A 121,984-nucleotide genomic window follows, 5' to 3' on the forward strand; every position below is an offset into this window, starting at 1 on the left:
TTTATGATCCCTTTTGAGTTATTTTTGTTTATGTTATGAGTTGAAGGTCTAAATTCATCTTTTTGTATGTGGATAATCAATTGTACCAGCACATTTATTGAACCGATTATCCTTTATCCCAATGAATTGCCTTAGCACCTTTGTCAAAAATCGATCAACTATAAATATAAGGGTTTATTTCTGGACTCTCAATTCTGTTTCATTAATCTCTATGTCTATTTTTATGCCAGTACTTCTGCTCTAGGAAATCTTAATTTGGAAAATTATTAATACATCCTCAAGCTAATGACTCCTCAGAAGTTGAGGATGACAACTACAGAAAGTGGGATTCTAAGCAGTATTTTTAGAAACAGTTCAGAAACAGCAAAATAGGCCTTTGATAAGGTATATTGGATTGAGATGGTACTTATCTTAAATTTCACTAATTCTAATATATCTGTAAATAAGTCATATGTATAAATAGTGTCACTGGCTCTATAGAGAACGATACATTGAATGGCTGTGTTCACAAGAGTGACTAGGGTGGTGGCCAGTGCATTGCTCCACTTTTTGTGTTGATATAGTTCTATGTATAAGTTCAAAGAGTTGGTTCTTCTTGCCAGGATCTAACTGAAAAATTAAATTTGTAACCATGACCATGCCAGAAATATAACTGACCATAACATAATAAGGTCTTTGTAGCAGCCTGTAAGTCTGTTGACAAATATCCTGATTCCCCTCTGCTTCCAGGCGTGTGTTAGGACCGTATTTTTCCTGGCCTCCTGGAAGTTAGTCATGGTCATGACTAGATTTAGCCAATGAAATAAGTGATGGGTGGAAGTTTTAAGAGCCTATATGGAATTCACCAAGTTCCCTATTCCCGTCTCGTGGAAGTGTGTGATGAAATGAAGTCTCCATCAGCCTGGGCCCCTAAGTGACAAGCAGAATCCCCCTGACAACCCATATTAAGCACCATAGCTTGAGCAAGAAATCAGTGTTAGTTGTGTTAAGGCACTGAGATATTAGGGATGTTGCTGTAACATAACCTAGCTTATTATAACTTCTACAAATTATGCTTAATGTAGGAACACTGCCTAAAAGTCTGTCAGATCATTGGTTTGGGACCTGCTCTAGGCATCTAGGTTTGGGTTCCAACCCTAGCTCTGCCAGACTAGCTCAGGCTTAGCTCCTCTAGTCAGGCCTGGGGTCTGTTATCCCTTTAAGATGCATTTGGGATGGTGCCCGGCAGATAGCACTTTGGGGTGTTATCTGTTAGGGGGTTAGAGTTCCTGTGGCTACCCTTCACTTCTTCCCAGCCAGCCATCCAGAACATGCCGGACACTCCTATTCCCCTCTCTTCTATTGGAGAGCTGAGCACAGGGCAGAACAGTTAACCCTGGGAGGCTTGGGTCCAACTCAAATGATAAAATCCTGGGCCTGGCTCTAGACCAGAGCTGTAGTGAAAAATGAAATTGAAAGGTATGACTGTGTCCTAGCTTGGAAGAATAGTTAAGTTATCCGGCAAGTTCATAGCAAGTATCAGAGCTGGGAACTGACCAAGTCTAACTAGCTTCAATCAGTGGGAACTGGGAAGCACAAGTCACATTTCCATTCACACTCAAATGACTTACACGACCGACACATGTGGGGTGTCTGGTTTTATTCAAACAGTCAAGAGTTCCCACCAAGAAACAGAAACTGACAAGTTGGGAGCTGCGGCTCTTAACAGGGCAGGGATGTCCAGGTGTCAGAAAGTAAAAGGAGCTCAGCTGAGCGGCCAGAGCAGCATTAGGACCAGGCCAAAACGCAGAGGCCAGGCCTCATGGAGCCCAGCCCCACTCATGGTCTCAGCGTAGAACCTCGCCACCTCCTCGTTGGGGTTGCCCTGGGCCGGGTCGAACCACATCTGGATGCAGCGGCCGCTGCCCCGGCCGTAGTTGCTGACTTTGTAGGAGTGACTCCAGATTTCATCGCACAGAGCAGCAGGTGTGGGGAAGTAGAAGTCAAAGCGGTGGCAGACAGCTCTCACTGGGCACTGGTTATACCCTGTTGGGAGGATGGAAGACCTGTAGCCACTGGGTCCAGAACCGTCTCTTGTTCCACCAGCCCCACAGCCTCAAATCTCCATATACTCGTTCCACACACCCCCTCCACCTCCAAACCCCTCCCTCCCCCCAGCCCCCGCCCCCGCCCAGTCCCTCACCTGAGGTCCAGTTCCAGCCCTTGTGCCAGTTGGTCTTGCAGGTGTAGGAGGTGCGGCAGTCTTCCCACCAGATCTGACAGTCCTCTTTGCAGAGGGGCACGTTCAGGAACCGTTCTTTGCGCCAGCTCTGGTTCACCTGGGGGGAGCGGGGGGAGGGAGGGCTCCAGTCAGCCAGGGATCTCAGCTGCTACAGCCTTGATGGGGTCCAGGGCTGGGGGAGGGGGCGGTGCCTCTACTGTTACCAAACTCCGGTTCCGCTGTTCTCTGCTCAAAAGCCCATAATCGAGAGGCGAGAAGCCAGTGTCAGTAGAAAGGAAAGTTGCTTTAATCAGAAAAGCCGGCAATCTGGGGAAAAGGTGAACTCATGTCCCGAGACCAACTCCGAAGATTCTGCTCAGCCATGACAGTTTTTAAAGGGAAAAAGGGGAAAGAATCTCAGTGAATCATCAAGGCAGGAGGTTGGATTCTGCATCATTCTCCATTGTGTGCAGACTGGCTGACTCTCTCTTCAGATATTATCTTGCCCAAGTGATCTGCCTGCAGGATTGCTAAGGGAGCTGTTGGAGGTAGAGAGCTAGTCATTTTTTAACTACTTAATTCTTCATTCTTACTTCTTTTAATCTAGGAAAAGAACCAACAGGTTAGGCAAGGCATAGTGTCTATTCAGGAGAGCATAAGTCAGGAGTTAGGTTAAATTGCCTGGTGATCTCATTCCTATAATTAGGCTCCTTTAAGGTTAGAGGGGAACAGAAATGGGCAAACAGGAAAGGGGCAAAAGAGCTGCGTTCACTACCACCCTCAGTCCAGAGTTCCTGGGCCACGCCCTCCCTGCAAGTGGCCGGTGGGCCCTGCCCTCTGCTGAGGTTCACGTCTGTGGGGTTGGTGCCCATACCTCCTGGATCCAGGGCCCCAGGTTAGGCGAGCACTCGTAGAGGCAGGTGTCCTGAATGAAGTGGTGCTTGCAGGCGGGCTTCATCTTGCCACAGTGGTCCCAGTTGAATCTGTACAGGTAGGAAATATCCTTATGGGCTTCTTGGCTGGTATTGACGGAGCAGCAGGCGTTCTTCTTCCAGGGACTGCACTGGGAGGGGAAGACACGGGACGAAGTCCTTGACCCACCATGGCCATCTCCTCCAGATTCTGGTTCCTCTGCCTCGGGTAGGTCACCCAGAGGAACCGTCGCTGGGGAGGCTGCCTCTAAGCCTGGCCTTGAGGAGCCCTCATTGTGGGGTAGAGGCAATAATAATACTGACTTTTAACTCTCATACCCAGCATAACCAGAATATCCACATGCGTAGCCTCTCCCCTTTTAGTCCTTGATTCCCCAACACAGTCTTCAGGGAAACACTTGCTACTGGGGGGCCTTCTTTGGGGGAGAAGGCTTTCCAAGACTGTGGAATCCCAGGAGGGAGCCTCACCCAGAGATGCAGTCATCACAACATTCATTAATTCAAGTCTTTATTGAGCTCCTACTTATTCTAACCCAGGCATTTTTCTAGAAACTGGGAACACAAGGAAAACTTATCACTGGATAATTGCTTTGGGAAAAAACAAAGCGGGAGAGGAATGGGAAATTGTTTTCTGTAAGGGTAAGATTAAGCCTCTTTCAGAAGGTGAGAAAGACCTGGAGGTAAGGAAGCAAGTTAAATAAACTGCAACCCCAGAATAGTTCTAATTACAGAAATACTCAGTACATTCTTATTGAATGAATGAAAACCCATGGCCTAGAATTTAGTATAAAAGCACAATATTAAGATGTGCACTTTAAAAAATATATAGGCTGAAGGGGCTTCCCTGGTGGCACAGTGGTTGAGAGTCCGCCTGCCGATGCAGGGGACACGGGTTCATGCCCTGGTCCGGAAAGATCCCACATGCCGCGGAGCGGCTAGGCCCGTGAGCCATGGCCGCTGAGCCTGCACGTCCGGAGCCTGTGCTCCGCAACAGGAGAGGCCACAACAGTGAGAGGCCCGCGTACAGCAAAAAAATAAAAAAATTTAAAAATTAAAAAAATAAAATAAAAAATATATAGGTTGAAGAGGGTAAAGTCAAGGCTGCTGGAAGTATCCAAGTAGTACCACCATTTGTCAGGCTGCACTGGCAGCTAGGGGCTCAATGATGCAAAACAAGCACAAACAGCGGACTGTGACCATTATCTGCTGATGAGATAAATATGAACATTTACATATTGAAATGCATAGTTCAAGTGACTTGCCTTTTGGTTTTTTCTTTACAGCTATGACATCACATTGACTTTTTTTTTTTTAACTTTTAGATAGGTTCAGGAGATTGAAGGGATTGTGGCAAAGTCATTGTCATAGGAAGGAGACCTCAGGTCCAATAGGGTTGACAGCCCCAGAGGACATGTTTGTCTCGCACCCAGCCTCACTGTGAAAGACCCTCTTTTCCTGAGCTGTTTGGGGCTGGCAGAAAAGAAGCCGCCACATGCAGTGTGCTCTTTCTCCTCTCAGATCCTTGGAGGGGTTAGCCCCAGTCTAAACTCAGAAATCAAAATCAACCCCCCAGACAGGTCTCCCCAGGTTCTTCTCCAGGCCTGCTTCCTGATTTTAGTAACACGGAAACCCAACAACCAAGAAGCTGAGCTCTTGGAATTGCCTGACAACACTGGGCACACAGTATGTGTTAAAACGTCGCCCATAAACCAGTGCAAACTGAAGACCTGCTCAGGCGGCCTCCGTGCCTCCACCAAGGAGGCAGGCAGACGTTCCCTGAGGCAGCTCTTCCCCAACCCAGACCACTTCTCGGCCCACCTGCTCATGTAGCTTGTCCTCGGGACCTGGCTTTTCCTTATGGTGCTTGGCATTCATGCAGACATTGAGAAGCTCAGTCCTGGGCCGGGCTGTCCATACGGCAGCCACCCCTACCAAAAGGAACAGTAGCCACGTTGTCTTCCAGGCCATGCTTGTCCCTGAAGAAATAACTGTGGTCAAAGGCAGCAAGGAATGTGAGAATGCGGGAATGCAGAGGTGGGTCCTCAAGGTGTTAATAACAGTCTTAGGTGGGTGGAGCCTAGGGCGGATCAGACTGACACCCTAGTCTTGCCAGCCTCAGGGAGGGTTGGGTCTGGGACAGTACCTGGCTGGGATCTCCCTGGCTTCTTTACAAGGTCATGAGGATCAAGCGCAACTAAGGGATGGAGTTTGGGCAAAATGCAGAAATAGCCAGGAGATTGCCATAGGTTCCCAATCCCTTGCTCGAAATCCTTGGAGGCAAATGTTTCAGAGCTCAAAACTTTTCAGATTTTGTTGACCGAAAAAAATGTACCATGTAAGAGCTCTGAGTTGAGTTTACTCAGTGTCTATAGCCCAGGAGACTGCTCTGCAAAACTGTTCTGAAGAGGTGAAGGGGGAGATCAGTACATATGTGATTTCGGCCAAGGGGTACGTGCAGTCAAGCACACATCTCGGGAGAAGGTTGCTGCTAGTCGCAAGGAACAGATATCTTAGTTAATGGTTTTAGTGCTTTTCTAGATATGAGAAGATGCAAGAATTGGTGTTCATAAAATTTTTTCCTAAAAATATCTAACCATCCGAAAGGCCTGTTCTGCCAATTTTCCCAGAGCACAGAGTACCTTGTTCCTGATCTCCACCCTGAATTTCTTTTAGTGTGTGTTAAGGGTCAGCAACTGCAGTCACTAATGACTTAATCCTTATAGAACCTGGGTGGCAGTGACATTCTTTAGTTGGCAGTTATATCAAAGGGAATACAAAATAAGATAATACAATTTACAGGCAGTCAATGATCAAGCACACATTCTGTGGGGGAGAAAATAGGTATACTGGTGGAATAAGTAAAAACTATAATAACCTCACATTAATTTTCAGGTCAGATTTTTTTTTAATTTATTTATTTTATTTACTTATTTTTGGCTACTTTGGTTCTTTGTTGCTGTACACGGCTTTCTCTAGTTGCGGAGAGCGGGGGCTGCTCCTTGCTGCGGTACGTGGGCTTCTCATTGCGGTGGCCTCCCCTGTTACGGAGCACGGGCTCCAGGCGCGCAGGCTCAGCAGTTGTGGCTCGCGGGCTCCAGAGCACAGGCTCAGCAGCTGTGGCGCACAGGCCTAGCTGCCCTGTGGCATGTGGGATCTTCCTGGACCAGGGCTCGAACTCGTGTCCCCTGCACCGGCAGGCAGATTCTCAACCACTGCACCACCAGGGAAGCCCTCAGGTCAGATTTTGACACCAAATGACTTTGTGTAAAAGTTTATCTTAGTTTTGGAACTCCAGATGCAGATCAATGTTTAAAAAAAAAAAAAAAAAGCCCTGCTTCCAGCCCTTTCCAGCCTCATTATTTGGCCTCTCCCAGAGACCCTGTGACCTGGAGGATGTCACAGGGCAGAGGCTTGGGGGTGGACATGGGCAGCCAAACAGCCCACCACCCCTTGGGCCTAGGGAGGCTCCTGAACCCCTGCTACAGAGCTGGCCTCTCCTTGGCCTTCATAGCATCTCAATCCCCTGACCTCTGATGCTGAGCTTTGGGAGGTGCCTGTTCCCTCATGCCGCTGGTCACCAGGTGCCTGGTTCTCCTAAAACACTCAGAATTCATTTCTTACAGCTCCTAAAGCTTATGAATCCTCCCTGCTCACAAAGTTGCCTCGCCACCACATTGCCCCCATCTTCTGCAAAACCCCAGCATCTTGCCTGGGCCTCCTGGATGGGGCCTGAACTGGGTGGACTCCAGGCTGACTCTGCCCAGCAGGGCTCGGGGGGAAACCTGGGATTATATTCCCACCTAGCTCTCCTCACTTCACACCCTTCCACAATCCATTATCCTGCTACACTGTTTACTCCAGTGTTCATTCATTTGCTAATTCATTCATTCCAGGACCCAATCATCTCTCCATTGATCCCATCACTCCCTGATCTCCAAGAGCACAGGACAAATCTGTACTCTTGGAAATGCCAGGTGATTCAGGATCAGGCTCCTTTGGGGAAACAAAGTCTAGCAGTTTAGAGCACAGGATTCCAGATCCGCCTGTCCATGATCCCAGCTCTCACACTCCCCCTCCTGCTTGACCTTGGGAGAAAATAACTCACATTATCTTGAGGCTTAGTTTCCTCACCTGAGGATTAAATGTAGGGGGGAAAACCCTAAGAAATACTAGCCAGCTGGGCACGGATTGAGGAATCAGTTGGGCATGGGTTGAGGAACGTGTCCCAAGTCACACAGTAGGGACCACCCAAGTCCAACTCAGGACCCTCAAGTCCAGAGCTCCTTCAGCTTTTGTCCCCTGCTCTTTCCCTGTGCTGAGGCTGCCATAGGGGTAACTGACACAGAGTGCTGGGGGAGTACTGGGAGGGCTGAGAAAACCCTTTCCTCAGGTCCTGCTGGATCCCACTCAGTCGGTGGTTTTTCTTGCTGTGGCTGCTTTCTAGAGCCAGAGCTCTCTTCCCCTCCATGCCACCTACATCACCCTGCAAGCCCCTCCCCCCTCCTAGTCTCAGCTTCAGTTCTGGGTCCAGCTCAGACCCCACCACCACCACCAATCACCATCCTCAACACCGCCACCCCTCCCCCCAGGGTCTCAGACTTGAAGCTCTGAGAACTCAGTGCTGTGCTGAAAGGCAAGAGTCCTGGGTTCTGCTAACTTGTAGTTTAACCTTGGGCAGGCCCTGTCTCTGCTTCTGGATTCTCTGCCTTTCGGCAGTGGATCCTCCCAGTTCAAATCCTTTAATACTTGCTGGGAGTGCCCTAGGGTGTGTTGCTCTGAGAGGGGGTGCAGAGTGGCATACCTGGGAGAAGAGGTGGCCCTCGGTCTGGCTCAGGCTTCTGCTCTGCTCTGCTGTCCCCTTGCCTCACTCTAGGGGACAGAAGGAGCTTAGTGGCCTAGGAGACGGGCGGTGGGAATGTGGCCCAGGAGAGGCGCTTAGGATAGGGCGAAGGCCACCCAGGAGTTAATTATTGCACGTGGGCTCCAGCAAGGCCTCCAAGGAAGGGTGATGGGTGGGAGGGACTGGATTAATAGTGCAGGCCTAAGGCCAGTCCCCAGGCCCCACTTATTCCATTTTCTCCCCTAAACTCAGTTCTGAGAAAACCTTGCAGCCTGAGCTGCTGGGATCCTTTAAAGAAATCTGCTCCACTTCTAACACCCTCATCCTGTTATACCGATAAAGAGAATGAGACCCAGAGAATCAGGACAGAGCTCATTGCAGGGCAAGGGCTAGAGCTCGGGCTTCCCAGCTCCCAGGCAGCTGTAGAGAGTATGGAGCTCCCATATCCCCAACTTACAGAGCCACCAACTCTTCAACCTCAGCAGCCTCAGGCATCGCCCACCTACAGCTATAAAATCACAGATGTTCAGATTACCAGAGCCTCAGTTGTTCCAAGGCTCCAGCTCCCCTCCCTTCCCCCCACTCCCGTACCCACTCACACACAAGTCTCTTTTCTCCAGCAGCTAAGAGTCTGCTCTAATGTAGACTCCTCCCACCACTCCTACCCTAGCCAGGGACAGAAGCCTTTCTTTTTTCACCCTCTGAGGCCAGGCTGGTACCACTGGTGGGGAAAGGGAAGAGGGGAGGAGCAAATTTGGGCCGGAGTGAACATTGAGCTCTGTTTTGTCGAGGTGCCTGTGTGCAACACGGCGGGGAGGTGGTGGTAGAGGTGAAAGCCCAGGGAAGGGTCCAGGTTGGATGTGGGAGCCATCAGCCTATGATGGCAGCAGAAGTTTAAGGAACATGGGGCCTCACTATCCTTGGAAAGGCCACAGGTCTGAGCCCATGGAGCAGGGGGCGGGGCTGGGAGCCAGAGGAGGCAGCTGGATCACTGCAGGAGAATCAGCCAGGAAGGAAAGCCCTAAAGAGCCTGCAAAGAAATTGACTCCAGTGGGGGGGAGAGTGGAGAAATCAACTCCCAGGAGACCCCCAGCTTGTGCCCTGCTTTTCCTCTCCCTCGGAGTGAGCCATACTTGACTCCTGTGATAACTTGGGAGGGTTAAGCCCTCTGAAGACCTGAGCAGGTAGAGGGCTGCTAGAACCCCCAGACCTCCCTCCTGGCTTTACAAGCCCAGCTCAGCCTTCTCCTAATTGGATCATGACCAGGTGTCTAGGAATGCCCAAAAGCATTCCTCTAGATGCTCTTCTAGATGGGACTTACCCCTGTCCCCCATCCTCCACCCCTGCGCCAGGAACTGATCATAAACTAGGCTTTATAGTTCCTCCACTGCAGGAGTGATGTTTGGCCTCTGAGACCTCAGGGGTTCAGAAGAAGCGACCAGCAAGTGGGAAGTGAGTTGGAGGTGGAGTTCTAATCCGTGAGGAGTCCCTGCCCTTCTTGAGCCTTATGCCAGGCTCTGAATCTGAAGCCTCAGTGCTCAGGCCACCTGGCCAACAGGGAGGGATACAGTCAAACATCCACTGTGGAGCCGATCCCGAGAGTATCTGCCCAGACTGGAAGCTTAATACCAGCCAAGTTAGCCATTGGCATCCTTGTGGACCCCGATCTGAAGGCTGCCCTGTGACTTGACAAAGATGAAAGGAAGGTCTTTGGCCCTGCGTGGGTGGGGCTCTGGGCTGCAGGGAGTAGGGATGGGAGAAACTGGGGCTTTTCCTGAGTGCCAGCCCATGGCATATGCAGTCGCTTAGCACCCATCCTCACAGCTGCGAAAACTGCGGTTCCCAGGCAGCAAAGCGGGGCTAGAGCTGAGTCTGATTCCAAGCCTGGCTTCTTCCACAAAGAAAGGAGAGAGCACTGTGAGGGCATCAGAGTCTCGAGGGTTGCAGATCCAGTGTTTCTTCTCTGGCCTCATTTCCTGCCCTTGCCCTCTTATCTTCTGTCTTAGCCACCTAGAAATTCTGCTGTGCTTCTGTCACCTCCAAGCCTTTGCACTTCCTGAACCCTCTCCACGGAATGCCATTCCTCCACCTAGTCTGCTTGGCAAACATTATGCTTTGGAAGCCTTCCCTAACCTTTATGGGCTTCCACGGAACTACGCCACACTCTGTGCTCCCCTGGAGCAAACCCTCAGCTCACTGTTCTAAGAGTTACTGGTTCTCACATCTGTCTGCCCCCACCAGAGAGCGCAAGGTACTCAATTCCCTTCCTGTCGGCCGACACTGGCAGATTGGGTGTTCAGAAGGCATCTGCTGACTGACAGAATGAGTGCATGGATTCCTTCACTTCCTAAGCACCTCCTCTGTGCTAGGCACTGACCCAGGCCCAGGGGATCTGGCACAAAATGTCATAGACATGGCCCCTGCTTTCAGGTGTGTATGTTTTGTTAGGGAAAAGTCAGACAGTAAACACAGTGGATGGATGGATATCTGTACAAGAGGACTTCTTTTGGTTGAGTGGTCAGAAGTCATTTTAGTGGGGAATTAATTATAGGTTGAAATCTAGGTGGCTACAAGGAGTCAGCCTGCAGAGTATAAAAGAGCATTCCAGGAACCCAGAGAGGGAATATTTGGAGTAAAAGAACCTCCCTCCCTCAAATATCCATCAGTAGGTGACTGAATTAAATGTGATCTATACATAGAACCGAATATTGCCCAGCAATGGAAAAGAATGAATTAGATCTTTGTAGATCAATATGGAAAGATCTCAGAAAATGTGTTCTCATGGTAAGAAACATGGCAAGTGAAAACTCCACTGAGATGCCCTTTATCCCACCTATCAGTTTAGCAGAAAATCAGCTTAGCAGAAAATTCATAGTTTAATGCTATACTGTGTTGACCAGATTGTGGGGAAACAAGGCTAGTGGGGGCCACAATGCTATAACCCCTGTAAAATTGTAACTATCAAAATTATAAATCCAAATACTCCTTGACCCAGCAATCCCACTTCTGGAATTCAATGCTATAGCGTTCTACTATGTGCATGAGTTTTCACTGTAGGATTGTCATTTTTAAAAAATGGAGACAATGCAAGTGTTCATCACGGGGATCTGCCCACTAATATCTCCATCCCAGCCCACGTCTAGTAAGGGAAGGAAAGGGAAAGACACTTTCAGGAGCCTGGTAACTCATCTGCCAATCTCTCCCCAGCTTCCCTCCGCCAATTCCCTTGTTTCCTTGTGGCACAGGAGGGGGCATGAGGGGGAAGGCTGGTGCAGAAGTAAGAGCCCCAGGCTAAGGGATCCACTTCCACCCCCTACTTGCCGCTGAACTTCATGTTAGTCCCAGTTCTTCTTCGGGCCTCTCGAGAGGAATGATGAAGCAATGAGGCATGCCCCTACCCCCAACCCACACATCCCCCAATTATTTATAAGGCACAGGACACACACAGATATATTTGTTAGAATAGGCTGTCAGAGGATCCCTGTAGGACCTTGGATCAGGAACCAATGACCAGGGTATTGTGAGTCCTTCTCATCTGAGAGAGTGGAGCTGGGCTGAGCTGAGGTTGGGTGCAGGCAAGGAAGGTATCCAGGTGTCAGCAGTGGAAACAGCTTAGCCAAGGAACCAGCGTTGCAGTATCTGGGTCAGGTTGAGCAGGAGAGGTCCAATCCCCTGGGGCATGGCCCCAGAATTTGTGGTCTCAGCATAGAACCTCGCCACCTCCTCGTTGGGGTTGCCCTGGGCCGGGTCGAACCACATCTGGATGCAGCGGCCGCTGCCCCGGCCGTAGTTGCTGACTTTGTAGGAGTGACTCCAGATTTCATCGCACAGAGCAGCAGGTGTGGGGAAGTAGAAGTCAAAGCGGTGGCAGGCAGCTCTCACTGGGCACTGGTTATACCCTGTGGGGAGGATGGAAGACCTGTAGCCACTGGGTCCAGAACCGTCTCTTGTTCCACCAGCCCCACAGCCTCAAATCTCCATATACTCGTTCCACACACCCGCTCCACCTCCAAACCCCTCCCTCCCCCCAGCCCCCGCCCCCGCCCAGTCCCTCACCTGAGGTCCAGTTCCAACCCTTGTGCCAGTTGGTCTTGCAGGTGTAGGAGGTGCGGCAGTCTTCCCACCAGATCTGACAGTCCTCTTTGCAGAGGGGCACGTTCAGGAACCGTTCTTTGCGCCAGCTCTGGTTCACCTGGGGGGAGCGGGGGGAGGGAGGGCTCCAGTCAGCCAGGGATCTCAGCTGCTACAGCCTTGATGGGGTCCAGGGCTGGGGAGGGGGCGGTGCCTCTTCTGCCCTCAGTCCAGAGTTCCTGGACCACGCCCTCCCTGCAAGTGGCCGGTGGGCCCTGCCCTCTGCTGAGGTTCACGTCTGTGGGGATGGTGCCCATACCTCCTGGATCCAGGGCCCCAGGTTAGGCGAGCACTCGTAGAGGCAGGTGTCCTGAATGAAGTGGCGCTTGCAGGCGGGCTTCATCTTGCCACAGTGGTCCCAGTTGAATCTGTACAGGTAGGAAATATCCTTATGGGCTTCTTGGCTGGTGTTGACAGAGCAGCAGGCGTTCTTCTTCCAGGGACTGCACTGGGAGGGGAAGACACGGGGCTAAGTCCTTGACCCACCATGGCCATCTCCTCCAGAATCTGATTCCTCTGCCTCGCGTAGGTCACCGAGAGGAACCGTTGCTGGGGAGGCTGCCTCTAAGCCTGGCCTGGAGGAGCCCTCATTGTGGGGTAGAGGCAATAATAGTATTGACTTTTAACAGAAAGTAACACAGGGGATGTGGGAGACCTGGGGACCATCGTCTGGGGGAGTAATTATTATTTGTACATGTCTCAGCAGTTTACAAAGTTATTTCATGTTTTCTGGGTTATTTAGATTACTCATTTTGCACTGAGACAGTATGAACTGAGTGCAGGCACTGTGCTGGGTGCTGCGAATAATGAACAAAATAGATCACATCTCTGCCCTCCTTGCGCTTATGGTTCTAGTTAGGGGTGGGGAGGGGGGAGACAGAGATCATTGGGGGCAGTGAAAATAGCAGACGCAAAGTCCCTGAGGCTTTTGCACTTTATCTTCTCAATAACCGGTTATCGAGTAAAAGATCGTTACTCCGATTCTTACAGAGCTTACGTAAGCTGCACCCCTTGTGGACGGTAAGGTTAAGGTTTTACGTCAGGACAGAGAGGAGAGGGAGGAGCCTGGTCCAGGTTGCGGTGAGGGGTGGAGGGGAAGGGGGCCAGTCTGGCCCTCTCAGGGTCCAGAACCCCAGGCGAGGGGACTCCTGGTAGGTCTTAAAAGCAGAGGGGCAATGACCACACATAGGCCTGAACATGGGCCTGACTAGACATGGGATGCAGTCCTAGAAAAGGTGAATTCAAGGCAGGTAAGATGGTAGAAGTGGTGGGGACTTCTCTTTAGAAATTGCCGTAGGCTGGGAGTCAAGAGCTGAGCAATCATGAGCCAGTTGCTAAAAATGTCTGAGATGAGCTCTAGCATCCAGGCTCAAGGGAGAAGGGAGATGTGACAGGTCTGGGCACGCAGGAGAAACTAAGGAAAATCCCTGAGGGTGGATCCAACCCAACCCCTCTCCAATAACCCAGCCCACGCCCGGGGCTGCTGCCACAGAACCTGCTTCCAGGCCTCCCCAGCTTCGTGCATGCAGTTCCTTAGGTGCTCAACTCTTGGTCGCCCTGCAAGACCCCATGCACCTCATCCCTGACCTGCCAGCCAGGATCAGTGGTTTCTGCCTCCAAAAGAGTTAGTTAATATAATGAAAAGCGGGGTGGGCTTCCCTGGTGGCACAGTGGTTGAGAGTCCGCCTGCCGATGCAGGAGACGCGGGTTCGTGCCCCAGTCCGGGAAGATGCCACGTGCGGAGCGGCTAGGCCCGTGAGCCATGGCCGCTGAGCCTGCGCGTCCGGAGCCTGTGCTCCGCAACGGGAGAGGCCACAACAGTGAGAGGCCCGCGTACGCAAAAAAAAAAAAAAAAAAAGCGGGGAATTCCCTGGCGGTCCAGTGGTTAGGACTCCACGCTTTCACTGCCAAGGACGTGGGTTCAATCCCTGGTCGGGGAACTAAGATCCTGTAAGCTGTGCTACGCGGCCAATAAATAAATTAATTGACTAAATTAAATAGAATGAAAAGCACTTCCTGGCCTATGCTAGAGACTCAGCAAAACCAGCCACTCCCATATAGCCTGCATCCCTCAGAATTAGAATCACCTGGCTCCCTCCAAGGTCTGTGTCTGCATCATTTCTTGGCAAAGAGGAAGTGCTGCTTAGCGTTCTTTAAAGCAACCTTTAGAACTTAAAAAGTTCTGGGAATTCCCTGGCGGTCCAGTGCGCTTTCACTGCCGAGGGCCCAGGTTTGATCCCTGGTCAGGGAACTAAGATCCTACAAGCCGCGGCGTGCGGCAACAAAAAAATTCCTGTAAAGAACTTTAAAAGTTCTAGAAATGCAGTGATGGGTGTGGACTTTCAGTTTGGGAGGATGAAAAAGTTTTGGAGATGGATGGTGGTGATGTTTGCACAGCAATGTGAATCTACCTAGTGCTACAGAACTGTACCCTTAGAAATGCTTAAACAGCAAGTTTTATGTTATGGATATTTTACTACACACACATGCACACACACAGAGCAAATGAACAGTTGGAAATGACTCGGAGGTAATGGGCTGCCGGGCTTCCCTCTTTTCACTTGGAGCCCCTGGAAGCAGTCCATGCCAGTCTTCCCCTGGGAACACCCCAGCCCTCCAGCAGCGTGAAGCCTTGTAGGGAGGAGAGGGGGTGACCGGAAGGAATGAGATATCGACATCTCTCAGGAGCCTGGAGTTCAACTTCAAGCTCAGATTCTCTGAGCTGCTTCAGGAGCCTTCCCTATGACACGGGGACTCAGGCCTCACCTCCCCTTCTCTGTGTGCAGCAGTATCCTTGGCTCTGGCCACACTAGACTTGCCACTGCTTGTGCTGTCACCCTCCAACCCGTGTACATGCTGTCCTCTGCTAGGCTGCCTTTTCCTTCTTTTTCTTCCTGGAAAACTCTGGTTCATCCTCCAAGGCCAAGGCCAATGGTCCCTTTGCTTGGAAGTCTTCCCAGCATACCTGATTTGTCACTGTCTCTTCAGGACCTAATGGGGGTGGGGACCTGGCCTGTTTGTAGTTATTTGTCACGTCGTGACCATGAGGGACCTGTCTCTTCTACCTTGACTTTGAGTTCCGTGGGCTGGCACATAATGAAGGTTGGGAAAGGTTCCACCAGTCCCTCTCCTGGCACCTGCTAATGACTGGCTTCTCAGTTCCCACATGTACCTATGCCCTCTCTGGGCCTATTTCCTCATTTGTATAAGTAGAGACCACCATCCACCTACCAAGGAGGCCTTTTGGACACATTCACGACAAGGTGTGAGGAAAACACTTGGCCCATAGAGGGTGCTAGATAAATAGTCACCCCGGTATTGTAGTGGCCTCCTGAGAGAGGGTCCACCAGGATCACCTCAGCCACCCTCCTGCCTCCATCACCTGCCAAAGCTGATCTTCCCATCTCCCTAACTTCTCCCCTTTTTGGGGTCAGCCGTCTCCCCTACCCCAGACGTCACTCCATCCTCACCTGGTCATGTAGCTTGTCCTCAGGGCCTGGCTTTGTCTTGTGGTGCTTGGCATCCATGCAGACGTTGAGCAGGTCTGTCCTGGCCTGTGAAATCCTGGGCTGGGCACCCCGTGCAGCAGCCACCAAAGCCAGAAGCAGCAACTGTGTCATCCGCCAGGCCATGTCCACCCACTTCTGCCAGAAAGCCACCGTAAGACTCTTGGTCAGATTTCCTGCCTCCCCCACAAGCGCAGATCTTCTGGCCTCCCCACCCAGCTTACCCCACAGCACAGCTGAGCCGAGCGACACGAACGGCCTGGCGAGGTCTGGGCCAGATGGTAGGAATCCACCCCCACCTGAGGACATTTTAACACTAGCGGAGGGAGCCACCACCCCTCTCTAGACACCCCCTTCCGGATTTTGCCAGCCAGTATTTCACCCACAATCAGAGAGTCCTGCATAAGAGGAACCACGAGGCATGATCTGCTGATGGGGTTGGGGAGTGAGAGGAGGGGCGCCAGACAGGCTCTGCTGCTGCTTCCTCAGCCCATTCCCACTAGCCCAAAGCAGTCTAGGTTTAGGCGCCCAGAGATTGCCAGTGGGGCAGACAGGAAAGCTGACCCGGGGCCAGATGAAGGCCACTGAGCCATTCAGTTCTTGCTTCAGGTCCTGGACCATGTGCCAGGGGAGCCGGGAGTAGGGGCAGAGCTATGTGGGAAGCCAGTGAGACTGCAGGCCCAGAGAAATAAATAAACCCCAGGTCCTTACACCGAGGCAACCCTCTCCAACCCCCACAGACGGGTCTTGGGAAGTTCCCCGGGGCAGAGTCAGGCCTAGACCTGGGGGAAGGCCAAGAGGTAAGGGGAATGTGGAGGAGAAGCTGAGCCCGAGTAGTGGGTGGTGGGGCACCAGAGGAAAAGTCTGAGAGAAACCAGCCTCCCAGGGCACCGGGGAGCTCCCACCTTGCCTCTCCCCTCCTGCCTTTCCTCCCTGTCCTGCCCTTACCTCTGCCTTCAGTCCACCTGGGATGGTAGAGTGTCTCCCCACCTCCGCACACTTTTTTATAAGCCCGTCCTGACTGCTTGATCAGCCGCTCTGTCAAGGAAGGCTGGAGGCTTTGTCTAGGAAACAGCTTAATAGTCTTTCAGTTAGGGGCCAGTTAAACAAGTTATGGTACGTACACGCAATGCGATTTAACCTGGTGAAAAAGAATAAGAAAGTTCTTGATGTACAAATATGGAAAAATTTCCAAGTATATTGTTAAGTGAAAGAAGAAAGGTGTATACACTTACGGTCAATTAAACTACAACAAAGGAGCCAAGAGCATACAATGGAGAAAAGACAGTCTCTTCAATAAGTGGTGCTGGGAAAACTGGACAGCTACATGTAAAAGAATGAAGTTAGAACATTCTCTAACACTATATACAAAAATAAACGCAAAATGGATTAAAGACCTAAATGTAAGACTGGAAACCATAAAATTCCTAGAAGAAAACATAGGCGTAACACTCTGACATAAATCGAAGCAGTATTTTTTTGGATCTGTCTCCTAAAGCAAAGGAAATAAAAGCAAAAGTAAACAAATGGGACCTAATTATATTTAAAAGCTTTTGCACAGCAAAGGAAACCATCAGCAAAACGACAAGGCAACCTACTGAGGGAATTCCCTGGCGGTCCAGTGGTTTATGACTTTGCGCTTCCATTGCAAGGGGGCATGGGTTCCATCCCTGGTTGGGGAACTAAGATCCCGAAAGCTGTGTGGTGCCACCAGAAAAAAAAAAAAAAAAAAAAAGACAACCTACTGAATGGGAGAAGAGATTTGTAAATGATATGGCTGATAAGGAGTTAATACCCAAAATATATAAACATCTCCTACAACTGGACACCAAAACAGCAAACAACCTGATTTAAAAATGGGCAAAGACCTCAACAGATATTTTATCAAAGAAAACATGCAGATGGCCGACAGTCACATGAAAAGATGCTCAACATCATTAATCATCAGGAAAATGCAAATCAGAACCACAATGAAATATCACCTCACGCTTGTCAGGATGGCTATCATCAAAAAGAACACAAATAACAAACATTGGTGAAGATGTGGTGAAAAGGGAACCCTCATACACTGTTGGTGGGAACGTAAATTGGTGTGGCCACTGTAGAAAACTGTATGGACATTTCTCAAAAAACTGAAAATAGAACTACCATATGACCCATCAATTCCACTCCTGGATGTATATGCAAAAAAACAGAAACATTAATTTAAAAAGATACATGCACCCCAATGTTCATAGCAGCATTGTTTACAATTGCCAAGATATTGAAGCAGCCTTAGTGTTCAGCAACAAATGAGTGGGTAAAGAAGATGTGTCTGCACACACGTGCACACACACACTGGAATACAACTCAGCCATAAAAAAGAATGAAATTTTGCCATTTGTAACAACATGGATGGACTTGAAGGGTATTATGCTGAGTGAAATAAGTCAGACAGAGAAGGACAAATACTGGATGATATCACTTATTGTGGAATCTAAAAAATACAACAGGGAATTCCCTGGCAGTCCAGTGGTTAAAACTCCATGCTTACACTGCAGAGGGCAAGGGTTCGGTCCCTGGTTGGGGAACTAAGATCCAACATCCCACATACCTCAGGGCACAGCCAAAAAAAAAATTTTTTTTAAATAGAATAAAAAATACAACAAACTAGTGAATATAACAAAAAAGAAACAGATATAGAAAACAAGCTAGTGGTTACCAGTGAGGAGAGAGAAGGTGGGAGGGGCAACATTGGGGTAGGGGCTTAAGAGGTACAAACTTTTATGTGTGAAATAAGCTACAAGGATATATTGTATGGCATAGGAAATATCACCAATATTTTATAATAGCTATAAATGGAGTATAACCTTTAAAAATTGTGAATCACTATATTGTACACCTGTAACATATAATATTGTATATCAACTATACTTCAATTAAAAAAAAAAAAAGAAAGGTGCAGAAAGGTGACAATAGAATGCAATCTTTTGTGTAAAAAAGGAGGAGGGAGAATATATGTGTTTGCATAAGAAAACTTTGGAGGGAGTTCCCTCGTGGCCTAGTGGTTTGGATACCGGGCTTTCACTGCCATGGCCCAGGTTCATTCCCTGGTTGGGGAACTGAGATCATGCAAGATGCACAGCACAGCCAAAAAAAAAAGTAAAGAAAGGAAGAAAGAAAGAAAGAGAATTATGGAAAGGTACAAAAAAAAATTTTTTTTAAGTGGTTGCTTGGGGAGAGGGCACGGCTTAGGGATGAGACTTTCCTCTGTAAACCTTTCTATGCTGTTTTGATTTTTGAACCATGTGAATATACATATAGTTTATTGAAATATGCATGTATTTATGTATAGTTATATAAATATACAAAAGGTTGAATGGAAAAATAAGATACAGAATGATGCATCTGATTTGATACCATTTATGTAAATTTGAATAACATGATTAACAGTGTAAACAACGCTACATATCAGTTATGGATGCTATACATATGTTTACAAAAGTATAAACATGAGGCTACCAATAGTCCTAGTTCCTTGGGTATACTGCCGGAGAAATTCTATGCATTTATGCCACACATATCCCATTTTTATGCACAGATGATGGCATACTGTTCTATGCTTTGCATTTTTGGATACTTTTACTATACATTTATGCTTTTCACAAAAGAAACAGAAACCTCATGAAATCAAGTTATCCACACTTATACACTAGAGTATTATTGTCACATTTGATAGCATAACCTTCAAGTTACTTCTTTGTGCTTTTTACAGTCTGAAATTCATTCAAATGCTCTCTGTGACAAAAAATTGTTTCATTAACCATTATAACAAAAAGTTAAGAAGGAAAAGTTCACTTTTGCTAGCTAAAGGTGCTTGATTCTCAGTCTTCATTTCTCAAACATTATTGCAGACAGTAAAACTGCTACCTCACTTAGGAAGACAAATGGTACTGCTCTTATTTGTTTATTTATTTTATTTATTATTTTTGGCTGCGTTGGGTCTTCATTGCTGCACGCAGGCTTTCTCTAGTTGTGATGAGCGGGGGCTACTCTTTGTTGCGGTGCGAGGGCTTCTCATTGCGGTGGCTTCTCTTGGTGTGGAGCACGGGCTCTAGGCACGCGGGCTTCAGTAGTTGTGGCTCGCAGGCTCTAGAGTGCACGCAGGCTCAGTAGTTGCGGCGCACGGGCTTAGGTGCTCCACAGCATGTAGGATCTTCCCAGACCAGGGCCTGAACCCGTGTCCCCTGCATTGCCAGGCGGATTCTTAACCACTGCGCCACCAGGGAAGCCCCTTGTTTTTTTTTTTTTAGTCATGTATATTGATTTTTTCCCATTATGATTTGGGGAAAACCTCCAAATCCTGTCATCACTTACTCAGCTAGTAGAATGCCTCTCCAGGGGGCAGGGTCTGTGGTTTCAGTCTGTTCTCAGTACATGGTCCTGCCGCAGGTAAGTCTGAGGTGACAAGGTCAGTGTCCGGTTATGAGGTGCTCACCTTGCCCCATCTGCCTGCCCAGGGCTCCATCAGTGCTGAGTGCTGGACCACAGTCAGCAGTCCCCTGCCCTCCTTCCATTGTACCAGCCTGTGATCTTCAGTGTGTTCCTGGTCTTCGTATCTTCAGTTTCTAAATAGGGACGTGTATATCTATCTGTCTTCCTTCTCTTAGGAGTAGTTTGAAAGTATTATTTGTAGCCTACTAAACATTACTGTACATAATCACACTAGTAGTCATATACTGAGAACTACTTTATACCAATTAGAATAATAGATGCTTTACTTACACTGTTGTGTCTTGTAATCCTCACAACACCCTGCAAAGTTGACATTATTCCCAACATAAGGATGAGGAAGTTGAGGCTCTGGGAACTAGCTGAATTCCCAAACAGCTAGAAAGTAGAGGAGTCAGGATTCAACCCAAGTGGGTTTAATTGCGAAGCCCATGCGTTTTCACTGTAATACCATCTCCAGATCAGACGTTTTATTTTCCTACCTTACCTACAGGAAATTTAGCTGCGAAACCACAGCCTGTGTTTACTTTTTAGAACAATCTTTAGAGCCTGTCTCTCTCTTTTTTTTTTGGCCGCACCATGAGCGGCATGCGGGATCTTTGTTTCCTGACCAGGGATTGAACCCAGGGCCCTGCAGTGGAAGCGCAGAGTTTTAACCACTGGGCCGCCAGGGAAGTTCAAGCCTCTCTCTCCAGAAACCTCTTAGACTGTACAGTTATTTTTTTAGTTCTGCTAAGTTTTGCCAAATAAGGGAAATATGATATTTTAGAAATAAGAGTATCGTGTCACCCCATTCCAACCAGAGATAAGCTTAGAAGTTCTTTCTAGTCATATTATCAAGCAGGTATACAAATCATAAATGACACAAAAAGGAAAAACATAAGCTTTCCTTTGCCTTTTTGAAAAAAGCTAAGCAAATACACAAACAAATAAATATATAAAGGCAGTCCATGCCTGCATCAATGATGAGAGTATGCTGGAGAAAGTCCCTGGTGGTCCAGTGGTTAGGACTTGGCACTCTCACTGCCAACAGTGCAGGTTCGATTCCTGGTTGGGGAACTAAGATCTTACAAGCCACGTGGCGCATCCAAAAAACCAAAAAACGTATGCCAAGAACCAAGGGTTATGATTAATCTAATCTCTTTCCCATGTGTGATGGGTTAAAAAAAAAGGAACAAATTCTTTGACTATTGAGAAGTGAGGTCTGTGTCCCCTTCACTTGAATGTAGACAGGCCCTGTGACTGCTCTGACTAATATTATATGGTGAAAGTGACACTCTGCCGGTTTCTAGCTACAGGCTGTAAGGGACTGTTATGGACTGAATGTTTGTGTCTCTCCAAAATTCGTATGTTGAAACCGTCTATCTTCCATGTGATGGTATTAGGAGGTGGGACCTTTGGGAGGTGATTAGGTTTAGAGGAGGTGATTAGTATTAGATGGGATTAGTGCCCTTATAAGAATCATGAGAGAACTTGCCTCATTCTGCTCTCTACCATGTCTGGATACATTAAGAAGTCAGCAGTCTGCAACCCAGAAGATGGTCCTCACCAGAACTGGCTGTTCTGGCACCCTGATCTCAGACTCCCAGGCTTCAGAATGTTACCAAGTCCAAGCTTGTACTGCTCGCCACATGACAGGACAATAAATTGAGAGATGAGTTTTGTGGGCAAGGAGTAGCAACTTTATATGGAAAACCAGCAGGCTAAGATGGTGGACTAGTGTCCCAAGGAACCATCTTACCTGAATTTGAATTCAGGCTTCTTTTGTACTAAAAGGGGGAGGAGGTGTGGCTGGTTGTTGCACACTTCTTGGTTCAGGGATCCTTAATTCTTGCAGCTGTCCAAATCCTGGTCACAATGTTCCTATAAACCTGCAACAAGGCAATGGTTATTTTCTTTTCTAAGTTAATTTATTTATTTTTTTGCCACACCACGTGGCTTGCAGGATGTTAGTTCCCCTACCAGGGATTGAACCCACACCCTTGGCAGTGAAAGCGTGAAGTTCTAACCGGCAATTGCTATTTTTTGTTCTGCAACTTTTTAAAAATATATATTTATTTATTTATTTGGCTGCACCGGGTCTTAGTTGCGGCACGTGGGATCTTCGTCGCCACGTGTGAGATCTTTGTTGTGGCACCCAGGATCTAGAGTTGCGGCATGTGGGATCTAGTTCCTTGACGGGGTCTGACCCGGGATCAAACCCGGGCCCCCTGCATTGGGAGTGCCAGAGTCTTAACCACTGGATCACCAGAGAAGTCCCTGTTCTGCAACTTTTTATCTCTATACGAAGGGAAAAGTGTTACACCTTTAAAGGTCAGAGCCTCCAGAATGGGCTATCATGTATATTTCAGGCTATAGGCAACGTTCTTTACAAAAGGTGCAGAGCCAGCTTGGGTAAGCATGGGCAATAGAGCACAAGGGTCTGAGCTAAAGGAAGAGATCTGACAGGTAGTCAGGTTTGTTCTTGTCTGTTATAAGAACTGTGAGAAATAAATTTTGGTTGTTTAAGCCCCCCAATCTATGGTATTCTGTTACAGCAACCCAGATTGACCAAGACAGGGACTGGCAGCTTCTACTTCGTGTATTTTGGAATACTAGCTCTTAGATCCCAGAGACACCATGTAAGAAGACTGACTACCCTGCAGGGGAGGCCACATTGAGAAGCCCAGGGACTACATAGAGAGGAGGGGGCCGCAGTTGAGGCCTGCCTTCCAGCAATTCTTGCCCACGTGCCAAGCACATGAATAAAATCATCTTGGATGCTCAGGACCAACTCAGACACAAGCTGAATACCACCAAGTGACCCCAGTCACTGCAGCGTGGAGCGGAAGGATTATCCTGCTGAGTCTTGCCCAGATTCCTGACTCACAGAATCTTGAAATATTATAAAATAGCTATTATTTTAAACCACTGAGCGTATTTTATTTTTTAATCTTTATATTTTGTAGTAATCTTTGACTTACAGAAAAATTGCAGAAGTAGTACAGTTCCCATATACTTTTCATCCAGTTTCCTCAAATGTTGAGATATAACCAGCATACAATCATAAGAAATCAGGAAATTGGCTTTGATTCAATTCTCTTAATTCATTTATAAACTTCATTTCATCTTTGCCAGTTTCTGCACCAATGTCCCTTCTCTGGTCCAGGATCCAATCAATCTATGAATCCAGATTGCATTTAATTGTCCTGTCTCTTTATTCTCCTCCAATCTATGACAGTTCCTCAAACTGTCTTTGTCTTTTATGACTGACACTTTTGAAGAGTACTGGTCAGTTATTTTATAGAATGTCCCTCACTTTAGGTCTGATATTTTCTCGTAGTTAGGTAGAGATTATGTATTTTTGGCAAGAAAATCAGAGGAGTAATGTCCTTTTCTTACTGCATCATATCAAGGGATACATGATGTTGTACAGGATGCTAGTAATCATTTGGTTAAGGTGGTTTTTCTACCATATAGTTATTAGTTTCCCTTTGTGAGTAATCAGTATTTGGTGGGAAGAGACTTTGACACAATGTAAATATCTTCATCATACTTTAATCCACTTATTTTAACATCCAGTTTGGCCTGCAACAATAAACCACGTAGTTATGAGATGGTTTGTTATGCAGCAATAGATAACTGGTAACACTGTGATAGTACTGCCTTTTTAAGGGTCTCAAATAATTTGGCTTATAACCCTAATACAGTCACATAGCAGTTATTCTTTTTTTTTTCTTTTTTTGCCACACTGTGGGGCTTGTGGGGTCTTAGCTCCCTGCCCAGGGATTGAACCCATGCCCCCTGCAGTGGAATTGCAGAGTCCTAACCACTGGACCACCAGGGAATTCCCCAGTTATTCTTACTAAAATAAGATTCTGAGGAAAACCAGATTATCACACTAATCTTTAAATCCAACCAGTTACAAATCTTAGTAGTTATGAAATTCACATTTCTGTTTATCCTCTTTGAATATTCTGCACAATGCTTTTAAGACAGTGGACTGAAGAATTATTCAAGAAATCAGCACTGCCTCAATTACTTTATGATTTGTCCTTGTGAAGTAGTGAACAGAAGATTTCATAGATAATACTGGCTCCTCAGGGCTTCCTCAATCCTGACAATGTTTCTGAGCAAATATTTCTATGGAGGCTGATCACAGATCTGGGGTCTTCCCCCCCACCACCACCATAATTATTCCAGTAACCAAAGTCATATTATTCCCATCTCTGTACTTTTACAAACGGTGTTAAGACCTACCCCACCCCACCCACAGGGTCCAAAGAGAGGGTGGTGTGTCCTCAACCAGTGGGCCTGTAGAATCATACCTTCTTTGAAATTCACACCCTCCAATCCCAGCTTCCATGATCATGGCCAAGGCCAGGTCTGACTGATTTGCCAGTGGTGCTAAATACTCTACTATAGTCCCTGGTGAGTGCCAAGACCAACCTTCATCCAATTCTCCTGAATGTCTTTAATCAACGCCCTTGGTTCTCAGCAGCCCCTAGATGAAAGGTACAGTGATTTGTGACACCTAAAACTATAGCTATTGTTTTTTTACCTTTTGCTTTGACCTGGAGCCCACATTATGCATGACTGCTCTCAAAGGCTTTCTATCGCAGATGATCAAAGATTATGACAGGAACAGAATGCCTTTTCATCACATCCAAGAACAGATGGTCAGCCCTGAGTCCAGCATCTAGGTGTACTCAGCCCCTAGGGAGACCAGGCTACTGTGGAGAGTAGATGGGCCAATCTTGCAACAGGATACCATGGCAACAATCCCTAGAAGTAAGGTTACCCCCAATTCCCTTGCACTTTGTTCATTTAACAGGATGTGCTACAGATGGTTCCTTATCAGTGTATATAGAGCTATGTGATTCTATTAACGTAAATAACTATTGACTTTAAGTGGCTTCTACTACTTCAGTCAGTGCTGTAGTGAGTGTCCTTGCATATCTATCCATCCTTGTACGTAAGAATCTATGTAGAGGAGTGGGAATTCAAAATGGTGCAGCTACTGTGAAAACAGTATGGTGGTTCCTTAAAAAATTAAATATAGTACCATATGATCCAGCAATTCTATTTCTTCAAGAATTGAAGGCAGGAACTCAAATAGATATTTGTATACTCATTTTCATGGCAGCACTATTCCACAATAGCCAAGAGGTGCAAGCAACCCAAGGGTCCATCAACAGATGAATAGATAAACAAAATGTGGTCTATACACACAATGGAATTAAAAAATGGAATTCACCCTTAAAAAGGAAGAAAATTCTGACACATGCTACAACATGGAAGAAACTTGAGGACATTATGCTAAGTGAAATAAGCCAGTCGTAAAAGGACACATATTGTATGGCTCCACTTATATGAGGTACCTGGAGTAGTCAAATTCATAGAGACAGGAAGTAGAATGGTAGTTGGCAGAAGGCTGGGGAGAGGGGAATGGGTATGGAGTTTCAGTTTGAGAAGATGAAAAGGTTCTGTAGGTGGATGGTAGTGGTTGTTTCACAGAAATATGAATGTACTTAATGAAGCTGAACTGTACACATGAATATGGCTGAAATGGTAAATTTTTTGTTATGTATATTTTACCACAATTTACAAATTTCTTTAAATTCTATAAAACAATGAAGAAAAAAAGAACCTACTTAGAGGATAAATTCCTAGATATGGAATTGTTGGGACAAAAGGTACATACATTATTTACTTTGAGAAATATTATCACATTGCCCTCCAGTGTGCACTCATACCAGTAAGAGTGACTATTTCCACAAAATCTCATCAGTTGGAGGAATTATCAAATTATTTGATCATTGCAGAGTTTAAGCTGGGGAGTGAATTCAGTTGGCAGTTTTGAAATATCCCCTTGGCTGGTGTTTGCAGATGGGGTTGAGTGTGGGCATGGGGGTGAGCCAGGTGGACTAGTTAGGGAGCTGCTTCAGGAGTCCAGGCCTGGGGTGATGGTGCCTCGGACCAGCAGGGTGGCAGTGGGGATTTATTCAACAAATCAATTCTAGATTAATCAAGTGACTACTATGTGCTGGGCTGTTCTAGGTGTTGGGGCTACAACAGTGAACCAGACAAAATCCCTGCTGACATGAAGCTGACATTCTAATAGGAGGAGAGGAGGGGAGAGAAAACATAGTTGGTGATGGTGCTATGAAAAAAATTAAAGCAGGGAAAGGGGAGGTGATATTTGGGCAGAGAGCACAGTGAAATGAGGAAAGGAGAGCCCTGTGGATATGGAGGGGTGTTTTGTGCCGGTCTCAGCCTATCAAGCAATGATGTGGTTCTTATTATGATTGCAAGACACCCTTCAGCAACAAAGTTGCTGGGAAACTTTGAAAAAACAAAGGTTTTTTACTTACAGCACCTGGAAGTCACACAGCACCTGGGGCCACACAGCGAGGTCATGGGGAGAGAGAGAGAAAGCATGTGTGAGCCTGGGCTTCTGCTTTTATTGGGGTCAAGTGTGGGGACCAAGGTTTTTGCGCGCTCACTCTTTATTGGTGAATTTAAAACATAAGGACAGAAATTTAAAGCATGGAAAGAGAAAAAACAAGCGGCCCAAACAGTTATCAAATTCAACCAACATCGCTAAAACAAAGGAACCTCAACGCAGGGAGGCGGCCTGGCTTTTTATCTAGTGGCTGGCAATGTGTTTGTTCTAGATAGCCTTCTTTGAACACAGGAGCCAAAATCTTTTTATCATCTCTGTGAAGGGGATCAAGGGACAACTGAATAGACTTCCTCCTGCTGGTATGGGTGATATGGTGAGGGCCACTGTCAAGAAAGGCAAACTAGCAGACTTCCCTGGTGGTCCAGTGGTTAAGACTCTGCACTTACAGTGCAGGGGGCATGGGTTCCATCCCTGGTAGGCGAACTAAGATCCCACATGCCTCGTGGCATGGCCAAAAAAAAAAAAAGTACTTAAAGAAGAAAGGCAAACCAGAGCTCAGAAAGAAAGTACATCCAGCAGCGGTAATTTGACAACAAAAGTCTTACCAGAGAAAAGATGGCATGTTTCTTTAATTTGAAGATAACACTGGGATCATAGTAAACAGTAGAGGCGAGATGAAAGGTTCAGCCATCACAGAACCAGTTGCAAAAGAGTGTGCAGACTTGTGGCCCAGGATTGCATCCAATGCTAGCAGCATTGCGTGACTCTTTGGTGTATTTGGAAAGAAAAGAAGGAAGGAAGGAAATTTTAAATTATTTCCTACCCCTGCCCAAAAGATAGTCATCTTTGAAGTGGATACATAGGCAACCAAAACTTAAGTCAGGCACTTGCATTATAAAAAAACATAAAAATCCAACAACCTGTCAGGGTTTACAATGCAATCTTCCCTGTGATGCAGAAGCATCAGAATCAATGGTGAGGACATTAACTGGCTGGGTACCTGATTGGCTAAAAGTCGGGGTAGGGTACATTGTAACCAGAAATTGCACATCTAAATAGGGTTATAGTAGCAAATCTGATAATAATTGTACAGGCAATAGTCTGAAATTCAGTCCATAGCCATTGTATCAAACTTGAAAAGTCCAGTCTTGAAAGTAGATCAGTTATCTCCAGGGGAGGCGGGGGGCGCTGGCAATCTGTTCAAAGATTTGGTAAGATTGTGGAATACTTTAACATCTTGGGCCATCTGGTGTAAGTAGTGTTGAACCTGTCCTGAGTTGGGAGATTGCTCTATATCTCATCGAACCAGTCTTTTAGTCCTGAGAATAGGTGAGTTAAAGGGTTATATCCCATTTTTGGAAGCAGTGATGCAGGTGGGTTCCCCAAGTTAGGCCTACATGATGCAGGTATTTGGATCAGGTATTTATTTATTTATTTAACTGTTTAAACTTTTTTTGCCTTTGACGCTTGTGGGATCTTAGTTCCCTGACCAGGGGTTGAACCCAGTCCCTCTGCGGTAAAAGCTCCAAGTCCTAACCACTGGACTGTCAGGGAATTCCCTTGGATCAGGTATTTAATAAGAGGCATTTCTAGGGAAACAGAAGAAACAAGCAAACAAAAAAGGTTCATGACTGGAGCGTATTTATAATCCAGGTTTCTGAGTTCTGAAGGCAACAGTCAAGAAGATTTCTAGACGTCAGGCTTGAGGCATTTTCAGATGGAATGAGGGCAGACAATGGCAATCTGATAGATTTTCCTGGTTTGCAGTTTGAATGTCTCTGGTGATTTTTCTTAGTGGCCCACATAGCAACAGTCATGAAGATTGTCCATACATGAGCTGTCGTGGAGATCTCTCTGAAGTTTACATCAAGTTGTCCCACTTCAGCCTGCATAGCTTTGGGGAAAGGGTGGTTTTTGTTCTTAATGATTCCAAGTCAGAGGGTGGCAGAAAAATTGGAAACATTAGTCTGGAGAGTTGTAGCCAGATATTGGAGGAAACGAGAAGAATTCAGCATCCAGTCCAGTTGACAGGTACAAAACAAAATGCCAAAGACGATTAACAGGACTAGAATCTGATGTCTCCAAGGTATACAATAGTTTTCCATTGAAACATAATTTTTTTCTCTATATACTCACTCCCATTTCTATCAGAGATAATCAAAGTAAGACTAATTTGTTTGCAAAATAAGTCTAGTCTCATTAAACGTGGCCTGATTATTTACATAGGTGCAGCAAGAATAGTGATTGATCGTATAGGCTCTTTTAAGTCTGCCTTGCTGGAACTTTTCATAAGGAATCTCCAGATTGAATTTTTAAATGCCTCTTGAGGCTAGGAAACCAAGTAGAATTTACCATCAGACTTTGCCTGCAATATCTGTAGAATTGGGTGAATTCCTCTCTCTTCTTGAGGTTCCCAAAATATCCTGAGGTTCTTGGGCCTTCCAGGAAGTGATCTCATAATGCTGCTGAAACCCTGTAAGCAAGGTACTAGGGTGATTTTTCCAAGGGGTTTGTTGACTCTATAAAGTCACCTTATTTCCTTAAAGCCATCTGGCCATACCTGAGTCTGTGTATGTCTCTCTCAAATATGATATTCCTGTCAAAAACCTTGGTGATATAATTAACATTTCCAATTTTGTCCTGTCACAAGGAGAGCAGATTCTTGTTGCCCTTATGCAAATAACTATATTGCCATGAAAATAAGAATACTCAATGGGAGTTTCCAAATTCTGGAGGGATCAGGTAGGAGGGAAAAGTAATTGTTTCATCTTTGTTCACAAAGATATACTTTACCAAATTTCTGTAAGTCATAGCTTAAGAGGAAAAGTTTCCTTAAATCTGGAAAACAAAAGATTAAAGAACCAACAGTGCTTCAAGCAAAAGGCATTAAACAATTGTAATTATCCTCAGCAGTTCATTCAATCCTATGTAATTAATTCTTTTTTTAATTAATTAATTTATTTATTTGGCTGCATTGGGTCTTCATTGCTGTATGCAGGCTTTCTCTAGTTGTGGCGAGTGGGGGCCACTCTTCGTTGCAGTGCACGGGCTTCTCATTGGGTTGGCTTCTCTTGTTGCGGAGCACGGGCTCTAGAGCACAGGCTCAGTAGTTGTGGCGCACAGGCTTAGTTGCTCTGCAGCATGTGGGATCCTCCCAGAGCAGGGCTCGAACCCGTGTCCCCCGCATTGGCAGGCGGATTCTTAACCACTGTGCCACCAGGGAAGTCCCTATATAATTAATTCTTTTTTTTTTTTTTTTTTTTGCGGTACGCAGGTCTCTCACTGTTGTGGCCTCTCCTGTTGCGGAGCACAGGCTCCGGACACGCAGGCTCAGCGGCCATGGCTTACGGGCCCAGCCGCTCCGCGGCATGTGGGATCTTCTCGGACCTGGGCACGAACCCATGTCCCCTGCATCAGCAGGCGGACTCTCAACCAGTGCACCACGAGGGAAGCCCTGTAATTAATTCTTGACCTTGATCTTTTGTTAGCAGTTTTATGAATCCAGTTTTCCTTAGACCTCTAGAAAATCCCAAAGTTACTCCCAGGTCAAAAAGACTTCACTTAGAATTGGATTTGGGGAAGTTTGTCCAAAATATCAAAAGGTTTTGGACACTTAACTAAATTACATCACAGATCGTTATGAAAAAATACTTAATTATCTACTTAACCAAAGTGACAAAAGATTTAAAAGGCAAATACAGAAGGCCCCAGAGTTGTGAGTTCTCATAATATTCAGAAGACTCAGTTTTCTTAGTAATCAAACACCTGATTAAGATAACATGAAGCAGAGGAAATTATTTTGGTAAAACACAACATCTTTGATTCCTAGCCAGATTACTTAAAAGGTAAAGAAAAACCTTTTGTAATCTCTTATGAGGAGTAGATCAATGCTCCAAGATAACTTTGTCCTTTTAGCAGATGAAAGAAAATACATAAGCATACTACTGATACTAAAGCCTATGTTTTAAAAAAAACCTTATAGTAACAATTCCATTTTAGCCAACTTGACCCCACAAGGTAAATTTCTCTGTTCCTTTCTCTTTCTTCCCAACTTTCTATCCCATTTCATACTTTATTTTCCTCTTTCCCATTCTGAAATAACCAGTTTTACTTTAGGAAAAATTTACTTTCTTTTCCCTTAACAAAAGTGCATCTCCATACCTCATACCTTCTCTAAGCCAAAAAAAAATCCTACTTTCCTTGCATACAGAGTTGTTTACCTTATTATTTCTAGTAGCTTTAATTATGTATATTAATTAAAATTCTTAACCTTTAGGAACCTTAATTTCGAATGAACACTAAGAAGTAAGCACATGTGTGGGGAGTTCCGTGGTGGTCTAGTGGTTAGGATTTGGCACTTTGACTGCTGTGGCCCGGGTCGAGTCCTTGGTTTGGGAACTGTGATCCCTCAAGCTGTGCGGTGCGGCCAAAAAAAAAAGTAAGCACTTGTGAACTGAACTGTTAAATCAGCATTCTTTAGATTGGCAAATTTATGAATACATTTCATAATTTCTAGAAACATACATTTCTTCATAGTACAGTTTTTCAACGTGGCACAGGACATGCTTACTAATAGAAGAAAATACCGTTTCCTCTGTAATAGGAGGTCAAAATTAGGTAAACTTAGACTTGTTGAGCAATTCCTATTTCAGTATTTTATCATATTTGGAAATGATCTGGACATTCAATGAATTCCCATCATTTAATTTAACTTAGCAAAATTTTCAGGGTGGAAGTTACCAAAGATTTGGGAAACTATTTTTAAGTAGACATACCATAACACATAATTATTGCAGTAAAGTTCGCCTAAAAACTCTTATCCCACTTACATTTATCTATCTCCCAACAATTATGTTTAGACTACCCACAAAAAGTTCATTAGACACAAGTCAGCCATCATCCAAAACTACCTTTCTTGCTGACAAATTTTGTAATGGAGATAACATGAATTTATTTGACTAGTAAGCCCAGGGAGAATAAAAGTTGTTTATCTGCATTTTATTTATTTATTTATTTATTTATTTATTTATTTATTGGCCATGTGTCATGTGGGATCTTAGTTCCCCAACCAGGGATCGAACCCGCACGCCCTGCAGTGGAAGTGTGGAGTCTTAACCACTGGACCACCAGGGAGGTCCCAATCTGCATTTTATTTAATGCTGGTAACTCTAAAGACATACCTATTTCAATTTAACCAGTTTTTATTTACCAGAGATTACCCCGGATCATGTGAACTCGAAAAACATTTGAGTTAGTTACTGTATTTCTGAGTTTTAGGAATACTTAATTGATAACTATTTATTTTTAAACCAATTAAATAGATCTCTTTTAGAAATTAATCTTAGCATTTCCATCCAGAGGTAGAGAAAGAAAAAAATCACATATATATAACGTGCATCCATAGATATACATAAATGGGCAGACAGACACAGACACTCTATAGCTTCTGTTCCAAAATTTTAGCTATGAATCACCATACAACAATATAAAACTCATTCGTTTATAATAACAGTTGAATCCAAGTTGGCAGATGGAACAATTTAAGGTTACCTGCTCCAATGGCTAAAGCTTCTTACTAATATTTGTGGAGAAGACTTTTAAGATTTGTATTTGTCCTTGACAAGTAATCTCCTGGGGTGTTTATATTTCAAAGACATATAAAGATTTACATCTTCAAGGGACAGAGAAAGAATCTAAGTTTTCTTCTTGGAGTTTTAGTGCCTTTTGGATGGTTTTGGCAGTCCCAATAAAATGTAGTAGTGCTGCCCTGTAATTAGGGGAGTACCTTGTAAAAATAATCCTCTGGACTCCAGGTCAGAGTGGGCTTTTTCAGGGTTGAAAATGAAAAGGGGTGGATCACTGTGGTGATTGGCATAGTGTTTTGGATCACTGGCACAGTGATATTGGATCACTGTGGTCACAGAAATGATAAACCTTTTGAACCATGCCAATTTTGCGCAGCAGGAGGTGGGCTTCATCTTAATGTTTTCCATTCATCGTGAGCCTTACCAGTGGTCACTGTGATGGAAGAATGGTCATGGTGCCAGACACTAAACATCCAAGTGAGGAGAGGAAGTCCCCTGGTACGAATATCAGTGGCTCTAAGGGCCTTTGCCTTCCCATTTCCCTCTTCCTCCTCACAAGAGATTGGTAACCTTGTCACCTTTTCCCTTGGGGGCAGGGACACCCATGACTCGTACTTCTAATTCTGCCCCATACAGGGGAAAGTCCAGGGGCCTCGGGATCTGTAATATCTCAGAGGAATTGAGGGTGTAGCTCAAATGGATCTTTAAGAAAGTTATGGATTTTAGTGTCTTTAGAGATACCAGCCAGTTGACACATTTTGGCAGCTGTAAATATCAATTCAGAGACTGTCTTGTTCCAACCAAACAAGAAAATCCAAGAAATCCACAATAGCCAATTAGTTTCCCTCTCTTTCCCCATGCATAAAATCTTTAAATAATATTTTAATTTCGGTTAAGGTACAGTTTTTGATCTCAGTTTCCACTTCCTGTTTTTATCCTGTTACCTTAATCTTATGTGCCGTTACCAGAAATTTTTGGATGATGTCACTGTGAGCCTTCTTTGTGGGTGGCTGCTTTCCTTTCCACGGGGTATCCCAAGAGACTTTGCCAGGATTGGGTCTGCCTCCACTAACGCGAGATATGCATATAGTCTTTGGGAAAAGCCCCCAGGCCCCTGGAGTGTAATTCCAGAGTTTTGGCATGTTGGTATGCATGGCTTTAAATAACACCCAGGAGGCACTTCCCTGGTGGTCCAGCGGTTAAGACTCCACCTCGCAATGCAGGGGGCCCCGGTTCAATCCCTGGTCAGGGAACTAGATCCCACATGCCTGCAACTAAAGATCCTGCATGCTGCAACTAAAAGATCCCGCATGCCACAACTAAGACCCAGCACAGCCAAATAAATAAATAAATATTCAAATAAATAAGTAACACCCAGGAAGCATCTGTGGGGTTTTGCATTTGTCAAGGAGCTGGTGTACCCCGTCAGGGTTCTTAGGAGACATTGGCACCAGATGTTTAGGACATTTATATTTGTCTATTAATTTTTTTAGTAACACTGATGCCAAAAGGTCAGCCTCTGTGCACCTGTGCCAAATCAAATCTCGGAGACAACAGTTTTAAAGGAAGTAGAAAAGAATAGCTTTATTGCTTTGCCAGGCAAAGAGTACACAGTGGGCTCCTGCCCTGAAAAACTGTATGTCCCTAACCCGGGAGGATTTGATGAGGAGTTTTATAGCAACAGTTCAAGTGTGGAGTTGCTGATAAGATTAGGGTGGATGCAGAGCCTGCACTCCTTTAATCTCATCTCAGGTGGTCTCAATCTTGTTTTGTTTGTTTTATTTTTGGCTGAGTTGGATCTTTGTTGCTGCACATGGCTTTCTCTAGTTGCAGTGAGAGGGGGCTACTCTTTGTTGCGGTGCGCTGGCTTCTCATTTCAGTGGCTTGTTGTGGAGCACGGGCTCTAGGTGCACAGGCTTCAGTAGTTGTGGCTTGTGGGCTCTAGAGCGCAGGCTCAGTAGTTGTGGCTCACGGGATCTGGAGTGCAGGCTCAGTAGTTGTGGCGCATGGGCTTAGTTGCTCTGCGGCATGTGGGATCTTCCTGGACTAGGGCTCCAACCTGTGTCCCCTGCATTGGCAGGCGGATCCTTAACCACTGCGCTTAACCACTGTCTCCTAATCTTGATGAGTTTCTCTGGTCCCTTTAATCTCGCCTCAGGTGGCTTCTTGGCTGCTTCTCCCTTGATTAGCCACTGTTTGAATCTCCCTTTTGGAACTCAGGGAAGGTCATGGATGCTGGTGTCTGTTCCCTACAAATAAGAAATGGGGACAGAAAGGCTTCCATGCCCAGAAGCCCCAGAGGGTCCTGCTCAGTTGCAACATCACACCAGGGATTGGATCCATAATATTCCATCAGTTCAGGGGACCACGTAGTGAGTGAAGTGGTGACACAGAGACTGTAAGCCTCTGTCATATTTTCCCTCTGATGTTGCCACTGGTTTCTGGCTGCAAGGCTATTTCATTCTTCTTGGTTAGGACACATAGTCCTACATAGCACAACCTACTGACAGTGGTAGCAGTAAGAGATTGCCTATCCTCTTCCCCTAAGCGAATGTTTTTCTCATACCTTTAGCCTCTCCTTGAGTAGTGACAATAGCCTTGCAATTCAAGGCTCCTTAGCTCTCCTTGGCCTTGAGGCATGGAGGACCCTTAGGCAATAGTCAATTAAGCCCTTTATAATTAGTGGCCTAATCTTCTCATTAGACCATTTAGTCTTTATCACACCACTCTGGGGAGATCCTTGGATTATTATGGCAGCTGTGACCTTTTGGGTTGGATACCACAGGCAACACACCACTGAGAATCATGTGAAAGCACACGGTAGCGCAACAGGCCCCCAGCAAGGGGTGCTCCTTCCTCAGATGGTGTTACCCACCTGAGTTAGGTGGTTAGTAAGCAAGTTACAGGTAAAAAGGGCATTCCCCTTGTTTAATTGCAAGGGCAATCATGCAATCCTGCCCACTATGCCAATTGTTTTGTGCCTGTCTCTGCCTGTCAAAAAGCAATGTTATGGCTGGACTGGCCCTTAAAGTTCTTATTATGATTGCAAGATATCTTGCAGCAATAAGCATCAGGAAACTTTGAAAGAATAGAGGTTTGTTTACAGGACCTGGAAATTACACAGCGTACCTGTGGCCATAGAGCAAGGTTGCCATAGATAGAGGAAGAAAGAATGTGTGGGCTTGGGGTTCTGCTTTTTTTGGCATTGAGGGTGGGGACCTAGGGTTTCAGTCTCACTCTTCATTGATGAATTTAAAATATTTGATGGGCTTCCCTGGAGGCACAGTGGTTAAGAATCCGCCTGCCAACGTGGGGGACAAGGGTTCGAGCCCTGGTCCAGGAAAATCCCACATGTCGCGGAGCGACTAGGCCCGTACGCCACAACTACTGAGCCTGCATGCCACAATTACTGAAGCCTGCGCACCTACAGCCCATGCTCCGCAACAAGAGAAGCCACCACAATGAGAAGCCGGTGCACCACGACGAAAAGTAGGCCCCGTTTGCTGCAACTAGAGAAAGCCCGCGCGCAGCAACGAAGACCCAACACAGCCATAAACAAATAAATAAATATATTAAAAAAACAAAAAAAAAAACACATATGAGCAGGAATTTAAAGTGTGGGAAGGGAAAAATCAAGTGGCCCAGCCATAAAAAGAAACGAAATTGAATTATTTGTAGTGAGGTGGATGGACCGAGAGTCTGTCACACAGAGTGAAGTAAGTCAGAAGGAAAAAGACAAATACTGTATGCTAACACATATATATGGAATCTAAAAAAAAAAAAATGTCATGAAGAACCTAGGGGTAAGACGGGAGTAAAGACACAGACCTACTAGAGAATGGACTTGAGGATATGGGGAGGGGGAAGGGTAAGCTGTGACAAAGTGAGAGAGTGGCATGGACATATATACACTACCAAACATAAACTAGATAGCTACTGGGAAGCAGCCACATAGCACAGGGAAATCAGCACGGTGCTTTGTGACCACCTAGAAGGATGGTATAGGGAGGGTGGGAGGGAGGGAGAGGCAAGAGGGAAGAGATATGGGGACATATGTATATGTATAACTGATTCACTTTGTTATAAAGCAGAAACTAACACACCATTGTAAAGCAATTATACTCCAATAATGATGTTAAAAAAAAAAAACAAGTGGCCCAAATGGTCAGTTACTGAGATCAACCAATACCTCTAAAACAAAGGAGCCTCAGTTCCAGGAGGCAGCCTGACTCTTTATCTAGTGATTTGTTCATTCAAGATATCCTTTGATGTGGCTGCCTCAGTAATCAAAGCTTAAGACAGGCATTTTCATTACAAAAAAAAAAAGAACCTAACAGTCAGTTTATACTACAAGGGAGAAGTATTCCAGTCCGAGGAAACAGTAAGTCCAAAGGCCCTGAGGCAGGAATATACTCAGTGCCTTCTAAGAACAAACAGCAAGGAAGCCAGTGGGACTGGTGAGCAGGGAGCAGGGCACACGGTATAGGAGTGTGTGGTCTGGACCAGAATCTAGAAGGCCGCATTAGTCAGACTGGGTAAGGATTTGGGATTTTACTCTGAATGCAATGGAAACTTTTTTTTTTTTTTTTTCAGTTCAGCATCTGATCTAGGAACAGATTCTAGGGACAAGGGAAAGCAAGCAAAGAACATGAAGGTCTGTTTTGAACAGCACAAGCTCAAGGCAACCATGACTTGAAGCAGGGGGTAAGTGGTGGCAGAGGGGGCGGTGAAAGGGTGGGAATCTGGATGTAGTTTGAAGGGAGTGCTAATGAGATTTGCTGATGGATTGGATACTGGGTGTGGGAGAAAGGGAGGAATTAGGATGACTCCAAGGGTTCTTGGGCTGAGAAATCGGAAGAGTGTGTGGCCATTTGCTGAGATGAGGAAGGCTATGAGTGGAGTTGGGCTGGAGGGGGATGGGGAAAAAAGAATTTTGGAATTGAGGGAAGTAGTGGATTCATGAGATACTTAGTGAATAAAATCTCTAGGGCCTGGGGACTTTTGGGGTGTGGGGAGAGAGGGAGAGGTCAGGGACAAAAATGAGTCTCAGGTTTCTGGCTTATGGACTGGGGAGATGTTGGCACCATTTTCTGAGACAGAAGATGGGAAAGGTGCTGGCTGGTACTGCAGCAGGAAATCTGGGTAGCAGCTGCTGGAAGTGAGGCTGATTCCAGCCTGGAATATTCCACCGCTTCCATATTGCTCGCTGCCTCCTTTCTTTGGAAATCTGTTTAAATGTCTGCTTATTAGCGAACATTTTCCTGACCACCTTCTCTCGAATATGGTTGCCATCCTCACCCCTGTGTGCTCCGTTGCCTTCCCTGGCTTTATTCTTTTTCAGCACATTTATCACCATCTGATATTACTGCCTGTTTATGGGATGGTCTCCCACCACTACAAAGTGAACCATATGAGAGCAAGGAATTGTGTCAATTTTGTTCCCAACTTAAAACAGTACCAAGTATCTAGTCAGTGCTCAGGAAATATTTGTAGTCTAAATGAATGGTGAATGCTGAGTAGGGGCTGGGATGATCGCTGGGGCCCCTCTGATTAATTTGAGACTGTCACCAGTTTGGATTCAGTGCATCTTGGTGAAACTGCCCTGGCCCTGGAGGCTGAGAGCAGAAAGGACAGTGGCAGAGGAGATCCGGGAGCTGGAGTGAGGAGGAAGGGGTAGAGCCTCAATATCTCCACCTGTAAAATAGAAATGTAAAGTGAAGTGTGACTTCCCTAAGGGGCTGTGAGTGAGGATTAGATGTGGGAGAAATATTTGGATTAAGGTTCCTGGAGTGCAGGGTAGGGGGTGCAGGCAGGGATACTGTGAGACAGTAAATGTTTGCAATTTAGTAATAAAGGGTGTTTTTTTGTGAAAGGTTGGTTGTCATTGGGGTGGGAGGAGGCTGGCCTGCCTGGAAAAGCCCAGGAAATGGAAGGGAAGGGCAGAGCACAGGTTAGGGGGCAGTTAGGCCCTGGGGCTGTAACTACCCGTGACAAGATTGGGGCAATTTGTGAGCTGGGGTGGTGAAGCAGTCTGGAACTCACTCTCTGGTCTCCATCCAACATTCCTGGCTCCATGAGAGCACTCCTCCAGGGGGAGGCTGGAGGGAGGGAGGGCAGGGCAGACTGAGGCTATTATTTTCTGGAAGAAGAGATTGATGCCCAAGTGGGAGAAGGATGGTACTAGTGCCCATGTCCTAATCCCCAGAACCTGTGAATGTTACTTTGTATGGCAAAAGGGACTTTGCAGATGTGATTAAGGTACAGATCTTAAGATAGGGAGATTATTCTGGATTATCTGAATGGGCCGATATCATCACAAGGATCCTTATAAGAGGAAGGCAGGAGATCAGAGAGTCCAGTGGAAGATATAAGGGTGGAAGTAAGAGGTTGGAGTGATACGAGGAAGGGGCCCACAGCACAGGCATAGTGGTCTCTGGAGGCTGGAAAAGACATGGAAATGGATCTTTCCTGAAGCCTTCAGAAGGAATGCAGTCCTGTTGAAACCTTGATTTTAGACTTCTGACCTCCAGAACTGTAAGAGAATAAATCCATGTTGTTTTAAGCCACAAAGTTTTTGCTAGTTTTTTATAGCAGCCATAAGAAACTAATACAGATCCAAGGTCACCTGGGGATTGAGGGTGGACTTGGAACTGGATTAGAACTTTGTTAGTCCAAATGTCTCAGTCGAAGCCTCCTTGCTCCCTGTATGCTTCGGCCAAAGCTTCTGGGTCACTGTGCAGCTCCCTGGGACAGTAACTGGACCCTTATCACATGTATTTCATTTGACCTTGACAAGAACCCTGTGGGGCAGACAGCCCCTACTTTACACATAGAGAAACTGAGGTTCAGAGGTGAAGTGTCTTGGCCAAGGTCAGAGCACACAATGAGGAATCAATGAGCTAGATCCCAGATCCAAGTCCTCTGCCCTTCCCTGAACAGTACAGATACCACACGTGTCCAGTATTTTGGTCTCTCATTCGTTCATTCAACAAATATTTATTGAATATCAGCTGATGCCTGGCCACTGTGCTCAGTGCTGCGGAGCCACTAGTGAACAATCATGACGTCCAGAGACTAGGAATCCTTTGTTCTTGCATCTGTCTACATAGGTCAGTCAGGTCACGATGTTCCTGTAAACCTCCGACAAGACAAATATTATTCTCTGTTCTGCAACTTTTTATCTCTATATGAAGGGAAGAGTGTTGTACCTTTAAAGGTCAGAGCCTTGAGAATGGACTATCATGTATATTTCAGACTATAGGCAGCATTCTTCCCCCCCCCCCCCCCCCACGCCCCTTACGCGGGCCTCTCACTGTTGTGGCCTCTCCCATTGCGGAGCACAGGCTCCGGACGCGCAGGCTCAGCGGCCATGGCTCACGGGCCCAGCCACTCCGCGGCACGTGGGATCCTCCCGGACCGGGGCACGAACCCGTGTCCCCTGCATCGGCAGGCGGACTCTCAACCACTGCGCCACCAGGGAAGCCCTATTTTTTTAAATTAATTTTTATTGGAATATAGTTAATTTACAATGTTGTGTTAGCTTCTGATGTACAGCAAAGTGAATCAGTTATACATATACATATATCTGCCCTTTTTAAAATTCTTTTCCCATATAGGTCATTACAGAGTATTGAGTAGAGTTCCCTGTGCTATACAGTAGGTTCTTATTACTTATCTGTTTTATATATAGAGCTGTGTATATATCAACACTAATCTCCCAATTTATCCCTCCCCGCCCACACAATAGGCAACATTCTTAACTCAAAGCAAAAGCAATAGAATACAAAGGTTAAAGTAAAAGAAACAGATCTAATGTGGAGTCAGATTTGTTCTTCTCTATTACGCCTGCAACCACCATGCCACTTTTTTTTTTTTTAAGTTATTTTATTTTTGGCTGCGTTGGGTCTTCGTTGCTGCGTGTGGGCTTTCTCTAGTTGTGGCGAGCGGGGGCTACTCTTCGTTGCGATGCGCAGGCTTCTCATTGGGTGGCTTCTCTTGTTGCGGAGCACGGGCTCTAGGCACGCAGGCTTCAGGAGTTGTGGCTCACAGGCTCAGTAGTTGTGGCTCACAGTCTCTAGAGTGCAGGTTCAGTAGTTGTGGCACATGGGCTTAGTTGCTCCGTGGCATGTGGGATCTTCCTGGACCAGGGCTCCAACCCGTGTCCCCTACATTGGCAGGCGGATTCTTAACCACTGCGCCACCAGGAAGTCCCCAATACAGTATTATTAACTGTAGTCACTATGTAATGCTGTGAGTACATTAAATCCTCATGATTTGTTTATCTTATAAGTGACCATCTTCACCCATTTTACTCACCCCTCACCCCCTGCCTCTGACTACCACCAGTCTGTTCTTTCTATCTATGAGTTCAGGTTTTTTCTTCTTCTTCTTTTTTTTTTTGGCCGCACTGCATGGCTTGTGGGATCTTAGTCTTTTTTTTTTTCTTTTTGGATTTTACATATACTCTCACCTCTTATTTATTTTTATTTTTTCTTTTAATTTTATTGGCGTATACTTGATTTACAGTGTTCTGTTAGTTTCTGCTGCACAGCAAAGTGATTCAGTTATACGTGTACATATATTCATTCTGTTTTAGATTCTTTTCTCATATAGGTTATCACAGAATATTGAATAGAGCTCCCTGTGCTGCGTAGTAGGTACTTGTTGGTTATCTGTCTTATACATAGTAGTGTGTGTATGTTCATCCCAATGTCCTCCATGCCACATTTCTCCTCTGGTAACCATAAATTTGTTTTCAATATCTGTAAGTCTGTTTCTGTTTTGTAAATAAGTTCACTTGTATTATTTTAAAAATTAGATTCCACATGTGAGTAATATCATATGATATTTGTCTTTCTCTACCTGACTTACTTCACTTAGTATGGTCATCTTTAGGTCCATCCATTGTTGCTGCAGATGGCATTATTTCATTCTTTTTGATGGCTGAGTAATATTCCATTGTATATATGTACCACATCTTTATCCATTCCTCTGTTGATGGGCATTTGAGTTGCTTCCATGTCTTGGCTATTGTAAATAGTGCTGCTGTGAACATTGGGGTGCATGTATCTTTTCAGATTATGTTTTTCTCTGGATATATGCCCAGGAGTGGGATTGCTGGATCATATGGTAGTTCTATCTTTAGTTTTTTAAGGAACCACCATACTGTTCTCCATAGTGGTTTACCAATTTACATTCCCACCAACAGTGTAGGAGGGTTCCCTTTTCTCCACACCCTCTCCAGTATTTATTGTTTGTAGACTTTTTGATAATGGCCATTCTGACTGGTATGCAGTGATACCTCATTATAGTTTTGATTTGCATTTCTCTGATAATTAGTGATGTTGAGCATCTTTTCATGTGATTTTTGGCCATCTGTAGTCTTTGGAGAAATGTCTATTTAGATCTTCTGCCCATTTTTTGAGTGTGTTGTTTGTCTTTTTGACATAGAGCTGCTTGAGCTGTTTGTATATTTTAGAGATTAAGCCCTTGTCGGTCGCTTCATTTGCAAATATTTTCTCCCATTCTGTGGGTTGTCTTTTCGTTTTTTTTTATGGTGTCTGTTGCTGTGCAGAAGCTTTTAAGTTTAATTAGATCTATGTGTTTATTTTTGTTTTTATTTCCATTACTCTAGGAGATGGATCAAAAAAGATCTTGCTGCTATTTATGTCAAAGCGTGTTCTCTCTCTGTTTTCCTCTAAGAGTTTTATAGTGTACGGCCTCACATTTAGGTCTTTGATCCATTTTGAGTTTATTTTGTGTATGGTGTTAGAGAATGTTCTAATTTCATTCTTTTACATGTAGCTGTCCAGTTTTCCCAACACCACTTGTTGAAAAGACTGTCTTTTCTCCATTGTATATTTAAGGCAACATTCTTAACACAAAGCAAAAGCAATAGAATAAAAGGTTAAAGTAGGGCTTCCCTGGTGGCACAGTGGTTGAGAGTCCACCTGCCGATGCAGGGGACACGGGTTCGTGCCCCGGTCTGGGAGGATCCCACGTGCTGCGGAGCGGCTGGGCCCCTGAGCCATGGCCGCGGAGCGCAGCAGGAGAGGCCACAGCAGTGAGAGGCCCGTGTACCACACAAAAAAATAAATTAAAAAAAAATGGTTAAAGTAAAAGAAACAGATCTAATATGGAGTCAGCTTTATTTTTCCCTGTTACAGCACCCCTCCTGGGGCTGGCTTTCTAGGGACTTGGAAGAGAATCCACAGCAATCACTTATAACTCATTCATCCATCCTAAACTCAGAGTCAGGCCCAGGAGAGACCTCAGTGACTGTTTGCTAACCAGAAAATAAATGACTTGTTGAGTTGAAATGTGCCATGTAATTTACAAGACCCATAAAGTAGAAACAAAATAATACATCAAGAACAGAAGTTTTTTTTGTTTTTTTGTTTTTCCTTTTGGTTTTTTTTCGGAGTATCAGGGAAACTACAGATATGGATACAACTTGCTGAAGTCTCTCCAACTGAGCATCAGGATGGGAGGTGCATTGAAGAACCACAATGATGACTGATAGTGAACTTTAAATCCACCGCATGGGGAATTTCCCGGTGGTGCAGTGGTTAGGACTCCATGCGTCCACTGCAGGGGGCCCCAGGTTCTATCCCTGACTGGGGAACTAGAATGCCACAAGCAGTGCAGTGGCAGGACCAAAAAAAAAAAAAAAATCCACTACATGTTACATGTGGACACCCCCCCCCCACACACATATACACAATTTGCACATGCCACCCAGGAAGAGACAGGAAAAGCAGTCAGGCCTGCCTGAGCAGAAAACTCCTGAAACTTACATGCGCTTTCCACCAATCATTTCCAAGGCCCCCCCTTCCTGTTTCCAAGATAAATATCCCACTCAAAAACCCATGAGCAGACACATCTGCACACTGCCTCCTGTCTCGTAGTTTGGCTGCAATGAAGTCTTTTCTCTCTGTACACAACCGTTGCCTGCTATTTGGTCTTTCCGTTGGGCAGCAGGCAATGAGCCCATTTGCTCCATTACAATGACCCTGAGGTAGAGGAATCTTGTACCCGAAGCAAAAGTATACTCCCTCAGCCAGCCCACCCAGTGGGGCTCTCCAGCTCCTCACAGCATCTCCACATGCCTGCCATGCTCTCCTGCCAAGCAGTCTCCTCATTCACCACACACCCCAGTGCCTGCTCAGGGAGTCCCCTCCCACCAGGAAGGTTTCTTTTTTCCTCCTTTCTCACTCTCTAACTCTGAAGCATGGTTCAAGGTACAGCTGAAGTCTCTCCTGCTCAAGGAAGCCCTTCTCAATGTCTCCTCGTCCTTCTCCAAGGGTATGTGTCATCCTCTGAGGACAGGGTATAACAGAGAATAACAAACCTGACTCCATATTTTTTTTTTTTTTTTTTTCAAGAACATGTTGGGGGTAGGGGTTTATTAATTAATTTATTTATTTATTTTGCTGTATTGGGTCTTCGTTTCTGTGCGAGGGCTTTCTCTAGTTGTGGCAAGTGGGGGCTACTCTTCATCGCATTGCGCGGGCCTCTCACTATCGCGGCCTCTCTTGTTGCGGGGCACAGGCTCCAGACGCACAGGCTCAGTAGTTGTGGCTCACGGGCCTAGTTGCTCCACGGTATGTGGGATCTTCCCAGACCAGGGCTCAAACCCGTGTCCCTGCATTAGCAGGCAGATTCTCAACCACTGCGCCACCAGGGAAGCCCCTGACTCCATATTGAATCTATTCCTTTAGCACTGACCTTTGTGCTGTTGCCTGTGCTGAGTTATGCTGGCTTTGCCCCTTTTGTAAAAGAATGTTGCCTATAACCTGAAATATACAGGATAGCCCGTTCTCAAGGCTCGGACCCTTTAAGGTGTCATTCCATTCACGTAGAGACTAAAAGGTGCAGAACAGAGGATAACATTTGTCTTGTTGAAGTTATATGGGAATACTGTGACCACACCTACACGGACAGCTGCAAGAACAAAGGATTCCTACACCAAGCCACACCTGCTCCCCTTTTAGTATAAAAGAAGCCTGAATTCTAACTCAGGTAAGATGGTTCTTTGACACTAGTCCACCATCTTCTCGGTCTGCTGGCTTTCCAAATAAAGTCACTATTCCTTATCCCAACAACTCATATCTCGATTTATTGGCCTGTCATGCAGTGAGCGGTACAAGCTTGGACTTGGTAACAAGGGCACCATTTTTTCATCCTGTCTCCTCTCATTGTGCCCATCACCAGGATGGCCACAAGGAGGCCCGCAAGCATGGCCATGCCCCAGGCACACCACACTCTTTCAGGCCTCTTTTGCACTTGCAGCCCCCTCTTGTCTAGACTGTCCTCTCCTGACTTCTCCTCCTTCAAAGTCTCATCTCCCTGAGGATCCCTCCCCACCTCCACACCCACATGTTACCCTTCTCTGCTCACTGCCCCCACTCTTCTCAGAATCTGTCTCTAGTGTAGCAGTTGTCACACGAACACACGTCTAATGAATTCAGTTCCATTAGATTGAAGGGAAGGAAAGCCCATCTTTTACGTTTCTTGAGTGGCTACTCTGTGCCAGGCACTGTGCTGTGTGCTAAGGAAATAGAGATGAATCAGAGACCTGCCCTCAAGGGCCTAATGATTTGCTTGATGCCCCCCAAACTAGACTGGGGGCTTCCAGGGGATGAGGATTCAGATCTGATTCCCCTGTGGGTCCCCCATCACCAAGCACAGACTGGCTCATAAGAAAGCTTTGTGGAGCGAATGCAAGATTGACCTTCTTAAGTTGTAGCTTCAGCTCGGACAAGCCACTTCACTTTCCAGAGCCTCACGTTCCTCATAGGCTAACTGGGAGCAGGGTTTCCAGGACTGGGGTGAGGATAAGAGGAAATGACAAGTGTGAAAGCTCTTTGGAGACCAAATATCCTTCGGTATACGTTAGAGATGGTGACTGACGTTTCCCTCTGTCCCCTACCAGGGCCAGCCATACTCCTCAAGGACCATGGAAGCAGCCCTCACTGGCATTGAATTCACATCACTCAGGTCTAAACCTTCCTGGATCCTGGAGAATTCTCTGCACAGAGCCATGGATTTCTCTTTCCAGCCTACGGGCTTTGGATTTATTTCTGACTTGGGAAATCCCCATCCTGCCTTCTGCCTTCAGCCCAGGCCCTGGCTTGGGTAAAACACAACGAGGAAGCAGGTGACATCTCAGGACAGAAGGGGGGCCAGGTCAGGGAAGTGCCTTCCAGGGATTCACACCAGAGCTGGAGACATGGTTGGGATGTTATGTTAGAGAAAATGAAAGCTGGGAGAGCGGGAGGGACCTGCCTCGGGTCTCCAGAAAGTCAGTAATAGAGCCAAGGTAAGTCCCAGGATGCCTGGCTCTCATCACATCCACTCTATCTCAGGGCCACCAAAGCCCTACCCCATCAGAGTCCCCCTAACGTTCCTTCTCATCTCTCTCTTTACCCCGAGACACTTAGTTCTGCCCAAAAAGATTCTCAGTGTTCTCCAAATACATCATCTGCTTTTAACTCCGTGCCTTTGCATGCAGTACGCCTTTTTGTGCATCCCCTTCTCCCACTTGTCTACTAGGTAAACCCCTACTCATCCCTCAAGGCCCGTTCAAATAAATGTTTCCTTCCTTCAAACAAAGTCTAAACTCAGTTTATCCAGAATCCATTCATCTCTCTTTCCTCTGTGCTCTTATAACACTCTCTGTATACACTGATTTTAATATTTACTACCCTCTTCTATAATTGTCTATAACTGTCTTAGTCCTCACTAGACTGTATTCTCCTCTAGGATAGGGATTATTTCTGCTTCATCTCTCTGTCCCCAGGGCCTATCAAGGTGTCTGGCACTCAATTGGCACTCAATAAATGTCGACCAAACAGTGGAACAGATGAAGGAATATGAGGCAAATTTTTAACCTTTTTAAATTTTATATTTTTAAGGAATATGAGTCTTTATTTATTTGGCCATTCCATGCAGCTTGCAGGATCTTAGCTCCCCAACCAGGGATTGAACCCGTGCCCTTGGCAGTGAAAGCATGGAGTCCTACCACTGGACCACCAGGAAATTCCCTCAGAGTCTTAGTTTATTATCCTTTAAATGAAAGGAAAAAAAACTCAAGCACTTGGTAAGGATAAATGGAGGATAATGAATGTGGCACCATCACTGACTCAGTTGCCTGAGCCAAAAATAGGGTATCACCGCAAATTTCCTCTTATCCCTCTTCCTTTTCCCCTTCCCCTGTCACCATGGCTTTTTTTTTTTTTTAATTAATTTATTTTATTTTTGGCTGCGTTGTGTCTTCGTTGCTGTGCTCAGGCTTTTCTCTAGTTGCGGTGAGCAGGGGCTACACTTCATTGTGGTGCGTGGGCTTCTCATTGCAGTGGCTTCTCTTGTCATGGAGCACGGGCTCTAGGTGCGCGGGCTTCAGTAGTTGTGGCATGAGGGCTCAGTAGTTGTGGCTTGCAGGCTCAGTAGTTGTGGCGCACGGACTTAGTTGCTCTGCAGCATGTGGGATCTTCCTGGACCAGGGCTCGAACCCGTGTCCGCTGCATCGGCAGGCAGATTCTTAACCACTGCACCACCAGGGAAGCTCACCATGGCTTGTTGAACCTGGCTGAGGATCTAGGTAAGAAACTCTAGGTTACTGGGGGATTTCCATCAGGCCAGAGCTGTCAGGAAGGATGGAGGCAAAGGATGCCGGACGTAGGGATCCTGTAACTAAAAGAACCAGAGGGAGTGACTGTTGGGGACACTGAAGGAGCAGATAAGGGATCGAGAAGGGAGAAGTCAAGGGTGGGTTCTGGGGACGTAGAAACCACTCAGTCTCTGCCCTCAAGGAGCTCATGGTCTGCTGAGGAAACAAATAGAAACAGTTTTATACAGAACTCCACTGTAGTGCAGCACTACCTCCTTCCTGATACCCCTTTTTTACTTGGCTTCCAGGATACCACCCAACTTACTTGGCTTTCTGCTTATCTTCTTGGCCCTCCTTCTCATTAGTTTGCTGCTTCTCCTAGTTTTCGCAAATTCTGAATTTTGAAGGAAATGATTTTCCATCTACACTCACTCCTTTGGTGGGCTCATCCACTCTCATGGCTTTAAACACCATCCATGTGCTGATGACTCTCAAACTGATATTTCCAGTCTTGATCTCTCCCTTGACCTTCAGACCTATATGCTCTCCTGCTCCCTCAACAACCCTACTCTAATGGACATCTCAAAGCCAACACACTCAAAAATGAGCTCCAGATTTTTTCCCCCAAAACCAGCACCTTCCTTGTCTTTCCAACTGGTCTCCCTGCTTCTGCCACTGACCCCACTGAATTTTTCTTCATAAAACAGCCAGAGTAACTCTGTTAAAATCTAAATCAGATTGTGTGGATCCTCTGCTCATAACCCTTCACGGGATCCTCAACATGGGGTAAATGGGGTAAAACCAAAGTCCTTATCGTGATCTGCGAAGCTGTACTCTCTGGCTCCTATCTCTATCCTCATCTTCTCCCATTCTCCCCACAGAACACTATGCTCCAGCCATTCCAGGCCCTTTGCACTTGTTCTTTCCTGATGTTCTTCCCTAAATATCAGAATAGTGCCCCCTTTCTTTTTTCTTCAGATCTTTTACTCAAAGGTCACCTTCCCAGTAAGGTCTTCCTTGGCCCCCTAACTGAAAGGAAACGTCTCCCCTACCAACATTTTATTTCCACTTCTCTGACTTATTTTTTCTCCTTAATATTTACTGCAGTCTTAAAACTATGTATTTTATTTACCTATCTTCTTTATTTATCTCTCTTATTAAAATGGAAGCACCATGAGTCTCCTCATGATTTTTTTTTTTTTTTGGTCTGTTTTGTTCACTGTTGTGTATCCATTACTTAGAATAAGGCATATGTAAGGTACTCAGTAGATATTGCTTGAATGAATGAAAGAAAAAGGTGGACATTTCCAAGGGGCAAATTTTACTCTTTAATGAAAAACTTTATAACACCCAGACCTGCTTGTCAACAATGACAGTTGATATGCACAGTACACTACCTCTTAAATATGTTATCTCATGAAATCCTCACATCAGTCCAAGATGCGAAGAAGGCTGGGCAGAGGTTATGATGCTGGTTGAAAAGGAAACTGAGCCCAGACATGGAAAAGGAATTTGTTAAAGGTCACACATTTGGTCAGGGCAGGAGGGGAACTATGGATGACTGCTGGCCTTGAAAGGGGCTGGTGAGTGATGGAGCTTAATGGGGGTTGGGTTTGAAGGACTTACGTTGCCAGAAGGCATAAGGATCTCTGAAAGGGAAGCTCAGTCAGAGGTTAGTAAAACGGAGGCATCAGCAAAGCAGTGGGAGAGAGATGTGACAAGGCTGACAGCTAAGCTTATTTAGCCCAGTCCTGGAGAGGGCAGCTGAATTTCCCAGCAGCAGAATGCTGCGCCTGAGATTGAGTAATCAAGCCCTTACAAAATCTGGAATGCAGAACTGGAAAGGCAGTCTTAAGAGACCAGTGAGTCCACTGCAGGTCTACAGAGTCTGGCTTCCCCACTGGACTGTGAGGTCTTTGAGGGCAGGGACCGTGTTCCTAGATTTAGCCCCAGCTTCTAGCAGGGCCTGGAATATGGAATATAGTAGGGACTCAAAATATTTCTGTCGAAGGAATACATGAATGAATGTATGCACCCAAACGGGAAACTGAGGGGGAGACGAGACAAACAGGAGGGGCGAGGCGTAAAATCACCCAGCGATTCTGGGGTAGAAGCAGACTAATTTTCCTGGGACGCAGCAGGACAAACAGTCCTAGTACTAACGCTGGTTGCCGCCAGGTGTTTTTCCATAGGGATTGGCAAGCAAATACCGCCTGGGGACAGAAAGGTGGGGCTAAATGGGGCCGTTGGGGCGGGTCCAGGCTGGAGAGGCCGATTGGCTGAGACTCAAGGCGGGGCCAATAGAGCAGACGCGCCAAATTTCCACCCAACACGTGACTAACGTGTGTAACGTCACTTCCAGTCCGGTGGGCGGGAGCGGGAAACAAAAGAAGACCAAGGACGCATGCGTTTGGTGTGTCCCAGGTTCTGATGGGTTCTTCCGCTCAGGCAGAATAAAGTGCTTCCGGGTCGCCACCGCCTGCCGACTCCCGGCGCGGTAAGTACATAAGACAGGCTGCTGTTGCTGTCTCTTTGCCCCTTCTTTCCTCCCTTCCCCAGAGAAACCTCATTCCCTTGACCCGCCTCCTCAGGAGCTGCCTGTTCACACTCCCTTTAACATTAAAAGAGTTCCAGCTCATTGGCCGCTTCCTCGAAACGAAGCCCCACCCCGTCGCACAAGGTCCGTCACTCATTGGTGTCACTTCCTGTCACCCAGCAGTTCTTGCAGTTAATTGGCCTTATCCAGGCTCCGCTCTTTTCTCGGTTAGCAACCCCAAATACCTGCCCGAATCCCGCCCATGCCTTCTTGCTGTTGGTCAACTCCACGGTCATTATCATAATAAGCCGAGAATGGGCGGTGGCTTTGCGGTGAGGGGTTGGGCTTTCGGAGCCGCGGTCTCTGGCCCTTCAGTGCTTATGGGACTTGAGACAGTGTTCTGTTGTGCCTCCTAAACGCGCCGGGCAGCTGAGCTCCACGGAAGGGCAGCAGCTGGCCCCGGATTGGTCAAGTGCGTTAGGGCAAGAGCAGAATTAGACGGAGATTCTTTTCTCCTGCTCACCTCTAGTGCCCGGCCTGGATCTCTTCCCCGCGAGAGTTCTATGCCCAACTCACTGTGGCACCTAGAGCCAGTCGTTGCCTGTCGCTGGGCCTCAGTTTTCCTGTGAGCTGAAAGGTTTTAATTCAGATTCTCTGGGACCTCCTGTTCAGCTCCCTCAGCTGCTGAATCTGAGCTGACTATACTTGTTCTCTTACATGTTAGTTCATCCAGTCTTTCATCTGCTCATGCATTTACTCATACCTTTAGAATGTCTTACTGAGCCATACGTGCACGTGATAACACCTCCCCTCCCTGCCCCCAAGTTTGGCTGTGGTTCATTATAGAGGTGGTCAGGGTCCAAAATTTCTGACACTGGGTGGGTATGGTGTGGGCGGCATGGAGGAGCAGAAAGTAGGTCTCAGTGTTTGGAGGAGGTGGAGAAAGTTTCAGTAGAGTCCTGCTGTCTTTAATTTTGTAAGGCCAGTCTGCATTCTGGTTTCCTCTCTCTACATTTGGCTTCCATTCTCTTCCCTCCTTGAACAGCTTAAAAACAGCTTTACTTACCCATAAAGTAAATTACTTAATTATCAGAATAACTATGAGGGTGGCATAATTGTTACTGTCCCCGTTTTACAGATGAGGAAACTGAGGCTCAGAGAGGTTAAGTGACTTGGCCAAGGTCAAACAGCTAGTAAGCGGTGGAGCCAGGACTCGAACCCAGGTCTGTCTGATTCCCACAGGGAAGGGGTACTTTCCTGCTACCTTCCACACTACCCAATCCCCAAATCAAAATGTAACCGAATAAAAACTAAAACCAAACACATCTGAGAGCTGGATTCACCTGACGCTTTTCCTCAGTCTAGGAGCCATGTCCACGTTGTTTCCCTCACTCTTCCCCCGTGTGACTGAGACACTGTGGTTTAATCTGGATCGACCCTGTGTGGAGGAGACAGAGCTGCAGCAGCAAGAACAGCAGCATCAGGCCTGGGTGAGTGAGGACATAGCACAGCGGTGGAGCTTCAGTCAGGTGCCCCGCCCCCCTTCACTGGCATTGACCCAGACCTACTCTGGAGACCTGCCCTGGGGGAGCTTTTTGTCCTGAGCTGGGGGCCTAGGTTCTCACCTTTGTGTTACCCTAATTTGCCAGGGGACCGTGGGAGCTCTAGGCCAGGTTGGAGCCCAGGCTCTTTTCCCTAAAGCATAGAAAATAATAATTTTGACTGTTTATTGAGGACCTAGCAGATGTCATGTTCTAGGCTGATAGTCTCACTTCATCCTCACCATAAGCTTATGAGGAAACCAAGGACCAGAGAGTTTACGTAGTTGGATCAAGTTCATAAGTAAGTGGCAGATGACAGGAGAGAAAGGGATTGAATCTTCCAGAGGGCTGGAAGGAAGCTTCTCCTTCACACTTGGGGGTCTTCCTGGGGGCAGGGCAGGTGAGTGCCATGCCCCTGACTGCCCTGCTTGGGCCCTGGCCTTGCTCTTCTCCCCCTGTGGCCACAGCTCCAGAGCATTGCAGAGAAAGACAACAACCTGGTACCTATTGGCAAGCCGGCCTCAGAGGTGAGTGGCTCCAGCAGGTGGGGCCTCTGTGGGGCCCAGGTGGACCAAGGCTCTGCTCTAATTCGGAAGGTCTGGCCTCTGACTCCAGAGCAGTCATGGTCCTCAGCTCTGGGTGGAGGACAGAAAAGAGGAGGTAGAGGGGGAGGGCACTGGGCTCAGCACTAAGGTCCTGCAGAACGTGCACCAGCCTGCTAGATTAAAGTGGGACAGGACTGGGGAATGGAGCTCATCCGTTGTCCCCAGAGAGAGGCTCCAAGTGGGCCAGTCCTTGAACTGGCCCAGGCAGACCTGTAGAGGCTACAGGCTCTTCCCTGCCTCACCAGCACTATGATGACGAGGAAGAGGAAGATGAAGACGATGACGAGGACAGTGAAGAGGACTCGGAGGATGATGAGGACATGCAGGACATGGATGAGATGAATGACTACAATGAGTCACCTGACGATGGAGAGGTCAATGAGGTAGGCAGGGGTGTGGGGCAGGGCCTCTGCTCCTGGGCCGCTACCCCTGACCTCACTGGCAGCCAGCAGGTACAGAAACCCTGGATCCAGCCAGGGGCAGGATCTGGGACTGGGGCTGGCTGGGTGGCTGAGGCCCCTCCCCACCCACACCCAGCCTCCTCTCCAGGTGGACATGGAAGGCAACGAGCAGGATCAGGACCAGTGGATGATCTAGGTAGACAAGGCAGGGTGGTCTCAGGAAGACTCCAGGCCCGCCCAACCTATCCTGGAGCCCCTGCGGACCCAGCTGATCACCCAACCCCCCCTGCCCCGGTGCCTGAAAGCTCACCCTCGGGCACCTCCTTAGCTGCTGCCAGCACCTGGTATCCTTGGCCCCTCCCAGGCCATCAGTCTGCCCTTGAATCCTCAGAGCCTGAGCCCACCCCACCTTTCTGGCCAACACCTCATCCCTTGGTTGCCAGATCTAGTCTCTTTCTAACTCTCTTTAATAAAGACACAGGACTGATTTTTTTCCCCACATCTATTCCCTATTTCTTGGTGGGGCCTAGAGGAGTCCAGCATCTTCTCTTGAGCTTTGGGGAGAGGGTTCTCAAGGGACTTCAGGCAAATCTACCTGGCCACGCGGGCTGGGGCTAGGGAAGGCCAGGGTAACCCTGGCTGTGGGCCCAGGCTCCACTGCCATTTCCTCTGGCCCAGCTTGCACCCAGCCATTCCTGCAGGGCCTCTAGCTCAGTGTTTACTGTTTCCTTTGATCCCACCTGGAATGGCATGGGGTGGGGTGGGGGGTGGGAGGCAGGCTTTCTGAGTGCCAGAACTGGGAGGCCCCTGGAGCTCTCCTAGTCAACTTCCTTGGTGTTAGAACAGATTAGATCTCAGAGCAGGGCAGGGACTCCCATGGAGTAACCCAGCAAATCAGTGACAGGGCTGTGTTGTGAGCTGAAGTCTCTTGCCTGTCAGTCCATGACTCTGGACTGGAAGGAGGGGGACCAGTGGGATCAAACAGCCTGACAGAACTTGAGGCCTCAGGTTAGTGTAGAGCCAGAGTGAGACAGAGGTGGGAGGAGAGCCTCCCTAGCCCTGAGCCCAGTATGTGTCAGTCCACAAGCAGGGAGGGGAGGGGATATTCTGAGGTCCTTGCTTGGTTGGGGGGTGGGGGAAGGCAGCAGTAAGTACCCCTGGGCCTGGACCTCAGCCAGGCCCTGCGTAGGTGAGCTGGGCTATGCCGTCCTTGATGGCAGGGAAGTCAGGGAGGCCAGTGTGGTGGAGGCGGCAGCGGTAGCGGCCACAGCTCTTGGCGTACTGCAGGAAGCGAGGTGCACCAGGGAAGAGCACGTGGTCAGCTAACACTGTGGCACCAACTGGCAGCAGGGCATGGGCCTCCAGCAGTTGCAGGTCCCGCAAATAACGTCGGGGCCTGTGTGCCAGGAGCACCAGGTCAATCCGATTCATATGGTACTGGGTTCTTAGGCGCGGGATCACCTCCTCTGATCTACCCACAATGAGCTCCACCTGTGGGGGTGGGAAGAGTTGGAGATGAGGGTGGGAGCGATTGTTCTCCCACACCAGACCCTACCAGGATCTGGCTTATTCTGTGCCAGGCCCTGGCCTAGGTCTCTGTGTGTGTTCTCATATTTCCCCTGGCCTCAGAACCCAAGGAGTCAGGATCAGCATTGTGATTTTCATTCTGCTAGTAAAGAAGCTGAGATTCAGAGGACAGGTGCTTTGCCCAAGATCACACAGCCAACAAGAGGCAGACTAAGGTTTGGACCCAGATTTGCTGGGCTCCAGAGACTTTCCTCTTAACTGCTTCTTTGTCATCCAGCAGCAAATACATGCCAGTAACTTGGAACAGGAGAACAAGCGCTCATACACTCTCCATGTTCACAGTTCCCTAAGTGGAGCTGTTTCCTTCTCCTAGGTGGGATTCCCCCATGGGGGAAGCTGGCTAGGGCAGGGCTGGGGGTGGCAGGAAAGAGACCAGGGTTGGGGAGGTGGGGGCTGACCGTGCGCTCGTCGAAGCCAGCCAGGCGGATGAGTTTTTCAGCCACTGCTGCTGTGCGTGGATCCCGCTCCACAGTGACAAGGCGACCCCCAGGGGGCAGGGCACGGGCAATAAGCAGTGTGGAGTACCCGCAGTAGGTGCCCAGCTCCAGTGCACAAGCAGGGGCCTTCTCCTCCACCAGCCGCATCACGATCTGACCTATGGGGGGAGATGGTTATTGCAGCAGACATGGGAGATGGATGCAGGGGCCCTCATGGAAAGGGGTCTCAAATGCCCACTTGCCACTGCAACCCCCAACCAGCGGGAGTCTCATTTCTTTCTTGGATTAGAGTCCTAGCAGCCCCAGTGGTCTCCTTGCCCCTCTCAGCTTGCCTCCTTCACACCAACCACTAGGAATCTTTCTGACAAATCTGACCCTAATGCTCCCTGGTTCCTATGAACCTAAAGGCCTTTGGGATTGAACGTGGGATCCTCAGCCTGACATTCAGAACTTTCCTGGACCTGATCCTATCCTACCTTTCCAGTTTCAGCTCTCAATTCTTCCCACCACAGCCATCCCAAACAACTGTGCCCAGAGCCAACCATGCTGGTTCATTTCTTCATGCCACATTTAGATATGTGGCTGGCTTTGTCCTCCCCCACCTCTGTCCTCAACTACCTGGCCAACTCGAAAGCAATCCCTCTAGGCCCAGTTCAAATGTTGCTTCCTCCAGGAGGGCCCAGGCAGAAACAACCACCAGAGAGAGACCAGGCTTCTGAGAGACCACTGTCCAGGCTCCTGAGAGATCTTTGCTAGACCTTCTAGTTTCATTCTCCCTTGATTTGTTCATTGAATATCTTTCTAACCATTGAATTGGATGAATTTCTTAAATGAGACTCTAAAAACACATGTGCTGACAGCTGGGACAAATCCAGCCAGACAGCTACCCTGAATGGGCTGGAGGAACCTCCATGGTGGGGGAGAAAGACTTAGACACAGATAATTACAAGGTTTTGGGTTGTGTGCTGAGGTGGTTATTGCCCTGTATCATGCCCCCTATGAGGCCAGCCTTTGTGGCTGATTCATCCCTGGCCTCTACCTCCTCCCCCAGCACCTAGCACATGCCTGGTACAAAAGAGGTGGTGATAAATTTTACTGGATGAATGTATAACTTTGCCCAGCCCCCTCATTTCCAGAGAAGAAAAAAGAGACCCACAGAAGATCAAGAACCTGCCTAATTCACCCAGTAAGGCAGCGGCAGATCCCAGATCTTCCTTCACCATCTTGGAGGTGCTTCCTGGAGCAGAAGGCTAGGGAACACTGACCTTTGACAGGCCCCATGTGTCTCAGGTACTCGCAGTGGCTGCTCCAGTGGTCCAGGGTGGTGAGGATATGACCAGGGTCCCCAGGCAGGGCGTGGGTGAGCACATAGCTGAAGGCCCGCTCCTCAATCCGCATCCCTGACAGGCAGTCTCGGAGGCTCCGGAGTAAGACCATGCGTACCAGTAGTCGGAAGTAGTGCCGGTACCTCACCAGCAATGTCACCACCAGTGGCAGGAAGGCCAGCGCGATGGCGGGGGACATGGTCCCTACCTGGGCCTGGGGTGGAGGAAGGGAGGGAAACCCACACATGTCGTTTGCCTGTCATTTGTGCAGCCCTTACCAGTAGCAATTATCCCTATATTTTACACACCGTGGCTCAGAAAGGTTAAGTCCTTTGTCCAGAGTCACACGGAAGAACTAGGATTTGAATCCAAGCTGGTCTGATTCCAAGCCCATGTACTTTCAAGGACAACATACTGTCTTATGTTCAGCACCCAACCCCAAACTATCTCTTCCTACTCCTGGTTCATCTTCACCTTTCTCCCTCCACCCATTTTCCCTTATCTCTGTAGTCACTGTTCTTCAGGACCCCTTTCACCAGTTCCTTCCTGAGTTCTCCTCCCACCTTACCCACTGCCTGCTTGGTCTCTGACCCATTACTGTGTAGCAAAAGAGCACAACTTTGTAGTCAGGAACCCCTTCACTGTCACTCTTCTGCCTCAGTAAAAGGCAATCAGAACACTCCATGGCGTGTTAGGATGAGATATCCTTAACCACCCCAGGATCCTCCCTCTGTCAGCATTTCCCTGGGGGTGGGAAGAGTCTGTGATTGTATATTTATTCTCTAGTCCTATCTCCCCTCCCCTCCACTCCCCTCCTATCTTCTCTCTCAGCATTCCATTCACATTTACATTCACATATACACACAGCACACACTTTCCCCCAACTCAGCCTCTTCTCCCCACTCCCCCCACCCCCTGTCTGGAATAAGTGCCCTGTCTCCTCCCACGCACTGGACCATCTGACCCTTTTGAGGCCACTGGTGGTGGTGACTAAAAATTAAAGTAGGAGTGTATGAATGGGGTGAATAGGTAGGTGAGTGATGGTGAATCTGAATTGATGCGCTTGGGAACCCCCACTCAAGGGCCCCGCTTACCTGGGCTGGAGGCTCCTGCTTGGGGAAGATCAGAGCATAGGACAGCAGGAGGAGTCCTTGGGGTGGGGAAGAACCCTGAGGCAGGCTGGACTTGCTGTCAATTATTGATGCTGAGGCTGCTGCTGTCACCTGAGACCTGCAGTTCAAGTTACCAACCCCAGGGACAAGCTTGAGCTGCCTCCTACCCTTCAGGAGCCCTCAAAGAACTTACAGAACTCCGGGGTCTTGATTTGAGGGGTAGTAAAGCTACTGGGCTTGGTGACCTCTCCTCAAATCCCTTGGTTCAGGACATAGGGTATGGTGTGAGCCAAGGTAATGGGGAGGTTGTGAGTTACTCAATAATTCCAAATCCTAAGCAAGTGCCAAGGCTTGAGTCACAGAGAAGAGTCGGATCCTGTCCCTGTCCCCCTGGAACTCCACCTTTGTTAGAAGAGACTGACACAGGAACAGAGAATATAATGTGAGCACTAGAAGGCATGCTCCATGAACACAGGCACTTTGGGCAGGCAGACCAGGTGGGGAGACAGTGTGCCAGGCCATGTGTGTAAAGTCCAGAAAGTCAATCAGGAAACTCCCAAGTATTTCCCTGTGGTTGGTGAAGCATTCCCCCAACCCCTCCTCCACTGCCCTGGGCTTGGAGTGGGTGTCAGGGTCTGCAAGATCTTGCACGACAGACTTGGACTTGTGTTGAGTCCAAGGGAAGATGTGGGATGGTTCTAAGAAGCGCACTGATTGTGAGCTTTGTGTGTTAGATTACGACTGCTGTAAAAAGGCAGGATTGAAGAGAAATGCCTGAGGGCAAGGAGATCACTGAGGTGGCCTCTATCTCCTCCACCAGGATTGAGCTCCACTCTGCTTCGGTTTGTGAAGGTATAAGGTCCCTTCTTCCAGTAAGTCTCAGATCCCCAGTCCAGGTTGGGTGACACACCCTCTGTATGTCGCCAGCCTTGGCACCAAGCAACTGGGCCTATTGGTGTGTACTCTTGGAGCATAGAGCCTGGATCCTACTCGCCCCTCTAAAGGCATTTAGGAGAGTATTTCATAACGGCAGTTGCTATAAATTCGCTCACTGGCCCACAAAGGTAGCCTGGCGGCCACGGGAACACATAATACACTTAACACCAGGGCTTCTATAACCGTCAGTGGAAGTCTCCGGCTGAGACCCGGAAGAGGCTGAAGTCATATGATCCGCCCCTCCCTTTCCTTGCATCACGTGTCTCACGGCCTGTCACGCAGCGTGTGCCTTCCCATTGGTTGGCTAAGATCACGCGGTAGGGGCGGGGCCGGAAGCCGGGGTTCCGGCGGCAGCCGCGGCGGCCAAGCTCGTCTGGGCAGGGGTAGGCGCGGGCGCGGTGGTTACTTGCTGGATGCAGGCGCGGGTCATGTGACCGGAAGGGCTCCTGACGGACGCCGTCCCTTCTCGGCGCGGCCTGAGCGCCCGGCCCGACCCCTGCCATGGGGTGCTGCTACAGCAGCGAGAACGAGGACTCGGACCAGGTGCGGCCGCCGCGGGCGGGGCTCGGGAGTGAGGGCAGAGATCCTGGGGCATGGGGCCCAGAGAAAAGTCGGCAGAAGAGGGTCAGCAGGACCTCAGGGCTCACTGAGTACGGGGGCCCGGAGAGGACATATTACAGAGGAGACGCCGGGCCGGGCTGCTACCCCTTTTAAAGCCTCAGTTCTTTTTGCACAGCCCCTGTGTTGGGATGTGCAGGCAGCCGCCTATCCCGCTCGCGCCCGCGCCTTCCATCTTTCCCTACCTTCAGACCTTTACAATTTCAAGGATCCTCAGCCTAGGTCTCGGGGAAGCACTTTCTTCCCAGCTTCCTTCTCTGTGTTTTGTATTAGCGGGCTTTGTGAATCCATTGTAAAGGTGGGTAAGCTGAGGCTCTGAGTTAGAGTGTCCCGATATGAATCAGGAATCTGTGTATACTCTGAGTCCCTGGGGTTGAAGAAGGAAGGTCACTGCTGATCTGGGGTCCGAGAAGGCCTATGGAAGTTGGTGTCATTTGAGTTGATCAGTGAAGGTTTTAATAGACACAGGACATCAGGACCTGTGGGAAATTGGAAAGCAACAAATCGGGTTTAGCTTTGGCTAGATTGGGGGGAAAAGAGAGGTGGGCTGGGGAGCTCAGTTTGGCCTGCCTCAGTGCAGTCCCTACCTGGGGCCTCAGGGTTCCTCTAGCTAGAAGGAGCTAGAAGGGTATTTGTCCTGGGAATTTGGCTATAGATCTGATCCTTTTGCAGAAAGGATTAGGCTGGGAAGGCCTGTACAGTTTTAAATTCTGTCTCTTCCCCTTGGTGTATTCTTACTTCCTGCCACACTTAAATCCTTGCCCTGCCTGCCTGACCTCCTTTGAGGAGGGGAAGACCTTTTCAAGGATGAAGTCTCAAGTTGTTGGCCACTTGCCTTTTTGGTTACCTCTAAGCCTGGATTGTATATTTCAACACATATAGAGACAAAAACTGTAGAAAGGTTTCAGCAAGTAGCTCACAGTCCAGTGGAGTAGATGGTCACAGAAACGGATTATATCACTGGTAAATGGGAAGTAGGTCTTTCCCCAGTGACTCATGTGAATCTATTTTGGGTCAAGGACTTAAGCTGGGGAAAATGTCACTTGTATGGGAGGGATGGGTGGCCCCTGGGCCTCATTAAGCCTCCAAATGCCCAGTGAACATATACATATTTCTGTGCCTTATGTTAGGCATGCCATACAGCCAGTACTTCACACTTCACTCCAGCCTGTTAGAAATAGGAGGCAATATCCCTGCCTACTGGGAAAGCTATGGTTTAATGGGAAATTGTCCCTTAAACTATAATATGGACTCTTGCAGGGAATGAGTCAAGGGTTAACTCTTTATGAGAAAGGATACCAGCTTCTAGCTGGAATTGCGGTTTTCTTGAATCTCCACCTTCCCCTTGATGGGCTTTCATTTCTGTTTTTAACCCCCAGAGATGGTGCTTGATCAGTCCTGGGTGATTTGAGGCCTCACGTGGAGAAGGTCTGCTTACTACCTGGTCTACAAGCCAAAACCATTCACTGTCCCCTCTTTCGGGTCTTGGGCAGGCCCCTCTCACACTCTCATATTGGACCCTTTGTTATAATAATAAAGAGAAATGTATAACATGTTACAGTTTTCAAAGACCTTTTACAGTTATCCCACTTGATTCTTGCCAAAACATCTGTCACATAGGTACCAATTATGTCTATTTAAATGTGAAGAAAAACTTCAGAGAGGCTAAGTGATTTAGCCAAGGTTACAGAGCTGAGAAGTGCCACAGGCAAGGTATTTTGATGCCAAGTCATGTCTTTATCCGTTGGGCTGACTCGTGTCTTCTAGCTGTGCCCACAGACCAGGTGGCTGGTGATAGGCCACACACATGTCTGTGCTAGAGTAGACAGTGAAGCTCTGACTCCAACGTTGACTCCAGGACAAACCTTGGTGTGAAAACCTCCCCCATGCTCCAGTCACCCTTTTGGGGATGGGGTGATGTTATTTGTCCACTCTAATTGTGGTAGCATGGCCTTTTCCAGGAGTCTAGGTCTCAGGAAAACAACCTTGTTCTTGAAGAACCCCTTATCCTGCAGGAGAACCTGTCTGAATTGGGGATGGGGAAAAGATGGACATATAAGAAGAAGCAAACTCCGGCTTCATTATGGAGCTGGCTTTCCTTAGAGATAGTTTAATCTTTGGCAAACATCTTGTTTTTAGTACTTAGCTTGTGTTTTAGGGGGGTCGGGGTGTCTAGGAGTTGGGAGCTGGTGAGGCAGAAGCCCATAGCTTCTGTCTCATGCTGTTGGGAACTGGGGACATGGGCAACCTAGGCTTGAGACAGAAGAGTAATGTCAAAAGGGTGGCCCTGCCTAGGACAGGGCAAGCAGGGTAGGAGGAAGTGTCCTCTGTAAGGAGAGTTGTGGAGTTGTGGGCAGGGGAGCTGGGAGCCTGCAAGTGTGAAAGTCTGGTAGGAACTGAGGCCTGAAACGGAACACTAAGGAGTCCAGTGGTCTGGCACTGAGGGCTGGTGAGTCGACTTTAGCCAGGATGGACCCTTGTCTCTGGTTTTGTCCTGGGTACCCTTGTTCTTTATGCTTTGGATAGATACCCAGCATATCCACTTATCCAGTTTGCAGCTGACACAAAGCCAGCAGGGATTTGCAGCTGATGGGCTCAAGGCAGGGTTGTATTCAGAAAGATTGCAGTAGATAAGAACAAGGGGCTAAAATGAGGAGAAATAACACATAGAATTATACAGGACCAGGGAGACTTGGTTTGGTCCCAGGTCAGTTCTGGGGGTTGTGGTGATTAGCATAGGCTAGCAGAAACAGGGCTGCTGAAACTAATGAAACCACATCCACAGAGGTGTGGTGGCTTGGCAAGGGAGGGAACAACTCCAACTTTTCAGGTAAGGATACACTGGGAGCACCAAGTTTGGTTCTGGGAGTCCCACACAAAGAGAGCATCGGAAAAGAGGAGAGTGATCACCTGAGAGTAGAAGGGACCTGCCCTCAAGAAGGGACACTTGGGGACTTCCCTAGTGGTCCAGTGGGTACGACTCTGCACTTCCAATGCAGGGGGTCTGGGTTCGATCCCTGGTCAGGGAACTAGATCCCGCATGCACACCGCAACTAAGAGTTTGCATGCCACAACTAAGAAGTCCGCATGCCACAAGTGAGACTTGGTGCAGCCAAAATAAACAAATAAATGTTTAAAAAATTTAAAAAAATAAAATAAAAGAAGGGACACTTGGGAATTTCCCTGGTGGTCCATTGGCTAAGGCTCCGTGTTCCAAATGCACGGGGCCCAAGTTCGATCCCTGGTTAGGGAACTGGATTCCCACATGCCGCAGCTAAAGATCCTGCACGCTGCAACTAAGACCCAGTGCAGCCAAATAAATAAATAATTTTTTTTAAAAAAAAGGGCTTCCCTGGTGGCGCAGTGGTTAAGAATCCACCTGGCAATGCAGGGGACACGGGTTTGAGCCCTGGTCTGGGAAGATCCCACATGCCGCAGAGCAACTAAGCCTGTGTGCTACAACTACTGAGCGTGCACTCTAGAGCCTGTGCGCCTAGAGCCCATTCTTCGTAACAGGAGAAGCCATGGTAATGAGAAGCCTATGCACCACAACGAAGAGTAGCCCCCACTCGCCACAACTAGAGAAAGCCCATGCGCAGCAATGAAGCTCCAACACAGCCAAAGATAAAATAAATAAAAGGATAAAATAAATAAATTTATTTTAAAAAAGAGTTGCTCCGTGGCATGTGGGATCTTCCCGGACCAGGGCTCGAACCCGTGTCCCCTGTATTAGCAGGCGGATTCTTAACCACTGCACCACCAGGGAAGCCCTGGATCATTTTCTGAAGCTGCAGGGCTGTTACTAAATACCTGCTTTGTGCCTCTGCCCATCTTTTCAGGGCCTCTAAGACTGCTTGGTTCCACTTTAATTCATCCTAGACCACCAGCTTAGCTTAGCTTCCAAGGGCAGGCAGGATCTGAGTCTTAGAGCCAACATTCCGTACAGTTGGGCACTTTGGATATTCCTAATAAAAATATTTTTGGTGCTTAAAAGTCAGAGCTGGGCTGAGAAGAGAGCCTAATAAAGGTGGGTTGGACTAAGGGCCTCAGGGCTGATGTCTACCCCCATGGCCTCTCCTAGGACCGAGAGGAGCGGAAGCTGCTGCTGGACCCTAGCAGCCCACCCACCAAAGCCCTCAATGGAGCCGAGCCCAACTATCACAGCCTGCCTTCCGCTCGCACCGATGAGCAGGCGCTGCTCTCCTCCATCCTCGCCAAGACAGCCAGGTGGGCATCACAGGACTGGGCCTGGGGCAGACCTCCTTCATCCGTATTAAAGACTGGGATGGAGAGCCAGGCCCAGGCCGTGGGGGATGGGACAAGATCAGTGGGAAGAGGTGCCTCTGGGCCCAGCCCTGCTCCCGTGGGCAGGCAGGGACACTGGTGTCAGATAGCGCTGGAGTTGGCACCTGGCAGTGAGTCTTGTTTGTCCATCTCGGAAGCACCTGTTATGTCCTCTCTGCCTCTTCTCCCCAAAGCAACATCATCGACGTGTCTGCTGCAGACTCCCAGGGCATGGAGCAGCACGAGTACATGGACCGGGCGAGGCAGTACAGGTGAGCCCCTGGCCGGCTGGGATCCCTCAGGCTGCTTGGGCCCCCCCCCCCTTCCCCTCCCTCTGATCCAGCTTTGGAGCCTGGGCCCCAGTCCGGGCTTCTCCTTTGGGTGTGGCCTGGGAGGTGGCCCCAAGTCACTTGGGTGCCTCAGTAGATGGTCCTGTTGACCCAGTTTGCCCCATGACACTCAAGGGTATGGAGACTAAAGGAGGTCGGCCTGGAGTGGGTTTGTGGTGAGCTGAGGCTCCTGTCACCTGCTTCTCTGGTCTGAGGAAGTGAAGCTTGCCTGGGCTGGCTGGGCCGACTGTAGCCTGACTGCCTGTCGCCCCTCCTCCCCCTCGGCCAGCACCCGCCTGGCTGTGCTGAGCAGCAGCCTGACCCATTGGAAGAAGCTGCCGCCGCTGCCGTCCCTCACCAGCCAGCCTCACCAAGTGCTGGCCAGCGAGCCTGTCCCCTTCGCCGACTTGCAGCAGGTGAGCCACCCCTCGTCCCACCCCTGCCGCTGGGTGGCAGCGAGGCACAGGGTTCGCCCCTCCACCTCAGAGGAGGTAGGGAAGTGGAGTTAGGGAGCCTGGTAGCCTGTGGGCCCTGCTCACTCCCACCTCACTCTTACTTTTCTTCTCCTCCCCATCCCCTCTCTTAAATCTTCATTGTTTTGCTACCCTTTGTTCTTCCCTTCTGTCATTCCCATCCCTGCCTTTCTCTTTGGCTCCCTGTCCCCCATCATTCCCTCTCTGGCCACCTATCCCCTCCGCCTGCTTCCGGATCTGCCTTCTCACCTGTCTCTCTGTTCCTCTCTCCCGGTCCCTCTGTCCCAGGTCTCCAGGATAGCTGCTTATGCCTACAGTGCACTTTCTCAGATCCGTGTGGACGCAAAAGAGGAGCTGGTTGTACAGTTTGGGATTCCATGAAGAGAGGGGTCCCTGGACAGCTCTTCTTCTCCTCTCTTCACTCGGTCTCCACCCTGCCTCCCCTGGCCCCCAGCCTCACTGTGGCTTATACAGTATCCTAACCTGCTACTAATCACAGAAGAAAGTGGAGGAGGAGGAGAAGAGTGAGGCGAGAAGCCTGAGCAAGTGAGGATGGAACAGGGGAGGGGAGAACCATTTGGGACTGGCCTTCGAAGCCCTGGCCAGGGGTGGGGTGGGGGTCACAGGGACAGGGCCTGGTAGGTCTTCACCGTCACTGGAAAGGTGCAGGTGCCGGTGTGAGGGTGATCACTAGGGGGCCTGTTAGGACCCCCTGCCCACCCTTTCTTGGCCTCACTTCTGTCCCCCTCTCCCTGACTTGGTGCTCACATGCACCTCACGAGGGCTTGTGACCAGGGTCTGGATGAGCTTGAATTTGAATGAATTGAGTTTGTATTTCTAGCACCCTGGGTTTTTACATGTTTGGGTTTTTTTTGTTTTGGTTTGGTTTGTCACCCTCGATAAAGGAAGTGTATCCATCTGTGTGCTGGTTCCAGCCCCTCTGTCCTGCCCACCCCACTACTACTTACTTCTGGCTACTCAAGTCTGTGAGCAGCGAGGTGGAGGATGGGGAGGGGGCATCTTCTAGGGGCACTAAAAGGAATCAAGGAGATAAGGCTTCAGGGTTCCCAGGTCTTAGCTGAGACTTGGCCTGCACTAACCTCAGATATGATAAGACTCAGCTTGTCCCTCCTCCAGTGATGGGAACACTGTCAAAGCTGAACTTGAATCTGAGGCAGCTGTCACTGTTGTGGGTATTGCCTCAGGCTCAGTGGAATTACCAAGAAGCCTGGTGAGGGGGTGGATGTATGCAGGGAGACCAACAGCACCTGGTACAGAGTCAGCAGACACATAGTTTCAAGCAGAAGATTCTTTTTATCAAGTGAAATCTTAAGTAGAATCATGATATGTAAACACGACAGTGGAACTACTCTCATCTGATTGATTGAAGTGAGGGGTTCAGAGGTCACAGCCCATCTTATTGGCCTCCTGTCATGGAAGCCTCTGAGGCATCTCCACAGAACCTTGGTGCTCTGCGAAGCAACTCTAACCTCAGGATATCTGACCTAAAGAGTGAAAAGGGGCCCAGACAGGTTAGATAAGTTTCCCAAGGCCATGCAATCAGCCCAGGTCTCTTGCGTCCCAAGCCAGCAGGCCTTTCCTTCCACTTCCTCCTTGTTTCAGTGAAGTAAGACCAGAGCTACAGGCGCTTGCCTGAGTTGGGGGGCATCTTTACATGGTATAAGAGACTTCTGCTGAACAGCTCAAATCATTTATTGTCAAACCAAACTGAGCATCCCCGGGCCTTCAGGACTGCTGGGGTCCCGGGAACCTCAGAGTGCATTGTGCTTGATCCAGACCTTCCGGGGTTTGATGTTCATGCGTTTCCACACTTCTGCCGTTGTGCGGTCTGCCTTGGTGACCCCACTGAAGTCGAACGTGGTGATACGGGGCAGAGTGCACAGCACATATTGCCTGTGGGGAAGACTTGGGCTGGGTGTCAGGCCCCCTTCTAGAACCCCTTTCCCCCTCCACCAGTCGCTCCTATCTCCTCTGACTGCAAGGAATGGAGGGACTTGAGTAGAGTGTGGGGGGGACTGAATTTATCCTGACTGACATCAAGAAATGCCTAAAGCCCTCTACTCCCTTCCCTGGTCCAAGCATAGCAGAAGGATGGTGTTAGGTTTCTAACCCTAACTCTCCTCCTTTCCCTCATGGGAGCCCAGCGGAGCCCACCTCCAGGGCAGGGCACTTACCTATACCCATTCTCTTCCTCTATGGGGTTCCCATGGAGTGTCAGGCTGCGGAGCCGAGGGAGGACAGCCAGCTTGTTCACCTCTCCAAGGCGCTGGATGCTGTTGCCATGGAGATAGAGCACACTCAAGTTGAAGAAAGTTGTCAGGACCTGTTGGGGAAGGAAACCGGAAGCTAGACTGGACAGAGCCGTGTATCTGTGCTCAGGACTGACTTGTGGGCAGAGAAGGAAGAGTTTGGGGAATGATTTGTCACCCCCAGAGCCGTACTAGATTGATTCCAACCTACTTTAATTTGCCTTTGAAGGGGTACAGGGGCACCACACTGACAGAGCACTGTGATCCGAGGGGCAGAAGGTATGGGCCTGGGTCCTGTCACTGCCACTGACTTGCCAGGTGCCTGGGCTCTCCTGCTTCTCCTTGAGCCGTAGCTGTCCCTTCACTGAAGACCATTCCAGCTTTGGTGTTCTAAGATTCTATCACAACAGGGGACAGGGGACAGCATCATGCTAGGATAAGAGCTTTTAAAATAGTAGTTAAATTGAGATCAGTGCACCTGGGGAACAGTTTACAAGTCATACTCTAACTCCTTTCCCCTCTAGCACAGAGCCTGGATGAAAAGGGGCCAGTTTTGTTTGTTTCTTAAAATTTAGCCTGAGTTCATGGAAGGTAACTGCTGTACTTTTAGTACCTACCTCTGCAGAAGAACTTGGCACAAAGCACAGTGGGTGCCCAGTAATAAGCTACGATTTTACTTCAGCCTCCTATGTGAAGGCTTGCTATGTGCCGGTTGCTTTTCATATGTTCTCATTTAATCCTCACAAAATGTTTATAATGCTGGCATATTATCCCCATTTTTCAGACAGCAAGGCTGACGTTTTGAAAGGTTAGGAACTTGCCCAAGGTCACAAAGTCTGAGGTAGATCTAGTATTTGAACCTATATCTATTTGAGCCCATAGCCATGTGCTTTGCAGGGCACCATGCTGCCTCACTACTTCCTTGATAATATGTGGGAGGTGGAGAGGCTGGGGGCTGGACAAGGTGGCTTCAGGTCCACCCCCTGGACTCACAGGGTCAATGGAAGTCAGGTCGTTGAAGGACAGGTCAATCCAGGCCAGGTTCTCCGGATGCTCCAGAAGCTGTGAAACCACATGGTTGAAGTCTCTGAGGTCATTGAGGACGTTGTTGTTCAGCCACAGGGACTGAGACATTGACTTCCCTGACTTTGCGTGCCTTAGTGGTCGTAGCCCTGTCCGTGGCTTCTCGCTTAACAGATCTGTGGGGATAGAGTGAACTTTGGGTATGTCATCTTTGCTTTTCTGGCTCGGTGGGGGTGGCAAAGGAACAGAACTGGGAGGATTTGTAGCTAGAGGAGCTGGCAGGGCCAGAATCCCATGCTTGTGTCCAGTGCGACTGTATGCACTGTTCCCCAGGCCCCAGCAGTCAGAGTGAGCTTGGATTAAGGGTCAAAGACTTCACATCCCAAACTCTTGGTTTGGGTCACGTACTCCTCTCAGGTCTATTGTATCATTGGGTCCTCTCTATACCACCCCTGTGTGGGAGTTGGAGGGAGGCGGATTTTATAGATGAGGAAACCAAGAAGCAGAGGTGTTGGACTTGAGCCAAGATGCTGAAGCACAAAATCCAGAATTATCCACTGGTAGAGCCTATAGAATTCACTTCAGTGTCACACACTCTTGATGTCCTCTCCCTCTTCCATTAGTATTGAGTAACTGCTATGTGCCAGATACTGGATATACAATGGTGAACAAAATGAGAGATAAGCTCTGTATGAATAATAGAGCAGGGGTGAAGCAGATGTTTATGCCTTGGAGGAGCTCAGATGGGAAAGATGAAAACAAACGGTCAATATACTATAATAAATGCTATTTAAATTGTGGAAGCACAGAAAAGGGTCTCCTAACCCAGTTTGGGAGCTTAGGGAAGTTTCCCAGGGAAGGTGAAGCCTGAGCTGGATATCTCAGTGGGTTAGGAGACGTTAACCAGGCAAAGAAGGGTGGAAAGGGTGAGAAGAGCATGAGCAAAGTTACAGAGGTATGGAATAGCATGGGCACACACACACGTACTACACAAGGGGGCAAGGAGGGAAGAGGAGACACGGAGCCTTGAAAACCAGGCTGAGCATCTTAGACTTTATCCTGTAGAAGATGGGAAGCCACTGTAGGGTTGAAAGCAAAGGAGATGATACAGCTCTCTCAATTCAGAAAGATCACTCTGAAGGTTTAGTGTGGAGCATGGATTGTAGGGAGTGGGTGGGACTGGAAGACCAATTTGGCTCTTTCAGTCATTTAAGCAAGGATGAGGGACATACAAACAGCATGACTTGATGGTTGACTAGATGCAAGGGTAGAATAATATTCAAGGGTGTTGGGACTTCCCTGGTGGTCCAGTGGTTAAGACTCTGCACTTCCAACACAGGGGGTGCAGGTTCGATTCCTGGTCTGGGAACTAAGATCCCACATGCTGTGTGGCGCGGTTAAAAAAAAAAAAAAATTCAAGGGTATTGCCCAATGTTCTTGATGACTGGTGAGATGCCAGTCCTATGAACTGATACAGGATTAAGAAAAGGAGAAGAGGGACTTCCCTGGTGGTCCAGTGGTAAAGAATCTGCCTTCCAATGCAGGGGACGTGCATTTGATCCCTGGTCGGGGAACTAAGATCCCACATGCCGCAGGGCAACTAAGCCCGCGCACCACAACTACTGAGCCTGCGTGTCTCAACTAGAGAGCCCGCGTGCCGCAAACTACAGAGCCCGCACGCCACAACTAAAGAGAGGAAAAACCCATACGCCACAACTAGAGAGGAGCCCACACGCTGCAGCGAAGAGCCGCGTGTGCCGCAACGAAAAGATCCCACGTGCTGCAATGAAGATCCTGCGTGCCACAACTAAGACCCGACGCAGCCAGAAAAATAAATAAATAAATCAAAAAAAAAAAAAAGAAAATTTGGGAAGGTGATGAGTTCAGGCTTGGCCTTGGCATGTCTGAGGTTCCTATAGTACTAGAAAGAGAAGCCGAGTAAGCAGTTGGATATGAAGGAGACATAGACTTGAGAATCATTAGCATAGAGTGTATACAAGTTAGAGAAATAGATAAGATTCTTCAAGCAGAGCGAGGGTGGGGGGAGGGGCATCCATTAAAGAAGTTAAGAACCAGGGCAGGGAGAACCAGGAGGCTCACAGTCTCAGTGGCAGAGTCAGAACCATACACCAGCTCTGGCTGAGGTGACTAGATGTTTCCTGTTGCCTCTATGCCTTTAGTTACTTGTCTAAAGCTGCCTCCCAGAAAGGAAATAGTACTTTCTGAACTGGTCCGCTTGTCTTCACCCTCTCCTCAGCTCTTACTAGACACACTTCTCTTCTACCCCCACCCAGCTTGAACTTCTCCTCAGCTGCAGGTCAGGCAGCATCCACCAGGTGGCTCTCTGTCTTGGTCCGGGAGTGAGCGGACCCACAGTTGGGGCCTGAGGGTGGGGGGGAGGTGGCAGGAGGGTCATGAAGCGGAGTACCCCTGCTCGTGAATAAACCCTAATCCTGACCCCCAGCCTCACATCACCTGACTGCAAACCCTGAAATGAAAAGACAGATGAGTAAAAGTTAAGATCAAAATAAGCCCACCTACAGACTAGCCTCCAGTCTGGTGAGGCAGCAGCTTGGGGAATGCCGGCAAGCATGGGCCGATCCCCAGCTCAGGGGGAGCCACTGGGGATGGCATTGCCTAGAACTTGAGGCTGCTTGGGATTGCTGTTATCATGGGTGGAGGAGGGTGTCCAGGCTGCTCTCCGCAGACTCCATCAGAGCACTGCATTGCCTGAGGATCTGTCAAAGCTGCCCTGTTCAGAGTAGGCCAAGGCGGGTCTGGAAATTGGACCACAGATATCAACACTCAGAGAACTAGGGGTTGTCTAGCCCCAGGAAGATCTGGGGAAGACATAATTCTGTCTTCATATCTATGAAGGGTTGCCATGCAGCTTTTCCCACGTGTCCACAGAGAACACGTGTTTGACATGAAGAACTTTCTTGTGTCATTCCTCACCCTGTAATGGAAGGGCTGGTAGGTGTGTGGTATGGGACTCCCTTAACTGTGGGTTTGTGAGCAGTTAGAGCACTATGGGTTGGAGGTAGTAGACTGGATGCCTTCTAAAGTCACTGCCATTTCAGATTCTATGATCCATATATTGATTAATTCAGGAAATAGTGTACCAGGTACCCCAAAACTCTACCCTGTCCTCTAACCCCAATTTTAAGTGTGCCAGATGCCCTGGGGAACCTGAGGGGACTGGCCTTTTGGGGCTTAGATGTGCCTCTCCTTCTCCCTTCACTCAGCAAGGAGCATATGCCTGGCATACGTGTACAGACCTAAACACACATATATAGAAGGCTTAATAGTAGTGGGTGCTCAAGATTTAACTGTTAAATGAAAGACAGGGCATCTGTGCAGATTATGTTTTGTGCTGTGCAGTTATCCTTGGTCATAGTAACTTGTCTCTCCCCTCCTTCTGAGGACACCATAGAGGGCTAAGCCACACTCCCCACTCAGAGCTAGGAATTCTCAGGGTAGGTAGGAGGCATACTTCTTCCTCTGTCACCTCAGCTGTCTTGTACATAGCCATTATTGCAGCTAAAACCCTGTGAAACATGGACTACATCAATCAGAAGTGATGCTGTGCATAATAAAGGAGGATCATGGCAAGTGGGTGTGTGCTATGAGAGAACAAATGGGACTTACTGTTGTAGCTGACGGCAACCCAAGTAGTAAGTACCCTAAACCCAAACCCAAGTAGTATCCAGTACCCTTGATAACTATTCACGTGCTTCCTGAACTTAAAGGTGGCCGCTGCTTGCCTAAGAGAGTCGACCAAAGCCAGATAATGGCTCTAGGTTATGTTGATGTCAACCTGTGTTCTGTGAAGGCAGACGTACTGATGTGTTTATGAGAGCAGATAACAAAGACAGCAAAACATCCCTGGGAAGAAGCACATTCTCTTGAGAATATGATCTTGATGAGAGCCTCCCTCTGTCCTCTCCTGAAAGGTACTAGCTGCCCATTTACACACGCACTGAATGATAAAATAGGAATGAGCGTGGGCAGTGCTGGGACCTGTAATAAGTGTGGGTGATAATGGAATAAATTTGGATATGACTGAAATGAATATAAAATTTGTCAATGAATATTTAGACTGGAAACATGCCAGTTTATTAATAACAAGACCTTACATGTTTTACCAGTGATCAGAACAGGCTTGTGTCCTCAGACAGAGAGTGGGTTCTGCCTGTTGGCTGGGACTCTGTAGCAGCCTGTGTTTTCCTTTCATTAGTCTCTTCTCTCCAGGTAAAAAGTGGAGAATAAAACTATTGGCTGATAGACTGGCTCTCCCGTTTTCTTCCCTGACTGTCTTGCTGTAGCCTGGCTTCCTTTGAAGATCATCAGTTACCCTGAAAGCCCCCTGGGCCCTTTCAGATTTGCTGGTAATTTTTTAAAAGGCCAAACTCTTCCACTCCCACCTCCCTACCCACTACTCTCCCCAAAATAGCAGCAACAAAAATCCCATATGCTTATGCGAAGAATCTCTTTAGGCTTTTAAGTAGAAGACTGGCTTCTCCCTAGGGACCACACCCATCCTGCTGCCATGGTGAGTGGAATGCTGTGCTCTGGGGGCTGACCTTGGGTCACATGGATGCTTCGGAAGGAGTAGTCAAGAGGGGGCTCTTGCACCGAAGTGTTCGTATAGTCCTGTTTGTTCATAGCTCAGGCCATCATTTGTCAGGTGGAAGCATGGGCCCTGGGAATCCGGGTTCAGCCTGGGAGGACAGAGAAGGACTGGTGTTTGGCCCTCAGGTTTCCTCATAGCTCTCCACCCCTGCTATATACCCTCCACTACTCCAGGTTTGCATGGCTGCCTTTCTACTTTAAGATAACAGTCATGATTCCTTGCATTTGTAAGGCACTTCCTACTTCTCTGAGCACCTTCACATCCCCTAGAGTTCATTGATAGTTATAATACCCATTTCTACTTTCCAAAGAAACTGAGGCCCCAGGGTGAAAGCACTTGCCCAAAGTTAAGCCAGTGAGTCAGCTGTGGACTACAATCCTAGTCTTCTGAATCCTACTCTGAGTCCTTTTCTGCTACTCCATAGTAGTTGCCATGAAGGCTGTCTTGATAGCTACCCTCTGGTGACATCAACTGGGCTATTCTATTGCTTAACAAACCCCTGAGGGCCTGCAATGGATCTGGTGTCTGACAGCCCTTTGCAGTCTGACCCATATGGGGATTTGCTACCTTCTCTGCTCACCTTGTCTGTCGGCCCCATTATCTTTTCATCGGAAGACCCTACTTTCAGCTACGTCCTGAATGTAGTCATACATATATAAACATACATACACATAAGACCAGAGTCTGCCTCACTCTCACTCACCTGTCACTGATGCCTGAAACTCCACCATTAGGGATTCATTCCTTTGGGTTCAGGGATTGTTCCCTGTTAAAATGGAAATACCCCATGAGAGGGGTGAACACAGTGTTATCAGTCATTTACAATGTGGTGTGAATTGTCTTATCAGATCCTTTCCAATTTATTAGCTCAAAGCTGAGAATTTTTTGACTGGGCAGAGCCATGAGAACACCACTCACCTGTGAAGAGGAGAGCTGACACAAACAAAAGACAAATAGACTGACAAATACATGTCCCAGTCAACCTCCCCTTCTCACTTCATCCACTGCTGTCACCTCCTTTGCATTTACTACTTTACTTGCTTTCCAAAAGGATTTGAGGTATTTTATGGTAATAACACACTCATAAAACAGGATGATTTGTAGAACAGAGCTGTCCAACAGAAATATAATGAACATCACAAATGCAAGCCACGTGTATATATTTTTTCCACATATGTAATTTAATATTTTCTAGTAGAAAAGTCAAAAGAAACAGGTGAGGTTATGTTTAATAATATATTTTATTTAACCTAATATATCCAAAATATCATTCAACATATAATTGATATTAAAATTTGAGATACTTTACACTTACAGCACATCCCAACTGGGACAAGCTACCTGTCAAGTGCTTAATAGCCACTTGTGACTAGAGGCTACCATACTGGACAGTACAGATATAGAAAATGAAAACATGGAAGAGAAAGATTAGAAGCCAGAATAAAGGAAGAGAGAGAGATGAACCAGGGAATTAGGAAACTATGCCTCTATTTATCCCTGAAATTCCTGGCAGCTAAAGCAAAAGTGGAAACCTTAGTATATGTGGTTCTCATCATTCAATTCAAAGAAACAATTTGTATCCAGAGACTATGAAATTCACAAATGTTCTTAAAATGGAATTTCTCTTAAAAAACCAGGGACCTGAGAGCTTATAATTCAGCTTAAGCTTAACACAGTCTAGGTAAATTCCTTTTTTGGTGACAACATATGAAGGATAGAGTTTAACAGGTTTAGAGGAATGGAAAGTGAATGTCTTCCTCTCAAAAACCAGCAGTCTCAACTGAGCTTTGGGTAAGTGATGGCTTGAGTCACTTCACAGATGAATTCTCTGTCAAGTGTGAGACTGGCCTGATGGGCATGGGTTGTTGACTGGGGAGACCTGAATCTTTGGATATCAAATCTACAGACACGACAAAGAACACATTATTCTTTTGTAGAAATAGAGGAAGCTGGCTTGCTTCTCACGTAGACACGTCCCACTTGAGAACCCACAAGAAGTTTGATGCCTCTGAGCAAGACTGGATACTTTTCTCAAGTTGGGACCCAGAGTTCAGCACTACAGGACATGGATTTTAGCTTAAAACATTTAAGGGTGGATTTTTACCATGAATCTTGACCATCAGAGAACCTCAGTGCAGTTCCAAAGGACTTCTGATTTTGTGTAGCACCAGCTCCTGAAGCATTTTTCTGGATGAGTTAGTATTAAAAATAGAGCCCTGGGGCTTCCCTGGTGGCGCAGTGGTTAAGAATCTGCCTGCTGATGCAGGGGACACGGGTTTGAGCCCTAGTCCGGGAAGGTACCCATACCGCGGAGCAACTAAGCCCATGTGCCACAACTACTGAGCCTGCACTCTAGAGCCCACGAGCCACAACTACTGAGCCTGTGTGCCACAACTACTGAAGCCTGCGCCCCTAGAGCCTGTGCTCCGCAACAAGAGAAGCCTCCACAATGAGAAGCCCGTGCACTGCAACAAAGAGTAGCCCCTGCTTGATGCAACTAAAGAAAGCCCGAGTGCAGCAACGAAGACCCAATGCAGCCATAAATAAATACAAAAATAAATTTGTTTATTTATTAAAGATAAAATGGAGCCCCAAGTAGTTTGACAATTAGTCTTCTCCATTTAAACACCAGCCCAGGCTGTGAGCTAGTGTTGTGTCTTATTCATCATCTAACACAGAACCTGGCTTACAGCAGGCACTCAGGAAATGTTTGTGGGAGGAATGAATGAGAAACTGCCAAACACAAGGATTTCTGTTTTGGGGGTGTTGATACTAAGCTCCACTTTCTAACAATTGGCTCCGAGGTTCAGCTATTTCAGTCCACACCTCATTCACAGTAAGATATTTAATTCAATTCTTCAAACATTTGTTGAGCGCCTGCTGCCCTATGCTTGACCAGAAGGAATGAAGCCAAGATACAAATAATAGAACCCTGTCTGTAAAGAGCACAGGAAATCCTGCTGTGTTGCTATTGATTGTGGCAAACCAGCCTGCATCCAGTTCTAAGAAACAGCTGCCTACTTAGTGAATACTCTCATGTTTCAGTACTCAGCTCTAGCATACCCTCTTTGATGAAGACTTTCTTTCCAGATAAAATTGATCATTGTGCCCTGTATCAGATTGATTCCCTTGATGAACTCTATCATGGTCTCCCCTGTATCCATCTCTTTTGCCCTCTTTGTAGTTCCATCCACTCTGATGCTGGGTTCAGCCATGTGACTTGCTTTGGCCAACAGGATGTTGGTAAACATGAAGCAAATAGAAGCTTAAAGAGAGGACTTGCCCTGTGCTCTTTGCCAGTGCCAGGAGAACATGGTTAGCCTGCTGGAGGGATATGAGAAACGTGTAGGTGAGATACATGAAAAAGAAAGCCAGTGATCCCAGGTGAGGCCACCCTAGACTAGCCTATAGCCAGCCTACCCGAAGGCAAGATCACAAGAGTCACCCAACCCACATGTGACTGCAAACACATGAATGAGCCCTGCCAAGACCAGAAGAAACACATGGCTGACTTGGAGACTTGGAAGCAATAGTAAGTGTTCATTGTTTTAAGCCACCATGTTTTTGGATGGTTTGTTATACAACAATAACTAATTGATATATGCCCCCACTGTACTTTGAATAAAATTTCATCACAGCCTATTTCCTTATCTGTAAAATGGAGACAAACCCTGTCTTGAGAGCTGTTGTATGTCTTGTAGCAGGTGTTCAATAAATTGAATCAGTTGTACTCTCTGTACTCATTTCTTTATAACCTACTTCCTGTTCCCTCCCTGTAAGCTTGAGGACGGGGAAAGAAGTCAGACTTCTTTCTCTCTTCCCACCATTACCCTGCACCAAGCCTGGGTATTCACTAAAGCCTTGATGGATAAATGGAGGAATGAAAGAAATGAAGGAATAAATGAATATCTTCAAGGTGTCACATAGTGAACCTGACTGCTGGGGAGAACTGACGAGCCTTGAGGTTGCCTTACTCGCTCCAGTGGCTATGTTTTTGGAGTCAGTCTTTCCCAGCTGCTGTTCAGCCTCATCACCAGGAGCTAGTCAGACCCTAGCGCCTTCCTCATTTGTCTACGTTGACTGAATTGATGAATGACAGGGTTAGGGGCATACCTGCTCTGTTTTGGAGTTTTTCTTCTCCCGACTGGAAATATCATTTACTGTTTTTCTTTCTTTCTTTTTTTTTTGCGGTACGTGGGCCTCTCACTGTTGTGGCCTCTCCCGTTGCGGAGCACAGGCTCTGGACGCGCAGGCTCAGAGGCCATGGCTCACGGGCCCAGCCGCTCCGCGGTATGTGGGTTCTTCCTGGACCGGGGCACGAACTCGTGTCACCTGCATTGGCAGGCGGACTCTCAACCACTGCGCCACCAGGGAAGCCCTACTGTTTTTCTTTTTTAATTTTAAAAGTTAACGTGATAGCTGAATAAAGTCAAACAACATAGAGAGATACATCAAGTGAAAACTAAAAGTGTGGCTCTCCATCTCACTCTCCAAGAACGCTCATGATTTACAGTTTGGGAATATAACCTCCTAGAAGACATATATAACAAAATTATGTATATTTTAAAATGAACACATACTTTCTGTTCCTTTGTAAAGCTATTTTTTTCTTTTCAAATTGTTGTAGACTCTCTTACCCTTTTTAATAGCTGCAGAGTGTTCCATAGAATTTGTGTGTACCCTACTTTAACTTTACTTGGGCTCCCCCGGTGATGCAGTGGTTAAGAATCCGCCTGCCTGTGGCACATATATACAATGGAGTATTACTCAGCCATAAAAAGAAATGAAATTGAGTTATTTGTAGTGAAGTGGATGGACCTAGAGTCTGTCATACAGAGTGAAGTAAGTCAGAAAGAGAAAAACAAATACCGTATGCTAACACATATATATGGAATCTAAAAAAAGTAAGTGGTACTGATGAACCTAGTTGCAGGGCAGGAACATAGAGAATGGACTAGAGGACTTGGGAGTGGGAGGGGGAAGCTGGGGCGAAGTGAGAGTAGCATCGACATATATACACTACCGGATGTAAAATAGTTGGCTGGTGGGAAGCAGCAGCATAGCACAGGGAAATAGGTTTGGTGCTTTGTGATAACCTAGAGGGGTGGGATAGGGAGGATGGGAGGGAGGCTCAAGAGGGAGGGGATATGGGGACGTGTGTGCATATGGCTGATTTGCTTTGTTGTGCAACAGAATCTAACACAGTATTGTGAAGCAATTATACTCCAATAAAGATCTATTTTTAAAAAAATAAGGCCTGGGAGTCAGAAGAAAAAAGAAAAAAGAATCCGCCTGCCAATGCAGGAGACACAGGTTCGAGCCCTGGTCCGGGAAGGTCCCACATGCCGCGGAGCAAATATGCCTGTGCGCCACAACTACTGAGCCTGTGCTCTAGAGCCCACAAGCCACAACTACTGAGCCTGCGCTCTAGAGCCCGTGAACCACAACTACTGAAGCCCACGCACCTAGAGCCTGTGCTCCGCAACAAGAGAAGCCACCGCAATGAGAAGCCCGCCCACCCCAATGAAGAGTAGCCCCTGCTCACTGCAACTAGAGAAAGCCTGCGCGCAGCAACGAAGACCCAATGCAGGGCTTCCCTGGTGGCTCAGTGGTTGAGAGTCTGCCTGCCAATGCAGGGGACAAGGGTTCGAGCCCTGGTCCGGGAAGATCCCACATACCGTGCAGCAACTAAGCCCATGTGCCACAACTACTGAGCCTGTGCGCCTGGAGCCCATGCTCCGCTACCAGAGAAGCCACCGCAAAGAGAAGCCCGCGCACCACAACAAAGAGTAGCCCCCACTCGCCGCAACTAGAAAAAGCCCGCGTGCAGCAATGAAGAACCAACGCAGCCAAAAATAAAATAAAATAAATAAAATTATATATTAAAAAAAACTTTACTGGGCTTCCCTGGTGGCACAGTGGTTGAGAGTCCGCCTGCCGATGCAGGGGACACGGGTTCGTGCCCCGGTCCGGTAAGATCCCACATGCCGCAGAGCGGCTGGGCCCGTGAGCCATGGCCGCTGAGCCTGCGCGTCCGGAACAGGCTCCGTAATGGGAGAGGCCAAAACAGTGAGAGGCCCGCGTACCGCAAAAGAAAAAACTTTACTTAATTTAACTTCATTTAACCAATCCCAAGTTGATGATGGAAATTTGTTTTCAGTTTTTGGAAATTGCTAACAATTGGAATTTGATTTGTTGATAGCCTGTCTCTTCTCTCTCTCAGGTAAGTAGCAACATTATGGCCCAGGAAGCTGTGAGGAATATTCAGATGAAGAGATCTGATAGGAGATTCAACAGCCTGGCCTAGTGAGGGTTTCTATTTATGGGCTACAGGTGGAAGAAAAACCAAAGACCGTCATGAAAAGTCTTCCACATAATCTAATGTATTCTGGGAAGTTATATTTCTAGGTGCCAAAGGTAGGCCCCAAATTCAAACTGGTTCCTGCCCATCTCTCTACTCCCATCTCTTATCCTCACCTCCAATTCTGCAGGCCAGCCAAATGCAACTACTTGGAGTAAGTTCCCTGCACCTGCCTCTAGGCTTCTGCACATCCAGCTTTCTCTGCTTGGAGTACAGTTTCTTCTTTTTGCCTTGCTAATTTTTAATGACTCAGCTCCGGTTTCCCTTTTTTTCTGAGGAGCCTACCCTCATGCCCAAGTCTGGATGTGCGACTTCTCTTCTGGACCCTATATACACCCTATAACACCCTATATTTACCCTTGGTAGCACTCGTAACACTAGTATTATCTCCTTACTATCTGTGTGTACATAAACTCCACCAGGGCAGAAGCCATGTTTTTCTCATGGTTGTATCCTGACAGTGGAGGCAAGTAGTAGGTACTTAACAATATGTTAAACATTGCAACAGTGAATAACAGTATAAAGGAGAGGGACACGACGTTGCTATAATTGAGGGATCTGAGCTGCTCTAGGCAGTCAGGGGAGATAGTCCTAAAGAAGTGATTGAGAGGGACCTCCCTGGCGGTCCAGTGGTTAAGACTCTGCGCTTCCAATGCAGGGGCGTGCGGGTTCATCCTTGGTGGGGGAACTAAGATCCCACATGACACGCAGCTCGGCCAAAAAAAAAAAAATAGTGATCGAGAGAAATATGAAGGATACGTACAAATTAACTATGGCAGAGGGAAAAGATGAACATTCCAGGAAGAAATAACAGCATGTGCGAAGGCTCTATGGTAAGTGGTTACTTGAAATTTTGAAGACCTTAAAGAAGGCCATATAACTGGAGGGAGAGTGGGAGGGAAATGTATGGTTAGACTGGAGGCTGGAGAGGTGGGTAGGAGCCAAGCTGAGATGTTGCTTGATGCTAAGAGCAATAGGAATCCCAAGGTATATTTTTAATTGGAGGTATTGTGGGGAAAGTGAACAATATCAGATTTGCATTTTGAAGGATTACTCTGGTTGCAGTATGCAAAATGGCTCGGAGGGAAGGCAGGAAGGATGTGATGGTAGCTACGACTAGAGAAAAGGTACTAGGAGTAAAGCTGACAGGATTTTATGATGGATGGGAAATGAAAGAGGTATTAAAGACAACGCTTGTTTTTCTGACTTCTGTAATGGTGGACAGAGGTGAGAACACTGGAAGAAATTCAGGCTTGGAGTACATAGGGATTATGAGTTCAGCTGCAAACATGTTGAGTTTGGATGTTTTTGAGATATCCTGAAGGAGATGTTGAAGATGCAATTGGTTATATAGATCTGGAGCTTGGAGATGAGGGTTGGGTGGGGTTGGAGATACACACTCCCGTACATCTGCATATAGGTGGTAAATGAAGTTGTGGATGTGGATGAGAATATCCAAGAAGAGAATCTTAGAGTGAGGTGGGAAGTGGGCCTAGGACCAAGCATGGGGGAGCTTTAAGACAGTAAGTGGACCAATCAGGGCCAGCTAGGAGCCAGCCAGAAGCTAACTAATCATGACAGCATCAAACATGGGTGCTGTGTTAGCAAGAGTGTTTACTTTTTGTTTAGTTAAATCTGTTTGATTCCCATTGTCTTTAGTCTCTCTAGTTCTCTTTCCCCATTTAAACTTTCAAGGAAGGATCTGAAACCCATTCAGGCTGAAATGTAAATAACTCAATGTAGGCGATACAAGTTTCTTTTCCCTGGGGCAGTTTATCTTACTACTTTGAACAAGTCCTTAAGCTAGAGAGGCTGTAGGCTCAAGCTAGAGACTTGGCTGGAAGTTGGCAAACAGGGGTCTAGTCCTAGCTGTCACTGACTTGGTGTGTGGCCCCCAGCAAGTCCCTGCTCCTCTCTAGGTTTCAGTTTTCCAATCTGTGAAATGGGGATAAATATCCTTGGACTCACCAAGCTCAAAAGAAAGACTGGATGTGAAGACACTGGGTAAGTTGTAACATCTGTCATGAAGACTGTAAAAGGAGTGAAGCTCTAACTGCAGAACTTGGAGAAGCAGACCACAGAGGAGGTGTAGGGAGAAGAGGTAATTTAAGGACAGGATCCCTAATAAGTATGTGTGGGAAGATCCTGCTGACTCTCTGAAAAGGAGGCTCTACCCTGGGGTCTTCCTGCTTGGAAGGAAAGGGGCAGTTCAAGCCCCAGAAAGTTTCCTACAAATCCAGAATTAGGGACTGTGATTTATTCTAATCTTACTCCCATGTCTTGAAGAGGGTCTCAGACGACCAGAGGAAAACCAACCCCATGTCTGAAGGCGTTTCAGATCTCCCAGGATGTGTCAGGGATTTGAGACAGTAGTATTAGGGGGTCCCATCTTTGTGATGGGGGAGGTTCTTAAGCACCCCCAAATCTGTCTGGGTATGTGTCTCAGCCTTCCCTTCCCTCCCCGCGCCCGTCTATCCCATATGGGTTTGTGTCTTGTTCACTGCGAAAAGGGATAAGGGGTAAGGGGGGGAGGTCTCAGGTCCCCGAGAAAGAAAGATGTTAGTCTTTCTGGGTGCCCCTCCCCTCTCCATAGAGTTCTTGTCCTCTAGAGCAGGTTTCCTGTTTTCCCGCCCAACTCACCCGCAGTTGCTTCCCCTCCAGCCTCTGCGTCCCACTATCTCAGGGTTACTCAGAGCAACTCTATGGTAACTACCTATGTCACCACGTCCCAGCTGAGCGCCGTAGGCGCTGCCGCGATGCCTACCGGGAGCTGTAGTCCGTCAGGGGCTGGGTTCCAAGGCCGCGGGCGGTGCAGCGATTTGTAGTTGCCTTCGCCCTCAAGCCGAGGGCCGGGGTCCGGAAGTTGTGGCACCCTTTCTCCCTTTCCAGTGGCCCTCACACTTCCTTTTCCCGGGTCCTCCAGCGTGCTCTTGCGTGCGACGCCAGCCGACAGGGGCCAATTGAAGGGCGGCGCGAGGGGGCGGGGCCATAGTTTAAACTAATTGTGTGCTTACGGCGCTGGCGCGAGCCCGCGACCAACGCAATCCGGGAAAAGCCAGAGTAGGAGCGGGAGAGCGGGGCCAGGTAACCGCTGCTGGCGTGTGCTTTGGGCGCCCGCAGGGATGCCCGGGCCCAAGGGGTATGCTGGAGAGGCGGGTGTGAGCGGAAGGGCTCCTTCGTAACCGAGGCTGACTGGGGAGAGTCTATCTAGGGTAAGGTTTGTGAGGAGAGGGCCTTGTCCGAGGGGGAGGTGCCGGGCGTGCTTAGGGGGGAGGGTCTGTTTGGGGGCGTGTCCATGGAATCGTGTCAGAGGGCGACGCGAGTGCCGGTAATGCGGGTTCCTGAAAGGCTCGTCGCCGAGGGTTCCTGTAGTGGGAAGGCTTCGCTTATTATTTATTGTTAACAATAGTGGTAGTAGTAATAAACATTTTCTCAACCCCAACGACGTTTGAAACACTGTACCACACCCTTTATATGGATCTTTTTAATATTCCTAACAGCATTATTATACTTTATTACAGGTGGGCCATCTGAGGTTTATGTTCAGCTTGGCCAGGGTTGCATAGATAGTGCGTGGTTGGCTATACCGGGGTTTTTGTGGAGTTGGGCTTAAGTGGGGGGGGAGGGGCTGTGTTGGCGGTGCGGGTTGTCTTGGACTAAAGAGTCAGTTTATTTTGAGCCTCACTTTTCACTTATGATGTAAACAACGAATTTACCTGCCTTACCTACTTTCCTGGGGTTGTTATGAGGGTGAAATCAGGTAAGCTGTTTCTTGGAAGCATCTTGGAGAGTAAACATTTTTGACTATAAGTGATGTGACTGTGTGAAGGTTTTTGTTGGAAGAGAGCCCAGCTGGGTTGATGCTGCCTCCTCTGGGCGCCCTCTTTTGCTTACCCCTGAGATAGCGCTTTTCATCTGGTATTTGTTTCTCTCCCCTACTAGATAGAGACGGTGTCTTTTGTACCTCCATCCTCATGCCTATGCAGGGTGTGAAATGTATCATGGTATTAACGTATGCTTTGAAATGAATGAACTTACTTGGCCTGAAAAGGGATAGGAGCCTGGCTTTTCCATCTGTATTTAGTGGCTTTTGAACCTCTTTCTATGTCCTCTTGCCTGGAAGGGTACTGCCTTCGAAAAATGTGATAATACTTACTTTAACGCATGCTTACCTTTCTCTGGGGTCTGTTGCCTGGTCATGTTGTCTGGTCATGTGTTTTTAAAGTTCTGGATAATCAAGTGTGGTGAGCAGAAACCTTTGATGAGAAGGGAATTGGAGCTCTACATTGTGGAGATCTTTACTGCTGTGAATATATGGGAACCTTGGGGGAATGTTCACATCAAGTAAGGCATCTTTCAGCCAGCAGGGATGAATGTATGTGTTCCCTCCCTCTCTGTTCCTGTGTGGTATTTTCTCCTTCAGAGGAAGAGGAACATACTTCTTAGTAAAAGCTGCCAAAGTGAAATCTAAAAAACATAACAAAACAGACCCAAGTTTGGCCCAAGTTCAAGCAAGTGGTGACTAATTGTAAAGCCTGAATTACAATTTAAAGCCCCAAACTGTACTCCCCCAAACTAGAAGATCTTAACCAAAAGCTCATATAAGGAACATTTCTATTTAGAATGTTCATTTTTTAATTTATGGAATATGGGAGTGGGAAGAATGCCTTGAACTAAAACTTGAGTTCTAGAACTGTTAGGATAGGGGAAAGCCCTGCCACAGATGGATAAACAGAGCTGATCAGGGAATGTTTTGACACCTGTGTCTAATTGATAAAACCCTATGGTCAATAGGTATGTCAGGGATTATTTATTTCAGCCTTTTACCCAGTTTACATTAAACATATCGAAACATATTGTCCAGACTCAAAATGAGCATTTCCAAGAATGAGACCACTTCCAAAGGTAGTCATCTTAATGTTAGAACAATTCTAATAAATAATAATTGTTTTGTGCTGTCACTGATTATTTCATTTTACCCGTATACATTTACTGTTTGTTTTTTCCTTATTCTTTATTGCGTTTTATCCCTTCTTTTTGTGTCAAATAGATGAATACATCCTTCAGTTTTTTGTTTTTTGGGGGTTTTTTTTGGCCATGCCAGCGGCATGCGGGATCTTAGTTCCCTGACCAGGGATCGAACCTGTGCTCCCTGCAGTGGCAGTGCGGAGTCCTAACCACTGGGCAATTCCCCCTTCAGATGTTTCCTTAGTGAGGGTCTGTTAGTGGTAAATACTCTGTTGGAAAATACCATTATTTCCTTGTCAGTCTTGATTGATAGTTTAGCTGCGTACTAGGCTTCCAATTATTTTTTTTCCCAGTGCTTTGAAAATGTCATTTTACAGAAATTCTGGCTTTTTGTTGTTACTCTTGAGAACTGGGCTCACAATTGAACTATTATTTCATTGTATGTAACCTGCCTTTTTCTCTGGTTGTTTTTAAGATCCTTTTTTTTTGTCATTCGTGTTCTGCAGTTTCATTACATTGTGTGGATTTAATTTTATCCTACTGGGGGCTTATAGTGATGCCTCAATCTGAGATTTCATACCTTTCAATTTTGTAAAAATTCCCCCCTTTATTTAAAAAAAATGTTTTTCCGGGCTTCCCTGGTGGTGCAGTGGTTAAGAATCTGCCTGCTAGTGCAGGAGACGCGGGTTCAAGCCCTGGGCCAGGAAGATCCTACGTGCCGCAGAGCAACTAAGCCCATGCACCACAGCTACTGAGCCTGCACTATAGGGCCCGCCAGCCACAACTACTGAAGCCCGCGCGCCTAGAGCCTCGTGCTCCACAACAAGAGAAGACACCGCAATGAGAAGCCCCCACTTGGTGCAACTAGAGAAAGCCCGCGCGCAGCAACAAAGACCCAACGCAGCCAAAAATAAATAAAATAACTTTTAAAAAAACCCAAAAAAGTTATGCCGTCTGTCACTATACAAAAATATTACATTACTGACTATATTCCTCACACTGTACTGTTAATACCCGTGACTCACTTATTTTGTAACTGGAAGTTTGTACCTCTTAATCTCCCTCACCTATTTTTCATCCCCCCAGTCAGCTTCCCTAGCAACTACCTGTTTGTTCTCTGTGACTCTTTCTGTTTTGTTATGTTTTTTAGATTTCACATATAATTGAAATGGTACAGTATTTGTCTCTCTCTGTCTGACTTATTTCACTTACCTAGTACCCTCTAGGTCCATCCGTGTTGTCGCAAATGGTAAGATTTCATTCTTTTTTTACAGCTGAGTATATTCCATTAGATATATGTACCACATCTTCTTTATCCATTCATCTATCCATGGGCATTTAGGTTGGCTAAATGCTATTGGCTATTATAAATAATGCTGCAATGAACATAGGGGTGTATATATCTTTTCACCTCGTTTTTGTTTTCTTTGGATAAACACCCAGGAGTGGAATTGCTGGATCATATAGTAGTTCTGTTTTAATTTTTTGAGGAACTTCCATACTATTTTCCATAGTGGCTGCACCAATTTACATTCTGCCAACAGTGCCAGAGAGTTCCCTTTTCTCCACATCCTCCCCAGGACTTGTTTGTTGTCTTTTTGATAATAGCCATTCTAACAGGTATGAGGTGATATCTTATAGTGGTTTTAATTTGCATTTCCCTGATGATTAGTGATGTTGAGCATCTTTTCATGCGGCCATTGGCCATCTGTTTGTTTTCTTTGAAAAAAATGTTCAGGTCCTCTGCCCATTTTTTAATTTGGTTTTTTTTTTAATGTTGAGTTATATGAGTTCTTTGTATATTTTGGATATTAACCCTTTGTCAGATATATTGTTTGTGAATATCTTCTCCCATACCATGTTTTAGTCTTCTTTTCACTTTTTGTTGCTAGTTTCCATTGCTATACAAAAGCTCTTTAGTTTGATGTAGTCCCATTTGTTTATTTTTGCTTTTGTTTCCCTTGCCTGAAGAGACATATCCAAAAAAATATTGCTAAGACTGATGTCAAAGAGCACACTGCTTGAGTTTTCTTCTAAGAGGTTTATGGTTTCAGGTCTTACATTTAAGTCTTCATTCATTTGGAATTTATTTTTGTATATGGTATGAGAAAGGAGAAAGTAGTCCAGTTTGAATCTTTTGCATGTAGCTGTACAGTTTTCCCAATACTATTTATTGAAGAGACTTTTACTCATTGTATAGTCTCATCTCCTTTGTTGTAGATTGATTGATCATGTAAGTGTGTGTTCATTTCTGCATTCTCTGTTCTGTTCCATTGATCTGTGTGTCTTTTTTTAAAATTTTATTTATTTAATTTATTTATTTTTGTCTGCATTGGGTCTTTGTTGCGATACGTGGGCTTCTCATTGCAGAGGCTTCTCTTTGTTTCGGAGCACGGGCTCTAGGCATGCGGGCTTCAGTAGTTGTGGTGTGTGGGCTCAGTAATTGTGGCACACGGGCTCTAGAGCACAGGCTCAGTAGTTGTGGCACACGGGCTTAGTTGCTCCGCGGCATGTGGGATCTTCCTGGACCAGGGCTTGAACCCATGTTCACTGCATTAGCAGATGGATTCTTACCCACTGCGCCACCAGGGAAGCCCTTGTATGTCTGTTTTGGTGTACTGTTTTGGTTAGTATAGTTTTGTAGTATAGTTTGAAATCAGGGAGCATGATACCTTCAGTTTTGTGCTTCAGGATTGTTTTGGCTATTCAGGGTCTTTTGTGTTTCCATTACAAATTTTAGAATTATTTGTCCTAGTTCTGTGAAAAATTCCCTTGGTATTTTGATAGGGATTGCACCGAATTTGTAGAATGCCTTAGGCTAGAATGGTCATTTTAACAATACAGTAAGTCCTCTACATACGAACCTTCAAGTTGCAAACTTTCAAAGATGCGAGCATGTATTCAAATGTTCAATCACATAAGGTAGTTCACATGTCTGGCATACATTGTCACGTGCATGCATCCTCTACAAGTGGTTCTGCTTTTGTGTACTTTTCTGTACAGTACTCTGTACAGTACAGTAGTACAGTACTCTGTACAGTACAGTAGTACAGTATCTTTATTTCAAGCCCAGGATGTCCAGAAGCAAGCATAAAAGCAGCAGTTATGTAGCTGGTACTACTGTACATTTCAAGGTACTCTACTGTAAAATTAAAATTTTATTTTTGTGTTTGTTTTTTATGTATTATTTGTGTGAAAAGTATTATAAACCTATTATAGTACAGTACTGTATAGCCAATTATGTTAGTTGGCCATCTAGGCTAACTTTGTTGGAGTTGGGAACAAATTGGACTTACACTCTTGGAAGGGAACTTGTTCATATGTAGAGGACTTAACTGTATTAATTCTTCCAATCCATTAGCATGGTGTATCTTTCCATTTGTTAGTATCATCTTTAATTTCTTTCATCAGCGTCTTGTCTTTTTTTTAGTACAGGTCTTTTACCTCAGTTAGATTTATTACTAGATATTTTATTCCTTTTGATGCAATTGTAAATAAAATTGCTTTCTTAATTTCTCTTTTTGATAATTCTTTGTTAGTGTATAGAAACACAACAGATTTCTGTATATTAATTTTGTATTCTGCAACTTTACTGAATTCATTGATGAGTTCTAATTTTTTTTGGTGGCCCCTTTAGGATTTTCTGTAGTATCATGTCATCTGCAAACAGTGACAGTTTTACTTCTTCCTTCCCAATTTGGATTCTTTTTATTTCTTTTTCTTGCCTGATTGCTGTGGCTAGGACTTCCAATACTAGGTTGACTAAAAGTGGTGAGAGTGGGCATCCTGTCTTGTTCCTGATCTTAGAGGAAATGCCTTCAGCTTTTTACTGTTGAGTATGATGTTAGCTGTGAGCTTGTCATACGTGGTCTTTATTTTGTTGAGATGTTCCCTCTAGACCCACCTTTTTTTTTTTTTTTTTATGGTACGCGGGCCTCTCACCGCTGTGGCCTCTCCCGTCACGGAGCACAGCCTCCGGATGCGCAGGCCCAGCAGCCACGGCTCACGGGCCCAGCTGCTCCGCGGCACGTGGGATCCTCCCGGACCAGGGCACGAACCTGTGTCCCCTGCATCGGCAGGCAGACTCTCAACCACTGCGCCACCAGGGAAGCCCCCACCTTTTTTTTGTCATTTAAAAAAATTATTTATTTTTCGCTGCATTGCGTCTTTGTTGTTACGCGTGCACTTTGTAGTTGTGGTGAGCAGGGGCTACTCTTTGTTGTGTTGCACAGTCTTCTCATTTCGGTGGCTTCTCTTGTTGCGGAGCACGGGCTCTAGGCACGTGAGCTTCAGTAGTTGTGGCACGCAGGCTCAGTAGTTGTGGCTCGTGGGCTCTAGAGTGCAGGCTCAGTAGTTGTGGCACACGGGCTTAGTTGCTCCGCGGCACGTGGGATATTCCTGGACCAGGGATCGAACCTATGTCCCCTGCATTGGCAAGCGGATTCTTAACCACTGTACCACCAGGGAAGTCCCATCCAGACCCACTTTGATGCTATTTTTTTTTAAATCATAAATGGATGTTGAATTTTGTCAGAAGTGTTTTCTGTATTCATTTAGATGATTTTTATTCTTCAGTTTGTTAATGTGGTGTATCACACTGATTGATTTGTGGATATTGAACCATCTTTGCATCCCTGGGATAAATACCACTTGATCATGGTGCATGATCCTTTTAATGTGTTGTTGAATTTGGTTTGCTAATATTTTGTTGAGGATTTTCACAACTATAAAGTGATATTGGCCTGTAATTTTCTTTCTTTGTGATATCTTTGTCTGGTTTTGGTGTTGTGGTGATGCTGGCCTTGAAAATGTTTGGAAGCATTCCTTTCTCTGTAATTATTTTGGAATAGTTTGAGAAGAATAGGTGTTACCTTCTTTAAATGTTTGGTAGAATTCACCTGTGAAGTCGTCTGGTCCTTCACTTTTGTTTATTGGCAGTTTTTTTGTTTTGTTTTGTTTTTGTTTTTGGTTTTTTTTTGAGGTATGCAGGCCTCTCACTGCTGTGGCCTCTCCTGTTGCAGAGCACAGGCTCTGGACGTGCAGGCTCAGCGGCCATGGCTCACGGGCCCAGCCGCTCCGTGGCATGTGGGATCCTCCTGGACCAGGGCACGAACCCATGTCCCCTGCATCGGCAGGCGGACTCTCAACCACTGCGCCACCAGGGAAGCCCCTATTGGCAGTTTTTTTAAATTGCTGATTCAATTTTATTACTGGGAATTGGTCTATTTATATTTTCTGTTTCTTCCTGATTCAGTCTTGGGAGATTGTACATTTCTAAGAATTTATCCATTTCTCTTAGGTTGTCCATTTTATTGGCATATACCTCTTTAAATAGTGCCTCTCCCTGATCTCATATTTAACTTACCTTGAACCTTCTATTGTTAATTCTGTTCTCCACATCTCTTATTCTTTTCTTCATGATTTCTGTCTCTATCTTTCTGTGTAACCTCTAGATAATTTCCTTAAACCTATCTCCTAGCATACTAATTACTCTTAAGCTAGAACTAATTTATTTTTTTAATATATAAATTTAAATATTTACTTATTTATTTTTGGCTGCGTTGCTGCACGTGGGCTTTCTCTAGTTGCGGCAAGTGGGGGCTACTCTTTGTTGAGTTGCACGGGCTTCTTGTTGCGGTGGCTTCTCTTGTTTTGGAGCATGGGCTCTAGGCACATGGACTTCGGTAGTTGTGGCACGTGGGCTTAGTTGCTCTGTGGCATGTGGGATCTTCCCGGACCAGGGGTCAAACCCGTGTCCCCTGCATTGGCAGGCAGATTCTTAACCACTGTGCCACCAGGGAAGCCCCAAATTTACTTTTTGAATTCTTATTTTCATTAGCTAAGTTTTTCATTTCCTCAAGTACTCTTTGGTTCATTTTCAAATCTGCCTCTTTGTTTTTCATGGTATCTTGTTTTTGTCCTGTGTTTTCAATTCATCTATATAAATTTTAAATAAATTTAACTTACTGTGTTTGTTCAGTTTTCTGAAGCTTTTCGAGTATAATCCTGCCATTTGTTTTAATGACTCTTTGTCATGATGGATTGTTTCCTCAAGTATTTTATAATTTTGGATTGTGAGCTCATATTCAAAGGAGTATTATCTATGATAGCCTTATGTAGCTTGAGTTGAGGTCAGTTCTCTCAAAAACAGCTTTTTTATTTTAATCAGCTTTGCTTAATTATAATTTATGCATTTATAATACGTTTTTTAAAGTAAAAAAAGTTTTTACAGATTCATACACTTATAAAAAGCTGCCCCAATCAAGATACAGAGCATTCCCATCACTCCCAAAAGTTTCCTTATGCCTCTTTACAGTTCATCTTTCCCTTTCCCTTGGCCCCAGGAACCACTATAGATTAATTTGTATTTTCTAGAATTTTATCTAAGTCAAATTATACAGAGTGTACCTTTATGTCTGCTTTCTTTCAGGCAGTGTAATGCATTTCAAATTTTTCTATTTAGTACATATATCAGTAATTTGTTACTTTCTGTTCCTAAGTAGTATTCTGTTATATGACTATATCATACAGTTTTGTTTATCATTTACTGTTGATGGACATTGGGGTTGTTTCCAGTTTTTGGCTGTTGTGATAAAATTGTTGTGAGCATTCATGTACAAATCTTTGAGTGGACATGTATTTTCTTGACTCTTCGGAGTGAAATGGCTGGGTCATATGGCATGTTATCTTTAAATTTTTAAGAAATTACCAGTTTTCCAAAGTGGCTGTACTGTTTCATGTTCCCATTGCAGTATCTGAGAGCTCTAGTTTCTTTATATTCTTACCAACACTTGGTATTGTCAGTCTTTTTAATTTTAGCCGTTCTCATGGAGGTGTAGTGTTATTGTGGTTTTAATTTGCATTTTCCTGATGATGTTGAACATCTTTTGGCCATTTGTGTATCTCCTGCAGCAACTTTGTATTTGCTCCTGCTGGGAACTAAAGGCTGTTCCCAACCTGGGAGTAAAATGTCTGGAATTTTTCTGTACTTGTAGATTTCCAGGCCACAGACTTTGTATAAATTTTTAACTCCAAATCCATCTCTTGTGTGCACCTATGGTTATTAATTCCTAGAAAGTTTTGTGTTTTTGTTGTTGTTGTTGTTGTTTTGCGGTACGCGGGCCTCTCACTGTTGTGGCCTCTCTGGTTGCAGAGCACAGGCTCCGGACGCGCAGGCTCAGCGGCCATGGCTCACGGGCCCAGCCTCTCCGCAGCATGTGGGATCTTCCCAGACCGGGGCACGAACCCGTGTCCCCTGCATAGGCAGGCGGACTCTCAACCACTGTGCCACCAGGGAAGCCCTCCTAGAAAGTTTTTTCCTCCCACTTTACTAGATGAGCAAGGCAACCTCCCTTATTTCCCTGTGGACAGATTTTTTTTTTCCTAGTCTGTCTTTTTTACTGAGGATCCCAGCCTTTATACAGAGATCTCAGTTGTTTTTTACGGGCTCAAGATCTCCTGGACTATGAGGAGGTCACGAATTCCTTACATTGCTGGGACAGCTATGCCTCACTAATCCAATTTTCAGCTTCTTTCTTTCTGTTTCCTGGGATTTCTCCTACTTTCTTGTGAGTTCAGTTTATCTAGTGTAAGTTAGGATCCTATCAGGAAAATAGAAACCACACACAGATATTTTAATAGAGTGAATTCAGTAAAGGTGTTTAGTTTAAACCCTTGTTGGAGGGCTGAAAGAGCAAAAAGGGAGTCTTAAAGTAACTTTGATATAATAACTGCATTAAGCACCTGCCTCATCCAAGACTGAAAAACAAAGGGAAGAAGGTAGGGGTTGTCAGAACCTAGAATTCTGGAGAGATCTGATGGAACTGCATGCACCCTGATTCTCTGAGGAGAGGGTGTTGCTGGTTTCTCAGGAGCTCACAGGAGGGGCCTGGAGGAGCCAGGTTTGGTTGAGCCCTGCCCTGCTGGTGCTGGTGCCTCTGAGAGGGAGTTTAGAAAGAAGCAGGGAAGCATCAACTGCTGTTGTCAAGAAACAGCGAGCCACAGGAAGAAGGAAGTCCCTTGCAGCCTCTTCCTGCCTTCCATTTTCCCTTTAGCACCCCCTGTAGACAGAACCTGACTGGGAGCCCGCTGGCAAAGGTGAGATAGTATTGGTGGAGTCCGAGCCCCAGCATCACAGAGCAGAGCATAACAGGGTAGGTGTGGAGCTGAGAGAAAATAACTTAACTAGCAAGTCTAAAAGGATTTTTATTATATTTTTCTAAGCATTTCCAGGCATATTTAGTAGGAAGATTTTCGGGTTATCTGGTCCATTATATCAACAGTTAGTGATAGCGATAGATGACTTTCTTTTTTTTTTCAGCGTATACTGTTCTAAGCACTTCACATGAACTGCTTCCCAAAGTTCTATGAGGTAAGTACTATTATTTCTACTATAAATTAATCTACCCAAAGCCATACAGTTTGTAAGTGGTAGGGTTGGTGTTCTAATCCAAGCATTCTGGATTCCGTAATGCCCATTCTTATTTATTGGGCTGAAAGTTCTTTCCTACATCAAACCAAAATCTATCCTCCTTTAACTTGTACTAACTAGTTCTGGTTTTGGCTTCTTGCACGGGGACACGTAAGTCTTTCTCCTTGTCTACATGACAAGCATGCATATGTTTGAAAAAAGTTTTCATGTTTTCCCTGGCATAACATCTGTAGTTCTCCCCTCACATTTGCCATGACATGACTTTCAGACCCTTCACCACAGTGGTTGTCATTCTTTCTCGCACGTGCTCTGACTTTGCTTTCAGAGGTGGGGCACAGAGTCGTCTTCTACTAACATGATCTGAGCCACATTAATGTTTTGGGTAGGTCTGTCAGATTGATGGTTCACAGGGGAGTGTCTGGAGTAACAGCCTGTCCTCCACTTCCCACCATAGGCAGCCTTTTTTTCCCCCAAAGGCAACCTTTTTAATATGAACTGTTGTACCAGGTCCTTACCATCCCATGTTAGTTTGGTTGATTTCTTTTATTCTAAATGCAGGGCTTTATGTGTAGTCCTGTTAAATTATATATTGGCTATTTTTGGTATCACTGAACCTGTTAAGATCTTTTTGCCGGATCAAATCTAAAAACATTGTATTTTCTTTTCTTCACAGTTTACAATTCCAAAGTTTAACAAGCAGACCTTACATGTTTTCATTCTGTCTTTGGTAAAAATGCTAAACATGGTAGGTTTGAGAAGAAAGCTGAATGTTACACCTCTGGAGATCTTACTTCAGTTGATGGAGGTTTGGGGGGAATAGTTTTGACTATTCTTTCTGCTAAATTGGGGGAGGAGCTGTCTGGAAAGGGCAGAATCTTGGCTGTCAATGAGGGGAGGAGAGAGTCAAGGCTAAGGATTGGCCTTTGGGCAGTCAGTCACCCTAATAAGGGACCACTTGGCAGAAGTAAAATGATCTGGTGGCTGTAGAAGGGAGAGAAGGCATATTGCACAGCATGCTTCTGGGTTGAGGCCTCTCTTGGCAGCTGTGTCAGCTGTCCTTTCTGTCCTCTTTAAGGGCCAGTTTCTTTGAAGCCAGTGCAGGAAATGCCAGTGATTCAGCCTTGCATATTTCTTCTGCCTTATTGCAGCTCAGGACTGGTTTGTCTGGTGAGGAGTGAAGACTGTGCATGTATTTCAGGCTTATTTATTTGACCACCTGTGTGCCTTCCCGTGACTGGCTAGAGACACTTGCTTTGCAGGCTGTCAAGTTTTTGGTGCCCTGTGGCAAGGTGAATACAATGTGACCCGAGGTCTTGGTCCTGTGTGTGGGTAGCAACTGCATTCTGCCCTGTAAGGGGGCATTTGTCAAGTGCCTGACTTCTGGATGGTCTCAGTGAGGGGTGAGGTAACAATAGCGTTGATTGCCTACTTTTCTGTCTTTCCTATGGCGTGACGATGTGAGTTTGAGGGAAACCTCTTGTTCCCTTAGAGTTTGCCATGGTACCCCTCATGAACTACTGCAAAGTGGTCTCTGTCTGGTTGCTGACCCCCAAAGCCCAGTTTCCTTAGGCAGTGAGCAAATCATAATGAGTGCCTATTATACCTCTCACAGAGCTGAATATTTAACAAGTGTATTTATAATACAGAATTTCCCTACTCCCCAACTGTTCAAACCTACAGATACTTAACAAGCATAATGTAACAAATGCTTGTATATTCTTCACCAAGATTCACTAATTGTTAACAGTTTGCTATTTTTGGTCTCTATCCTTCATTTTCTGAACCTTTTGACTGTTAGATGTAAACATCATGTTACTTCATCCCTAAATATTTCCACAAGTATTTCCTAAAAAAATAAGAGTATTTTCCTATCATAACCACAATAAAATTACACTCAAATTCAATTCATCCGGTATACAGTACTTGTTCAGATTGCTCTAATTTTTCCAATGATGTCTTTCATAGACTTTTTGTCAGTTCAGGATCCATTGAAGGATCATGCATGTGTTAGTTGTCACGACTTTGTCAAGCCTTTATTCTGCTTTAACTTTGAACAGTTTTTAAATCCCTTAATCTTGAATGCCTTTTCATCTGTCATAGCATTGACATTCTTTAGAGTTCAAGTTAGTTTTTTGCAGAATGTCTCTTAATTTGGATTTGTATGACTATTTCCTCTTGACTAGATACAGGTTAAACATTTTTGGTAGAACTAGATAGGTTAATACAGTAGTTTGATTAGTGAAGCTAGAAAACACATGGAAACAGTATTCACTTTTGCATGACAGTAGATAATTTAGCACTCAGTTATGTTGTCTAATCTGTAAGCCCCATCAGAATTGAGAGAAGAGGGAATTCAGTAGGACCTGGAGGTACTAGGAGAGACTTTAGTAGGAAGATGGGGTTTGGAAGATGGATAGAATTTGAGGCAGTTGGAGTATGGTTAGACAAGCTGCTATTTGGACTTCTCATCCCACTACTAAGGTTATATATCATGAAAAGTGAATTTCCTCTCCAGAGTTTAGAGCTCTGTATCTTTCATGGTGTTTGTACTGCTGGGAAGCGTAATAGTTTAGAGCTCTTGCTTTGGTTTCAGACAGGCCTAGAGACTGTGCTCAGCATTTTGACAGCTGCCTAACCTCAGGGAAGTTTCCTTACGTGCAAGCTAGAAAGAGTATTGGTAACTCTTTAAAATGTTATTGTGATGCTCAGAGTGAAATATTGCATAAATACTTGAATTAAAACATTTGAATGCCTTTAGGTGGGGGCAACACTTCCTAGTTTTTCCATGTGCCACACTGGAACATTCATTTCTATTACCTGCCTAACCCCTGAAGGGGCTTGAATTTACCACTGCTGGATAACTGAAGGCATGGAAATGAGAAAGGGCTTGGCTCATGCAGAGAGAAATGGGAAGACTGGCTTGATTAGCTCAGAGTGTACACTGTGGAACAGTGGAAAATAAGGTTGAATAAATGACTTGAGGCTGTATAATGGAGGGCTTGGAAAGTTAAGCCAAGGGATTTAGATATGGTGCTTTAGGAAGAAAACCATGGAAGGTTTTTGAGCAGGAGGGACACACTTAGAAATGTGAGTGGTATGGAGCCTCCTGAGGAAGGACCTTTCCTGCTTTAGAGACTGGAGCCCTAGTATGGCAGAGCCTCCCCAGTGCTGACCACGTTGGGGTGTGGTTTGGCTGTCTTGCCACAGGAGGCCAGACTTTCTGCCCCGGTGACTCTTCCTGCTCTGCCACTGACCCACCGCATTGAACTAGGCTGCGTGGCTTCCCTTCCAGTGGCTGTCTGATCTACAGAATGCTGGGGCTGCCCAGGATGATGTGAGGCTCAGCTGACCAACAGTCGGCGGGATGCGGGAATGAACAGCATTCCTGTCCCTTTGCCCCTTCCTTGGGTGGAGGCTAATTATAAGCCAGATTGCCAGGGATCACTTTGTCCGAACCTGAGAAAGCTGTTCACCAGGAGGTGAGTCAAGATGGTTCCTGCTCTCTCTCTGCTTTTTCATAGGTCAGCTTTTTCCCGAACAGGATCTCTACTGCTTTCTTTTTCCTTGATCCAGGTTCTTCTAAGTAACCTTCTTTCAATTACTTGAAGTAAACAGGTTACTGCAGGAGGTGGGCAGAGATGTTTAATAAACATATTTTCTAGCTATGGGAGGAGAGTCTAGGGGGTTTCACTGACCCCTGTTGTGAGGTGGATTACCCAGAACTCTTGTGAACCAGGCACTAAACGATGGCTCATACTCATAGGAGCTGCTGCAGAGAAGTCCTGATCTTAAGCTATCATTTCTCAGAAACTGGGTTTCAAAACCATTCTTGCTGTGCTTTAGTATCCTGAGTTATCTCCCCTTTGAAAGACAGCAGCGAGGAACAGGAAGGGGGAGGTGCATGGATTAGGGTGTTTGTGGTTTTTGCTGGGAGTCAGGGTGACTAGGTTTCTAGTCCTGATTACTGCTAACGAGCTGTGTGACCAGGGACAAACTTCCTAACCCCAGTGGACTATAGTTTTCTTATACGTAAACATGAGCAGTTTAGATTATATGATCTAGAAGATTTCTTCCAGAGCCAAAATTTATGATTATGTAATGTGTGGCTGTAAATTAGTATAATAGTTTATCTTTAACACACGTGACATATACTGCCCATACCTTGTCCCCTTCATTGTAATTTTGGGACAATTAGAGTATTTGTAAGTTTGTCCCCCTCGAAGTAATCGTGTTCTCAGCCTTTACGTTTACTCAGGTGATGCTGCCAGCGCTCAAAACATCTTTGGCCTCTCAGCCAATCTTTTGAATATTCTCAGAGGTAGCAAATCTTCACTCTTGCTTGGTAGATTCAGTTTTTGGAAACAGCTAGAAGATGTTGTGAGCCAAAGACAAGCAAGGCAGTATCTATTCTGGTGAAGAATGAGGTGTGACTGTAAAATAATAAGATTTAATTTTTGTGTGTGTCTCGCATGGAGTAGCCTTTAAAGGCAGTTCCCAAAGTAGTGTCTTGTAAATCTTAGGAGACTATTTTGATTACAGTTTTCACTTGATTCAACAAGATTGGAAATGTTTGTTTAAAAGGGCGTCACTTCCTTTATACTCCCTGTGCGTATGCCTGCTTCTAGGTCAAAGTGACAAGATAGTGGGCAGGGAGAATTAGCCTTTCTTGTGGTAGTCCTCCCAAATCACAAACGTGCTGAGGGTCAAAAAGGGTTGGAACATGCTGCTATGGGACATTGTAGCTGAGGAGCCACTGCAGTCCCCGCTCCAGAAGACTCAGCAGCCACAAGCTGCTCAGGCTGCAGCAGCCACTGCTCACCAGCACACCATAGTCCGTCAGGATGATTCCCAGCTGGCGTGGCTGAAGCAGATGATTTGGTAGCTCCAGTCTTTTGTAGGAGAAATGATGTATCAGCTTACTTGGTTTGTTGTCTGTTGTTGTTTGTTTATTTGTTTTCCTCAGCAGTTTGAGTTTGAGGAGGGGTGGGGATGGGTGGGGGTCAAAGCAGAGGGGCTCTTTTTTTTTTAAATTAATTAATTTATGGCTGTGTCGGGTCTTCCTTTCTGTGTGTGGGCTTTCTCTAGTTGTGGCAAGCGGGGGCCACTCTTCATCACGGTGCGCGGGCCTCTCAGTATCGCGGCCTCTTGTTGCAGAGCACAGGCTCCAGACGCACAGGCTCAGTAATTGTAGCTCACGGGCCCAGTTGCTCCGCGGCATGTGGGATCGTCCCCAGACCAGGGCTCGAACCCGTGTCGCCTGCATTGGCAGACAGATTCTCGACCACTGCGCCACCAGGGAAGCCCCAGAGGGGCTCTCTTGAACGCATTTCAGTTAGGCTGTCTGTAGTATCCTGGACTTTGTTCCTGGAAATGGTGTCTTGTTGATAACTAGTCAAGAAAATAAGGCGTTAAGCATCCTCATCAAAAGGTTCTGTCACTAAGTCACTTTGAGATTCTCTTTCTCACGGCCATGTTGTCTTCATTTTTCTTAAGAGATACTAAGTTCTAGATCTGAAAACAGGTAGGCCAAAGGAGGTTTGAGGTAGCGAGCTCTCTGTTTGTTCTAAGCTGCTTGACTATTAGACTAGGGAGGTAGGAGTGGAATTCCTTTTTAGTCCTTAAATTATAGTGACTATACTCTCTACTTGCAGTCACAGCTCAGTGATCAAACGTGAAGCAGCTGTTTAATGAGAAGCAGGCACTGGGAGCTTTCTCCTGAAAAACAATCACAGGACATGCTGATCTTGAGAGAGGTAGTCTTTCCCTGGTAGGACCTATTGTTTGAAGGAGGTGGGGGTGAATATCATCAAAATGGACAGTGTGGATATTGTGGTTTAGAAGGGTTAGAGACTTTGTTCCCTGCTGTTGTTAATTTCAAGCCTCTCTTTAAAGGGATTTTCTTAATGATTGGAGCAGTGTGGGATTCATTTAGAGAAAAAGCCCCATGTAACCACAATAGAAATTAAATGCCTAAGAGCAGAGCCAGTTGCTGGAGAGACCTAATCAGTTGCTTTTCAATACTTAGATCCTACAGTGACAGCAAGGAGAGAATAGGCTGCTTGGTGAGCTCGCTATGTACTAGGCTGGGAGATTTGGGCTCTAAACAGAGGAGGAGGTGATCTGTAGAATCCACACCTCTTAATCTCCCTATTTCTCTTCTTTCCCTCAGTGCCCTTTAGTTTTAATTAGGATTGTGTAAACACAGTCAGGTTGCCAGTCCCCTTAAAGTGGCAGGCCCATGACATTTTCTGCTGGTCACTCTTGCTAGGTATGTGGCTTTAAAGTAGAGGGATTGTCCTCTTTGACAGTTTGGCTTCGCTGGCTGCCTCACTGAAAGAATTCTCTAGATTAGGACCAGTTGGCTGTCATTCAGTTGGGCAGCATTATTTAGCACCTGCGGTGTGCAAGCATTGTGCTGGAACGGAGCTGATAGGTGAATAAGATGGTTTCTGCTCTTCAGGAGCTTATTAGACAAGTGAAATACATATGCAGCTAACGTTGACCCAAGGAGGAATGAAGTAAAGTGTGTAGAGGAACAAGCAATATGGAGCATATAGAGGAAACAACAATTATTCCTGAATTGGGGGGAACAAGGAGAGCTTCTGAAAGGAGAAAGCATTTGAGCTAGGTTGTAAAGGGTGAATTAGAATTCCTTAAGTTCAGAAGAAAGGACATTTTGGGTTTTTTTGTTTTTTGTTTTTGACCGTGCCACGTGGCTTGTGGGATCCTAGTTCGCTCAAACCTGGGCCCTTGGCACTGAGAGCACAGAGTCCCAACCACTGGACCACCAGGGAATTCCCTTTTTTAAAAAATGTTTTTTACCTTTTTCGTTTTTTAGAAAGGGCATTATGGAGGAGGTCACGGCATGGGCAAAGGCACAGAGCCTGGAAAATGCCTGGCGTGTCTGGGAAAAGTGTTCCTGAGATAGAAGATATTTTAGAGGAATGAGCTGGAGATGAGGCTGGAAAAGATGTTTGATGGTTGGATCTTAAAGAACATTTAAGTGTCATGCTAAGGGATTTGGATTTTATTCTTCATGGAGTTAGCTCTTGAGTGTTTTGGAGTGTTTTTCAAGTGTAAGGTCTTAGATTTCAGGGTTGAGAAGGTGGTGGTCTCGGTTCTTAAAGTATAAAGTTTGTCAGCCATCTAATGTTTATGTACTTGATTCCTTAGTTATATTTTCTAAAGCACCTCCAACCACAAGAAGGCAGGAAATAGTCAGCAGTGTCCCTTTAGACTGCGCTTTCGCCACTCCCCAAAGATGAAGATTTTCTTAGGCATATACATCCTACAGTCTTGTTTAGTGAGTTCCTTACTACTGCTAATCCTTTTGAATATACAGTGGAAACCAAAAACATTTTTTTGAACTGATTGAAAATAGTATATATTCACTGTAGGAAATATGAAAAATACAGAAAAGTATAAAGAAAACTAAAATCATCCATAACCCTACCATCTGGAGAAAATCACTTATTTCCATTTTAGTGTTTCCTTTCAATATTTTGTACCTATGCACATTTCTGTGTGGCATAGTCCAGATCATATATTACCTACAATTTTGTCTTCTGCTTTTTTTCCATTTCCCATTGTTTTCATTATATAAATTAATGTTGCTGAAGCTCTTTACAAATATTCCTTTTTTCCTTTTTGGTTGTGCCTCTCGGCTTGTGGCATCTTAGTTCCCTGACTAGGGATCGAACCTGGGCCCCCTGCAGTGGAAGCTCAGAGTCCTAATCACTGGACCACCAGGGAATTCGCGATATTTCTAATGGCTGCATAATAGTCTATCATATAGGATTTTTATAGTGCTTCCAGTTTTTTCTATTTTAAACAATACTCTAATACTTAGATACAAATTATAAAAGTAATATATATAATAAGTAAGTCCCTTGCACATCACCCTTTATCCTAATCCTACTCTGCAGAGGTAACAATTACTTATTAATAGTTTTTATTAATTTATAATTAGTAATTTCTGGTGTATCTTTGCGTGAACATTATTATGCATAAGTTTTGATCAGTATTTTTCATTATTTTCTTATGATACATCTCTGCAAGTGAATTACTGGGTCAAATGATGTGAAATTAAAATTTTTTTCCTGATTGTACTTCATGGTACAGTTTAGAAAACATGAAAGTAAGGTTTTTAAGGGAGGAAGTAAGAATACCCATAATTCCACAACTCACAAATAAACATTATTTGATATATTTCCTTATAAATATAACATGCATATTCACACTCACAATTGTGCATGTGTGTGTATGTATCACATACACACTTGTATATGTAGTTTAAAACATAAACAGTCATACCACACTAACACTATATATAGTGCTTTTAAAATTCAACATTTCCCCATGTCATTAAAATTATTTAGAATATTTTTAATGACTGCATAAGGCTTCATCATATGGATATATCATAATTTACTTGAGTTATTGTTAGATACTTAGTTTTTCTCCAGTTTTTCATAATGATAAATAATTATATTAATTCATATATATCTTTGTTTATATTTCAGATAATTTTCTAAACTTTTATTGCTGTGAATGGAATTATTTGATCAAAGAACACAAACTTTGTTTTTTTTAGCAGTCTCACTTTAAAATTTTTAAAATTTTAAAGTGTTAAATTCACAATTTTTTTTTTGTTTTTGCGGTACGCGGGCCTCTCACTGTTGTGGCTCTCCCATTGCGGAGCACAGGCTCCGGATGCACAGGCTTAGCGGCCATGGCTCACGGGCCCAGCCGCTCCGCGGCATGTGGGATCCTCCCGGACCGGGGCACAAACTCGCGTCTCCTGCATCGGCAGGTGGACTCTCAACCACTGCGCCACCAGGGAAGCCCTTAAATTCACAATTTAAATTCACAATTACGTGTGCAATTCAGTGACATTAGGTGTATTTACAGTGTTGTGCAGTCATCACTGCTGTTCATTTTCAGGACATTTTGTCATCCCAAGCAGACTCTCTGTACCCATTGAACAATAGCCCCATTCCTTCCTCCCCCAGTCCCTGGTAACCTCTATTTTACTTTCGGTCTCTATGAATTTGCCCATTCTAGGTACCTCATAAATGGGATCATACAATTTTTGTCCCTTTGTGTCTAGTTTATTTCACTTAGCATAATATGGACATTTTTTAGGTTCTTGATATGTATTGCCAAATTTCTTTCCAGAGAACCACTTAAAGATTGCCTGCTTACTTACATGAGAAAATGCACTGTTCGTTCTTTTTTTTTTTTTTTTTTTTTTTGCGGTACGCGAGCCTCTCACTGTTGTGGCCTCTCCCGTTGCGGAGCACAGGCTCCGGACGCGCAGGCTCAGAGGCCATGGCTCACGGGCCCAGCCGCTCCGCGGCATGTGGGATCTTCCCGGACCGGGGCTCGAACCCATGTCCCCTACATCGGCAGGTGGATTCTCAACCACTGCGCCACCAGGGAAGCCCTGTTCCTTCTTTAATCATTAACTTCTCAATCAAAACCCTAGATTAAGTTATCTCTCCAGGAAAGTATGATAGCTTCTTTGCCATTATTATATAAAATCAATATTTGGGAGAGGATGGAAGGAGAAAGTGGGGTGGGTGGGAGTGTCACTGTATGAAGGTCGCATTTGCTAAAATGAAAGGTCAGTTCCCCTCAATTCCCCGTGTATAAAATGGGGATGATGGCACTTTCCCCATCCGCCCTACAGGAACTGAATGGCCTGAAGTTCCCAGTTGAAATTAATTACTTTTGTGGCCAGGATCTTCAGAAGGGTAGGATATAGAGAGGAAGAATTGGCTTTCCTTTCCCACAAAAATCAGGGTCCTAGCTCTTAGCAGTTGGCCAGACATACTGGAAATGTTAGCTGCTTCCTGGTGAATCTTCTCTCTATAAGCAAAAGGGAAGGAGAGACCCCTATAATGTGGTGGTGGGAGTGTGTTTAGCAGCAGAAATAGTGGGGCTTCCTTTGCTTTCATATTATCATTGTAGCGTGTGAGTGGGAGCTACATTGCTCGTCCAAGTCACTGAAGGACAGTAGGAACCGGATCTGTTTCCCATTAGTTGAAATTAAAGAGACAAGGAAGATGATGAATAGCACATAGGAAACTCTTTAGAGTAGTGTCCTAACCAAGAAGTAGAGGAGTGTCTTTTGACTTCTTTTGAGTGTTTTGGATTCTTTTCTTCAATATTATATAACAGACCTGTACTGCATATACATTTATTTTAAAATGAGCCACACTGTCTAAGATAGCCACACTCTAGTCAATTGGACAACAGTTAATCTCATTATGAAACTTTTCTTTAGGTGTTAAATGTGAGTTATTGTTTTGTTTAGGCCCAGGTATAAATCTTTTTCGTTTTGCAGGCCACGTAGTTGCAACTACTCACCTTTGCCATTGGTGAACTGAAGTAGCCATAGACAATACATAAATGAATGGGCATGGCTGTATTCCAGTAAAACTTGATTTACAGAATTGGGGCAGCTTGCCCTCAGGCCATAGTTTATTGACCTCTGGGTAGTGGAAAATACTTTAGATAGTCAGAAGGCCTAGCTTTGATGGGAGTTGTTCAAAAATTTAGCTTTGATGTCTGCTACTTACTAGCTATGTCACCTTAGCCTCTCTGAGTTCTCTTGTTTAAATTCAAAATGGTAATACTTTCCATTAAAAATAAGAATGACTAATTACACATATGGATATTTAACTTTTCTGGAAATCAGGAAAATGTAAATTAAAACAATAGTATATTGTTTTCTATCCTTTATATTGGTAAAATAGAAAATAACATCTATTGTTGGAAGGGTGTCAAAAAGGGAAGTTTTATGTTCTGTTGGTGGAACTATAAATTGGTATACCTTTTTGGATGCTAATTTGGGTACCTGTCAACATTTAACATGCACAGACTTCATCAATTCCAATTATTGATACATATCCTAGAGAAATATTAGCTTGTATGTAAAAAGAGGTTCACCAGCATTATCGATGTAGCATTCTTTGTCATGACAAAACACTATGAACAACCTAAATATTCAAACATAGCAAAATGAGAAAATAAAGTGGCACAACCTTACCGTGGCATTTTTCATGAGCTCTTAAAAGTATGAGGAATCCATTATATACTAATAAGAAACAGGTCAAAAATTTTTAAGTGAAAAAGTCAAGTTGCAGGGGCTTCCCTGGTGGCGCAGTGGTTGAGAGTCCGCCTGCCGATGCAGGGGACACGGGTTCGTGCCCCGGTCCGGGAAGATCCCACGTGCCGCGGAGCAGCTGGGCCCGTGAGCCATGGCCACTGAGCCTGTGTGTCCAGAGCCTGCGCTCCGCAACAGGAGAGGCCACAACAGTCAGAGCCCCGCGTACCGCAAAAAAAAAAAAAAAAGTCAAGTTGCAGGACAAAGTATACAGTATGACAACAGGTAGGTAGACCAAACACACAACACACTCTTTGTCTGTGTATACATATGTATATGTATGTATACATATCTATGTGTATCTCTATACATACATGTATATATACATATATGTATGTGTGTGTGTGCATGCTTAGGAAAATTCTGAAAGGTTATACAGCAAACTTTTAACAGTGGTACCTCTGAGGAGGGGAGGGCCATTTGCAAATGTGGGTTAAAGTTTGGTGAATGGGGAGTTTTGCATTTTACTCTGTGTGCTTCTGTATTATATTATTTCATAGTGATCATGTATTCTCTCTCCTTCCCACTAGTTTGGATTGCTGGTGGGCTTGTCTGCACTTGTCAGGGTCAGGAGTGTGACACAGTAGGATTAATTCCCCAATCCAGCTCTGCCCACGTCAGTTGAGTTGGAAGCAGCTGCCGAGACCAGAACAAGGAGTGCGTGCATGAGGGGGTGGGCGGGCACTGTGCGCAGGTGGCTGGGAGAGGCGGTCAGACAGGCCAATTCTAATTTACCAACAGTAACCATCACATGTCGCGTCTTGACATTCTCCAGATTGCTTTGTTCTCGGTTATCACACGGGGCCCTGAGAAGAATTCTGTGAGCAAGCAAGGCACGGATGATGATAGGAAAAGAAGCAGTCAAAACGTGGGACAACAAGGAAAGCGTGTGTGTAGAAATAGTTTTTTTGTTTCATTTAAAAAGAAATATGTACAGGGATATTCATTACAGCACTGTTTGAAATGCTAACATTGGAAATAGCCATGTCCATCAATAGGAAAATATGTGAACACATTATGGTATATCCTTTATATGTACTGTTATTATACAGTTTTTTAAAAGTATGAGTTAGAATTTTATTTATTGATCCTTGGGGGGGATGTTCATGATCAATTATTAAGTGAAAAAAATAAGTTGCAGAGCAATGTTAATATGTAAGCCTAGCTTTTGAAAAATAGAGAACAATAAAAAGAATCCTCAAATATAAAAATATACTTGTGCTTATGTTTTTGGGGGGACTTGGAGGCTGAGAGAGTACTAATTTTGTTTTTTATCTAACTTTGTATTGCTTCATTGGTTTTAGAGAACAAGGAATATAAACTTGTCTAAGTAAAAATTGAAGTTTCCTAAACAGTTTTTCATCTTAATTTTTAAGAGGTGCTTTAATTATTTTTAGTGAGTTAATGAAATAAAGAATTATGAAAGTAAAAACAGAGTTATCATGTAAATCTTCTCTTGGGTTTAGGGGAGGTATCTGGGTAGTGGAAAGAGAACCCAGGAGTAAGGGAACCAATTTTGTAGTTGTAGTTCTAAATTTTTTGATGTGTGAGCTTTAATTTAATAAGATCATTTAACAACTGTTAAACAAAGGCCTCTAAAATGAAGAGCTTGTACCAGGAGATGTTGATCTCCAAGGTCCTTCCTAGCCCTAACATTCCACAGGTTTATGGTTCTACAGTTCTACAGTTGAACCACCTCTTGAGATTTTAGAACATTACATTTCATTTATTTTTAAATGGCTTTTATTGTTTTTCTTTTTTAAAATATTTATTTATTTATTTTTGGCCATGTTGGGTCTTTGTTGCTGCGTTGCGGACTTTCTCTAGTTGCGGTGAGTGGGGGCTACTCTTCGTTGCAGTGCACGGGCTTCTCATTGTCGTGGCTTCTCTTGTTGCGGAGCACAGGCTCTAGGCGTGCGGGCTTCAGTAGCTGTGGCATGTGGACTCAGTAGTTGTGGCTTGCGGGCTCTAGAACTCAGGCTCTGTAGTTGTGGAGCACGAGCTTAGTTGCTCCGCGGCATGTGGGATCTTCCCCGGCCAGGGCTCGAACCTGTGTCCCTTGCATTGGCAGGCAGATTCTTAAGCACTGCGCCACCAGGGAAGCCCATCTTTTGTTATTGTTGTTTTTACATTTTAACAGTCTAAAATTAGAATGCATTTTATAATTGGCATTGGCCATTTTTTCACATTTTTATTATCTCTGAAATTGAAATATCTTATCATTGATGATATAGGATAGTTCTACTTTTCAGTGCCAATTTCTTTTTCATCAACTATACTCTGGCCCCTTCCTGGGATTCCCTTTCTCCTAATCCCAGTGGGTGGATATGGTATTTGAGTGTGCAAGGATTTTGTGCTTATTTAACTGGTAGGTGTCCTATATGTAGCTGCTCCTTGAGAAGTTAGATAAATCTGTATGTAGCCCTGAGGCATCCAACTTAAAGCTTCTGAATTTTGATTAGTCTTTATCATAATTTTGCCTGGTATTTGCTTTTTAAAGTATAACATACACACAGAAAAGTTTATAAAGTATATAGCTCCTGACTTTACAGAAAGTGAACACACCTGTGGATAACTAGTGCTATATCAAGAAATAGAACATTAGCAGCATCCCATTATGCCCTTCCAGTCATTATCCCCGTGCTGTTTTCTTTTTAAATGCAGTGAAAGTATACATCGGGGTGGCTCATAATTATCTTGGGTCAGTCTGCTGGAAAGAGCTCCAGGTTTGGAGCCAGAGGACCAGAGTTGCATTGTGGTCCTGTTGCTTTTTAGTTGTGTGACCTTAGGTAAGGTACTTTTATGAACTTCATTTCTTTTTGATAAAATGAAAACAATAATGTCTATCTCACAGAGCTGTTGTGATCTCACGTGAAATATTTTGTAGATGGAAAACACTGTCAGTGGTGAAAAGCTGTACAGAGCTGCTAGTCATTTTTGGTGAGGGAGGTAGAGTCCCAAGCAGGAGATGATGTGAACCTCAAGTAAGAAGAGAAAATGAAGAAGTTTGTCTGATCCTCAAATCCATTCTCTTAACCACCTGTGTTATCTCCTTTTTTTGTTGACATTGTTGTAGTCACTAGTTTCTGTTAAATTCTCCAAAATGGAAATAACATATAAGACCTAAAAGGAATCCCCAAAGATTTGGAATTTCTCCCAAAGTCTCTCATTTCCTGTCTTAATGCTGGTGCCTCCTGGAGCTGTGTAAGGCAGAGGCTTTGGCCTAAGATTAACCAATTTCAATAGCAAATGAATACACCATCCCTTTACAGGCCTAAGAGGCAAGTGTGATCCCACCATAGACCCACTTCTGATTATAGTCACACTGGTACAAATGTGACCCAAATCTCTATCTCTAGCCTTCTGTATAAAGATTGCATCTGAAGAGGTTCACTTTAATGACATAACTTGAAACCTTTCATTCATTCAATAAATGCTTATCAGGTACCTTCTGTGTGCCAGGAGTTTTTTCAGTTCTAAGAATTCAGTGGTGAGCACACAGCATGTGAGTTCATGGAACTTATGGTAATAGGAAAAGGAGAAATTAATGAAATATAAAAAGATGTAATTAGAGACTATGAGTGCTATGAAGGAAAGGGTATTGTGCTGTGCATAGTAGGAACCTGACCTAATCTAGATGGTTAGGGAGAGTTTACATGGGGAAGTAACATTTGAGCTAAGATACGAAGGATAAGTTAGACTTAATCAGGTGAATAGGTAGGAAGAGAAAGCTTCAGGTAGGAAGAAGAGCCTGGACAACACCAGACCACATGAGGAAGTAACTTTTTACTAATGAATTTTCGGTCTCTAATAATAGCTACATTTATCTCTGTACCAAGTATTGTGCTAAGTACTTTCTTTACACATACTATCTTGTGAATTCCTTATATCAACCCTCTGAGAAAGTATTATTCTTTTTTTTAAATAATTGTAATACTTTATTACTGAAGGTTATTTACATAGTGTTTAAGGCACAATAAAAAATAAATTACAATACAAAAGTTCTCTTCAAGTAAAAGACACTGAACAGCAGAGCTATATTAACCCTTGAATATTTAGCCAAGACACAAAAGCTACAAGTTTTGCTGGAAACACCTTCCATGAGTTTTTAACTACCTCTTTACACTTATGGAACATCACCCAGGCCATCTGTTTGAAGAAATACCCAGTTACTATATTTTCAAAGGTTGAATTACAGAGAAAAATAGAAAATGTGAAAGATAATATAGACTTTAAACCTAATTTTTAGTTTCAAAACTGGGTAATGAAACTGTACTTTTTTAGACAGTATAAAAGGCAAAATGACAGGTATGGAATGCATTTCAGAATCAAGGTCCATATGTAAATTATACCAGGTTTTCTTTTAGTATTGGAAAAAATATCAAAGTTCATCATCTTTAAATACAGATAAATTATTTGGAAATTCCAGTTTGTTAAAAGAAATAACAGGGCTTCCCTGGTGGCGCAGTGGTTGAGAGTCCGCCTGCCGATGCAGGGGACGCGGGTTCGTGCCCCGATTCGGGAAGATCCCACATGCCACGGAGTGGCTGGGCCCGTGAGCCATGGCCGCTGAGCCTGCGCATCCAGAGCTTGTGCTCCGCAACGGGAGAGGCCACAACACTGAGAGGCCCGCGTACCGCAAAAAAAAAAAAAAAAAGAAATAACATCTTCAGCCTAGTTGGTGAAAACTGAAAATATCAAGCTGTAAACGTGGGGGGGGGGCGGGGGGCAGGGGGCAGGGGGTAGGGGGAGAGGTTCCTAAACGTTTAGATGTTTTCTATTCTTCAAATAAGTGCTGCAGTAGCTTAAGTTTGGAAAAACACTGGGAGACTAGACACTTCTTTAAAAGCACTCTTCTTTCCACGACCCACTTATAAAGTTTGTTTTATCTACTAGTATAAGAGAAAAAAAATAATAAAGTTGGTTGTTGGTTTCATTCTGTTAGTTTTGGTATTTCTTTGCCCCCACACCAAATCCTCCCCCCAAATAAGCAACTGAATTAAAAAATAAATAAAAGAAAAAATTTAAATAATCTCTTCCAGTTCTCAGAGCTTTGTATAACACTATACAAAATTATTATCATTTAGGGTTGATGTTTTTCACTAGCCCTAAATTTTTAAATTGTAATATACTCCTTCAGAAACCTTCATTTAACTGCTTAATGATTCCAGTCTACAAATGAGCATAGATTTTGCTCTATTGTTATAAATAATTGAATTGGGGGAAAAACTATAGTAAGCTAAACTTCACTGCTCGTGAAAGATCTGAGCTGTTGATTGCTTGTCACAGCACAGAAAAAAGGTGACAAGCAATTCATCTTGAGGTGGCATTTGTCAATCTATTAGCATTCATGTAACCTTCCCTAGTTACTCTGTGGTTTAGATTTGTACTACTGTAAACCTTGGATCAATTGACCAAAAACAAAAACCTGCCATCTAGGGTATTGAAAGAAATTCAATAAAATAATATGTGTCCCATACTTAAGGAAAGCCATGAAAATCAAACTGTTCTTTAACAGTTTGAATTTAGAATTTTCTGTTAATCACTCAAAAACAGTTGGGAGAATTAGCTCACCTTTTGAGAGTGTGAGAAGGAAAGAGTAAACGTGTTAACTTTAGTAGCAAGAATGCTGCTCTAGGGCTTCCCTGGTGGCGCAGTGGTTGAGAGTTCGCCTGCCGATGCAGGGTACACGGGTTCATGCCCTGGTCCGGGAAGATCCCACATGCTGTGGAGCGGCTAGGCCCGTAAGCCATGGCCACTGAGCCTGCGCGTCTAGAGCCTGTGCTCCGCAACGGGAGAGGCCACAACAGTGAGAGGCCCACGTACCGCAAAAAAAAAAAAAGAATGCTGCTCTAAGGAAACTAATATATTAAAGGAAATGTTATGACAGACAAAGTTGACTTTTATCCCATTTGATGCCAATATATGTGTATACAAGTCATAATCCACAAGGAGCGTTTAAGGGCAAAAATGTGGCTTCCTAGTATATAAAAGCTAATGGGCATTTGAAAAAAATACAATATTTGTACTCTGAAATTAAATAAAACCTTAGAAACAGGGCTGTGTGTGTGTGAGTCTGGTGGTATCTGCTCAAGAAGGGCCCTTTGCTGGCTCCAGAGGAACGTTGCTTGTCTAGGTGGTTATATACTGCAGAGCTGGTTGGAAGACAGGTCACGACTGGAAAAGCCAAAGAAAAGCTTCCATTAACTCCAACTTGTCTCAGGGTTTTTGTTCTTGGAAATCTTCAGCTTCCATCTAATAATGTTAGTCTGTGTCTTCTAAGTAAGCAGAAGCCTTTTTTTCTTGGTTGAGCTTTTCTTCTTCTTTTCAGTGTGCATGACACTGATCTGGATCTCCCCTATCAGCCCATCAACATCAGGTGGGTTCTTCACCTGGCAGGTGTATGTCCCATTTGTCATCAAACTGTAGCTTCCAGAGGAGGATGGAGACATCATACCACTCAGGGTTCCCATCCCAGACCACCCAGTCCTTAAAATGCCCACTCATAGGTCTGAAGGGATCCACACGGTAGTAGAAAACAAACTGCTTAGACCCCCATCTTGAGGACGGAAATTCCAGGTCACTGTTAAAGCATCACCCACAGGGGCAAAGCTGGAGAAAGTGCATTTTAACTGAACATCTGTCCCATTGACAGCCTCCAGCACATGGGGGGTGTAAATTTCCACAGCTGCTATTGGCCAAAGAGAAACTGGAGAACACTTATACCACAGAAGTCCACCCACTGGAGCGAAGGCTCCGCGCCCCACGCCAGGCCTCCCAACCTGGGGGTCCGGCAACGGGAGGAGGAATTCCCAGAGAATCAGACCTCGAAGGCTAGCGGGATTTGACTGCAGGACTTCCAACAGGACCTGCTAGTATTGAAGGGTCCCCTGCAGAGGCGGGGAGTGGCCGTGTGTCACCGTGAGGACAAGGACACTGGCAGCAGAAGTTCTGGGGAGGACTCCCCGGCATGAGCCCTCCCAGAGTCCGCCACCAGCTCCACCAAAAAGCCGGGTAGGCTCCAGTGGTGGGTCGCCTCGGGCCAAAAAACTGAAAGTATTATTCTTATTCCCATTTTACAGACGGGGAACCTGGGAGCACAGGGAAGCTAAATAACTAGTCCAAGCTTGCACAGCTAGTAAGGTCTAGAGCCAGGATTTTAATGAGGCTGTCCAACTCCAGACCCCATGCTCTTAGCCATTATGCTGTATTGCCTTCCTCCTATTTCTCACCATTCTAGCCTGTACTTCATACCGACTGGAACATAGATCTGATCTATGTTACTCCCCTTTACTTCTTCCCTTTAGAAACCTTGGTTGTTTCCCATCACCTACAGGATAAAATCTGAATTCCTTAGCGTGATGTAAGTACCTCACAATTTAGTACTACTTAGCCTCATCATCTGCTACACCTTACTAAAACTGCATGCCATTGCCCAAATGTAATAAGCTCTGTCATTGCACATGCTGTTCTCCCTGCTAGAATGCTTTTTTCTTTTTTTAACTTCTCTTTTGTGAAGCCCTACTCATCCTACTCATACTTTAAGTACTCCGCTTAAATGTTACTTCCTTGGTAAAGCTTTCCTCATCATCCCTCCTGAGTTAATCAGTCCCTCACAGCTCCTGTAAAACAGTAACTCCTCCTGTGTTCCTCTTCTGAAGTCTTTCACCAAAGCAAGAATCCTAGAGGTTTTTTCTGCTCCCTACCTGTCCCACACTGCCGTATCCTAAGAGCTTGGAGTCTACCTCCGCAATGCCTTTTAAATATACCTTTCTTTTTAGTTCCTACTGCCCTTGCCTGACAGCAGCAGTTTTGTCTCTGCCACTACGATTGCCGCCTAACTCGGTGTTCTGCCTCTGGACTCAATGTCGTGCCAGATTCATCTTTTCCCAAAGCACATACAAGTATGCCATTCTCCTGCTCAGAACCCTTCAGCACCTCGCAGTGCTCTTTAGTAAGTCACTCCTGGTCTCCACTAGACTTTCCAGTTGTTCTCTCACCTTCCTTTCAACACTACCCGAGGCCATGTTCTTTGGGCTCATATTTAGGTGAGTTATAGGTATGTTTGTTTCTACACAGGATCTTGAGCCTGTCTAATTCATCTTTGAGTCCCCAGCACACTATTTATAGGTGTTTGTTTCATGTTTATAGTTGAATGTCCCTGATTAAATTTCATTAACTACAAGTAAAGAGTAACATATCTTATGCATTTTGGAGACTTTGTATTGCAAATAGTTTTTTTTAAAAAAGGGTTTGGTCCTAAAGGGAGGAAGTTTTTAGGAAAATTGCTTGTGAGGAATTTTGTACTTTTCAGTGATGCCAGAGACATGGGATGTTATTTTATCGACTGCAGTTCAAGTTACTTAGTATCTTTAAGGATGGAGAAAATGATTCCTGCCTTGCCCATTTCAGAAGCTGTAGCAAAAATAATTTGAACAAGGATTTCCTAAGTGCTTTGTATGAATAAAAGGCTATGCTCTTTCGGCGACTGTGAAACAAGGAAGGTCCCGGCTGGGAGAAGCACGTTGGATCTGATCGTCCTCCCAGCCTTTCGACCCTCCCCCAAAGCCCCTTAATAGAATGACTTGATCCAAAAAAAAAAAAAAGGCTATGCTGATGAGAAGGGTATAGGATGTAACTGAGTTGGGCTGGAGAGAGCCATGGATTTAGACTTGAGTTCTGGTTCTGCAGCTTTGGTGGTTGACCTTGAGGCAGGTATTGTCTTCTTTTTGAGGCTTAGGTTCCTAGTTATAAAATTGGAATCAACATGCTTGCCTTTTAGGGTTCTAAATTTAGGGGGGATTAATTGAGATGTGAGACATAGCCTTCTTTAAATCCTTGAAGTCTGTTAAATAGTTAGGGTTTTTAAAAAATTTTTTATCATGGCCATGTTAGACATTAGTCCCATTTATTTTACTTATTGGTAACATATTGCCAAGTTTGGTTCTTGAGTCAATCTGGCATCCTTTTCAGAAATCCAACCCCTATTAATATTTGTATTTGTTCATTTCTGTCAGTGGTTAAAGTCATCCTGGTGTGGTAGAAGGAGAAATGGATTTGAACCAGAAAAACAGAGGTTTCGGTGCTAGGTAGGAGGTGGAGATATGGAAGATAGAGCGAGGAAGAGGAAGACAGAGAAAGAGAGAGTGGGAGAGAGGGAGAGAAGGGAAAAGAGAGAGATGTCCTCTGAGTTTTGTGGCTACTTAAAGCCTGTTTGAAACAAACCAGATCCTGGGTCGCTGTTCTCCAAGCTTATGTTCTGAAATCACAAGTTGTCTCAAATTGGCAGGCCTTGCTCAGGCATACAAATAAGTTGTAAAATTTCTGTCTTGGGCTTCCGTGGTGGCGCAGTGGTTAAGAATCCTCCTGCCAGTGCAGGGGACACACAGGTTTGAGCCCTGGTCCAGGAAGATACCACATGCCGTGGAGCAACTAAGCCTGTGCCCCACAACTACTGAGCCTGCACTCTAGAGCCCACGAGCCAGAAAACTACTGAGCCCGCATGCCACAACTACTGAAGCCCGCGTGCTTAGAGCCTGTGCTCCACAACAAGAGAAGCCACTGCAATGAGAAGCCCACGCACATCAATGAAGACCCAACGCAGCCAAAAAAATAAATTAATAAAAAAAAAATTTCTGTCTCAGTCAGAAGGTAGGAAATCTTCAGCAAAGTTGTCACATGTATTCCCTCATGGATGTAAGGGGGGACTAGAAGACCATTAAGGTCTCTTTCATCCTTGAGATTCTGTGATTTGTTGACCAGGTATAGAAAGCTGCTTTTCTTTAGGCTGTTTAGATAAATGTAATTATAAATTGCACTTTCTCTGTGGCTTTTATTTTATTCTTTAAAATTATTTTTTATTTTATTTTTAAATTTATTTTTGGCTGCGTTGGGTCTTCGTTGCCGCGCGTAGGCTTTCTCTAGTTGCCGCGAGCGGGGGCTACTCTTCATTGTGGTCCGCGCGCGGGCTTCTCATTGCAGTGGCTTCTCTTGTTGCAGAGCATGGGCTCTAGGCGTACAGGCTTCAGTAGTTGTAGCACACAGCCTCAGTAGTTGTGGCTCATGGGCTCTAGAGCACAGGCTCAGTAGTTGTGGCTCACGGGCTTAGTTGCTCCATGGCACATGGGATCTTCCTGGACCAGGGCTCGAACCTGTGTCCCCTGCATTGGCAGGTGGATTCTTAACAACTGCACCACCAGGGAAGTCCTGTCTGTGGCTTTTATTTATGAAACTTTTTTTTTTTTTTTTTTTTTTTTTTTTTTTTGCGGTACGCGGGCCTCTCACTGTTGTGGCCTCTCCTTTTGCAGAGCAAAGGCTCTGGACGCGCAGGCTCAGCAGCCATGGCTCAAGGGCCCAGCCGCTCCGCGGCATGTGAAATCTTCCTGGACCGGGGCACGAACCCGTGTCCCCTGCATCGGCAGGTGGACTCTCAACCACTGCGCCACCAGGGAAGCCCTATTTATGAAACTTTTAAATGCCAAGTATAGCTCCAGTCACTTTTCATTGTACCCCATGCAAAGTTGGTACTACCAGTTTCCAAGGACCTCCTCCTCTCATCAGGATTAATGAGACACCCACCTGTGCCTCGCTTTGGGCATGGAACCCAGTAGGATGACAAAGTGCTTGTTTCTAGTGGACTTGCAATTTTGGGGGGAAGGAAGCCCTCCCCAACTGGTGAGGTTTTGACCACGTTCTGAGGAAATTCATTATTGCAAGATTTTAAAAAAATTAATTAATTAATTTTTGGCTACGTTGGGTCTTCGTTGCTGTGTGCGGGCTTTCTCTAGTTGTGGTGAGCGGGGGCTACTCTTTGTTGTGGTGCACGGGCTTCTCATTGCAGTGGCTTCTCGTTGCGGAGCACAGGCTCTAGGCGCGTGGGCTTCAGTAGTTGTGGCTCGTAGGCTCTAGGGCGCGGGCTCAGTCGTTGTGGCGCACGGGCTTAGTTGCTCCGCGGCATGTGGGATCTTCCTGGACTAGGGCTTGACCCCGTGTCCCCTGAATTGGCAGGCGGATTCTTAACCACTACGCCACCAGGGAAGCCCTATTGCAAGATTTTTGTTGTTGAGAATGGTGTCCTGGGGAAAGAAATCATGGGAAATTTTTGGAGATACTTTAGATATGATGTGACCCTCATCTTTTACTGAGACCCAAGGTAGGGCAAGTGCCTTGCTTAAAGCCACAAATACAGTCTGTGGCTGATACAGAATTTACCTCTGGGGCTTCCAACAGCAAACCTAGTGTGTTTCCCATCATTAGCAAGGCTGTCTCCAGGAGTTGCAAATCTTTACATTAAAACGGTTCCTAGGGCTTCCCTGGTGGCGCAATGGTTGAGAGTCTGCCTGCTGATGTGGGGGATGCGGGTTCGTGCCCCGGTCTGGGAGGATCCCACATGCCGCGGAGCGGCTGGGCCCCGTGAGCCATGGCCGCTGAGCCTGCACGTCTGGAGCCTGTGCTCTGCAGCGGGAGAGGCCACGGCAGTGGGAGGCCCACAGCGCAAAAAAAACAAAAACAAAAAACTGTTCCTTTAGTTTCTTTTACCTTTCTTATCATCAGTTCTGTGTTTGTGAGCAAACACTGTGATAGATGTGTTGCCTTTAGGGACAGAGCCATTTGCTCCTCTGTGACGATGAAAAAGGGTGACAGGTTCTTAGGCGTTTTGTAGAAAGATGTTCTTGAGGGAGAACTGAGTAGAGCCTCTTGGATGTCATAATGAATCGTCTCTGGGTTTTGATTTACCCTCTGCTTTTCTCCCCAGAAAGATCAGGCTTACCAACACTGCCTCATTACTTTGCCATTACCCTCTGGAGAGGGAAAATGAGGCCTGGTAAATAAGCTCCAGGTCAGGGTTCTGAAATATTAGTCCTTCCCTCCAGCCAATGGCATTTCCTGCAGCCTTCTTTCTCCATGGCTTCTCACCCTTGAGGTATGTCAACATCTCTTCTAGTAGAAGACTCTCCTTCTGTGCTTGCTGCCTCAGAGGAGTTTTTGTCCTTTAATGTTTGTAAAGCTATTGCATCTTCAGAAAAAAGTCTTTAGTGGTTACTTTTGAAATTGGAACTGTTGAATGTTTTTGATTAAACAGTTGATTTTTATTAGGAGGTAGAGGTACAAGGCTTCTTTGAGCCACTGAGAATGTGCTACCTTTTTTTCACTCATTCAATGATTGCTTATTCAAGAGCAGTAGACAATAGTGCAGAGACCGGGTAGATAACTTACTACTTATGTGACTAAGTCACTTAATTCCTGAGCCTCAGATTTCCTCATCTTTAGAAATAAAACCCACCTTATAGATTGTCCTGAGAGTTAGATGAAATGACCATGTAAGTGTAAGAGGATGGGACCTGGGCTCAGGGTGGGCTCAAATTTTGCCTCTAACACTTACTCTTTGTGACCTTAGGCAAGTTATGTAATCTTTCTAATTCTCAGTTTCCTTTTCGGTAAAATAGTGATAATCATAGTATTTTGGGTTATTGTGTCACTGGGTTATTATGAGGATTAAACGAAATAAAGCTCGAAAGTATTTAGCATAGTGTCTGGCACATACCAAGTGCTCATTAAATGTTAGCTATTAATTACAACAGTAAGAGCAACAATAATGTTAGTCTTTATGTATTTATTATGCTAGGACCTCAGGTGGCGGAGGTGGGACTAGAAGGCATTGCATAGGGTAATGGATCCCTAAGAATTTTTTTCCTGCCAGCTTTCCTCGTGGGAGGGCCTGTAGGGACTGAGAGAGAGGCTCTCATTGGCCCTTAGCCTACAGCTTCCTACGGTGAAAGCTTCCCTTCCAGGCTGGTGGGCTGAGGTAGGAGGTTCAGAGGGACTTCAGCAGATAGTGAGAAGACCAGTCAGGCAGGGTGGAGGGTTTGGGTAAGGGCAGTAGATGACTCTGGAAGGTAAGACCGGGGTCAGGTCATAAATGGCCTTGAAGGCCAGGCAAATTATTTGTATTAAGAACCACCCATTCCAGAACTGTCTCAGGGGAATCTCTCACTTCCCATCTTCTGTTTAAACTTATAAAAATTGTAATACACTTAAAATTATAACATTTACATTTTAAACAAGAATAATAAAACACCCATACACCATATACCACCCAGCTCAGAAGATGTAATATTACCAGGCCCTTTGAAACACCCTGTGCATTCTGCACCCATCACTAACCCCCTCCAACCTCTATCTGAAGCCTATTCCAAATTTTGTGTTATGTGTCATTTTCTTTTCCTTCTTCCTTTTTCTTTCACTCTCTCTTTCTTTTAAAAATGGTTTTACCACTCTTATCCCTTTTAGTCTTTTGGACAGTGAGCTAGGGCTGTGGAATCCAGCAGGAGCCATGTGGCCTGCCTACTGCCTGGCTAGGCTGGGAGGAGGGGTGGGGAAGTTCTGCCGGCTGGCTGCATGGGAGGGGAGGGGAGGGGTGGCTCTGTGATGGGGGAGGGAGAGGCTGGGGAAACTGCCCCTCCCCCCCCCCCCCCCAAGAAGCTTGGCAACTCTGGTGGACAGGTTCCAGAGGAGAGTTCAGAGCCTCTGAGGCTGCACAGCTGGAAGCTGTTGCCTTGAGTTTAGAGCCAAGGGAGGGTGGGGGGAGAACCTCTTGTATTCTTTTGAGACACAGTATCAATTCTTTCATGTGCTAGGGAGCAGCAGGGCTGACACAGTGCCAGATGTGGCCAGGGTGATTTGAGCAGGCCTGCCTCCTCTTTTCACCCCATACCTTTTTTGGAGTGTTGATCGTGCCTGTCATTAAATTATGTTTGCCACTTTGCTTTTCTATAAAAGCTTTGGTTTTTGCTTTGCCTTTACTTTCCTGGTGCATCTTTGAATACCAATAGCGATTGCTAACCACAGACTGCAAGTGATACCATAGGAATAGGATACAGGGCCTGCCTGGGAGAAGAAGCCAGGGCATGGGAGGTCTCTGCAGCAACGGACCTTGGTCTGACCCCCTCCACAGTATCTCCACCACTCACCACGGTCGTTCTCTGGTGGCCAGAAGGTTGAATTTGGAAGCCTTCCATCCAGATGTAGTTCAATGGAACAGATTCAAGGAGCGAGCCCTAGTGTGCTAGGTACTATGGGGGATCATAGAGAGATGGAACTGGTTATGCCCTTGAGGAATTTACATTCTAGATGTGAAAACAAGACTTCCTACATATACAGTTAAGTCAGTACCAGTGACAAATGCAGAATATAGACACATTTTTCTGATCACCAATGTAATACATGGTTATTAAAATTAAATTCAAACATAAAAAGAAACATATATTGTAGAAAGTCCCCTACAATCTAACTCCTCCCCAAGAACCACCGTTATCCGTTAATATTTGAGGTGCTGACATTTAAGCTGACCTTAAAGTAAAATCCATAGAGGCAGACTGATGGAAGGAAAGCAAGCATCCTGAGGATCTAACCTCTTTCAGGAAGGAGCACCCCACTAGCTTCCCTGACAAATGGTGAGCCAACTTATGCTTGGACACCTTGGTGACAAGGGGCCAAAATGCCTAAGTAGGAATTAACCTTTGGTAAGTACCACCCTGTGCCTTATGTGCTAGCCAATGTGTTGGGCATCTTATAGATGTGATTTAATCCTCATCACAATCTTAAAATATCTTTATCCTTGTTTCACAAATAGGAATACTGAGACTCAGAGGTTACTTGCCAGGGTGACAGAGCAGCAAGTGGTATCAGAGCCCCGCCGTTCATAAGCTGTGTGATCTTGGGCAAATTATTTTATCTCTGTGGCTCAGTTTCTTCACTGTAAACATAAGTGATAATAGTATCTACTTTACAAAGGGAGTTTTTCAGATTTATGAGTTAACACACATTAGGCCAGCAGAACAGTGCTTGGTGCATAGTATGTACTCAGTAAGCATTAGCTGCTATCTATTGCACCTTGTTTTCTCTCGTTCTAACATGATCCCTAGCATTTTTACACTTATTTTAATTCTATATATGGCCTCTCTGTCCTCCCCGCCATCCCTCACACTTTCTTTGTTATAATTCCTTCCTCTGCTTCCAGTCATTCCCTTCTCTTTCCTGTCTCCACTGTGTCTCTCATTCCCCTTCTTTGCACTTTCTCTTACCTTACCCCCCATGTCCTCATCACCTGTCCCCTGCCTGTTGTGGCAGCCTTCTGACCCACCTCCCTGCTGCTAGTCTCATTCATTTATATACCAGAATAATTTCTCATAGCACGCTTCTCATCACACCACATCTCTATGCTAAAAACAAACAACGAAATGAACGTCCAGATTTTAATTCCATTTCTTGAAGTTTAAGATTCTCCAACTCTTACCCCAGTTCCCCCTTCAAGTCTGTTCCTCCACTACTTCCACACCTTCTCTCTGCTTTCCCTTCTTCCTTACTTCTCTCTCCGTTTCCATCTGGGCAAGTTCTACCTATGTGTTTTTTTTGTTTGTTTTTTGTTTTTGTTTTTTTTTGCGGTACGCAGGCCTCTCACTGTTGTGGCCTCTCCCGTTGCGGAGCACAGGCTCCGGATGCGCAGGCTTAGCGACCATGGCCCACGGGCCCAGCCGCTTCGTGGCATGTGGGATCTTCCCGGACCGGGGCACGAACCCGTGTCCCCTGCACCGGCAGGCGGACTCTCAACCACTGTGCCACCAGGGAAGCCCTACCTATGTGTTTTAAGATCCAGATTAAAATATCACTTAGTTTTTAGTCCTTCCCTATTCTCAACTGGTTAGAATTTTTGTATCTTTTTGTGAGAGTTAGCACATGCTGTCTTGAAATACAATTTCAAGTCACATTTCTTAGAATTATAATCGACCTTAGCATCTAAAATGTCTTCCAGCAGTACCTTTTGCCCAGTAGGTGCTTAATAAATGTTTGTGGTGTAAGTGGAAGATGAGGGGCTTCCTGATGACTGGTGGGTTTCTCTCGCGGTCTTGGTGAGGGTCACTGTTTAATGGGTGTAAACGCGGTGGTTTTGTTTTCTAAGAGTCAGACATCTTTTCTTTTCGGCCATGCCGGCGCTGGGTCCCAGTGCCTGTGTGTGTTAAGGGGCTCCAGCCAGTGCCTGCCGTACTAGGTCCCGTGCCTTGGCCCCTCAGCCCCTCCCCACAAATGCTCAGCGGAACAGGGGATTAGGTTCTGGCAGCACAGCTGGGATTTTGGCGGCCATTCCGCAGTCGACAATAGCACGCAGTCACGACAGCGCAGGCCTGCGCTCCAGGGCCGCAGTCTGCCGGGGCTCCTTGTTTGGGTGGCCGAGGGGGAGGAGCGGGCGCAGCGCAGCAGTCTGGCCAAGCCACGCAGAAGGTACGGGCTGGAGAGATTCCCTCGGGGAACGGGCTCGGGGGCGGCCATGTCCCAGGGCAGGCGGCGCCCGCGTAAGGAAGCCGGGGCTTTGTGTGCGAGCGGCCTGTGTGCTTGGAGACGCAGCGCTCCCTGGAGCCGGCAGGAAGCTGTCCGCGTTTAAATGGGCTTGCGTCTTGCTCGCTCTCCAAAGCCTCTGTTCCCGGGTCTTCCTCCCTGCCCTGCTCGCCGCCAGGCAGGGCTGATCTAATCATCAGGGCAGTCCGTGGCCTACCCTTCCGCTGCTGGCCAGAGATGGACAGGCTGTCACTGCTGTCTTAAGAGCGCAAAGGGGGAGTGTCCGGGGGATATCAGGTTTGTCAGGCAGGCCGCTGTGAGGTGTGTTTTGTGTTTACGCCACAATTTGCTTTGGCTCTCGCCACCGTTTCAGTTCAGTACTTTTGTCTGCCGGCTCCTCCCCCACCCGCACCCCACCCCGCCGTGCGCCCTAGTCTCTTGTTTGCGGGCGAAGCCTTAGCAGCCCCACCTCTCCAGTGCTCCAGGGCCCCCTCCTCCTTGCCCCCGACTGCCACCCCTCCCCCCCTTGCTGAGCGTTCCCTGCTTTGCCTGCGCTCCCAGATCGCGGAAGCTTGCTGCGCCTTTAAAGAAAGCAGACTCCTGATTGTGACGCACTTCTGGCTGTCAGCCAGGAAGATCGCTCCTGCCAGGCTGAGAAGAAAACCAACAACTTTTCTTTTGTGTGTGGGGTTACTTTCCACTAGACCCCCCCTTCCTCCTCTCCTTTCAAGATTTAAGTGCTAATGGCGGATTAGAACCTGTAGATACGTGTGGCTTTGGGAGTCTGGTAAGGCCACCCCACCCCCACCCCCGCGCTGAGACTTTCCCTCCCTCACTGTTTCTCTGGGTTTTTGTTCAAACATGGAGGAGGGGGTGCGGTGGACTCCCCTCTTCACCTCCCTTTCCTGCACCATCCTTGAAGGGGAGGGAGAGGAGAGGGAGAGCAAGTAAACACTCTGAAACTGGCGCTGGGAGCAGAGCTTGCCAACATCCGGGAGTTGGCGCCTTTCAGAGCAAAGGGTTGCTTTCTTCCCCCCTCGCGTAGATGTCAGCGTGTTTTTGTTCAGAGGGGGAAAGCGTGTACGCCTGCACGTTGAGCTGTAGACAACTCGGGAGAGCGTCTCCATTCCCGAGTGAGGCCTGGGTGTGTACGCGGTGGTGGGGAGTGGAAAAGGTTCATTTCGTCAGCTGGTAGGGACCAGGGGGTGTGAATATAGCAGTGGGCAGGTGCTGATGAACTGCTGGAGTGAACTCGGGTGTGCGTGTGTAGTCTGTGGCTCTAGGCCCCAGATCTGGTTCATGATTGCAGCCCTTGTGCCCACGGCCTTCTGATCTGGACCCTCCAGAGCATGGGGGGAAGGGCGATAGCAGTAAGCCACTTGGAAGAAACGAGGGAAACCTTGGTTTCCCTTGCAGTTCTTCTCGTGTTCCTCACCAGGACTCTGGGCCGAATTCTAGACTACACAGAGGGGATGGTCTGTGTGAAGAGGGGGAGGCCTGAGTCCACAGTGAGCCCCTCAGAGGGCTCAGGAAATACATCCAGCAAGCTGGTTTGCCCTGACCTCAGCGGTGCAGAAGATCTCTTTGGACTTGCACAAGACATCCTGCTCAGAACTCCCCAGGGGTTGAAAAGGATTGTGTTTTTCCTTCCTTGGTTTCTCTTGAAGCTGCTGGTCCTTGGGCCTTTTACCTCCTGGGAGCCAGGGGATGCACCAGCAAGGTATTTCCTGTCCTGTTCTTTATGACAAGTTAGCCCTTGATCACATAGCTTGACCTTCGTTGGGCTGCTCTGGGGTAACCCACCAGATGAGGTCTGAGTGCTTGCTGGAGTGTGCCTCCACACCTGTCAGAGGAGAACGCTCTCAGGGTTAGGGTGTTCACTCTTTGGATGGGGCGGTCTCTCAGATGGTGGTGGTATCCCTTTTAGAAAGGCGTACAGAGCTTGGAATGCTTATGGCTACAGGCAGGCAGGCTGACTGTTTGGGTAAGTAGTGGTAAATCTTGCTATTCAACGTGGGCACAGAGTTGGGAAAGCCATTTCCCTTATGAGTTGTCAGCCTGTGGGCCTTTGGAACCCACGGTAGAGAGGGAGTGGGTCTTAGGGCAGGAACCTTTGAGGTGAGAGTTTGTGTGGGCTTTGGGTCCTGAAATTCTGGGAATGGGAGCTAGCACCTGAAAGAATGAGGGTCCAGCGGAGGTAAGGGCCCATGGGCTGAGTGAACAGTATAGTTCTACAGCTCTCTGAGACCAAAGATTACTTTGGTGTTATCTTGGGGTAGGGCTGGTGTTTAGGAGGTCAGTTAAGTGGCTAAGAGGTGGTCTCAAAAGGAGCTGGCACCCAAGTTGGGGGAGGGCGGTAAGGAGAGCAGTGCTGCCACAGCTCAGACCTCTGGCCTTTGGCCTATCACTTGGTGAACCCTTAAAACTGAAGCTTTTCCAGAACAGACCCCAGAGCTCAGCAACCTGACCCTCCAGTCCTGGTCCTTGCATCTGAGCAGGTGGTTTGCATTAGCTTCAGCCCTGGTACGAAACCAGGACTAGGTTTTAACTCTTTAAGACCCAGAGAGGGTACAGGCCAGGTGCCAGCGTATCTCTTGAGTGTCAAGTTCCTTGTCCTGATATATCTTCTCTGGAAACATAGAGGGGTTACCGTAAATGTGGGAATTGATCCTGATGTGAGGGAGTTATATTATGTCAGTTTTGAAAATGTAAAGAGGTTGCAAGGGCTTTAGTGTATAAGGCAGCTGCTTCTGTGTCTTGGTTCCTTCTTGAGCCCAGAGAAAAGAGAGGGTGCCTTCTCTTCTGGGGCACTTCTTTTCAAAGAAAGAGGTAGGTAGGAACTCTGAAGGTGTCCACAGAGGGCCTGCATTTTGAGATTTTGTTTGTTGATCGGGGGTGGTGGGGGTGAGGAGTTGCCTGTTTGAGTTGGGGGTGAATCTTAGCAGACCCTTCTGTGAAATGGTTCCAGGCTGCAATTGCGGGGATCTGTTTTTCGGTCACCATCACCCAGTCTTCTGGGTGGGGCCTGCCTCGGATTTCAGGGGGAGGGTGTGGAGGATGGTGCTCTGGCTGGGATCCCTAGGTTCCAAGCCAAGGCCTGCTTAAAGTTGTAGTCCCCGTGCCGAGGACTAGCTGTGCCGCTGGCTTCAGTCATTCATTACCTGGAGAAGAGTGAAGGGCTGGGCTGCCCTAAAAGCCCTAAAAGTGTCCTGTCTCTGAGAAAGTGCCCCTCTATGGGATTTGAGCTGATACGGTCTTGCCTCATGTTGAGTATTGGATTCTGCCTGTTCCTGTGCCTGGGGAGCACAGAAGGCATTTGGCCTTGACACCAGTTTTAGACAGGCTCCCCTGGGAGGATGTAAGGGTTGTATGTTTTGCCTCTGAGATAAAGGGGAGAGATTTGTCGGGTCATTTTTAGCAACACAGCTGTGGAATCTCTCAGAGGGGGCAAGATTTACCTTCGGTTGCAAATAAAATTTGACTGCAGTTTTGGGCCTCACCAAAAGGATAGCAAGTCTAGAGGCGCAGTGGGGAATGACAGGGAGGTGATCTGGGCCTCATTTCCCTTGTTCCTGAGTTGCTCAGACCTTACTGCACCACCCCCCCCCCCCCCCCCCCCCCCCCCCCGCGCAAAGAAGCCCCAGTAGAGCATTTGGACATTTCTGCCTTCACTCCAAGGGCCAAGCATGGTCCTTCTAACTTTAGGTTGGCCAACCACCAGAAAAGCCTTTTTGCAGTGCAGTAGTTGAGACTTATCTGCCTTAATCCTACCTAGGGAGCAAGGCAGTCAGTGCCCACAGATAGGCCATGCTGGATGAAAATCATCCAAAACTGAGGAAAACCTAGGCCCCTTAGCTTCTCTGCCATCCTGAGAACTCCCTTAATCACTTCACTTGCTTTTGCCAAAGCCTAGGTGAATTGGCTCATTTCC

The 121,984-nt window shown here is 46.1% G+C and overlaps 6 protein-coding genes and 1 pseudogene across 12 annotated transcripts; 2 read left to right on the forward strand and 5 right to left on the reverse strand.

Moving 5' to 3' along the window:
* Positions 1–1,744: 1,744 nt before the first annotated feature.
* Positions 1,745–5,100, reverse strand: LOC136126397 (folate receptor alpha-like). Its single transcript, XM_065881517.1, has 4 exons — positions 4,951–5,100; positions 3,075–3,263; positions 2,183–2,318; positions 1,745–2,025 (listed from the first exon to the last, which is right to left on the reverse strand). The coding sequence occupies exons 1-4, from the start codon at positions 5,098–5,100 to the stop codon at positions 1,745–1,747; spliced, it is 756 nt and encodes a 251-aa protein (XP_065737589.1).
* Positions 5,101–11,405: 6,305 nt separating this feature from the next.
* LOC136126350 (folate receptor alpha) lies at positions 11,406–16,009 on the reverse strand. 2 transcript variants are annotated; one of them, XM_065881423.1, is made up of 5 exons: positions 15,996–16,009; positions 15,574–15,747; positions 12,363–12,551; positions 12,029–12,164; positions 11,406–11,871 (listed from the first exon to the last, which is right to left on the reverse strand). In XM_065881423.1, exons 2-5 carry the CDS (start codon positions 15,733–15,735, stop codon positions 11,585–11,587), a joined length of 774 nt encoding a protein of 257 aa, XP_065737495.1. In that variant the 5' UTR covers positions 15,736–15,747; positions 15,996–16,009; the 3' UTR covers positions 11,406–11,584. The 2 variants fall into 2 exon arrangements, with proteins under 2 accessions (XP_065737495.1, XP_065737496.1); XM_065881424.1 differs by lacking the exon at positions 15,996–16,009 and adding an exon at positions 15,825–15,924 and having other exon boundaries at positions 15,574–15,744.
* Positions 16,010–49,147: 33,138 nt separating this feature from the next.
* ANAPC15 (anaphase promoting complex subunit 15) lies at positions 49,148–52,262 on the forward strand. 3 transcript variants are annotated; one of them, XM_065882635.1, is made up of 6 exons: positions 49,157–49,178; positions 50,356–50,440; positions 50,578–50,707; positions 51,226–51,285; positions 51,609–51,746; positions 51,913–52,262. In XM_065882635.1, the coding sequence occupies exons 3-6, from the start codon at positions 50,588–50,590 to the stop codon at positions 51,958–51,960; spliced, it is 366 nt and encodes a 121-aa protein (XP_065738707.1). In that variant the 5' UTR covers positions 49,157–49,178; positions 50,356–50,440; positions 50,578–50,587; the 3' UTR covers positions 51,961–52,262. The 3 variants fall into 3 exon arrangements, with proteins under 3 accessions (XP_065738706.1, XP_065738707.1, XP_065738705.1); XM_065882634.1 differs by lacking the exon at positions 50,356–50,440 and having other exon boundaries at positions 49,148–49,178; XM_065882633.1 differs by lacking the exons at positions 49,157–49,178; positions 50,356–50,440 and having other exon boundaries at positions 50,588–50,707; positions 51,901–51,960.
* Positions 52,263–52,934: 672 nt separating this feature from the next.
* On the reverse strand, positions 52,935–55,312 carry LOC136127174 (transmembrane O-methyltransferase). The gene is made up of 3 exons (XM_065882626.1): positions 55,054–55,312; positions 53,750–53,946; positions 52,935–53,255 (listed from the first exon to the last, which is right to left on the reverse strand). Exons 1-3 carry the CDS (start codon positions 55,310–55,312, stop codon positions 52,935–52,937), a joined length of 777 nt encoding a protein of 258 aa, XP_065738698.1.
* A 2,188-nt stretch (positions 55,313–57,500) lies between these two features.
* Positions 57,501–63,782, forward strand: LAMTOR1 (late endosomal/lysosomal adaptor, MAPK and MTOR activator 1). Its single transcript, XM_065882632.1, has 5 exons — positions 57,501–57,704; positions 61,861–62,006; positions 62,258–62,335; positions 62,682–62,808; positions 63,154–63,782. Exons 1-5 carry the CDS (start codon positions 57,663–57,665, stop codon positions 63,244–63,246), a joined length of 486 nt encoding a protein of 161 aa, XP_065738704.1. The 5' UTR covers positions 57,501–57,662; the 3' UTR covers positions 63,247–63,782.
* Positions 63,783–64,557: 775 nt separating this feature from the next.
* Positions 64,558–80,001, reverse strand: LRRC51 (leucine rich repeat containing 51). Of its 4 annotated transcripts, none has more exons than XM_065882628.1 (6): positions 79,917–80,001; positions 71,495–71,557; positions 70,742–70,879; positions 66,129–66,334; positions 65,061–65,209; positions 64,558–64,779 (listed from the first exon to the last, which is right to left on the reverse strand). In XM_065882628.1, the coding sequence occupies exons 3-6, from the start codon at positions 70,821–70,823 to the stop codon at positions 64,638–64,640; spliced, it is 579 nt and encodes a 192-aa protein (XP_065738700.1). In that variant the 5' UTR covers positions 70,824–70,879; positions 71,495–71,557; positions 79,917–80,001; the 3' UTR covers positions 64,558–64,637. The 4 variants fall into 4 exon arrangements, with proteins under 4 accessions (XP_065738700.1, XP_065738699.1, XP_065738701.1 ...); XM_065882627.1 differs by lacking the exon at positions 79,917–80,001 and adding an exon at positions 79,793–79,892; XM_065882629.1 differs by lacking the exons at positions 71,495–71,557; positions 79,917–80,001 and adding an exon at positions 71,132–71,191.
* A 27,984-nt stretch (positions 80,002–107,985) lies between these two features.
* LOC136126936 (myelin protein zero-like protein 2 pseudogene) lies at positions 107,986–109,748 on the reverse strand (annotated as a pseudogene).
* Between the last annotated feature and the right edge of the window lie 12,236 nt (positions 109,749–121,984).

Source organism: Phocoena phocoena, chromosome 8 (genome assembly GCF_963924675.1).
Source record: "Phocoena phocoena chromosome 8, mPhoPho1.1, whole genome shotgun sequence".
NCBI classification, from domain to species: domain Eukaryota; kingdom Metazoa; phylum Chordata; class Mammalia; order Artiodactyla; family Phocoenidae; genus Phocoena; species Phocoena phocoena.

Bases quoted from the DNA above. Each gene is read 5' to 3' on its own strand.
- LOC136126397 (XM_065881517.1), bottom strand. From the start codon at position 5,100: ATGGCCTGGAAGACAACGTGGCTACTGTTCCTTTTGGTAGGGGTGGCT. The intron at 3,264-4,950 runs GTGGGCCGAGAA...TTCCCCTCCCAG, and splicing joins AGGACAAGCTACATGAGCAG to TGCAGTCCCTGGAAGAAGAA. The intron at 2,319-3,074 runs GTATGGGCACCA...CGCTCCCCCCAG, and splicing joins TGGGGCCCTGGATCCAGGAG to GTGAACCAGAGCTGGCGCAA.
- LOC136126350 (XM_065881423.1), bottom strand. From the start codon at position 15,735: ATGGCCTGGCGGATGACACAGTTGCTGCTTCTGGCTTTGGTGGCTGCT. The intron at 12,552-15,573 runs GTGAGGATGGAG...TTCCCCTCCCAG, and splicing joins AGGACAAGCTACATGACCAG to TGCAGTCCCTGGAAGAAGAA. The intron at 12,165-12,362 runs GTATGGGCACCA...CGCTCCCCCCAG, and splicing joins TGGGGCCCTGGATCCAGGAG to GTGAACCAGAGCTGGCGCAA.
- ANAPC15 (XM_065882633.1), top strand. From the start codon at position 50,588: ATGTCCACGTTGTTTCCCTCACTCTTCCCCCGTGTGACTGAGACACTG. The intron at 50,708-51,225 runs GTGAGTGAGGAC...CTGTGGCCACAG, and splicing joins AACAGCAGCATCAGGCCTGG to CTCCAGAGCATTGCAGAGAA. The intron at 51,747-51,900 runs GTAGGCAGGGGT...ACCCACACCCAG, and splicing joins ACGATGGAGAGGTCAATGAG to CCTCCTCTCCAGGTGGACAT.
- LOC136127174 (XM_065882626.1), bottom strand. From the start codon at position 55,312: ATGTCCCCCGCCATCGCGCTGGCCTTCCTGCCACTGGTGGTGACATTG. The intron at 53,947-55,053 runs GTCAGTGTTCCC...CTCCCCCCATAG, and splicing joins ACACATGGGGCCTGTCAAAG to GTCAGATCGTGATGCGGCTG. The intron at 53,256-53,749 runs GTCAGCCCCCAC...CCACCCCCACAG, and splicing joins CTGGCTTCGACGAGCGCACG to GTGGAGCTCATTGTGGGTAG.
- LAMTOR1 (XM_065882632.1), top strand. From the start codon at position 57,663: ATGGGGTGCTGCTACAGCAGCGAGAACGAGGACTCGGACCAG. The intron at 62,007-62,257 runs GTGGGCATCACA...TTCTCCCCAAAG, and splicing joins ATCCTCGCCAAGACAGCCAG to CAACATCATCGACGTGTCTG. The intron at 62,336-62,681 runs GTGAGCCCCTGG...CCCCTCGGCCAG, and splicing joins GACCGGGCGAGGCAGTACAG to CACCCGCCTGGCTGTGCTGA.
- LRRC51 (XM_065882628.1), bottom strand. From the start codon at position 70,823: ATGAACAAACAGGACTATACGAACACTTCGGTGCAAGAGCCCCCTCTT. The intron at 65,210-66,128 runs GTGAGTCCAGGG...CTTCCCCAACAG, and splicing joins ACCTGACTTCCATTGACCCT to GTCCTGACAACTTTCTTCAA. The intron at 64,780-65,060 runs GTAAGTGCCCTG...TCTTCCCCACAG, and splicing joins GAGGAAGAGAATGGGTATAG to GCAATATGTGCTGTGCACTC.